We start from the raw sequence: 135,999 nt of genomic DNA, 5'->3' as shown, positions 1-135,999 counted from the left end.
TAAAGTTGGGATCACAGGAATGACCTTCCTGCCTAATTTCTATCAAAGTTACAAACATTCAGCAAAGCAGGAAACAAAGTCAGGTTGTGTTGAAATTAAACATCAGTGCGGCGTCATTAACCGGATAAACCTGCAGGTGTAGCAGAGGTACAGTGAGTTATTAACGGCCATGAATGCAACAGATTGTGACTGATCACAGTGTTCTGCTGCGTCTCCACCGGGTCTGCTGCTATTCTGGCATGAAACAAGAGGAAGATTTAACATCATGACTTTTACAGACTGATGAATTTATCCTGACAGTTCTGTTAATGTGTCAGAGATATGCAAACAGCATGATTCCAGGCATAAGTTAATAAACTAGCAGTGAAACTAACAACATAAAAGTAAACTAGAAAAATCAGACGCAGAGAACGCCTGCCTCCAGATTTTGTTTCTGTTATTTCTCTCTGATAACTTATACCAGAGAAGAGCTACTAAGCATCAGACTTTCAGCATTATTCCACATTATGACTGATAATAATAACCTTTCTCACAGTTATGACCAGCGAGCTGCTAATTCTGCTGACGCCACAAAGATCGCCGTCGCCTGCAGATAGGAGGCTGATCAGCTCTGCTGCAGCCAGAACCATCTGGACCTCGGTACCATCCTCGGTACCGAGCTGCCCTCCCTCCTGGACCTGCACATCTCCAGAGTCAGGAAACGGGTCAGAACCATCACTGCAGGTCCACAACATGTTCCACCTTCTCCCCTCCGGGAGGCGCTACAGAGCTCTGTACGCCACAACCAGCAGACCCAGGACCAGTTTCTTCCCACAATGCATCACTCTGATGAACAGCTGACTCTGACTCCCAGTCTCAGGTTCAGTTCCTGATCCTGACCCAGTAACTCTGCGTCTATCCAGCTGTCAGTTATTAATAATTCTCTGTCTCAGTGCTCTTCATATTGTCATGTTCTCCATTCTGGCTATAAATCCACCTTCCTCATGTCCATAACACCGTGTTTAATATTCATTTATTCCAGCATGCTCTGCACTCACCACTGTGGATGCATGTTTGTATGTGTATGCACACCTTTACGTCACTCCCACCTCACACATGAACATAATGATGATTTATTATATATTGTTATATTATCCCTCCTTTACTCTCGGCTCAGTGCATTATTGCCTCAACCGGTCTGCTTGTGCTCACGACTCTTTTCTACGCTGCAGACTCTCTGCTTTTTATTACTGCATCGTTGTGTTGTTGGGTTATCTAAGTCAGCACATCGTGAGCGTCGTACAATCCAGAGTCAGATTCCTCGCATGCGTTCACATCCCTGGCACATGAAGCTGGTTCTGATTTGAAAACATGAAAACACTGCAAAAGCGGATCTAAAAATAAGTAAAATATTCTTAAACTTAGTGTATTTGTCCTCTATTTGAGCAGGTAAATAAGATTACCTGCCAATGTAATGAGTATTTTGAACCCTAAAATAAGACAATTAGATATACTGCACTTGAAATAAGATGGAGATGAATTGTTCCGATTTTAAGAGCAAAAATCTTATTCTATTGGCAAATCATCTTATTTACCTGCTCAAATCAAGGACAAATAGACTAATTTTAAGAGCATTTTACTTATTTTTAGTTCCCTTTTTGCAGTGAAGATTTGTTGTGTTAAAGCGGAGAAAACATGTAAAGCATGCAGGGCGGCGTGGAACATAAGGAGGAATAATGTTTACGGGGCGTGAATACTTCTGCAGACTAAACGGACATGTGAAGCCTCGGTGAGTGCAGCGTCTGCACCTGGATGCCGTCTCTGAGGTGACATCCGGACTTGGTGAGGTGAGAAGAACTCATGGAGGGCTGATGTTCTGGATGCACAGGCCTCTGCTGGGTCGGGTTTCAGCAGCATGGACAGAACCGCCCGGCAGGCCGAGCCCGATACCCTCCTTCAGCTCTCAGGTCGGTGTGGTCCCCCCTGTCGAATTCCCGTCTCTAAGCAGGATTAGCATAGATGATGGGAGCCCAGCGGCCGTTTGTGATGGTGTGAGTGTTCTGGTATCCTGAGGCCTGCTCAGGTTTCAGCTGGAGGCTCTACCTGGAGACGCTCAGCGTTCCTAGAATAAAACACCCGGCTCAGCTGAAAGCGGCGAGGACGAGGCGGGTCAAGTCATCCCCGGGATTTACAGCCAACTAGCTTCCCAGAAAAGATTCTGCAGGAAGAGGACAAGCGGTGGAGGACGTTCAGGTTCTGCTCGTCCCAAACCTGAGATCAGGAGATCCAAACGGCGCCGCTCATGATGGTTGGAGCTACAGCAAAACTAGTAAGACGATTATACTCAGGCATCATGAAGGCCACCTTTAATTTCTCTACTCAGGTTTAGCATAAATCTGCTGTTTTTAACCACCTAGATTAATTTAGGTTCTGCAGATATGTGCCGTTTCAGAACCAACAGAGAAGTTCTGACCCTAACTGCCAGAAGCACTGATTTAAATGGCTGTGGATGGTTTATTTAAATATTCCTATTGTTTAGAAAACTTGAACTGCTAATAAAAGTAAAAAATTATGAAAAAATCTGAAAAATGACTATTTTTTCTTAACTATTATCAGATATGATAATATAAATTGAATATAAATGGAGCGGTGTGTTATTGGTGCAGAATGAGCAGCTGACAGCTATGAAATTAATCAGACCAGGATGAACTCCTCCTGTTCTCACACCTTTCTCTCAGTGATGCAGGAACTATGAGACTATTTGGAGAAAACACGATGAAGATGAAATAAACACGGCGTCCACATTTCCCTCCGTTATTTTGTGAAAAACCAAACGCCTGACGCCGTGTCCTGATTTAACCCGTAGAACCGGCTTCATTCTGCCCTAAACGCTGCATTTTATCAGACTCCATCCTCACCGATGTGGTACAGCCCGATCCAGTCGGTGGCGTCCACCTCCTCCTTGATGTCCCAGGAGATGACCAGGTTGTGGCCCCGGTTCAGCGTGTACTCCAGCGTGGACGCCGTCAGCGAGGACCGGCTCTGGGAGGTCACCAGGTCGGTGTCGCTGTTGGCCCGCATCAGCCCGATGGGCCCCCCCACCACGGACGCCGCGTCCACCGCCGCCCCGCCCCTCTCCGCCAGCGTCCGCAGGTTTTCCGGGCTGAGGGTGTGGCGCAGGTGAGGGCTGCGCCGGCGGGGCGCCGACAGGTGTTCCCGCCCCCCGACCGGCAGGTTGGGGGGGTTGTGGGAGCGGGTCCTGGGCGGCAGGACGGCGGTGGCGAGGGAAGGTCTCATGCTGAAAGGCCGGTCAGTGAGCTGCAGGAGGATGAAGACGAGGAGATGAGGAAGAGCTCGTCCGTCACCAGGCGGCACCGTCGCTCTGAGGAGGCGAGCAGAACATGTGGCCGTCACAGCTGAAGGTTCTCATGGACCGTCGCAGGTCTGGTTTCAGCCGGGTTTAGAAACCTGGAAGGAGCAGAGAACAGAGGCGTTACTAAACCTGAAGACCTGAAGTTCAGCGAGGAAGCCTGCTGGAAGTAGAAGGATGTGAATCTGAGACGGGTGACGTCTACGGCCGGGTAGCTGGTAACATGCTTCCCTGATCCAACCGGTACCAGTTCTGGTCCCAAAGCAGCAAAGGAGCCCACAGCATCACTCTCCCACCACCATGCCTGACTGTAGGCCTGGTATACTTTCTCTAAGGCCTCTAAGGCTGCAGTAGGCATGCCAGCCCCATTGGTGGCGCTGTGGCACTGCCAAAGAAACATGCAAAAACGCAGAGCATGCGCAGACGGCTCAGGAAGTAAGACCAGCGCCACGGCGGAGGATCAGACGCAAACATCCACACCTGCCTCAGCAGGTGTTAAAAAGATGAGGAGAGCCCGCCGGCCCCCGCTCATCCTCACGACATTCTACAGAAGCACCATAGAGAGCATTCTGACCAGCTGTCTCTCTGTGTGGTGTGGAGGCTCCTGTGCCTCCAACTGGAAGAACGTGAGGAGAGTGGTGAGGACAGCAGAAGGGATCATCGGGGCTCCTCTTCCCTCCATTAAGGACATTTCATCTCAGCGCTGTGTGTCCCGTAACATCATCAGGGATCCCTCACACAGTGAGTTTGGACCGAGGTTTCTGTTAATGTGGGCCACCATGGATACTAAACTAAGGCAATGGGATACATAGTCATCACTGGTGGAGTCGCTGCAGGATGTCGTGATGATTCAGAAGGAAAAGATCTGCCTCTGCTGCACACCAACCATCACTGTAATCTGGCACCGTGCATCTTTACTCCATTACAGTTTAATGGTTTTCTGGACATTGTCTCTGATTAAGATAAATACATTTCTGGATCATCCATGAGGTCCACATGGTAATATCAGACCAGGAGCTCTGGTTCTCCGTGGTTTATGTTGAAGGTACTTCTTGTGTGGTTGAGGCGGCTCTGGTTACCAGCCTGACCGTCAGAGGAGACCTAAATGTATAAAGCCCTTAATAATCAAGAATAGAATTTAAAATTCTCCTTCTAACGTATAAAGCCCTTAATAATCAAGCTCCATCATATATCAGAGCTCTGATTACCCCGTATGTTCCTAACAGAGCACTTCGCTCTCAGACTGCAGGTCTGCTGCTGGTTCCTAGAGTCTCTAAAAGTAGAATGGGAGGCAGATCCTTTAGCTATCAGGCTCCTCTCCTGTGGAACCAACTCCCAGTTTTGGTCCGTGAGGCAGACACCCCGTCTACTTTTAAAACTAATCTTAAAACTTTCCTTTGTGACAAAGCTTCTAGTCAGAGTGGCTCATGTTACCCTGAGCTACCTCTATAGTTATGCTGCTATAGGCTTAGGCTGCTGGAGGACATCAGGGTCTATTTCTCTCTCTCTGCTGAGTTCTACTGTTCTTCAATTATGCATTATGTGTTGTCATTTCTGCTTTAACTTTCTGTTCTCTGTCATTTATCTTCATAGTAGGTACACCTGGTCTGGTGTTCTGTTAGCTGTGACATCATCAGGGGAGGCAGATCATTCACTATTACCATCTACCATAGAAAGTACTCCTGGGTCAATGTGAGCTTCTGTGTCTCTGCTCTGTCTTCTCTACCATAGAAAGTACTCCTGGGTCAATGTGAGCTTCTGTGCTTTCTGTGTCTCTGCTCTGTCTTCTCTAACATAGAAAGTACTCCTGGGTCAATGTGAGCTTCTGTGCTTTCTGTGACTCTGCTCTGTCTTCTCTACCATAGAAAGTACTCCTGGGTCAATGTGAGCTTCTGTGCTTTCTGTGTCTCTGCTCTGTCTTCTCTAAGCCCCAGTGGGTGGAGGCAGATGAGCGTTCACACTGAGCCTGGTTCTGGTTCTGCTGGAGGTTCTCCTCCCTGTTAAAGGGGAGTTTTCCTCTCCACTGTGGCTTCATGCATGCTCAGTATGAGGGATTGCTGCAAAGCCATCAACAATGCAGACGACTGTCCACTGTGGCTCTACGCTCTTTCAGGAGGAGTGAATGCTGCTTGGAGAGACTTGATGCAACCTGCTGGGTTTCCTTAGAGAGGAAACTTTCTCACCAACCTGGAGGATCTGATGGAGTCTGACTTTGGAAAGAACCTTGAGATGATGTGATGTGTAAGTTGGTGCTATATAAATAACATTTTATTGAACTGAATTAAACCTTGGCCTAGGCCCAGTCAGACTAATGAGCGTGCCTCTGTGTCTCGGTCTGAAAGCATGCTGAATGGTTCTTCTTCGGGTCTTGGGGGTTGTGGGGCTTGTTCACTTAACGGCTCTCTCATAAACCACCTGGCACCTTGATGACTGTTAATTGGGGCAACAGAAAAGCTTTAGCAGCTTTCTGTCCAGCAGTGGGAGCTAAGAATGAGGGAACTGGGCATCAGCGGTCCTTGTCAGTGAACTGACTGTGGGTAGAAAGGCCAGGCCACCAGTTTCCAGCCTTTAAATGTCACACAGAACCTGAATAAACAACGGTACTTCTGCCAACAACGTCCTTTGGACAGATGAGACCACAGCAGAGAAAACTGACAACATTAAAACCCCGAGACCAGCTGTGAGGCCCTGGGCTTGTTGCAGAACCTGGGCAGTGTGCAGCCTCTGATTTGACTAGAACTTCCTCTATTCTTGAGTCAAACTGAGGCTCGGACCAAAGCGGGTCATCAACAGAACAATGGTCCCAAACACAGCAGATGATCTACGTCAGAATGAAAGAGAAAAGACCCGAGCTGTTGCAATGGCCTAGTCAAAGTCCAGACCTGAGGCCAGCAGGGAGCAGAAACCGATAGAAAGAAACTGCTGCTGACCGCGGTTCGACAAGCAGTCGGATCAGTTCTGTGTTCTGGTGCAGTTCTAGTTAAAGGTCCATTTACTGTCAAATCTGTAGTTCTGATTCTCTGAGGTTATTTTCCTCATCCAACCGTCTGGCAACAACCAAAGGGTTTCACTTATCGTCTCTCAAATGAAACGTAAAACCTTCAAATTAAATAAATTAATATGAAATCAATGCGGTGTGGAACCGCCGAACAGAACCCACGACCCGGGTTCTGCATCTCTGTGTTTCCCCGAGCCTGCAGCTGAAATGAGATCCGATGCATGAGAGTGAAGGAAAGCCTGGACGTCCCTGACTCAACAAGATTACCGGAGCGTGACCTCATCACACAGGCAGACCTAGACGGGGATTTACGGCAGAATAAAAATCACAGATGCAGGCCTGCGTAAATCCAGCTCACGTGGCCGCGCCGCTCTGAGAGGCCCGCAGACGCAGAACCTCTGGCTGCTTATGTAACAGCTCCTCCGGCCTTAAGCTCGTCCTCCACCGTCTAACGCAGACGTGCACAGGGAGCACCAGAAATAGCAAACAAGCAGCAAACGCCAAAGATGCGACCTGAGGGGAGGGAACCTGGACGCCATCCAGAGGTTCTCCTCCCGTTACGACGCTGGATTACTGATTGATTCTCAGGAAGAAAACAACTCCAGCATCATTTCTGCCGGCGCTGACCCTCTGCTTGCCCTTAAATGATGTCTCCATCGGCCTCATGGGGACTCTCACTTTGTTTCCCCCCCTCAGGAAACCAGCAGCAGGGAAGACAGAAGACATCTGCAGCGGAGAACCTCTGATTTGGAGAACATTCCCTGAACTGAAACGGATCTAGAACTTCAGGCGTGGATAAAAAGGTCCCATTCTTTGTGGCATAATTGTGTCGTTAAGCCACAGGACAGAGAAATGTATCCTGGTTCTGTGAGGCTGGGCTAGCTTTCTGTTTATATATCGGCTTACACGCCTCAGGGTGCAGAGTCCTCAGCGTCAGACACACAATGTGCTGAAAAGCTTCAGTCAGGCCTGGGAAGCACGATGAGCTGCAGCCGTCTGCAGACTTACACATTCAGTGAGGTTAGGAGTCGGATCCTCTGGATCCAGGATGTGGATCAGAAGAACCGACCGACTGGTCACCATCAGCGTGAGACTCCTCCATTAGAGCAGAGTTTGGTCAGTTTGCTGCTGTGAAGCTTTACCGAGGTGGAAAGACATCAGCAATGAGCTCAGAGCAGCAGCTGCAGACTGTCTGAGGTCCATCATCCTGCAGAGAGGAGAACATCTCAGCAGGATGGAGGTCCAGCAGAACCATCTAATGCCATCAACAGCCACGGTGGTGGAGGCCTAACAGTCGTTCTATTTTTTATTCAGGCTGAATCTCATCTGAGAGACACCTAACTGATAAAACATTTTACAAACAGTAACGATCCAATTAAAACAGCCGGCTGGTAAAATATGAGCTGAAAACCAGAGCAGGACGCAGAAGAAGATTTCTACTTTTCTTAGAAGACATTAAATAGAGCCAGAGGTCGCTTCAGGTTCTGCTGCAGAGACGTCGGTGTTGAGCCGGCTTCAGCAGCTCCTGATGGGACCAGGATGTCCTCTGTGGACCAGAACGTCACAGAGACCTGAGTCCATCTGTCCCACGGCTGAAACCGGGTCGTCAACAGAACCGTGGTCCCAAACAGCAGCTGATCCACATCAGGATGACTGAAAGGGATCAGAAACAAGGTGCTGCAATGGCCTAGTCAAAGTCCAGGCCTTCAGAGAACCGAGGAGAAACTGTCTGCAAATATCAATGGATGGAAGCATTTTGAGGAGAAGAATGGACTGAAGGAGGTTCTACCCGCTGGAAACGATCCGGTTCTGGAGTGAAAACGGGCCAAAAAGCGAGAAGAACCAAAAAGGAACAACACACAAACGTTGTAAGACCTCCAGGGAACCTGGAGAACCTTTTGATCTGCTGGGAGGGAACCTCCGGTTGTCTGAAGAGTTATTCAGGACCTGCAGATGAAGAAATGAGGCGTTTCAGCCATCTGAACATCTGGGGGGGGGGGGGGGGGGGGTCGCTCTGCTCGGCGATCTGCTGCTGTCAGCAGGGGGAACCCTCGGAGAACCGGTGGAGGTGACTGCAGCACTTCCAGCCTGACTGAACGGGCACCTTCAGAGCTGGCAGTCAGGTCCAGCTGTCCCTGCCTGACTGGAGGAGGATGAGGAGGATGAGGAGGATGAAGACGTCCGACCCTCTGCATGAAGAGCCACATGTGACAGAACCCATCAGAAACGTCTCCGTGGGTCAAAATGGCATCGAGTCAGCAGGATCTCCATCAAACGAAACATTTGGTTTCATTTTTGTTCTTGTTTAGAACCAGAACCAGTTTGGTCAGACAGAAATCAGCAGGGAGAGTTTTACAGAAATGAGTGAAGCCGGCCTGCAGCCGCCCTGAACATCGCTCAGAAACCCAGACCAGGCCCGGTGTGGAACCATGCCATCAAAGATCCACCAAAGCCAACATCTCACAGCATCTGTCTCCATTAACGGCCTCCAGCGTTTAAAAGTCGTTCAATCATTTTACAAAACTCACATCTGAGGCTTCCAGAGGTCTGGCTGCACTGCTGGAGGGGAAAAGCAGAAAAGCTAAAATATGACCAGGACCGGTTTGATTTCCTCACAGATGAACAAGCAAAGCCTGTTTCTGCTGAACTCTAACAGATGTGGACCGAGCTGCAGGAAACATGGCAGAACAACCCGGAGGAGGTTCTGATCACCTCTGCGTCTGCATGTTTCCACTTTTCCTGAGCGGCTCTAGGATGTAGGACTGAATGCTGGCTGAGCTCCTGACTTCTTACCGCAGGTCGATAACCCATCCAGGCCTGCTGGAGGACCTCCGCGGGAAGGTAACCCCCTCCCTGCTCCAGGCTCACGGCCGAACCGCGTCAGCAGAACCGCCTTACATAACAGCGCGTCTCCAGGCGTTTCTGCTCCATCTGCGCGCACACGCCTGAGCGCGACATGCGGCCAATGTGCAGCCAGGCTCCTGTTTCTGTGGGAATCCCCTACGTCATCGCTCTACATGCAGCATGCAGCTGTGTGCCATCACGCATGAAGCTCAAATCAGCCCGCATCGGCGCGGAGAACCGCAAACGAGCGCGCAGCTCGGAGCGCTGCGGCTGTTTCAGTGACAGATGCACCATCATCATCATCATCATCATCATCATCATCATCGCTACCTCCGCCGCCTCCATCCCGCCGTGCACAGCTTACCTTTGACGCAGAGCTGCGGGATGGAGGCAGGATCCCCTCCCTCGCAGCTCGCAGCTCCTGCGGTCACGCAGCGGGACGGTAGGTGTGAAAAAGCCCAGCCTCCACCTCCCCTTCCTCCCGCTGCCGTTCCTGCGCCCCCTCCGGGATGAGCCGCAGTCCGCGCCGCGTCCTCCCAGCTGCGCACAGCCTGGCCGGCCAGAGCAACTGCTGCCGGAGCACAGAGAGACGAGAGCAGCAGCTCACCGGAGGATGGCGTCCTGCTGCCTGCTGCCTGCTGCCTGGGTCCCAGTCAGCGCAGGGACCGCGTCAGCTCCTTCCCAGCGCTGTGCAGCGCATATTAATGTGGGGAAAATACCGGAGTGGGCGGCGATTCAAGCAACCTGTGGCCCTGCGCGGCCACCCAATCAGCGCGTTTATTCTTTCCTCTCTGTCTCCACGTTTTCCTCTAATCATCTGAGAGCAGATTAACTCTGCCTTCAACTAACAAGCTGCTGGATTTTAACTACGAACTCAACAAAAGCAGGGAAGCACATTTTTATTAAGCATTTTTATTTTACTGTAGATGTAAAATGTGTCCAAAGCGTTTTATGGACCATCCACTAAATTCATAACAATTTGGTTCACTTATCCAGCGCTGATTCCCAACTATTATCATCTGAAGGCACTTTACAAGACAAACAATCCAGTTCAGTTTATAGTCAGAAAGTTTCCTCTCTAAGGAAACCCAGCAGGTTGCATCAAGTCTCTCCAAGCAGCATTCACTCCTCCTGAAAGAGCGTAGAGCCACAGTGGACAGTCGTCTGCATTATTGATGGCTTTGCAGCAATCCCTCATACTGAGCATGCATGAAGCGACAGTGGAGAGGAAAACTCCCCTTTAACAGGGAGGAGAACCTCCAGCAGAACCAGAACCAGGCTCAGTGTGAACGCTCATCTGCCTCCACCCACTGGGGCTTAGAGAAGACAGAGCAGAGACACAGAAAGCTCAGAAGCTCACATTGACCCAGGAGTACTTTCTATGTTAGATAAGACAGAGCAGAGACACAGAAAGCTCAGAAGCTCACATTGACCCAGGAGTACTTTCTATGGTAGAGAAGACAGAGCAGAGACACAGAAAGCTCAGAAGCTCACATTGACCCAGGAGTACTTTCTATGGTAGAGAAGACAGAGCAGAGACACAGAAAGCACAGAAGCTCACATTGACCCAGGAGTACTTTCTATGGTAGAGAAGACAGAGCAGAGACACAGAAAGCACAGAAGCTCACATTGACCCAGGAGTACTTTCTATGTTAGAGAAGACAGAGCAGAGACACAGAAAGCTCAGAAGCTCACATTGACCCAGGAGTACTTTCTATGTTAGAGAAGACAGAGCAGAGACACAGAAAGCACAGAAGCTCACATTGACCCAGGAGTACTTTCTATGTTAGAGAAGACAGAGCAGAGACATTTTTTATTTTTACATTTTTTATGTTTTTCTTTTGTCATCTGGTTTTCCTCTGGAGCCTCTCAACAAAAATTCCCTCAAACATGTATCATAAATGTGCGGCTTAATGATAATAAAGTCGAAGTCTCAAAGTCTCTAAAAAGAGAACAGAAACACTGATCTAGGGGTACTTTCTAAGTTAAAGAAAAAGTAGAGAGTTAGTCAGCATCTCAAGGAGAGAAACAGGCTCAAACGCAGAAAGCCAGGGCCAAGTGACTGATCTATAGAAGGTACAGTAGTCCAGCTGAACTAAAAATCAGCTTTCTACCTCCAAAGTAGAATGGGAGGCAGATCCTTTAGCTATCAGGCTCCATCATATATCAGAGCTCTGAGAATAGAATTTAAAATTCTTCTTCTTACGTATAAAGCCCTTAATAATCAAGCTCCATCATATATCAGAGCTCTGATTACCCCGTATGTTCCTAACAGAGCACTTCGCTCTAAGACTGCAGGTCTGCTGGTGGTTCCTAGAGTCTCTAAAAGTAGAATGGGAGGCAGATCCTTTAGCTATCAGGCTCCTCTCCTGTGGAACCAACTCCCAGTTTTGGTCCGTGAGGCAGACACCCCGTCTACTTTTAAGACTAATCTTAAAACTTTCCTTTGTGACAAAGCTTCTAGTCAAAGTGGCTCATGTTACCCTGAGCTATGTCTGTAGTTAATTCATAGAAAAGTAGTTTGAACCAGAAGTTGGTGCATTTTAACCCTTGCAGTGGTTTTAAAGCTTTAAAGCAGGATTAAGTCAGAACCTGTAAAATATATTGAAGTTTTTTTAATTAAACCTACATTTTCTCCTCCACATGTGCATTTTCTACATTAATTATCGTCTCTCCTGCAGCCTCAGGAAGCAGTTTTAAACTTTAAACAGCTAAAAACAAACATGCTTTACCTGTTAGGAGGTAGTTATAAATATTCACCTGTTTCATGGTCATGTTAGCAGCTCACACCTGGCAGGTAAATACTGCCCCCAGCAGGTAAAACCGGGAACTGCGTTTTAAACAGAGTTCAAATACCTAAATATTTCACATTGTTTTTTATTCTGACTGTAATAAAATAAGTTATTTACCCTGATGACTAATGAATATTTACATGATTGGAGGATTTATCCGTCTCTGTGCTTCATTGGGAACTGGTTCTGTAGAAACAATCGGATCAGAAATAAAATGCTGATTGTTGCATGAAAAGTGTAAGAAACTAAAGAAAAACAGAGAAACAGGAATTATTTTCTTGGTTTTATTCAAACATTTGTGCCAAAAAGTCCCATTTACAGTTAGATCAGCTAGAAATATGAGAAATATAAAAACATCAACCAGTTTTTACACAAACCTGAGGATCAAAGCCACCAGAACATTCAAAGACCCAAACCCAATACGTCCTCAGCTACGTGGCACATCTGCACATCAAACACCAACAGCTGGATTTCAGCTTCAACGTCCGACCCAGGAGCCCACGGTTCCTCTGGAAGGTACCGCCGGGCTGTTCCACCGGGTCACTTAGAACCACCGGGTCACTTAGAACCACCGGGTCACTTAGAACCACCGGGTCATTTAGAACCTGCTACTGTCTGGGTGTGCATGGGCTGCAGAACATAGAAATCCAGTTAAATGAAACCGGACCCGTTCTCATCAGGACACCAGAGGTACTTGTAACCACGATGGTTCCCCATGTTCTGCTGGATGAAAGGTTCCTGAACGGGTCCGATAACGGCAGGAGGGGAACACGCTTAGAGCTTTAGTTTCAGAACCAAAGGGAAATTCTGGAGGTGAGATTTCGGTCCAACCCAGAAATGCCGACAGGTTCTGCGATGGTTTGACGTTGAAGCTCAAACCGAGCTCAGCTTCTGCACAACAAAGACCCGGCGCCGGTTCTGAAGAACCTCTCAGGCCGCAGATAAAGACCCAGACGGTACCGCTCTGCTCAAAGCGGCCCTGACCTTTAACCTTTAACCTGAGGCCTCTGAGGTCATCAAGCAGTGAGTTACAGAACAAACACGGACCTTTTGTTCTGGTGGGTAAAAGCGGGTCAACAGAACCACGCAGCAGCTGCCAGCGGAGAAGCTGTCGACCAATCACAAAGCGCCGCTGGACAGACGTCTTCCTGCTCCGTTAATCTGGACGCCGCGGTTCTGACCGGGTCACAGAGAACACGGGTCACGGTTCTGGAAACCAGAACTCCGCTGGTACCGCTGCTCGCTCAGCACAAACTGCAACGGCACAGAGGAGCTGACGAGTTTCCACACATTCAGTCCCAAGATGTTCAGAACCACAGAACCACAGAACCACAGCCGGGTCAGCACAGCGGACCGGCGCCGCTCCACCAAGTCACACATCCGGTTCTCCCACCGAGCCGGAAACGGCCGGGTCCAGCTCAGGGGTCCGGGCGGGTCGGCTGAGGCACCGGGTGGTTCCAGAACCGGCTGGTTCCAGAACCGGCTGGTTCCGGCTGACGGGCAGCAGCCAAGGATCAAGGCACGGCCGAGCAATGAATGAATGAGATCAGGTTCTGCCTCTGCTGGTTCTGGGCGGAACCAGAACCTTGTTTCAGGTTTAACTGCATTAGACAGGGCCATCAGAACCATCAGAACCAGCAGAACCAGCGTGAGGCGGATTAAAACGATGCAGATGTCGGTTTTCAGGACTCAGCGAGACGTCGCCTTCAGACGTTACCAGAACCGGGTCGACTGGTTCTGCAGAACTTGAGGCTGGTTTTATCGTTGGTATCAGTGTCTCTGTGTTGCAGGAATAAGGCAGCAGTCACAGCTGGTGGGACGGTTCTGAAGGAACACGACCAGAACATGATCAGAATCCAAAATGGCCGCCAGGGACCGAGCAATAAAGAGCGATGAGGAAGGCGCAGGTTGGTGGTAAAGCTGGGAGGCTTTTATTCTGACAGGTCAACAGCAGCTTCCTGTTCAGGCGCCCAGCGGTTCTGGATCGGCATTAAGGCCCAGAACATGCGGTTCTGACACCTGAGCTGGCATGAGGGGACATGATGGTTCTGATGGAGGTCCAGGACCTTTTGGACAATTCCTCTGAAATCACGGCGACAGTTCTTCACCTAAAGCTGCCAGAACCGGCGCCGCGGGCCCGCCGGGTCGACGGGTCACAGTGCGAACAAACGTAGAGCTGAAAGAAAGACGAGAGAACGAAGCTCCTCCTCCACCGGGTTCCGCTCAGCACCAACCGGACCTCGGCAGGAAGGGAACCATGGACGTACAACAGGTTCTGCTCTGAGGCCCGGTCCGGTCCGGCTGCAGGCAGTGTGAGGGGACGGCGCCGTCCACGGCAGCCGGGCCTCAGAGCAGAACTATAGACAAACGGCATAAGGCAAACATGGTGTCAGGACATCCAGCGGGGGGGCACAGAACCTCCAGTTTCTTCCCGGGCTTTCCGGACCCAGAGCTCCCGGTACCGGTACCGAGCGGCCGGTTCCCCCGGCTCAGCGTTTCTATGGCTCTGCTGGACCCGGCGCCTCGCGGAGCCTCAGAGGACGCAGCAGAAGGCCAGAGGGACCAGCGCCGCCGACAGGAAGTAGGCGAGTCTGTACAGGTGAAGTGAAGAGAAGGTCGCCATGGTGACAGCCAATGGGAGCGGGAGGCAGGTGACGGCCGGCAGGAGTCTGCTGCAAGAGAGAAACCAGGAGGGTTAAAGCGGTTCTGCTGTCCGGACCGGGTCAACGTGAGCTGGAGTTCTGCTCAGAGGCTAATCTGGGCCTGCAGGGCTTCCGTACTTCCTCACTGTTCTAAGGTTTGTTCTGATCCGGACCCGGCAGAACTTTAGCTGAGATACCGGCCCGTCGCTAACAGAACCCAATCATCAAAAACCTTCAAACCAGCCCGGATCGTCGTGGTTCCGGTTCTGACCGGCTCCATCACCTCTACCTGAGGTTCTGTGCAGGTTCTGGAGGACCTGTTTATTCTGGTTCTGACCCAGAGGGGACCGGCTGACAGGTGAGGTTCTACCTGTTGCTGAGCGTCAGGGTGTCGCCGTTGATGAGCAGCAGGTAGCAGAACACCAGCGGCGCCGCGTGAAGCCGACACGGGTCCGGATCCAGCCGGGCGCAGAACCTGTGCAGAACCACAGCCGGTTAATGCTTCTCGGCGCGTCCCGGCCCGCCTCCAGAACCGCCTCCAGAACCGGCCCTACCTGAGGTTGCGGGTCCAGTGGATGAGGGACGGCGCCCCGAGCGCCACAGGAAGCAGGAGGAGCGGCGCCAGGCTGAGGTGCAGCTGCAGGTCGTCCCTCACTTCCTGCAGGGCGCCCTCAGACAGCAGGCCGGCGCCGCCGCGCTCCCCCGACCCGTCCGCGGCGCCGTTGGCAGCGGGTTTGGGTCTGCGTGGCGCCTGCAAGGAGGACCGGAGGGTTGGTTAAAACCGGGCCTGGTTCTGGACCCGGTCTGAGGCGAGCGGCGCCGTCTTACCAGATTCAACATGTGACTCAGAGATCTCTCCGTCATCTGCAGCCTGACGACCTGCAGGCAGAAAAGGCAGCATCAGAACCCGCAGAACCGGACCTTAACGGGCCGGGTCCGAATTCTGACCAGCTGAACCACGCAGGACGGAGAAAGTGCCCCCCGTTCAGCTCCAGGGTTCACATAATCAGATCGGTTCTTCAGCAGGTTCTAGAACCGTTTCAGACAGCTGAGCAGAACCCTCCAAGAACTGGAGCAACGCTGGAAAACGGACCAGAACCTCCCATGTCCATTACTGGGTCAGAGAGAACCAGGGGTTCTAGCAGCAGCAGGAGGAACATATTTTGTTTTGTTCTATTTAAATAACTCTTTCTCTGGTGCATAGAACCCTGAAACAGAGAGGGGGGGCACTTTCTTTCTAGCGTGGCTCCAGAACCAGAACCGGGCTCTAGGGGACTGACCCGGTACAGGTGGAGCAGCGAGGAGGCGAGGATGGCCAGCGCTCCGCAGGACATCCAGCCGGTAACCGTCAGAACCAGACCCAGGAGGAGCTGGGTCCGGCGCCGCAGGGTTCCGCAGGTTCTGGAGACGGACGGTCTGCAGGAAGACAGCAGAACTCAGAGCGACCCGTGAAGACGGAACCAGCCTCTAAACCAGGGGTGTCAAACTCATTTTGGTTTAGGGGCCGCATTCAGCTTAATCTGATCTCAAGAGGGCCACACGAGTAAACTCACTGCAAGATTAAATAGAACTAATAAAAGTGGACTTGTTGATTTTTATATTAAAGTAATTTCACTTTTACACAATATATTATGAATAACCTCAGCTCTTTTAAGAAAAGTATGTGCAATTTCAACAATACTTTTACTCAGTTAAACATTTACTTGTGCATTATGCATAAGAACTGATCACAGTGATTTATACAATGTTGAAAAACATTTATTCACATTTTTTGGAACTTAAAAACACTGTCCTGCATGACAAAATACATCAAACAGATAAAAATTAAGAAATGATAAAAAATTTTCCACACCTGAAGCTTAATCTGCTGATTTAAACACAGCGCCCCTCGTGGACAATATAGGAACTGCAGATTTCCAATTAAACGACGTACATGTTTTTTTCAATAATTGATTTATCTTTCTCTTCCTTTTATCTCCTCTTTCTTTCACCTTTTCTTTTTGTTCTTCTTGTTCTTCCTTTCCTCTCCTACTTTCCCATTGTAGTGTCCATATCATTTTAAATATTCCCCGCATGAATCATAATAAAACTATTCACATTCATAAATCAAGCGGAGCACTATGGCAAAAGCAGTACTGCTCCACTTGTGAAAGTCAAATCTGATGAGCTCCTTTTGGCATTAAGACAACAATTCTTATTGACACATTGCCAGACAGGACACTGGGAAAAAAAGATAAATAAATAAATATATATTTTTTAATAATGATAATGCATTTAGCCACGGGGCCCGCGGGCCGTATGTTAGACCCCCCTGCTCTAAGGGTCCAAGCAGGAGGCGGTACCTGTGCAGCGGAGCCAGCACCAGTGAGACGAGCCGGACCAGAACCCGGAGCAGAGCGCTGCCCCAGAACGCCACCGCCGCCCCCAGAACGTAGAGCAGAGGAGAGAGGAGGTGTGGCCACTCCGCCGCTGACTCCGCCCCCTCAGGTAAGGTGGAGGCGATGGTGTCCTCCGGGGGGAGGAAGTCCTGGAAGCAGCTGCAGCTGACAGAACGCAGAACGCTGATGAAACCCAGAACCAGAACCAGAACCTGAGGCGGAGGGCGGCGGCGCTCACCTGAGCAGGATGTGCAGCAGGTAAACAGGAAGGTTGACTTTATGAGGCTGCAGCCCGCGGCCCGCCGCCTGCATCATGTCTGCTGGTCTCCCTGACGTCAGGATGGAGGACAGCTGCCCCCCGCAGGCCAGGAGGAGAGTTACAGCCGTGTAGACCGGAACCATGGGACCGCAGAACCTCAGCGCCTGGAAGACAGATCCGGTTCTGAGTCCTGGTCCAGGCAGGACCCGCTTCCTGGTCCGGTTAAAGTCACAACAAACGATCCGATGGAGGAAAGCCCGTCTTACCTGACCCAGAACCTTGGGGAACGAAGTTCTGACCGACACCTGGAGCAGGAGGAAACAGAACCGTCACAGAAGTAGAACCGAGAATTTATAGACTGGAGGATTTTTAGCACTTGGTTCTGGTAATCTGGGTCAGTCCAGAACAGGGAGCCCAGGAACCACGGCACTGAGGTCCAATGTGAAGCTCCAAGGTTACTGACCTGCTGGTACCGGTCCATTCTACTAACGGCAGCACATCCACCTACCAGGACGTTTTAGAGCAGATTGCTGAAGCCCGGTTCTAACAGAACTCGGTACCGGCCCACGCTGCTACAGGGCCCTGGGCGCCGTACCTTGTACTGGCAGTTGGGGGCGGTGTGGAGCTGCAGCAGAACCGCCGAGGCGTCGTCAGGGCGACTGGTGTGGAGCATCGCTGGGATGTCGGCGGCCGACGGCGTGCTGGCAGACAGACGACAGCGGGTCAGACAGACAGCGGGTCAGACGACAGCGGGTCAGGTGACAGCGGGTCAGGTGACAGCGGGTCAGGTGACAGCGGGTCAGACGGCGGGCTGCGGTAACAGAGGCTCACCTGGCCGTGGTGAAGGAGTCCTCACGGAACCAGGAGACCCGCATCCGGTACGCGCTCGGCAGCCTGTCTGCACACACACAGTCAATGATTGGCCCAATGAGCGGCCGCCCCGCCCCCCGGGACTAAGCCCCGCCCCCCGGGACTAAGCCCCGCCCCCCGGGACTAAGCCCTTACCTCTGGTGCCTCGGCACTGACTCGCCACGGTGATCCTGAAGGCCTGGTAGACCTGGAGACAGAGATGCTGGTGAAGATCCTCAGTCATCAGGTCATTCCAATAAAGTTAAAGAACAAAACAACAGAATTTATTCTGATGTTTGAAGACGAAGGTCCTGATCTGGCTTAGATAACATGCAGATTAAACCAAGGGGTGGACCTGTTTCAGGTTATCTAAGTAAATATAAAGCTTAGAGTTCCAAGTTACTCCTGGATGGGAAGCAAAACGTCTTCAAACTTCAGAAAAAACTTAACTGGTTTTGTTTTTTAACTTTATTTCTGGAATGGAGACAGAGATGTGTTCAGGGTCCGGCCGCGGCGTGGGAGAGAAGGCCGCTGGGTTACCTGGTGAAAGTGGAGCAGCTGGATGTTGTGAAGGAGTCCAGAGGAGTTCACCGTGACGTCACTGACCGTCACACCTGGAGAACCAGCAGAACTTTATTACCAGGTTCTTTAAGAAGAGGCGAGGCATTTGTGTTCCAGGTAAAATAAACGATAAAGGTGGAAACTTAATGATCCTGGACTCAGTGTTCATGTCTAGAACTGAAGATCTGCTTAAATCCACGGCAGCTTTTCTCTATTTTACACTTTCAGCAGACTTTACAGGATTGGTATAATATTAACGCTTCTGATCATGATCTCAGTCTCTACATAAAAAAAACATGAATTTCTTCTTGTTTACAGCGAGGATTAACGAATTTACTGGAAGAGGTTTTTAACTCCTGAAATATAAAGATAATCAGAACGCCAGTCAAACAAAATGCTAACTTTACATCTGGAAAGAGGACTGTGGACAACAGTCCTTTCCATCAGCCCGGGTAAGAAGGTTCTGGTTCTGGTCCAGACCCGAGCACACGGCTTCTGAAGGTCCGACAAACTACTGAGTGGAGGCTGCAGCTGCTTTTTCCTTCCACTAAACTTTCCCTCCACAGGTGGATGCAGCAGTTTGAGCAGCCGGTGGGTAAGCGGTGCCGGTGGGGCTCGTCCTGCCTGAACTGGACCTCCTGCCAGAACCGGACCGGTCTTTGGGGACGCGGTCCGGCGGTGCGGTCCGTTAAAAACTCACCGAAGGACAGAACGTGAGGCACGGAGACGGACAGCGTCTGAGATGCTTCCCTCTGCCACTCACACTCCACCGTGAACTAGAGACAAAGAGAGAACCACAGCGTCAGATTTCAGCATTTCAGTCCTAAAACGGGTCAGAACCGCCACAGAGGCCCGGTTCCTGGAGCCTGGAGTACGGACTGAGCTTCACTCGCCTGTTTGCCGTTGAGGTTGGAGGCAGAAACAGCCAGATGAGTGAAGGAGGACAAGTCGCTGAGACTCAGAACCAGAACCTGGAAGAGAAGAAAGGCTGTCATGACAAACTGAGCGGCACCAAAGCGGGTCGGCCCGTTTTCCCCCTCAGGACCGTCACCTTGTACGGCGGCAGGAGCTCCGTTCCCAGGGACAGATCCACGGCGCGCGCACTGAGGACAGAGGGACACATGCTGCCGTCATCCAGGGACACAGAAACCCAAACGGGTCAGAAAGTTCTGGACAAACACGAGCGTTACCATGTGGACCCGTTGGCGTGTTGGCAGCCGAAAACCCAGCTGCTCATCTCCTGTGGGACCAAAACACACGTCAGCCATCAGTGCAGCGCCGCTTCAGGGACACAGAACCTCTGGTTCTGAACGCACACAGAACCTCTGGTTCCGAAAACACGCAGGACCAGTGGTTCTGAACGCACACAGAACCTCTGGTTCCGAAAACACGTAGAACCAGAGGTTCTGAACGCACACAGAACCTCTGGTTCTGAAAACACGTAGAACCAGAGGTTCTGAACGGAAACACAGCAGCAGAACCAGTGGTTCTGAACAGCAGCAGAACTGGTGGGTCCGGTTGTTTCCACATTAACGGTACCAGGATCATCTTGACCCGAAACCAAGCTACCGTCAGAACCAAATGATCTTGGTCTCACCATGAAACCTTTGAGGAAATCATCGTCTGGTTCTGAGTCAACGCTGGGTCCATTCTGAGCGCCTTCAGAACCGCCAACAGAACCTCATCACAGCTTTGGACCCTCCTGGTTCTGAGCTGCGTCTCAGAGCGACTCGTTTCGGTACCGTCTCTTTAAATCTAGAGGCGGCCCTTCAGAGCCGATCGGCCATGTTTGTAGTCTCCTGGGGACGGAGTGGTGCATTGTGGGTAGCTTCAGCCGCCTCCAGCTACAGAACCACAGCAGGAGCCCTGGTGAGCAGGAAGTCTGCAGGATTTACTGGGTCAGAACCGTTCAAAGACGTAACAGAACAGAGAAAACAGAACCGCCGGGTGAATCGGACCCGACCAGAACCTAAAGGCTGGATTTAAGGACTAAAAACGTGGATTTGATGCGTCTCCTTTAAGGTTTCTATCAAGTTGCTGCGTTTTAACTTTGGTTCTGGTTCTGGTTCATCATTTATCGGGTCGTTATGTTTCAGATCCGTTTTTAACTTCTTAGCTTCTCCGTTAATTGACGATGCAGCGGTTGCTATAGCAACCCGCTACAAACTGACGTCTGATTGGCTGCTGCAGCGCCAGGAAACGGCTGCTGAGAACGTCACCGCCTTCTGGACCAAGAACCAGAACCGTGTTCTGAGAGGTTCTGCCACCGGGGCAGAGCTCATACAGCATGGCAGCAGACGCAGCAGCAAAGCAACGGATTCTGTTCAGGAGAACCATTAAAGACAGAACCATTTGGACCCGAAAGCTCCTCACATAGAACCTGTGATAAGTTCTAGGAAGGCAGGTGGAGACCCAGAAGTGGAGAAGCTCAGCCGATGACAGAAACAGGCAGAACCACCAGAACCAACAGTTCTCTACAGAACCGGCGAGCCCAGCTGTGGCCCAGATGTGGAGCAGAACCCACCAGGTTGTTGCTCCGGCAGTAGAAGTGACTGTAGGCTTTCCGGCGACTTGACAGCGCGAACAGGAAGTACTTCAGCTGTCCTTCCTGTGGAGCGGAGCAGAACTTTAGAACCGGTCCAACTTTGTGATCTGAAGCCGGGTTCTGTCGTTACGTCTGGTACCTTCGGCGTGCTGTAAGACAGACGCAGCGTGTTCACCTCAGTCCAGGCTTCAGGAACATCTGGAAAACATCAGGAAAGGAGCAGAACTCAACCCGACCAGAACACCAACAAAAGAACCAGAACTAACCGGATCCTCTGTACACAGTTAAAAAATGTTTTAAACATTAAGCAACGTTAAAAGCTTGAAGGTCGAAAGATTGTTTCGAAAACAGTAAAAAAGGAAAAATCTACTTTGATAGAAATATTAAAAATAAACTAATTCGGTTAAATTTGAAATATTTTATGTAGGATCATTTATTAAGCTGATAAAGGAAGAGAGGCAATAAAGCCGCTGAAAGGTGTGCAGACAAGAACAGGTGAGTCAAAAAACTGAAGTGATGATGGAGATCAACAAAAAAACGATATATTAGTCGACTAATTGAGAATAATCGTTGGTGGCAGCCCTGATGGTTATTATGGGATGGTGTGATTCTACAGTTTGTCTCCAGAACCAAAACTATGGAGCTGCTGTGCTCTGCCTCCCCTGAAGGGGGCGCCACCAGAAACCTTTCATAGGGGCCAGATGGAGCCATTTAAAATAAAAAGATGTAATTTCAGGATTTTATTCTACAGTTGTGGTAAACCTGCCTGTAGAAAACTATTATAAAGAAAGGAGTAAAAACCGACTAATATCTTTTTGTTTACTGTTTGATTTTTAATGTTACTAATGATCTAATGTTCGTAGACCAATAACAGTTAACATTTTGATTTGAACGACTACCCCTTGTTATTGTGTAATTATATTAGGAATAAGGTGCAGATTTATTTATTTATTGGAAAACAAAACAGTTATAGAGGAAAGTAGATACTGGCAGATATAAATAAAGAGCGACAGAAGCTCAGGAAGAGCGGCTGGCTGTGCATGATGGGATTAAATGCTAAACTGATGCTACTACAATTTACACTGGCCAGTGGCGCCACCAGGGGGCGCCACCAGGGGGGCACCCCTGGCCCCGCCCCTGAAGGTGGCGCCCCCCACGGCCCTCACCTGAGATGGAGACAGGTGAGTCCTGGGCGTCGCGCAGCATCCTGCCGGGGTGTCTGATGAAGTGATGCTTCAGCACGGTCAGCTTCCTCTCCGGGTCGTCTGTGAACTGATGAGGACCGGCTGTGAGGACACGCCCATGCCAAAGATCTCCATGACAACAAGGAGCAGCGGTTTCAGACCTGTCTGGTGTCGGCGTCCACGAGGTCGAAGAACGCCCGCACCGTGGCCAGAACCAGCTCTTTGCACCTGAAAGGACAGCAGGCCGTCAGCACGCCGCCACAGAGCGGCAGCAGAGGAGCGCCGGCGGCGGCGGCGGCGGCGGCGGCGGCGGCGGCCGGTTACCAGACGATGGAGAGATGGTCGGTGGAGACCCAGGTCCGAGGAACGGCCGTCACCTGGACCAGAACACAAGCTTAGCGGGCAGAGCCGGCCAGAGGAAGTCAAAGCGTACAAAGCGCTCGTACCACCAGCGACAGCTTGCTGACGTCTCCGGGGGGGCAGGGCAGGGACGTCAGTCCGGAGCGCACCTGGTAGTCACGGTAACCGCCTCCCACCGACAGCACCGTCACGTTCCTCAGCCTGCTGGCCTGCTTCACCCACTTCTGCCTCACCGCGCCGTAGAAATCTGCAGAGGGGGCAGAAGCAGGGTTACGCGGCCCTGGGGGGGCGGGGCTGGGCGGCGGTGGGCGGGGCGGTGGGCGGGGCTTACCCAGCAGGTACGGGTCCAGCGCCAGAACCGGAGCCACGTGGGGCGACGCCTGGGTGATGATGAGGCTGACCAGGTGAGGGTGGAAGCGAGGCAGGGTGAAGAGCGCGCGGGCCACCACCCCCCCCATGGAGTGGCCGACCAGCGCCACGCTCTGAGGCGGCGTCTTCAGGTGCTGCAGACCACAACGACATGAGAGCTTCAGGTTTCTGCCACAAACTTTAATCTGTCTCACTGCCATCTGATTTATTACAAATAAAAATCTGAAAAGTGTGGCGTGCATTTGGCCCGGCCCGCTCAGTCAGAAGAACCGCCTCTGGCAGCAGGTCCAGGTCTTAGGGGGTTCTCCTGAACATCTACAGGTTGGATGGAGAACATCTGAGAACATCTGTTATTACGTCTAGCCACAGATTCAGGTCTGGACTTTGACTAGGCCACTCTAACCTATGAATCTACTCTGAACCATCTCATAATATCTCAGGTTCTCCTGCTGGAAGGAGAACCTCAGCCTCAGGCCTCCTGCAGCCTGTACTAGGTTCTCCTCCCGGACGTTCCTGATTCATCTCCAGCACCTCTGACCTGCTCCCCCAGCATGATGCTGCCTCCACCGTGCTTCCTGTGCTTTGCCTGATCTCTACATGGTTTACAGCTAAATGCAAACAGGACTTCTGGCTTTCTTCTCTAAAAGGTCAGATTATCTTTGTGAGTTCCTCCCTGACCCGTCTGCTGGGTTCCTGTGAGCCTGGTTGTTCTCTAATGTTCTCTGAGGAACCTCTGCATGTATGCACCGTGTGTTGCTCTCTCAGGCTGGGCTGCTGACCTTGTAGAGCCTCAGGACGGCCTTGATGCTCTCGTGCAGGAAGTGCGTCTGTCGCAGCAGACTTCCTCCGTAAAGCGCCACCAGCTCCTCGTTGAAGTCCACCGTGAAGACGTTGAGGTGAACGCCTCCGTCCAGGTTCTCAGCCTTCCTGAGGGCCACGGAGCCCAGAGAGCGAGCTGCAGGGTGACAGGAACACGGTGTCCGCGGGCGAGAACATCAGCGGGAGAAAGTAAAATTAGCCTTTAGAAATTAGCACTTTTTAAACCCGTCAGAACTTTCTTCACTTCAATCAAAGCTATAATAATAATAATAATAATAATAATAATAATAATATTTGGTCAGAGTCTTCACGCTACAGATCCATGGTTCCTGGTTCTTTAGCTCGGTTCTATCGGACCTCTGCTAGGAACCTTTGTTTTACTCCTGATGGCCGTTTAAAGCTAGAGAAACATGTTAGCTCTGTCGTTAAATCACGTTTTTATCACCTGCAGATTTTAGCAAAAGTAAATTCTTATTTCTGTTTTAAGGACTTTGAAGGACTTTATCCATGCCTTCATTACATCTCGCTGGGATTATTGCATTTCATTCTATAGAGACATGATTAAATCACAGATGCAGCGACTTCTAATGATCCAGAACGCAGCAGCATGGCGGTTCTTACAGGAACCAGGAAGCATGACCATATAAGGCCTGTACGGGCCTCCTTAGACTGACTACCCGTCTTTTATCCAATAGATTTTAAGATTCTCTTATTAACTTATAAAGTTTTAAATGGCTTAGACTTTCAGTTTGTGTCCAGAACCCTTGGATGAAATAATCAGCTGCTACTGATTATTTACTGACTTCAGAGGAAAAGAGATCGGCCTTTCTCTCTTGTTGCTCCTGTTCTATGGAATAATTCACCTTTCCACATTACATCTGCCCACAGCCTGGATCATTTTAATTCGCTTCTTAAAACTCATTTTTATTTTTATATATTTGAAGTAGTGTTTTGCATCACCCCAGCAGTGACGCACGGCGGCGGCCGGCTGATGCTGTGGGCCGGCTGGTTCTCACCTTGCTTGTAGCTGCCTGCGTTGCCGGGCAGGAAAAGCACGGGGGCGCCGCTGAGCTTCAGCGCCCGGGTCTCCTGAGCGTAGACGCCCTCGCCGTACAGGTAGAGGCCGTAGGCCGGGTACAGTCTGGCCACGCGCCGCGGCAGAACCACTCTCTGCAGGAACAAGAACCCAGAGAGAACGTCAGCAGAACTCGGTACCGAGGAACGTCAGCCGGTCCAGCAGAACCTCCGTCAGGACAGAGTCATCGTCCCGCCAGGAGAAAAACACGCAGAGAAAACCTGGAGTAAAATAATTACACCGTTAGGAACCACGATCCATCAGAACCACGATCCATCAGAACCACCATCCATCAGAACCACGATCCATCAGAACCACGATCCATTAGAACCACGATCCATCAGAACCACGATCCATTAGAACCACGATCCATCAGAACCACGATCCATCAGAACCACGATCCATTAGAACCACGATCCATCAGAACCACGAGCCATCAGAACCACGATCCATCAGAACCACGATCCATCCAGAACCACGATCCATCCAGAACCACGATCCATCAGAACCACGATCCATCAGAACCTGATCTCATGACTGTCTGGAACAGAGATGAATCCAGAACCTGCAGAACCACTGCAGAAATCTGCCTTCCTTCAGGAACGAGACCAAAACCCACCGACTGAGGCGGTACCGACCCAGACCGTCTCCAGAACAGAACCAGGAACTCGGACTGAGGAGGGGACTCCACCAAAGTCAGCTAAAAGTGCCGGAAGGCTCCATCAGAACCACGTCGTCTGCAAAACATGCAGATGAGACCCAGAGCTTCTTAAACAGAACTTCTGCTCTCCACGACCAAACCTTCAGAACCGGGCCAGGAGAACCTCAGAGAGGCTTGGAGACAAGAATCAGGATCTGCAGCAGAACCGAGGGCAAAGCTCCTGGTTGGGTTCCCCAGGCAGAGGATGGAGCACTGACCGTCTCCAGGAACCGGATGGAACCGGACGGAACCAGACGGAACCAGGAACCAGACAGATCAAATCAGAAATGTTTTAGTACGAGGAACACATCACGGTTCTCATTAAATCCCAAACTTGGCAGCATGGTTCTGATCCAGAACCGCCTGCATCCAGTGCAGCGGAGACGGATCCACGGGACTGAAGCTGCACCCTGAGCCGGTTCTCCCTGGTTCTGTCTGCCTGGTATGTGAGGGTTCTGATATGTGAGGGTTCTGGTACCTGAGGGTTCTGCAGAGGGAGGCAGAACCTGCTCCACGCTGTCAGTGTGAGCCGCTAATCGGGTTTCCTGATGGAAGCAGGACCGTCACTTTAGGTTCTGCGTTGGTCCAGCAGACTCAGGTCTGGAGAACCGTTCTCTGGCACGCTGCTCCACGCCGTACAGCAGAACCTCTGGAGAACGGGGCAGGGCTAGGTACAGGAACCTGAGGAGTTCCTGATGCACAGAGCATCATGTAGCGGTCAGCCCAGTCCAGCAGGTTCTGCAGGCCGGAGGTCTTGGTTCTGCTGCAGCCTCCTGGCTCACGTGTCACTCCTCTAGAACCGGTCTCCAGGTATGCCGGTATTTCTCCTCTGGGTCATCAGGGAGAGTCTGGCTGCAGCGGCGCGTTGCACAAAGACAGAAACGCCGTTCCACAGCGGAACCCAACAGCCACGCCCGGTTCTAACGAGGTTCTAATGAGATTAAAGAGCAGCAGAGGAAGACCTGCAGAACCTCACGGTGTCAGCTCCATGTTCTCCTGCAGAACCTGACGGTGTCAGCTCCATGTTCACCTGCAGAACCTGACGGTGTCAGCTCCATGTTCACCTGCAGAACCTGACGGTGTCAGCTCCATGTTCACCTGCAGAACCTGCAGAACCTCGCGGTGTCAGCTCCATGTTCTCCTGCAGAACCTCACGGTGTCAGCTCCATGTTCACCTGCAGAACCTCGCGGTGTCAACTCCATGTTCACCTGCAGAACCTCACGGTGTCAGCTCCATGTTCACCTGCAGAACCTACAGAACCTCACGGTGTCACGTCCATGTTCTCCTGCAGAACCTGCAGAACCTCACGGTGTCAGCTCCATGTTCTCCATCAGAACCTGCAGAACCTCACGGTGTCAGCTCCATGTTCTCCATCAGAACCTGCAGAACCTCACGGTGTCAGCTCCATGTTCTCCTGCAGAACCTGCAGAACCAGGTGTCAGCTCCATGTTCTCCTGCAGAACCTGCAGAACCAGGTGTCAGCTCCATGTTCACCTGCAGAACCTGCAGAACCTCACAGTGTCAGCTCCATGTTCACCTGCAGAACCTGCAGTCAACATCTGATCTGATGAGGAGCTTTAAGGATCAGAGGCAACTTCTGCTTCCATAACCCGCTAATCTGATAATCTGACCCCGCCCCCAACCTGACAGGTGAGCTAAGGGTTTCACCTGAAAGCGTGCAGGTAACACGAGTCACGTGACCATAGCTGCCAGGACCAGCAGCAGCTGTGGAGCTCAGTGAGAACCTCAGTGAGAACCTCAGGTTCCGTGGAGAACACTCACTCGGTACTCCGGGTACTCAAACATGTAGGTCATGCTGCATCTGTTCTCCTCGAAGCCAGTCAGCAGCTCCCGCAGGCCGACCACCAGGAGCCCCAGCGCCGCCCCGTAGAAGGCCACCGCGGCGGGCCTCATAGTCTCCCTCGGTACCGGACCCTCCGATCCTACACCCGTCTCATCTCCGCGCTCCGCCGCTCATCTCCGGGCCGCCTGTCTGCTCGGTGAAGGAACGCGGAGGCTGCCACCGTCAGTCCGGTCCAACCAGTCCACAGCCCCGCCTCACGGGGTGCGCTCCTTTATGCAGCCGGCGAGGCCGCCGCGCCGCAGGGCGGGCGTGGTTCACAGCCAGCTGATGACCCGGTGACCCGAGCTGTTTGGATCCAACATAAAACTATTACCCAAAAATAAATGAAATAAAAATAAAATTGTATGTTAAAAACAATATTCTAATAAAGTCAAAATTAATAAATAAATAAAACTATTACCCAGAATAACGAAGGGAGTCATGAACCTGTAGAGTGAGAAAATGGCGGCATGTGACCTGGGATGACCTGAAATTGCCTCTTTTCAACTGTCAGCCCTAAATGACGTCACTAACTCGTATCACTCTGATTGGTCGATTCTGTTCCATCTCCATTGGGAAAAAAAGGTTTTGCGCTCCATTTATGGGCAGAACTCCACCCACACCACCGCCTCAGCATTTTCACCCGACTCATCCGCCGGCGGACCGCTAAGGATGCGTCACCTCAGGCTGACGGAAGCAGCAGGTAGTTGGACCAATCAGAGAAAACCCACCTCAGAAAATGAAAGCAGCCACCGAGTGACGTTTTCCACGCGTGAAACGGTCCTTTTTTTGTTCAGCTAAATTTACCGCTGGCTTTTTGTTTAGAAAATGATTTTGTATATTTTGTTTTATCCCTCAGATCTTTTTTATTTAATTCTAAATCTAACTAAAACAATTAATATCAAGCTAAATGTTAGATTTAGGAGACGCTGGATCTCAAACTGCTGCAAAAATATTACAGACCATAAAGATCTTTGATCAAAACCATGGAGGACGTCATCGTCCCTGCAATATTAATATATTAACATGTTAATATAACCATGATCATGTTAATATTAACATGTTTATTAATTATCATGTTTTCACATCTCTGGTTTTTCACACGTCATCTGGTCTGGCGTCTTCTTCTTTTGTCTGTTTTGCATTTTTATTGTTTGTTATTGTGATTTATAGCCTTATCGTTTTATTTAATTTTTTTATTTTAACAGATTTATTCTGACTTTAACATCCAGTTAATTTTGGGATGGGATAATCTGCTGATTTGCATGTTTAGTGCAAATCAGCAGATTTGCCTGTTAGGCGTTGTCCCTTCATCACCATCATCATCATCATCATCATCATCATCATCGTCAGCAGTGAATGATCTGGATTACAGCTGATCAGAGGTTAGCTAGCCGGGTGGAGTTGGAACTAATTCAGTTAAAAGCTGAAATCACCAGGAAGCTCTTGGTTTGACTGAAGCTGATTAGAACGGAGCGTAAATCAAGAAGCTGCTGGTTGGGTTTAATTGTTAAGAACCTCGTTAATGAAGCCGTCCACAATTAACTGGACTTCACCGAGTTGTGCTGATTTCCTTCGGGTTCTATCTGGGCTGAACTGGACTGACCAGAACCGATGCTGAACATGATGCCGGTACTGAACATTATTGGACTGAAATGTGTTCTGGACCTCGGTACCGGCTGTATTTCCCTTATTAAGTGGAACCGTCGTTAGAAAACAGCCGTCTGTGTTTCTGGCCGTGTCAGAACCGTTATTGGACCTTAAATTGTTAGACAACAAGAAATCCAGGAGGGGGAAATACTTTCCAGACCGGCGTGTTGATCTGAAATGATTCAGGCTGGAGTTAGATTGGAGCTGATCCGTTTATTTAATCTCCTAAAGTTCTGATGTTCTAACTGAAATAAAACATGTTGTTGAAAGTTTCCTCTGAAATAAAGCAGATTAAAAGGTTTTATTTCCTAACATGATGGGCCGTCAGCGCCGCCACATTTCCTCTGCGCTCGTCTTCCAGAGGAACCTGGGAGTGTGGACTGCAGGCGTCACGGTACCAGACCCGGTCAGGAGGCCCGACCCGGTTCAGGGCAGCTGGTTCTGTGGGAGGAGACGCCTGTGGACCGGAGCTGCGTCCCGTCTCCTCTGGAGGACTCTCGGTTCTGCTCACACTGGAGCGGACTCGTGGTCAGGGCTGCTTCAGAACCGGAGCCTAGTCCAGAAGCTTGGAGTGCTCTATGCGGGTGATGGTCCAGTCCGGGGGAACCCCTTTGGTGAACTCCCTCTGGAATCTGGACCAGAACACAGACAGAACCGTGACTTTGGGCTCAGAGCTCCAGGGACGCGGCGCTCTGACCAGGAACCCACTCGTAGATCGCCGTCAGCAGCCTCTTGGTCTCCGCCTCGCCGTCTCCGATGGCGACCTTGAAGACGCGGGTTCCCTCCATGCCGTCGTCGGGGAGCCGCGCGCTCGTCAGGTACCAGAACCGCATCAGAATGCTGACGAACTTCCTGCCTGCGAGCAAAGATGGAGGACAGGAGTCAGAGAGCAGCAGGACACAGTGGAACCAGAACTTTGTGGACTGGTACCAGCAGAACCACCTCAGGTTAAAGTGGACCCTCCTCAGTACCTGGGTGTTCACCAGAACCATAAACTGGACCCATAACGTTCTCTACAGGACGGGTCAGAGCAGAATCTACCTGCTGAGGAGGCTGAGGTCTCCTGGCCTGCAGGGGGCGCTGCTGGAGACCTTTACCTCTGGAGGCATCAGCCATCATCTCTGGTCTGATGCAGCAGCAGCTAAACTGATGAGGAGGACCGGTAGAGTTTCACCAGATGATCAGAACTTCTGGTGCATTTCCTTTAATTTCCTATTTCTTTCAACCAAGTTTCAGATTTTAAAGCGTAACCAAAGAATTGAATTTATCTGCATCAGGGATGATGATAAATTAATCCATGAAGGTGTAGCTACAGAGAAAAATAAAGGAAATAAAAACCTCGACTATTTATGTTCTGGATACAGAGAAGCTGATGTTTCAGAAGGAAACTTTATATGCAGGCAGATGAGCGTTCACACTGAGCCTGGTTCTGGTTCTGCTGGAGGTTCTCCTCCCTGTTAAAGGGGAGTTTTCCTCTCCACTGTCGCTTCATGCATGCTCAGTATGAGGGATTGCTGCAAAGCCATCAACAATGCAGACGACTGTCCACTGTGGCTCTACGCTCTTTCAGGAGGAGTGAATGCTGCTTGGAGAGACTTGATGCAACCTGCTGGGTTTCCTTAGAGAGGAAACTTTCTCACCAACCTGGAGGATCTGATGGAAGCTGACTTTGGAAAGAGCCTTGATGATGATGTGATGTGAACTGGAGCTATATAAATAAAGTTTAATGTAATTATTTCCGTTTTTGGTACGGGGCTCCAGAGTTTCATAAGGAAGCTTTGGTCTGCCTTGAAGTCAGTGGGAACTGTAAAAGAAGGTTTTCCATCTCTGGCCTGAATTCTCCATGGTGGGAGAACACAGGAGGTTCTGGTTCTGACTGCTGGACCGTGTGAGGAGAACCGGCTCACCGTTGGTGTCGTAGAAGATGCCCACGTCCCCCGGCGTGGTGTACATGATCTCATCAGGATCTGCAGACAGAGCTTTCTGGAAGTCCAACGGCAGCGAGCTGCATTTCTCCTCCAGCTTTCCAATCAGCTGCAGGGAGCAGGAAGGAGACGTGAGGAGCCAGCAGGAGGTCCAGTCCGGTTCTGCCGGTCTCCTGCAGCAGAACCACTGGTAGAACCAGATCGGACCTCCTGCTTCGTCGTACTCACATCTTTAGCCACGAGCCCCTCCAGAGCCTGGAACTGACACTGAGACAGAAGTCTGGAGACGTGGGAGAAGGCCTGCAGGACGGAACAAGAGTCCAAATGAGAACAGAACCAGCAGAACCCGCAGAACCCGCAGAACCTGCAGAACCAGCAGCACTGATGGAGGACAAATGGACCCATGGCGAGCAGAACTTTGGTGTCCTGACCAGAATCGAGAACAGGAGGAGAGGAACTGGTGGAGACATGGATGGAGGGATGGATGGATGGATGAAATAATGAAAGGATGAATGGATGAATAGTTAGTTGGATGGATGGATGGATGGATGGATTAAATAATGAAAGGATGGATGAATATTTAGATGGATGGATGAAAGTATGGATGGATGAATAGTTGGATGGATGAATAATTAGATGGATGGATAGTTGGATGGATGGTAGTTAGATGAATGGATGAAATAATGCCAGGCTGCGCCCGTATGCCGTCTGGATGATCGTTAGTGGATGATAGTTGGTGCTGGCTGGCTGAATCTTCGCTGGCTGGCTGCCTCCCTGGATGGCTGGCTGCTGACCGGCTGGATGATATTTGCTGGCTGGCTGCTCGTTAGATGAATAGTTAGATGGGTGGATGGATAGTTAGATGGATGGAAGGATGGATGGATGAATAGTTCTGTCTGGGACCAGGTGTGTGACGCAACCAGAACTCTGAGCGCAGCGTAAAGTCTGCTTTCTACAGAACCTGCTTGGCTCCCTCCGTGAACTCCTCGATGCTGAAGTCTCGGTCAAAGTAGGTTCTGATCAGGAAGTAGTAGATGCGGGTCCGGAACCAGATGAACGGGTTGGGGATGCCGACCACCACCACCTTCTGCTTCGGCGGGTTCTGCTCCCGCTCCGAGCCGTAGGACCGGCCCGCCGTCACGTTACCCGTCCGGGCTACGCAGCGCTGGGGATTCCGACCCAGGTTCTGGTGTAAACCGAACCGGGTCAGCGTGACGGCCGACGGCAGCCGGGAATAACACCTGAACAGGAGGGAGACCATCTTTCCCGTCCGCTTCGCTTCTGCTTCCGGGTAGAAACACGATGCGCAGACAACCAAAAACCCGCTGAAATATTACCTGAGAACCAGCGTCAGGTTTAACTAACACAACCAACATTTTACACGTCATTAAAAAAAGAAATTCACTTTTTAATCTTTATATTTCCCCTGCTTGTGGGGAGCAATAACAATGTAACACCAGCGGAAGCTCTCAGTCCGTAACTTCCGGAAAAAAAAAGACACTCCTGAAAGATTTTAAATGGAGCTCCAGGAAAAAGTAGCGGTTCCGATTTTCACCGAAGTGGACCGGGAGGTGTTTCTGAAGGAGGTCTACCCCGGGGTAAGCGGAACCTGCTCCTCACATAGCAGGAGGACCGTTTTCAGTGCTACACCAGGCCTCTGCAGACACCAACCTACAGGCTGCATGTCCCCAGAACCTCCAGAACCTCCAGAACCTGAGAGAAATTAGTGGAAAAATGCTGTTTAAAAACTAAGTACACCCACAGATAAACAGCTCCTAGCAGCAGTTGTTACTATCGTGTCTTTATTGGTCTTTACAGCGTTTCCATCAGTTTAAGGACTTTGACTAGACCATTGCTACACCTTGATGGTTTTCTTTCTCAGTTCTGGACCAGCTGTTGCGTTTAGGGTCACTGTCCTGCTCAGAACCCGGTTTGCTTACGTTGGACTGGGAAGGCTTTGGCGTCTCAGACCGTCATCCCTCCACCAGGTGCTTTTTAGGTGTTTGGGTTTCTCCAGACGTGCTGCTTTGCTGCTCAGACATCTCTTAATTTGCTCCGGCCTGTCTAAGGACATTGTCCCTGAGCTCCATGCTGGCCCACTCTTTGTAGAAAGAAGAGGCTTTGACTGCGGTGGAGGACATGTGGAAGGCGTGGTGAGGCGTGTCCTCTAGCAGTAGCGGTGGGTATGGGACACTTCACACAGGAGTCTCCATGAACTATGATGTCTATAGCTGACATAGTGATCTGATGTGTGAGTTATGCTCACACATCAAGACAGCGCCTGCAAAGCGTCAGTGATAGAAGAGTTAGAGGTGGAGTATCGGGGGTAAAGCATCCTGCAGAATGATGGACCGTGGACAGGGTGGACCTGACCTTATAACTCCATGAGCAGCAACAGTCACTTCTCTGCGGTCACGTTGAAGTCTTTTCTCTCTGGCATCGTTTTAGCGCTCACCTGAAATGCACCAAAGTTGTAAATGGTTTCAGGTGATCACTCTCATCTGATTATTTCCACTTAATTGATTTCATTCCCATGAATCGGCTGTGGACAAACTCTGCTTCAGGGTTTTGTGATGTCTCCCTGTTGTCCAGCGCACGCCGGCCGTCCTGAGGGGCGTGGCCCTCGGCCCCTGTGTGGAAAGGTGGACGGTCGAATATCTTGGGATGAAAGGAGGCGAGAGGGAGGTGAAGATCCACGTCTCGACAGTACCGCAGATGGACTTTCTCCACAAGAACTTTGTCTACAGGTAAGCTCACACGTACGAGTTTTAACGTGAATTATTTTAGCAGTAAAAGGCGATTTCTAACCCGCTGGATGTCTTTAATTAACAGGACTCTGCCGTTTAATGAATATGTGAGAAGAGCGTCTGAGACCAAACACTTGGACTTCTTCCTGTGTGAGGTAGGATCAGTCCATGTGGAATCCGTCAACGTTTTATTGTGGAATATTCTCCTTCCGTGGAGTAAACTCCTGGCTTTGACTTCAGGATGAGAGCTACTATCTTCGGTCCCTGGGAGAGGACGTCAGGAAGGTAAAACCCTGAAAGTAGACGATGTTATCCTTTACATGAAATGTTCCCCTGCAAACAGGTGGAGATCTCTCCACCCAGGACCGTAGTGCGTTGTTGAGTGATGGCAGGTGATGGATCGGAGCTTCGCCCGCTGTAATGACCATGTTTGGGTGCTTCCTGGAGAAGGAGTTCTGGCCATGAAATATGCATCGGGACCAAATGTACGAGGCCCTGTCCAAAGGTTCTGACAGCAGCTTCTTCTGCAGCCTGGCTGGGCTCTAGCGTGGGGTAAAAGAGGAGTCAGGCTTTTTCTCGGGGTTACCTCCTGCACTGCAAAAAGGGAACTCAAAGTAGGTAAAATCCTCTTGAAATTAGTATATTTTTCCTTGATTATAGCAGCTAAATTAGACTATTTGCCAATGGAATAAGATTTTTGCACTTAAAATGAGAGCTATTCATCTCCATCATCTTATTTTGAGTGCAGGATGTCTAATTATCTTATTTTAGGGGTAGAAATTCTCATTCCATTGGCAAATAGTCTTATTTAGCTGCTCAAATCAAGGAAAAATATACTAATTTTAAGAACATGTTACTTAATTTCAGTTTCCTTGGCCTGCTGTACCTCCTGGCCTGGGATCCCCCACGAGGAGCTGGAGAGTCGGGTTTCCTCCGTGGACCATAGCAGACACGTCCTGATGGGCCCAACTGGTCCAAAGCGCTGATCTAATAATCGCTGATGTTCTCGTCTGATCTTGTCTGCTGATTTTACAATAAAACATTTTAAACCAGACGTGCTATTCAGGTCCCACTCAGCTGAGTTTAAGTACAAAAGTTTCCAGACTTTGATGATTGGGAAGCCAGATTTTCCGTCCAGTCCCTTCAGACGGCGTTTTCTCCGCAGGAACCTGCAGACCTGAGCAAACAGTTCCCGGACCTGGCTGAGGACTTTGACATCCCACAGTTCTTTGAGTCGGATCAGTTCTTCTCCAGTGTTTTCCGCATCAGCTCCTGCGGTCTGCAGCTGTGGACCCACTACGACGTGAGTTCTAACACATAACTGGTTGATTTAGCCGTCTTAGCATCTAACTGCAGCTTTAATTGTGCGATCTGGTTTGAACACCGTCCTTTAAACGTTTTTAGAACGTGTTTCTCTAGGAAGATTCTTCTGTTTTTGATGGTTGCTCTTTAAGGTGATGGACAACCTGCTGGCCCAGGTCACAGGAAGGAAGAGGGTGGTGCTCTTCAGCCCTCAGGATGCTCTACACCTCTATCTGAACGGTGAGACCCGATGAAAACATGTCTGGAAGTAACACTGATCCGCCCATTTACACCCAGAGGTAAATTATTTGGTGTAATATTAAAGTTTCATTTTGTTGGCTGAACCAATCAGGTGACAAGTCAGAGGTCCTGGATATTGATGCTCCCGATCTGAAACGGTTTCCTGAGTTTGTAAAAGCGAGGAGATACGACTGCGTTCTGGAGCCTGGAGATCTGCTTTTCATCCCTGGTAGGCAAACGTCAAAGCTCCCAACTATTCTGATCAAAAGACGTCTCACATCGTCCTGTTGTCCTCAGCGCTGTGGTTCCATAACACCCGTGCTCTGAGCTTTGGAGTGGGTGTGAATGTCTTCTGGCGCCACCTACCTGCTGACAGCTATGACAAGAAGGACCCATACGGCAACAAAGACCCTGTGGCTGCGACTCGAGCTCTGCAGACTCTGGAGAAGGCTCTGCATGCTTTGGACGAGCTTCCAGCAGAGTACAGGGACTTCTACGGCCGACGGATGGTCCAGCGCGTCCAGAAACGGACGTACTGTGACAGTCCGCACTCAGAAACGCCAAGAAGTCTGTCCAACAAACCTGGATGAGTGTGCAAAGGTCTATGAAGTTGAACACAGCAAAGAATGTCATGCGTTTCTTTGGCCTTATGGGGGCACAAAGTGTACATTTTAGTAAAGTTTCTCTTCTTGGTTTAATTTATTAACAATTAAATAAGTGCTTTGGATCAGGGACAAAAACATTTTCAACAAACTGTCCATTTTCCTTCTTTCTCTCTCCGTCTGTAAACACTTTTACACCACAGTTCATATTTGAAGACAACTGTAATTTTCCTCACATTTTATTTTTAAGCATTTTTATGATGTGAAAAGAAATGGGATTCCAGTAATTGACCTCAGTTGACCTTATATCAGCAGTGTATCCTTATTTTACTTCTAAATGTCTAAAGAATATTTAAACTAATGATGAATATCCAACACAAAGAAACCACTGAAAACCATCGACTGTTAACTTTTTAAAGGATTTCCTGTTTTGTTTTTCCCAGAAAGCGTGGCGCCGTCTACAGCCAGGCCAGAATTATGTGTCTACAAAATAAAATAACCAAAACTCAGCAGTCAGATTTGATTTTACAAATTTAGTCGCTGCACTAGACTGTTACTAAAAAACAACAAACTTAATGCTAGCATGTTGCCATTAACTGCTAGTTTCCTAAACTTTCATACGTTTAAAGAATTTTAACTTTTCTTCTATTAAAATTAACAGAGATTTTAAATTATGCAAATTACTTTTAGTTCCTTGGCGTTCCGATCCTCGGCTGCAGAAGCTGGCTCTTGGGACGTGGAATGTCACCTCTCTGGTGGGGAAGGAGCCTGAGCTTGTGCGCGAGGTTGAGAGGTTCCGACTAGAGATAGTCGGACTCACCTCGACGCACCGCTCTGGCTCCGGAACCAGTCTCCTTGAGAGGGGCTGGACATTCTTCCACTCTGGAGTTGCCCATGGTGAGAGGCGCCGAGCTGGGGTTGGCATACTTGTTGCCCCCCATCTCGGTGCCGGCACGTTGGGGTTTTCCCCGGTGAACGAGAGGGTGGCCTCCCTCCGCATTCGTGTGGGGGGACGGGTTCTGACTGTTGTTTGCGCCAAACAACAGTTCAGATTACCCATCCTTTTTGGAGTCCTTGGAAGGGGTACTGGAGAGTGCCCCTCCTGGGGACTCCCTCGTTTTGCTGGGGGACTTCAACGCTCACGTGGGCAATGACAGTGGGACCTGGAGGGGCGTGGTTGGGAGGAATGGCCCACCTGATCTGAACTCGAGTGGTGTTTTGTTGTTGGACTTCTGTGCTCGTCATGGATTGTCCATCACAAACACCATGTTCAAGCATAAGGGTGTCCATATGTGCTCTTGGCACCAGGACACCCTAGGTCGCAGTTCAATGATCGACTTTGTTGTCGTTTCATCTGACCTGCGGCCGCATGTCTTGGACACTCGGGTGAAGAGAGGGGCAGAGCTCTCCACCGACCACTACCTGGTGGTGAGTTGGCTCCGATGGCGGGGGAGGAAGCCGGTCCGACCGGGCAGGCCCAAACGTACTGTGAGGGTTTGCTGGGAACGTCTGGCGGAGTCCCCTGTGAGGCGGAGCTTTAACTCCCACCTCCGGGAGAACTTTAAACACGTCCCGAGGGAGGCGGGGGACATTGAGTCTGAATGGACCATGTTCCACGCCTCTATTGCTGAGGCGGCTAGTCGGAGCTGTGGCCGCAAGGTTGTCGGTGCATGTCGTGGCGGCAACCCTCGAACCCGCTGGTGGACACCAGCGGTGAGGGAAGCCGTCAAGCTGAAGAAGGAGTCCTATCGGGCTTTTTTGGCCTGTGGGACTCCGGAAGCAGCTGATGTGTACCGGCAGTCGAAGCGGCAGGCGGCTCGGCTGGTCGCCGAGGCAAAAACTCGGGCGTGGGAAGAGTTCGGAGAGGCCATGGAGAAAGACTTCCGTACGGCTTCGAAGCGATTCTGGTCCACCATCCGGCGTCTCAGGAGGGGGAAGCAGTGCAGTACCAACACTGTTTACAGTGGGGGTGGTGTGCTGCTGACCTCGACTCGGGACGTCTTGCGTCGGTGGGCGGAATACTTCGAAGACCTCCTTAATCCCACCAACACGTCTTCCATTGAGGAAGCAGAGCCTGAGGACTCTGGGTCGGGTTCTCCCATCTCTGGTGCTGAGGTTGCCGAGGTTGTTAAAAAGCTCCTCGGTGGCAAGGCTCCGGGGGTGGATGAGATTCTCCCTGAGTACCTTAATGCTCTGGATGTTGTGGGGCTGTGTTGGTTAACGCGGCTCTGCAACATTGCGTGGACATCGGGGGCAGTTCCCCTGGATTGGCAGACTGGGGTGGTGGTCCCCCTATTTAAAAAGGGGGACCGGAGGGTGTGTTCCAACTACAGAGGAATCACACTCTTAAGCCTCCCTGGTAAGGTCTATTCAGGGGTTCTGGAAAGGAGGGTCCGTCGGATAGTCGAATCTCGGATTCAGGAAGAGCAGTGTGGTTTTCGTCCTGGCCGTGGAACACTGGACCAGCTCTACACCCTCAGCAGGATTCTTGAGGGGGCATGGGAGTTTGCCCAACCAGTCTACATGTGCTTTGTGGATCTGGAGAAGGCATTCGACCGTGTCCCCCGGGGGATCCTGTGGGGGGTACTCCGGGAGTATGGAGTACCGGACCCTTTAATAAGGGCTGTCAGGTCTCTGTACGACCGGTGTCAGAGTCTGGTCCGCATTGCCGGCAGTAAGTCGGACTCGTTTCCGGTGAGAGTTGGACTCCGCCAAGGCTGCCCTTTGTCACCGATTCTGTTCATAACTTTTATGGACAGAATTTCTAGGCGCAGCCAAGGTGTTGAGGGGATCCGCTTTGGTGGCCTTAGGATTGCGTCTCTGCTATTCGCGGATGACGTGGTCCTATTGGCTTCATCAGGGCGTGATCTACAGCTCTCACTGGAGCGGTTCGCAGCCGAGTGCGAAGCGGCCGGGATGAAAATCAGTGCCTCCAAATCCGAGACCATGGTCTTGAACCGGAAAAGGGTAGAGTGCCTTCTCCGGGTTGGGGAGGATGTGCTGCCCCTAGTGGAGGAGTTCAAGTATCTTGGGGTCTTGTTCACGAATGAGGGGAAGATGGAGCGGGAGATCGACAGGCGGATTGGTGCAGCGTCTGCTGTGAAGCGGGCGCTGTACCGATCCGTTGTGGTGAAGAGAGAGCTGAGCCAAAAGGCCAAGCTCTCGATTTACCGGTCGATCTACGTTCCTACCCTCATCTATGGTCACGAGCTTTGGGTCGTGACCGAAAGAACGAGATCCCGGATACAAGCGGCTGAAATGAGTTTTCTCCGTAGTGTGTCTGGGCTCTCCCTTAGAGATAGGGTGAGGAGCTCAGTCATCCGGGGAGGACTCAGAGTAGAGCCGCTGCTCCTCCACGTCGAGAGGAGCCAGTTGAGGTGGCTCGGGGATCTGGTCAGGATGCCTCCTGGACGCCTCCCTGGTGAGGTGTTCCGGGCACGTCCCACCGGGAGGAGGCCCAGGGGAAGACCCAGGACACGCTGGAGGGACTATGTCTCCCGGCTGGCCTGGGAACGCCTTGGGATTCCTCCTGAGGAGCTGGCCCAAGTGGCTGGGGAGAGGGACGTCTGGGCCTCCCTACTGAAGCTGCTGCCCCCGCGACCCGACCCCGGATAAGAGGAAGACGACGGACGGACGGACTTTTAGTTGAACCACTGTTCTGATGGAAGCATAATTCAGACCTTTAATTTCTTATTGGGTAATTTAAGAAACACTGACACATGCTAATGTTAGCATGCTAGCTAAGGTTTGGCTAGTGGTATTATCCATAATCCTCCTTTGGCATAGATGCTACAGTTAGCTAATCTGAGCTAAGGTTAAAACAACAGCTAAAAGTATATTCATTTTAGATTTTGAAGGGACTGAATGATATTTTAAGCAGTTTTACAGCATTAAACCTTGACACGCTTTAGCTTCTGTTGTTCAGCACATTTAAAGCCTGTCAGATTTATTCTCTACCATTTCAGCTAATTGTTGCAGCTGAACCAAAGTTTCTGCCTCACTTCTGCAGAGCAGTGATCACATTCAGCATCGCTGCTTTCTAAGCGACCTGTAACCAGACTTCATGCTCCAACGCCACAAAGTGGGAAAAGAAACGAATCACTTTGATATTTTATTGCACAAAGATTACAGTTCTTCATGTGTCCTTACAAACATTTTAAAGCTTTGTAAACAGTGAACAGCATCTCCCCAGTGCGTCTCCTGCTGACACCTCCTCCGTGTCCCCGTCTCAGCGAGCGTGCACAAGAGCCAGCCGGCGACCGACTGCGTGAAGCAGGAAGAAGCAGGCAGGTGTGTCTCAGGTGAGGCAGGTTCTGCAGGCCCAGCACGGCGACCCGCTTCGTTAACGAACCGCTCATCCTGAGGAGGCGCCGAGTTCATGTTCAGCCGGAAAACCCACGCTAGTCTGGGTGGAGACGAGGAAACGGTGAGTGAGACCGGCTCTGAACTCTGGCGCCTTCAGTGCAGCAGCAGAACACAAACCGGACCCTTTGGGTTCTGCTGTGGCTGCGCCCAGCGCCGAGCAGAACCCCGTCTCACTGGGAAACAGAAAATGGCACGTTGCTTGGTGGGGATGTGTTTGCTGTGAAAACCAGGTTGGGTTGTTCTGGAAAGCAGGAGGAGGAACCGGTTCCGTTTGGACCGAGGCCGACGGGTCCGTTACGGCGTCGGAGCCAAGCCACGACTGGACTTCATCTTCTCCAGCCTTTTATTCAGGTGGCTGTTGCTGGACTCCAGTTCCTCGACTTTATCCAGCGCCGTTCTCAGCTGTGGAGAAACAGGAACCAGTTAGTCTGACAGCCTTTCAGAACCTGAAAGCCTTTCAGAACCAGAACCGGAAAGCCTTTCAGAACCAGAACCTGAAAGCCTTTCAGAACCTGAAAGCCGTTCAGAACCTGACAGCCTTTCAGAACCAGAACCTGAAAGCCTTTCAGAACCTGAAAGCCTTTCAGAACCAGAACCTGAAAGCCTTTCAGAACCTGAAAGCCTTTCAGAACCTGAAAGCCTTTCAGAACCAGAACCTGAAAGCCGTTCAGAACCTGAAAGCCTTTCAGAACCAGAACCTGAAAGCCGTTCAGAACCTGAAAGCCTTTCAGAACCAGAACCTGAAAGCCTTTCAGAACCAGAAAGCCTTTCAGAACCAGAGCCTGACAGCCGTTCAGAACCAGAACCTGAAAGCCGTTCAGAACCTGAACCTGAAAGCCGTTCAGAACCTGAAAGCCTTTCAGAACCAGAACCTGAAAGCCTTTCAGAACCAGAGCCTGAAAGCCTTTCAGAACCTGAACCTGAAAGCCTTTCAGAACCAGAGCCTGACAGCCGTTCAGAACCAGAACCTGAAAGCCGTTCAGAACCTGAACCTGAAAGCCTTTCAGAACCTGAAAGCCTTTCAGAACCAGAACCTGAAAGCCGTTCAGAACCTGAAAGCCTTTCAGAACCAGAACCTGAAAGCCGTTCAGAACCTGAAAGCCTTTCAGAACCAGAACCTGAAAGCCTTTCAGAACCAGAAAGCCTTTCAGAACCAGAGCCTGACAGCCGTTCAGAACCAGAACCTGAAAGCCGTTCAGAACCTGAACCTGAAAGCCTTTCAGAACCTGAAAGCCTTTCAGAACCTGAAAGCCTTTCAGAATCAGAGCCTGAAAGCCTTTCAGAACCAGAACCTGAAAGCCGTTCAGAACCAGAAAGCCTTTCAGAACCAGAAAGCCTTTCAGAACCTGAACCTGAAAGCCTTTCAGAACCTGAACCAGAAAGCCTTTCAGAACCAGAGCGCCTTTCAGAACCAGAGCCTGAAAGCCTTTCAGAACCAGAAAGCCTTTCAGAACCAGAGCCTGAAAGCCTTTCAGAACCAGAAAGCCTTTCAGAACCAGAGCCTGAAAGCCTTTCAGAACCTGAACCTGAAAGCCTTTCAGAACCAGAGCCTGAAAGCCTTTCAGAACCAGAAAGCCTTTCAGAACCAGAGCCTGAAAGCCTTTCAGAACCAGAAAGCCTTTCAGAACCAGAACCTGAAAGCCTTTCAGAACCTGAAAGCCTTTCAGAACCTGAACCTGAAAGCCTTTCAGAACCTGAAAGCCTTTCAGAACCAGAACCTGAAAGCCTTTCAGAACCAGAGCCTGAAAGCCTTTCAGAACCTGAACCTGAAAGCCTTTCAGAACCAGAGCCTGACAGCCGTTCAGAACCAGAACCTGAAAGCCGTTCAGAACCTGAACCTGAAAGCCTTTCAGAACCTGAAAGCCTTTCAGAACCAGAACCTGAAAGCCGTTCAGAACCTGAAAGCCTTTCAGAACCAGAACCTGAAAGCCGTTCAGAACCTGAAAGCCTTTCAGAACCAGAACCTGAAAGCCTTTCAGAACCAGAAAGCCTTTCAGAACCAGAGCCTGACAGCCGTTCAGAACCAGAACCTGAAAGCCGTTCAGAACCTGAACCTGAAAGCCTTTCAGAACCTGAAAGCCTTTCAGAACCTGAAAGCCTTTCAGAACCAGAACCTGAAAGCCTTTCAGAACCTGAAAGCCTTTCAGAATCAGAGCCTGACAGCCTTTCAGAACCAGAACCTGAAAGCCGTTCAGAACCTGAAAGCCTTTCAGAACCAGAACCTGAAAGCCGTTCAGAACCTGAAAGCCTTTCAGAATCAGAGCCTGAAAGCCTTTCAGAACCAGAACCTGAAAGCCGTTCAGAACCAGAAAGCCTTTCAGAACCAGAAAGCCTTTCAGAACCTGAACCTGAAAGCCTTTCAGAACCTGAACCAGAAAGCCTTTCAGAACCAGAGCGCCTTTCAGAACCAGAGCCTGAAAGCCTTTCAGAACCAGAAAGCCTTTCAGAACCAGAGCCTGAAAGCCTTTCAGAACCTGAACCTGAAAGCCTTTCAGAACCAGAAAGCCTTTCAGAACCAGAGCCTGAAAGCCTTTCAGAACCAGAAAGCCTTTCAGAACCAGAGCCTGAAAGCCTTTCAGAACCTGAACCTGAAAGCCTTTCAGAACCAGAGCCTGAAAGCCTTTCAGAACCAGAAAGCCTTTCAGAACCAGAGCCTGAAAGCCTTTCAGAACCAGAAAGCCTTTCAGAACCAGAACCTGAAAGCCTTTCAGAACCTGAAAGCCTTTCAGAACCTGAACCTGAAAGCCTTTCAGAACCTGAAAGCCTTTCAGAACCTGAACCTGAAAGCCTTTCAGAACCAGAGCCTGAAAGCCTTTCAGAACCTGAACCTGAAAGCCGTTCAGAACCAGAACCTGAAAGCCGTTCAGAACCTGAACCTGAAAGCCTTTCAGAACCTGAAAGCCTTTCAGAACCAGAACCTGAAAGCCTTTCAGAACCTGAAAGCCTTTCAGAACCAGAACCTGAAAGCCGTTCAGAACCTGAAAGCCTTTCAGAACCAGAACCTGAAAGCCTTTCAGAACCAGAAAGCCTTTCAGAACCAGAGCCTGACAGCCGTTCAGAACCAGAACCTGAAAGCCGTTCAGAACCTGAACCTGAAAGCCGTTCAGAACCTGAAAGCCTTTCAGAACCAGAACCTGAAAGCCTTTCAGAACCAGAGCCTGAAAGCCTTTCAGAACCTGAACCTGAAAGCCTTTCAGAACCAGAGCCTGACAGCCGTTCAGAACCAGAACCTGAAAGCCGTTCAGAACCTGAACCTGAAAGCCTTTCAGAACCTGAAAGCCTTTCAGAACCAGAACCTGAAAGCCGTTCAGAACCTGAAAGCCTTTCAGAACCAGAACCTGAAAGCCGTTCAGAACCTGAAAGCCTTTCAGAACCAGAACCTGAAAGCCTTTCAGAACCAGAAAGCCTTTCAGAACCAGAGCCTGACAGCCGTTCAGAACCAGAACCTGAAAGCCGTTCAGAACCTGAACCTGAAAGCCTTTCAGAACCTGAAAGCCTTTCAGAACCTGAAAGCCTTTCAGAACCAGAACCTGAAAGCCTTTCAGAACCTGAAAGCCTTTCAGAATCAGAGCCTGACAGCCTTTCAGAACCAGAACCTGAAAGCCGTTCAGAACCTGAAAGCCTTTCAGAACCAGAACCTGAAAGCCGTTCAGAACCTGAAAGCCTTTCAGAATCAGAGCCTGAAAGCCTTTCAGAACCAGAACCTGAAAGCCGTTCAGAACCAGAAAGCCTTTCAGAACCAGAAAGCCTTTCAGAACCTGAACCTGAAAGCCTTTCAGAACCTGAACCAGAAAGCCTTTCAGAACCAGAGCGCCTTTCAGAACCAGAGCCTGAAAGCCTTTCAGAACCAGAAAGCCTTTCAGAACCAGAGCCTGAAAGCCTTTCAGAACCTGAACCTGAAAGCCTTTCAGAACCAGAGCCTGAAAGCCTTTCAGAACCAGAAAGCCTTTCAGAACCAGAGCCTGAAAGCCTTTCAGAACCAGAAAGCCTTTCAGAACCAGAGCCTGAAAGCCTTTCAGAACCTGAACCTGAAAGCCTTTCAGAACCAGAGCCTGAAAGCCTTTCAGAACCAGAAAGCCTTTCAGAACCAGAGCCTGAAAGCCTTTCAGAACCAGAAAGCCTTTCAGAACCAGAACCTGAAAGCCTTTCAGAACCTGAAAGCCTTTCAGAACCTGAACCTGAAAGCCTTTCAGAACCTGAAAGCCTTTCAGAACCTGAACCTGAAAGCCTTTCAGAACCTGAAAGCCTTTCAGAACCAGAACCTGAAAGCCTTTCAGAACCAGAGCCTGAAAGCCTTTCAGAACCAGAGCCTGAAAGCCTTTCAGAACCAGAAAGCCTTTCAGAACCAGAGCCTGACAGCCGTTCAGAACCAGAACCTGAAAGCCGTTCAGAACCTGAACCTGAAAGCCTTTCAGAACCTGAAAGCCTTTCAGAACCAGAACCTGAAAGCCTTTCAGAACCTGAAAGCCTTTCAGAACCAGAACCTGAAAGCCGTTCAGAACCTGAAAGCCTTTCAGAACCAGAACCTGAAAGCCTTTCAGAACCAGAAAGCCTTTCAGAACCAGAGCCTGACAGCCGTTCAGAACCAGAACCTGAAAGCCGTTCAGAACCTGAACCTGAAAGCCTTTCAGAACCTGAAAGCCTTTCAGAACCAGAACCTGAAAGCCTTTCAGAACCTGAAAGCCTTTCAGAATCAGAGCCTGACAGCCTTTCAGAACCAGAACCTGAAAGCCGTTCAGAACCAGAAAGCCTTTCAGAACCAGAAAGCCTTTCAGAACCAGAGCCTGAAAGCCTTTCAGAACCAGAGCCTGACAGCCTTTCAGAACCAGAAAGCCTTTCAGAACCAGAGCCTGACAGCCGTTCAGAACCAGAACCTGAAAGCCTTTCAGAACCTGAAAGCCTTTCAGAACCAGAACCTGAAAGCCTTTCAGAACCTGAAAGCCTTTCAGAATCAGAGCCTGACAGCCTTTCAGAACCAGAACCTGAAAGCCGTTCAGAACCTGAAAGCCTTTCAGAACCAGAACCTGAAAGCCGTTCAGAACCTGAAAGCCTTTCAGAATCAGAGCCTGACAGCCTTTCAGAACCAGAACCTGAAAGCCGTTCAGAACCAGAAAGCCTTTCAGAACCAGAAAGCCTTTCAGAACCAGAGCCTGAAAGCCTTTCAGAACCAGAAAGCCTTTCAGAACCAGAAAGCCTTTCAGAACCAGAGCCTGAAAGCCTTTCAGAACCTGAAAGCCTTTCAGAACCAGAACCTGAAAGCCGTTCAGAACCAGAAAGCCTTTCAGAACCAGAAAGCCTTTCAGAACCAGAGCCTGAAAGCCTTTCAGAACCAGAAAGCCTTTCAGAACCAGAACCAGAAAGCCTTTCAGAACCTGAAAGCCTTTCAGAATCAGAGCCTGACAGCCTTTCAGAACCAGAACCTGAAAGCCGTTCAGAACCTGAAAGCCTTTCAGAACCAGAACCTGAAAGCCGTTCAGAACCTGAAAGCCTTTCAGAACCAGAGCCTGACAGCCTTTCAGAACCAGAACCTGAAAGCCGTTCAGAACCAGAAAGCCTTTCAGAACCAGAAAGCCTTTCAGAACCAGGCCGTCTGAAGTTAGAACACCGTGCCTCTCTCTGCAGTCTGCGTTTCTCCGCCTTCAGCTCGTCCTCCACCTTCTCTGCGTTCTCCGCTGCAGACTTGTAGCGAGTCACGTGGCCCTCCAGTCGGGTCACCTGCAGACCAGAGCAGAACCTCGAAAAATGATTACCTTCGGAACCAAAAGCTTCAAAGCTTCTTATAGACTCCTCTTTATACGAAGAATTTAAGCTAACTCTAAAAGATCCATGGGTTCAAAATTCCTTCTACAACATTTTTGAAATAAATATCTGGAAAGTGCGGCGTGCTTTTGTTTGTCTCCAGCAGCTTTGGATGGAGAACATCTAGGAAGATCAGTTTTCAGGTCTTACTACAGATTCAGGTCTGGACTTTGACTAGGCCGTTCTGACCCATGAATCTGCTCTAATCTAAACCATCCCATAACATCTCAGGCTGCAGGTTCAGGCTGGTTCTCCTGCTGGAAGGAGAACCTCCACCTCAGTCTCAGGTTCTCCTGCAGCCTCTAACAGGTTCTCTTCCAGGATGGTCCTGATTTATCTCCATGCATCTCCCCTTTAACTCTGACCTGCTTCCCACAGCATGACGCTGCCACCGCCGTGCTTCACAGTGGGGACGGTGCGTTCAGGGGAACCACCAGTGTTGGTATTTTGCATGTTTGCACATTGGTGGACTTTTTCCTCTGATAACCTCTGAAGAGAATTGGTTGCCCTGGATTTATTTAGGGTTATCTGAGAAAACAAGGCTGAACACAAATCAGATTTGTGATTTATTTTTTAAATGGGTCAGACGGTTCTGGATTGTGTTCCCCTGCAGACCAAAGAACCCCTCAGGACACGTGAAATGGGACTAAATCTAAGGAAGGGTGTGACATAACGAGCTTAACGAGCTGACAGACAATCTCACGTTTTGCTCTAAAGCCGTCACTTCCTGTTCGGCCTTCACCAGTTTGAACTTCAGGTCGTTAATTTGTCGGTTGGCGTCTCCTGCAACAGGAAGAAAAGAGCCCAGATTATCTGAGACGCCATGAGAACCAGCGTGTTCCTAAGCTCTGCTCCACCTACTCTGCAGCTCCATGATGTTTGGGTCGCTCCCGTTTTCAGTGACGTCAGCGTCCGGACTGGAAGCGCCGTCTGAGCCGTTCTTCTGGTTCTTCTGCTCCAGCTGGGCTTTTAGTTTCTTCATCTGCAAAGGAGAAGCAGAGCCTGGTAGTACGTTCTGTGGCTGAGGAAGACTCTGGATGAAGAAGACCAACCTGCTCCATCATCTTCTCCCGCTCATCCACCAGCTTCCTCAGACGAATCTCTGAAAAGACAAAAGAAAACGCCGTGAATCCGTCTTCATCTCTGAGAAATCATCAGTTTGATGCAATCGATCAATTCTTTACATTTTCTTTCCAAGCAGTCGTCCCTGATTGAAGTCTTCGTCTGCAGTTCCTCAGGTTCTCTCCTGTTGCACATGAGAAACCTTTGGAACCCGCCAACCGTTTGATTGTTCTACGTAAAACCACTGGGAGCCCTTCTGCTTCCTATAAAATAAACCCGACTGGAACATTTTGACGCTTTTAAGCTCCGATCAGAGGAAACGGGACATTAATTCAGGATTCCAAGACTAAGAACGTAGAGAACATGGACCCGGTTCTGAAGTCCTTCCACTAAGACTAAGAACGTAGAGAACATGGACCCGGTTCTGAAGTCCTCACTAAGACTAAGAACGTAGAGAACATGGACCCGGTTCTAAAGTCCTTCCACTAAGACCAAGAACGTAGAGAACATGGACCCGGTTCTAAAGTCCTCACTAAGACTAAGAACGTAGAGAACATGGACCCGGTTCTGAAGTCCTCACTAAGACTAAGAACGTAGAGAACATGGACCCGGTCCTGAAGTCCTCACTAAGACTAAGAACGTAGGGAACATGGACCCGGTTCTGAAGTCCTTCCACTAAGACTAAGAACTTAGAGAACATGGACCCGGTTCTGAAGTCCTCACTAAGACTAAGAACGTAGAGAACATGGACCCAGTTCTGAAGTCCTCACTGAGATTAAGAACGTAGAGAACATGGAACCGGTTCTGAAGTCCTCACTGAGACTAAGAACGTAGAGAACATGGACCCGGTTCTGAAGTCCTCACTAAGACTAAGAACCTAGAGAACATGGACCCGGTTCTGAAGTCCTTCCACTAAGACTAAGAACGTAGAGAACATGGACCCGGTTCTGAAGTCCTCACTAAGACTAAGAACGTAGGGAACATGGACCCGGTTCTGAAGTCCTCACTAAGACTAAGAACGTAGAGAACATGGACCCGGTTCTGAAGTCCTCACTGAGACTAAGAACGTAGAGAACATGGACCCGGTTCTGAAGTCCTCACTAAGACTAAGAACGTAGAGAACATGGACCCGGTTCTGAAGTCCTCACTGAGACTAATAAATAAAATAATTGGCATCCTCCCAAACATGATTACCTCGTCCTCAGTAAGTGAGGCAGCATTGGAGGAATCCTTAGAACCTGCGCAGTGTCTGAACTGTTTAGAAGCAGTAGAGCTTTCTGAGCTATCTAAAATTTTAGCTTCATCTAAACCTTCTACCTGTATGTTAGACCCAATCCCAACCAAGTTGTTTAAGGACATATTCCCTCTGATCAGTGGCACTATTTTAGACATGATTAATCTATCCTTAGTAAATGGATATGTACCACAGGTTTTGAAAGTAGCTGTTATTAAACCTTTACTTAAGAAACCTTCTCTTGATCAGGATGAGTTAGTAAACTACAGACCTATATCTAATCTTCTTTTCTTATCTAAAATTCTTGAGAAAGTAGTTGCTAATCAACTTTGTGAACATTTACAAAGTAATGACCTACTTGAGGAGTTTCAGTCAGGCTTCAGAGCTCATCATAGCACTGAAACAGCTCTGGTGAAGGTCACTAATGATATTCTCATGGCCTCAGATAATGGACTTGTGTCTATACTTGTCCTGTTAGATCTCAGTGCTGCATTTGATACAGTTGATCACAATATTCTCCTACAAAGACTTGAACATACTGTAGGGATTAAGGGAAAAGCATTAGGCTGGTTTAAATCTTATCTGTCAGACAGATTCCAATTTGTTAATGTTAATAATAAATCTTCCTCAAACTCTAGGGTCACCTGTGGAGTACCACAGGGTTCAGTCCTTGGACCAATTCTATTTACTATATATATGCTTCCCATTGGCAAAATGATCAGACAGCATGGGATTAATTTCCACTGTTATGCTGATGATACTCAGCTATATTTATCCATAAATCCTGATGAATCCAATCAATTACTTCGACTGCAGTCATGTCTTGATGACATCAAAAGCTGGATGACTTTAAATTTCCTGCATCTAAATTCTGACAAGACCGAAGTTTTAATCTTTGGGCCAGAGTCCTCAAAAAATAAACTTCTTAACCAATCACTTAATCTGGATGGCATTAACTTGGCCTCTGGTAAAAAAGTAAAAAATCTTGGTGTTATTTTTGACCAAGACATGTCATTTAAATCCCATATTAAACAGGTTTCCAGAGTTTCCTTTTTTCACCTCCGGAATATCGCCAGAATTAGAAACATTCTGTCCAGGAGTGATGCTGAAAAACTGGTCCATGCATTTGTTACTTCAAGGCTGGACTATTGTAATTCTTTACTATCAGGAAGTCCACAAAATGCAGTTCAAAGTCTTCAGCTGATCCAAAATGCTGCAGCAAGAGTTCTGATGAAAATCAACAAGAGGGATCATATTTCTCCAATTTTAGCTTCCCTTCATTGGCTTCCTGTTAAATCAAGAATAGAATTTAAAATTCTCCTTCTAACGTATAAAGCCCTTAATAATCAAGCTCCATCATATATCAGAGCTCTGATTACCCCGTATGTTCCTAACAGAGCACTTCGCTCTCAGACTGCAGGTCTGCTGGTGGTTCCTAGAGTCTCTAAAAGTAGAATGGGAGGCAGATCCTTTAGCTATCAGGCTCCTCTCCTGTGGAACCAACTCCCAGTTTTGGTCCGTGAGGCAGACACCCTGTCTACTTTTAAGACTAGGCTTAAAACTTTTCTTTTTGACAAAAATTATAACTAGTGACTCATGTTACTCTCAGCTACCTTTATAGTTTTACTGCTATAGGCTTAGGCTACTGGAGTATATCAGGATCTAATTTTCTCACTCTATTGAGTTCTACTGTTCTTCAATTATGCATTATGTGTTGTCATTTCTGCTTTAACTTTCTGTTCTCTCTCTTTTCTCTTCATAGTAGGTACACCTGGTCTGGCGTTCTGTTAACTGTGACATCATCCAGAGAAGACGGCTCACCCGCTACTACCATCTAATGTAGAACAGATTACTAGATCAATGTGTGCTTCTGTGCTTGTTTGTCTGTCTTGTTGTGTCTCTGTTCTGTCTTCTGTAACCCCAGTCGGTCGAGGCAGATGACCGTTCATACTGAGCCCGGTTCTGCCGGAGGTTTTTCCTTCCCGTTAATGGGGAGTTTTTCTTCCCACTGTCGCTTCATGCTTGCTCAGTATGAGGGATTGCAGCAAAGCCATGTACAATGCAGATGACTCTTCCTGTGGCTCTACGGTTCCCCAGGAGTGAATGCTGCTTGTCGGGACTTTGATGCAATCAACTGGTTTCCTTATATAGGACATTTTTGACCAATCTGTATAATCTGACCCAATCTGTATAATATGATTGAACTTGACTTTGTAAAGTGCCTTGAGATGACATGTTTCATGATTTGGCGCTATATAAATAAAATTGAATTGAATTGAATTGAAGAACGTAGAGAACATGGACCCGGTTCTGAAGTCCTCACTAAGACTAAGAACGTAGAGAACATGGACCCAGTTCTGAAGTCCTTCCACTAAGACTAAGAACGTAGTATGTAAAATCTAAACTGGACCTCATGGAGGTTCTAGGACGGTTCAGCTGCTTGGAAAGAAACTTTAAAGGAACAAATGATGAATCAGGACTTTCACCCAGTGCAGAACACCAGGCATAAATTAAACTAAAGCAGCAAAGATGCATTTCAAAGGAAAAATGGGTGAACATACCAGAGGGGGGGTGCAGCCAATGAGGAGGAGGGGGGGGGGGAGAGAGCCAACACATGCAGCACTGCAGCATCCAGGAGGAGGCGTGATGGAGGAGTGTGTGTGTGTGTGTGTGTGTGTGGGGGGGGGGGGGGGTGTTAGCATGCACAGCTTCACAGACGAGCCGCTGCCTCTTCATCAGCTTTCATCAGAGTCTTTATTCAGATTCAGACAGTTTACAGAACTATTCAGCTGACCGAGCCGCTCCACTGCTCCACCTGATGGAGAACAGGTGGAGCAGCTGGAGCCCAATTAAAAGTTAAACTAATAAAAACGTTTAATGAGACATAAAGACGGAGGTGCAGAAATACGACATCGGTGCAACACAGGGTGAGATAAACGGTTCTGGAGACACGGAGCATCTCAGGTTTATGTTGGTCCTGGTTCTGGTTCTGGTTCTGGTGTGTCCCGTTCAGACCAACATGTGGAACACGTCAAAGTGCAGCGAGGCTTTAAATGTCCTGAAAGCGGCCAGCAGGGGGCGCCGTCAGCCGCTTCCTGACAGGAACAGCAGAGAACCCAGAGGTTCTGATCGGACCGAACCGAACCGGGCCCACATGCAGACCAACGACGGGCGGTCCAGTGATGGCTTTAGCAGCACTTAGCAGAGTTTGGCCGGGCGCCGCAAGAACCGCCACGTTTGGTTCTGAAGGTTCTGAAACAAACTCTTTATTAGCAGAAAGGGGGCGTGGCCAAGCAGATGATGCAGCAGGTGTTCTGCACCTGGGCTTCTGGTGATTTCGTTCTTGGCACCAGATTCTCAGGCCAGGAGGTTCTACAGCGCGGTACTCTGGTACCATGGAACCGTGCCGTCGTTGGTTCTGCATGTGGACCCGTCGGACCGGTTCTGCTGAGTTCTGGACCGCCTGCTAAGACATCTTACAGTCCTCCTTGCCCTTGCCTTTGCTCTTCTTCTTCTTTGGGTCTTTGCCCGCCTGCGGTTCCTCTGCGGCTGCAGCGCCACCTTCTGGAGGCTTTGGGGAACCTGAGAGCAGCTCCACGGCTTCCACCGCTTCCTCCACTGCTGAGGACATCTTCTGCTCCTCCAGGTTCTCCAGAACATCTCCCACCTTCTCAGGCGTGGAGTCCCCACAGGGCAGAGCGTCCTGGAGGCCAGGACCAGAACCTTGGTCCAGCTGATCAGAACCCGTCTCCTCATGTTCTGCGGTGCTTTGGAGAAGCTCTGGCGTCTCGTTGGCTTCGTCTGCTGTAACTTCAGCTCCTTCCTCCTCTTCCTCTTCCTCCTCCTCCTCCACCTGCTCCACCTGCTCAGCTTTGCTGGACAGAGACGACTTGATGGCTTCTTCCATGTCTGAGTCGTCAAAGTCAAACGACTGGCCTTCATCCTCCTCCTCCTCTTCCTCGCCGCTGTCCTGCTGGACGCGTGGAGGAGAATCTTCACCCTCGCTGAGATCTGGACCTTCAGGAGAAGCTCCCTCCTCCTCTGCAGACTTCACCTCCTGGTCTTTGGGAGGTGGAGTCAACACTGCTGGAGGTAGATCTGGTCCACTGCTGCTCTGCCCAGGAGGATCTTCAGGTTCTCCTGCTCCAATCAACTCTTCATCCTGGTGTTGGATCTGTGGATCATCATCTCCTTCAGAGGCCCCTGGTTCTCCTGCGCCTGGCTCCTCCTCAGGTCCAACATCTGGTTCCTTCATGGAGAGGCTGAAGCTGCTGCCTGCTGCGGATTCTTCAGGTTGGTCTTCAGCGACATGGTTTGATGATGAGGAGGCAGATTGCTCCTCGTTCATCTCAGAACCGTTTGTGGACTCCTCCTCAGGAACCTGTGCTTCAGCATCTTCTTCAGCAGGCGACGCCAAGATGTCCTCAGACTTCTTCTGGTCTCCATCCACAGCCTCTGACCCGTCTCTGATGTCTCCTGGTGGAGACTTGTCTCCCTGACTGAACTCTTCATCAGGATCTTCACGCTTCCCAGATGCCAGGAGGTCTTCTGGGTCAGGACTGGTTCTGGAGGCCACCTCTTTAACATCTTCACCCATTTCACACTCATTCATCGTTTCTACTAGAGCAGAACTTTCTGTGGATTCCTGCAGCGGTTCAGGTTCCTCTGGTTCTGAAGGTTCTTCCTGGTTCTGTTGGACCTGAGCGGGCTCCACTCTGCCATCATCAGGAGCTTCTTCCAGCTCATGGTCACCTGGACCATGACCTGCTTCGGCTTCTTGGAGGCCTGAGATGCTGGCGGCATCTTCAGGTGACGTAAGCGGCTGGATGGGATCCTCACATGAGAGGAGAACGGGTTCTGGAGGTTCTGAAGGTTCTGCGCCATCGGCCTCTGGTCCAGATTCCTGGACTGGTCCATCTTGGAGGAATCCTTCAGTGACTTCTGCAGCTTCCTCTGATTCCAGATCCTCTGCCTGTGGAGATGTTCCTTCATGGTTCTGCTCCTCAAAGCGCCCTGATCTTGTTCTGGTGGAACCAGATGTTTCAGGAGAACCAGATGTTTCAGGAGAACCATTGCTTGGTTCTGGCATCTCTCGGCTCCTACGGTTCCCTTCGTCGTCTGAAGCCTGAGGTGGTCTGGACTGTTGGGCCGTGGAGAGGTCTTCTCCTGCGGAGGTGTCTTCACTCCATGCCAACCCTCTGCCAGGATCATCGGTTCTCTCACACGTGAGAACATGGCCTCCTGGATCAGGACCGGACGCTTCAGAACCTTCCTCCTCCGCTTTGGACCCCGTTGCAGATTCTGTGAGGGACCCAACGTGAGAAGAACCTTCTGTGGGTTTTTCTGGACCTTCACACCCCAGCAGCTCCGTCTCTGTGGCCTCCTGGTTCTCATGGAGCTCTGCTCTGGGTTCTGTGGAACCAGGCGACTCGGTTGGGTCCAGAACATCTCCTGACATCTGGGCGCTCACAGGCTTCCGGTTCTCAGGACCGTCTGACCCACCATCCGTCTTCGGTTCTTCCGGGCTGAGGGAACCTTTTTCATCGGGTTCTGCTTTCTCAGGTTCTTGATTGTCCGGACCCAGTTTTGATGAGGCGGACCCACTGGTACCAGGTTCTGCTGTGATCCCGTTATTAGATATGAGTGAATTGTGTTCCGGCTCGGTTCCTCGTTCTTGATCTTTGTGTTCAGGAGCTCCTCCTTTCTTCTTGCCCTTCCTCTTCCTCTTCTTCTTCTTCCCAGAACTTGTAGGAACCGGAGTCTGGTTCTGGACCGCCGGTTCCTCAGCCTCCTCCTGTTCTGGCTCCTCAGGCTCCTCCCGAGGCTCGCTGATGGACCCACCTGGACCCGGTTCTCCTGCTGGTTCTCCAGCTGGTTCTCCAGCTGGTTCTCCTGCTGGTTCTCCAGCTGCCTGAGGCTGTGGAGCGTCACGGACTTCCTGTTTGCCTTCTGGACCTCCTGAGAGGTCGGCGCCGCTCCTTTGGGTTTCTATCTCGGTGAAACCAGGAGGACTGTTGGACGTTCCTCTTTGTGGAAGATGTTCTCCAGAAGCCTCCTGAACGTCTCGGCTGACAATGATTACAGCTTTAGCTTTAGCAGCTGGACGACCAACGGGGTCTGCAGTGTTCTCCCTGTAGAACCCACGTTCTGCGGGGCGTGAGGACGGCTCGTGTTCTGCTGCCGGCGGTCCATCGCGCCTCGTTCCAGCAGCAGGACCTTCTGATCCAACAGGACCTTCTGATCCAGCAGGACCTTCTGATCCAGCAGGACCTTCTGCTTCAGCAGGACCTTCTGATCCAACAGGACCTTCTGATCCAACAGGACCTTCTGATCCAACAGGACCTTCTGCCTCAGCAGGACCTTCTGCTTCAGCAGGACCTTCTGCTTCAGGACCTTCTGCTTCAGGACCTTCTGCTCCAGCAGGACCTTCTGCTTCAGGACCTTCTGCTCCAGCAGGACCTTCTGCTTCAGGACCTTCTGGTCCAGCAGGACCTTCTGCCTCAGCAGGACCTTCTGCTCCAGCAGGACCTTCTGCTTCAGGACCTTCTGATCCAGCAGGACCTTCTGCTCCAGCAGGACCTTCTGATCCAGCAGGACCTTCTGATCCAGCAGGACCTTCTGCTTCAGGACCTTCTGCTTCAGGACCTTCTGCTCCAGCAGGACCTTCTGCCTCAGCAGGACCTTCTGCTTCAGGACCTTCTGCTTCAGGACTGCATCGGTTCTCTGAGTCCTTCTCCAGTCGTGGCTGCGGCTCTGGATCGGGCTCTTCCTCTGTGCCGCCTGGGAGATGATGAAGAGCAAACGATGACAGGACGCCAACAAAAAGAGCTCTCAGCATCTATGAGCTGCATCAGGAGGCGCGTCAGCAGAAGGTAGAACCCCGGACTGATTGTGGGGCAAGAAAGAGAAGCTCAGAGCCAAGATGTCCGACAGAAGCAGGAGAAGCAGGAGAAACGAAGCGAAGAGGAACGCCGACATGAAGAACATTGTTCCCCGTCACCTGGGGGGACCAGAGGAGGCGCTGAGCTGGATTCAGACGATAAAGTAGCGCTGGGCGCGCCGCGGCAGGAGGCGGCAGGAGGCGGCAGGAGGCGGCGCCGCGTCCAGAAACCAACACCGTCAGATTGAAGCCAGAGAACAAATCACTGAGATGATGAGGAGGAAGTCTGCAGACCAGTTATTGGCCTCTAAGGAACAGCAGCATGTTACTTAGAGGGAAAGTTGGCTTTTTCAACAGCAGGTTCTAAGCAGTCAGTATCTTACCTGCATCCACCTGAGGTGAAGCTCGTTAGGGAGGAAGCTAACCAATCATGTGCTGCGTTACTGTGATGCAGTTAAAACATGGACTAATTATGAAGAAGGTTCACCGATACAAAGCAGGCTAACCTGCTGACACATCGGGTCAGAACCAGAACCTAAACGTTGATCTACAGGTAGGCCGGGCTCGTCACGTAACGCTTCTAAATCCCTGCGAGGGTTTCCAGTTTGCTAGATGTCCAAGCGCTCAGATGACAGTAATCCTGAGTTCTCATTGGACAGATTTACACACAGACTTAACTTCTAACTCTTCATAGAAGGTACACCTGGTCTGGTGTTCTGTTAGCTGTGACATCATCAGGGGAGGCAGATCATCGTCTATTACCATCTAACATAGAAAGTACTCCTGGGTCAATGTGAGCTTCTGTGCTTTCTGTGTCTCTGCTCTGTCTTCTCTAACATAGAAAGTACTCCTAGGTCAATGTGAGCTTCTGAGCTTTCTGTGTCTCTGCTCTGTCTTCTCTAACATAGAAAGTACTCCTGGGTCAATGTGAGCTTCTGTGCTTTCTGTGTCTCTGCTCTGTCTTCTCTAAGCCCCAGTGGGTGGAGGCAGATGAGCGTTCACACTGAGCCTGGTTCTGGTTCTGCTGGAGGTTCTCCTCCCTGTTAAAGGGGAGTTTTCCTCTCCACTGTCGCTTCATGCATGCTCAGTATGAGGGATTGCTGCAAAGCCATCAACAATGCAGACGACTGTCCACTGTGGCTCTACGCTCTTTCAGGAGGAGTGAATGCTGCTTGGAGAGACTTGATGCAACCTGCTGGGTTTCCTTAGAGAGGAAACTTTCTCACCAACCTGGAGGATCTGATGGAAGCTGACTCTGGAAAGAACCTTGAGATGATGTGATGTGATGCAATAGAAATAAAACTGAATTGAACTGAAGTCAGATTCCAGCAGCAAACTTTGTTTCTGCTGCTCTTTATAAACATTCGGCTGATTTGATTCGTTTTCCTTTCATGTGTTTTTTTTACACACGTTTCCACTTCAGACGTGGAACTAAGCGTGAGAACAGCTCCACAGATATAGACACCATAGATGTCACGCTCTACCCGGTCCATTGCATTGTGGGATTTAGAGTTTTAGGGGTGTGAATACTACACACACAGGTAAGTTACTGACTGCTTAAACCTACTTTAAATAACAAACTGTCCCTTTAAGAGGCAAAGCCGGTGATTCTCTGTGTTTTTCTGGTTTTCTAAGTTAATTCCAGCCTAACTTTTAACCTGTTCACTGACGCATGCAGGTTGTTTAAACACAGATGCAGGTTCCAGGTTGAGGGTTGAAAACTGTGGAGCTCCTCAGGGCTCTGAACTCCAAACTGAGACTTTATTAAAGTCACATGTGGAACAATTTGGATGGTTTAACCGAAGATAACAAGTGAATTTATTCTGCAAACACTTTCTGCTCCACAGGCGAGGTTCCAGAGAGCCACAGAGGATCACCGAGCTTTTCAGGATGAAAAACTAGAAACCAAAGGGGGGGGGGTGGAGACGGTGCAGCGCTGCAGGCTCCTCTAGTCGCACGCTGAGCCATGCGGCAGAAGGACGGCGGGTTTTACCGAGCACGCTGTTCCCTTCGGTGGGAGCCGCCTGGGAACCGGGTTCTGCTGCAGCGGCGCCGTCCAGCTCCGCCTCTCCTGCCCCCCCGTTGGTGCTGAGGTCGGGTCCCAGGACGATCCCGTGTTTCTGCAGAGAGGAGCCAGAGGTTAGCGGCAGAGGAGGCGGCAGAGGAGGCGGCGGGACGCGGAGCTGCTCCGCACACGCCCGGTACCTTCAGAACATCCTTCAGCTTCACCACCTCCTCTCTGAGCTCGTCTCGCTCCGTTCGGATGGCGTCAGAATATTCTTTCTGCCGCTCCAACGCCTGAGCGGAGCCGGCCAGCAGGGGGCAGAGGAGAGCCGGCCAGCAGGGGGCAGAGGAGAGCCGGCCAGCAGGGGGCAGAGGAGAGCCAGGACAGCAGTGAGAGACGGAAACAAGGCATGCAAAGAAGGAGCTGCTCTACGCCACGTTACGCCCATACCCCGATTTTCTTATCCTTCCACTCCAGCGTCTCCTGGAGGTCGGCTATCTCTCTAGCGCAGCCGTCCTGCTTCAGCCGCAGCTGACGGATCTCCTGGAGGAGGAGAAGAGGAGGAAGAGGAGGAAGAGGAGGAAGAAGGAGGCGAGCTGTGAGTGTTACTGCGTGCAGAGAGGAAGAGGAACCGTGAGTTTAGCCCGACGTGCAGCTTCAGCCAGAGGTCATGTGACCCGAGAGGAGGGGGGGGGGGGGGAGGAGGTAGAGGAGGAGGAGAAGAGGAGGAAGAGGAGGAAGAAGGAGGCGAGCTGTGAGTGTTACTGCGTGCAGAGAGGAAGAGGAACCGTGAGTTTTAGCCCGACGTGCAGCTTCAGCCAGAGGTCATGTGACCCGTGAGGAGGGGGGAGGGGGGAAGAGGAGGAAGAGGAGGAGGTGGTAGAGGAGGAGGAAGAGGAGGAGGATGTAGAGGAGGAAGAGGGGGTTGTAGAGGAGGAAGAGGAGGTTGTAGAGGAGGAAGAGGAGGAGGAATAGGAGGAAGAAGATGAGGGAGGAAGAGGAGGTAGTAAAGGAGGAAGAGGAGGTAGTAGAGGAGGAGGAAGAGGATGAGGAGGAAGAGGAGGTTGTAGAGGAGGAAGAGGAGGAGGAAGAGGAGGATGAGGAAGAAGAGGTAAGAGGAGGATGAGTAGGAGGAGGAGGTAGAGGAGGAAGAGGAGGAGGTGGTAGAGGAGAAGGTAGAGGAGGTAGGAGGAGGAAGATGTAGAGGAGGAAGAGGAGGAGGAGGAGGAAGAGGAATAGGAGAAGGTAGAGGAGGAAAAGGGGGAGGAAGATGTAGAGAAGGAAGAGAAGGAGGAGGAAGAAGAGGAAGAGGAGGTTGTGGAGGAGGAGGTAGATGAGGAGGAGGAAGATGAGGAGGAGGAGGTAGTAGAGGAGGAGGAAGAGGAGGAAGTAGTAGAGGAGGAGGAAGAGGAGGAGGAGGATGAGGAGGAAGAGGAGGAGAGGGAAAGAGGAGGATGAGTAGGAGGATGAGTAGGAGGAGGAAGAGGAGGAGGAAGAGGAGGAGGAAAGAGGAGGGTGAGGAGGAGGAGGTAGAGGAGGAGGATGAGGAGGAAGAGGATGAGGAAGAGGAGGTAGAGGAGGATGAGGAAGAAGAGGAGGACTCACGTTGAGCAGCTCTTCGCTCTGCTTCAGCGTCTGCTTCATCTCGCTGAACTGGAACTGCAGAACTTCGTAGGCGTGCTTCTGACGCTCAAAGTCCTGCAGGAACAAAGAGCGGTGAGACCGTACCGACCGGTTTCAGCCGGCCGGTACCGACCGGTTCCAGCCGGCCGGTACCGACCGGTTCCAGCCGGCCGGTACCGACCGGTTCCAGCCGGTACCGACCGGTCCGATCTTGATATACCAAAGAATTATTTTTGCTCTTTGACAAAATATTATGGGAAGAACTTGTTTTTGAGTTCACATAAACTAAGAGCAATATATCTCATTTTGTTCTTTTATTTCTCTGAGTTTCTTATATTCCCGCCTGAGTTCACCTGAAACTGGGAGCAACACGTTAAGCTCTGAGTTTTGCCTCTTATTTTGTTTCTCAGACTGATTTCACACAAAACTAAGAACATGTGTTATTTTGTTATAACTTGTTTTAACTTTTGGTGGGAATGTGTTGTGGGAAAGACTGATTCAATCTCTCTATTCCTTATTTTGCTCATATTTTCTTTATATTTGAGTTAGCGATGTTATTTGGCTTCACACACTGCTGAGATGCTGGGAACGGTTTCTGTTCTGGAAACGGGACGAACAGATCAGCTGGGAGAGAACTGGCCACTCTGGCTTCCACCTGATATTTTATTTATGAGTATATAAATAAATAAATGTTTATAAATAAATAAATAAATAAATATAAAGAGTCCGGTAGAGTCTGCCGTGGGTTTTGGTACGGACGCCCGGCCGCGTGGATGTTGATTCTAGAATCTGTGGAACATCACGCCTGTTTGAAAGCTTGTTGCTTTAATGCGTGCTACGTTGCTATATTCTGTGGGGAATAAAGGACATTTATCCAGGATTGGTGTTTGAGTCATTATTTGTGTGTCGCCGATCTCTCCTGACCCTGAAATAAAAGTTTCATAAAACAGATCTGAACCCAGACCGCTTCCTGTCAGCCGCTCATGAATGAAGCTGAGGCTGGAGACGCTAAAACCAGAACCATGGAGCAGAACCTCCACAGAACCTCCAGAGAACCCACCTTGACCTTCTCCTCGTGTTCCCGCCGCGACTCGGACAGCAGCTCCTCCAGCTCCATCAGCGAGTCCTTGAGCGTGTCCACCTGGTACATCAGGTTGTTCTTCTCGTTGTCCAGCTGGGCGTTGGACACCATGGCCTTACGGTACTTCTCCTCCGCTTCAGCCACGGCGTCCTGAAGGAGAGGACAGGAGACAGAGGACGCTCAGCAGGACAACGGGAGCCCACCACACCAGAAGCATCAGGAGCATGAAGATGCAGCCATGACAGCAGGTTCTGCAGGTTCTGCAGGTTCTGGACAAACCTGCAGCGTTCTGCAGAAGCAACGTTTGTCCAGAAGCTGCAGATGTGAAACATTGAGCTGATCAGAGCAAAGCTTCAGCGAGGAGGACCTTCTGGTACCTTGGCTTCTCTCAGGTTCTGCAGGTACTTTGCTTCCACATCCTGAATCTGATCTTTCAGTTCATGGATCTCCTGGAGGACAGAGCGGCGCCGGCAGAGGAGGAGGAGGAGGAGCAGTGATGAAGAGCAGCGTGGAGATGAAGGTGGAGCAGAGAAGCAGGTGAGGAGAGCAGGAAGAGACGTGATGCACAGAAAGAGCCATCAGAGCATGAAGGTCCACCTTCAGTCAGAGGTCCACTAAAGCAACAGAACCTGGAACAGAACCGGGCCTAACCAACCTTCCCCAGAACCTTCCACAAAACTAGTCAGGACCGCATCTGGACCAGAACCAGAGGAACCACCCGCCACTGAGACACAGGTTTACAGACAGGACCAGAAGTTCTGGACAGGACCAGAACCTGACCAGAAGTTCTGGTCCTGACCAGCTAGATGCTGTGTTATAACCCACAGATGACCCAAACACAAAGCCTGAAAGCCTCCAGCAAGTTCCACCATGATGGTTCTGGTAATATCAGAACCCGGGTCGTGTTCTGGTCTCTGCTCGGTAATCTGATTACATCCTGGTTCCTGAAACAGGCTCCTCCTGTAGAAACACACCTCAGATGTTTTTACCAACCCACAAGATAAACTGGACCTGAACCATGAAGGTCATCCATCCCACCTGGACCTCAACCATCTCCATCCCACCTGGACCTCAATCATCTCCATCCCACCTGGACCTCAACCATCTCCATCCCACATGGACCTCAATCATCTCCATCCCACCTGGACCTCAACCATCTCCATCCCACCTGGACCTCAACCATCTCCATCCCACATGGACCTCAACCATCTCCATCCCACCTGGACCTCAATCATCATCCATCCCACCTGGACCTCAACCATCTCCATCCCACATGGACCTCAACCATCATCCATCCCACCTGGACCTCAACCATCTCCATCCCACATGGACCTCAACCATCTCCATCCCACCTGGACCTCAACCATATTCATCCCACATGGACCTCAATCATCTCCATCCCACCTGGACCTCAACCATCTCCATCCCACCTGGACCTCAACCATCTCCATCCCACATGGACCTCAATCATCTCCATCCCACCTGGACCTCAATCATCTCCATCCCACCTGGACCTCAACCATTATCCATCCCACCTGGACCTAAACCATCTCCATCCCATATGGACCTCAACCATCTCCATCCCACATGGACCTCAACCATCTCCATCCCATCTGGACCTCAATCATCTCCATCCCACCTGGACCTCAACCATCTCCATCCCACCTGGACCTCAACCATCTCCATCCCACATGGACCTCAACCATCTCCATCCCACCTGGACCTCAATCATCTCCATCCCACCTGGACCTAAACCATTATCCATCCCACCTGGACCTAAACCATCTCCATCCCATATGGACCTCAACCATCTCCATCCCATATGGACCTCAACCATCTCCATCCCACATGGACCTCAACCATCATCCATCCCACCTGGACCTCAATCATCTCCATCCCACATGGACCTCAACCATCTCCATCCCACATGGACCTCAACCATCTCCATCCCACATGGACCTCAATCATCTCCATCCCACCTGGACCTCAATCATCTCCATCCCACCTGGACCTCAACCATCTCCATCCCACATGGACCTCAATCATCTCCATCATCCATCCCACCTGGACCTCAATCATCTCCATCATCCATCCCACATGGACCTCAATCATCTCCATCCCACCTGGACCTCAATCATCTCCATCCCACATGGACCTCAACCATCTCCATCCCACATGGACCTCAATCATCTCCATCATCCATCCCACCTGGACCTCAATCATCTCCATCCCACCTGGACCTCAACCATCTCCATCCCACCTGGACGTCAATCATCTCCATCCCACATGGACCTCAATCATCTCCATCATCCATCCCACATGGACCTCAATCATCTCCATCCCACCTGGACCTCAATCATCTCCATCCCACCTGGACCTCAACCATCTCCATCCCACCTGGACCTCAATCATCTCCATCATACATCCCACCTGGACCTCAATCATCTCCATCCCACCTGGACCTCAACCATCTCCATCCCACCTGGACCTCAATCATCTCCATCCCACCTGGACCTCAACCATCTCCATCCCACCTGGACCTCAACCATCTCCATCCCACATGGACCTCAACCATCTCCATCCCACATGGACCTCAACCATCTCCATCCCACCTGGACCTCAATCATCTCCATCCCACCTGGACCTCAACCATCTCCATCCCACCTGGACCTCAACCATCTCCATCCCACATGGACCTCAACCATCTCCATCCCACCTGGACCTCAATCATCTCCATCCCACCTGGACCTAAACCATTATCCATCCCACCTGGACCTCAACCATCTCCATCCCATATGGACCTCAACCATCTCCATCCCATATGGACCTCAACCATCTCCATCCCACATGGACCTCAACCATCATCCATCCCACCTGGACCTCAATCATCTCCATCCCACATGGACCTCAACCATCTCCATCCCACATGGACCTCAACCATCTCCATCCCACATGGACCTCAATCATCTCCATCCCACCTGGACCTCAATCATCTCCATCCCACCTGGACCTCAACCATCTCCATCCCACATGGACCTCAATCATCTCCATCATCCATCCCACCTGGACCTCAATCATCTCCATCATCCATCCCACATGGACCTCAATCATCTCCATCCCACCTGGACCTCAATCATCTCCATCCCACATGGACCTCAACCATCTCCATCCCACATGGACCTCAATCATCTCCATCATCCATCCCACCTGGACCTCAATCATCTCCATCCCACCTGGACCTCAACCATCTCCATCCCACCTGGACGTCAATCATCTCCATCCCACATGGACCTCAATCATCTCCATCATCCATCCCACATGGACCTCAATCATCTCCATCCCACCTGGACCTCAATCATCTCCATCCCACCTGGACCTCAACCATCTCCATCCCACCTGGACCTCAATCATCTCCATCATACATCCCACCTGGACCTCAATCATCTCCATCCCACCTGGACCTCAACCATCTCCATCCCACCTGGACCTCAATCATCATCCATCCCACATGGACCTCAACCATCATCCATCCCACATGGACCTTAATCATCTCCATCCTCCCTGGACCTCAATCATCTCCATCCCACCTGGACCTCAATCATCTCCATCCCACCTGGACCTCAACCATCATCCATCCCACCTGGACCTCAATCATCTCCATCCCACCTGGACCTCAACCATCTCCATCCCACCTGGACCTCAATCATCATCCATCCCACCTGGACCTCAATCATCATCCATCCCACCTGGACCTCAATCATCTCCATCCCACCTGGACCTTACCTTGATTTCTCGTATGGAGCTCTCGGCGTCCACGGTCAAGGCCGTGTCTCCGCTTCCTCTCCTGGAGGACGTTCCACCCAGGGAGGTGAGGGTTCCTGCTGTGAGGGCCGAAGCGGCGCGAGGTCCCTGGAAAGAGAACGGGTCGGGTCAGAGCTGCTGGCCTTCAGAACTTCATGTTCTTCCTTCTAGCAGTCAGATCTACAGTGTCTCCTTCAACAGTTCTCCTGGTTCTTTGGTGGTCTTCAGAGGTTTGGTCTTTGGTTCTGACCCAAAGAAACGGAGCAGAATAAAGGAGGAACGTCCTTCACTGGTCGCTCTCAGGGTGCTGCATGACCACCATGAAGAACGTCCTGAGATCCCACCAGAACACCTACAGAACCTCCTGTGGCTGCAGGTCTTCTGGGGTTTGGTTCCACCAGCTCTGAACGTCTCCAGACTGAAGCTGGATGGAGAACATCTGGGAACCTCACGTTGTGCCACAGGTTCTCATGGTTCTGGGATGTTCTGGGGATGAGCTGGTCAGAACTTCTCTGGCTCGGTGAACAGAGCATCGCCCCCATTAACCTTTTTACAGGTTGTAGTGTTTAATAGTAGATCTAACTGGGTCGGTGCTGCTGGTTCTGATCAGAACCTTAATAGAAACGACCCAAACTGAAGGCTGATTGGTCAAAACGACCAGCAGCTGGACCATCTGGACCTCTGGAGGACCTCTGATCCAAAAGCCTCAGAACCCGGCTGGAAGCAGCAGGTTTATAGACCCAGAACCGTCACACCAACCGGGTCAATCGGGTCACTAACGGGTCATTAGGACACGGGTCACTGGCGCCGCCTTCTGCTGAGCTTCCTGGAGACCCAAACATCTCCCATGGCATCATGGGAGATGTTTGGGTCTCATGTCTCAAGGTGTGATTGGCTCAGAACTTTGTTTCCACGGCTCTGGACCGACCCGGCAGCAGCTGGTCGTCCTGATGTTCATCTCTCTCTACAGACGGATCAGCTGTTGTTCTGGGCGGTTCTGGACGCCTGAAAGGGAACAACGGAGCAGAACTATCAGGTTAGAACGTCAGGTTCCTCACCTTTTCGTTGTAGTCTCTGTCCTCCACCTGCGGAGACAAAGGACCCAGAGTCAGGACAAGCAGAGGACGAAGAAGAAGACGGCAGCGACATCTCAGCAGCGGACCGACCAGAACCTCACAGCCAGGTTAGTCACAGAAAAACCACAGAAGAAGAAGCTCTATCCTCCACCACGCCACAGCAGGAAGTCCACACGGCACGCCAGACTCGGCTCACAGGAACTCACGGGGGGGAAGTCCGGGATGGAGACGTCGTCCAGGCTGGTGGAGAGGACACTGCTGCTGACGGCGCTCCTCAGGAGGCTGGCCACAGAGCCGCAGTTCTCCTGCAGCGGCCAGCAGGGGGCGACACAACAAGTCAGGGACCAACCTGCTGCCAGGCTCCTTCCTCAGAGCAAACAAGGTGCATGCTGGGAGCCACACACTCAGGTGCAGCTGAGGGGGTCTGCTACCTGGACGGACCGCGTTGATCTGGACTCAAAGTAGAAGTTCTCACGGTGGAGAACTCTAACTGGGGGGGGTTCTGCTCAGACAGAACCTGAAACAGAACCGGGTTCCTGGGTTTCACAGCGTGTTCATGCATCACACAGCAAACAAAGTGTTAGAATGTTCCAGGACTTCAGGAGTTCAGATGCAGAGATCCGAGGAGAACCCGGACCTGCTTCCCCAGAAACCCGGGGGCCATAAGGGAGACCTGTATGGTCCCTGCAGAGAGTTCTGGGTCTGGCCCGGTTCTCCTCCCAGTGGGACTTCTGGACCAGCTCCAGAAGAACAACCATCTCAACGCTGACCAGGTTAACAGCTTCATCAGCTGAGGTCCGAGTCTCTGGAGTTCTGGAGACCACCAAGCACCGCCTCATCCTTCTCTACTCACCAGAGACCCGGACCCGGTTCTGAAGCAGCACTAGAACACGATGATTCTGGTTCTGGAGTCTCCAGAGGTCCAGAGTCCTTCTAAAGAAAGCTAATTACCACCAACAGCATCCAGAACCTCAGCTGGTTCCATCAGCTGCTGGATGAAGGTTCTGGCTGCAGAACCTTCTGGCTGTCCAGCTGTGGTTCCTGTCAGGAGGTCCATCAGAACAGAACATCTGAACCTCCTACAAACGGACCTTTGGACCCAACCGGGTCGACAATCAGAAATTACAGAACCTGTATTTTTATTTCTTCACTCTCAACCGTCGTTTCTGACGTTTTTACAGCTAAACTTTATTTGTCGGGTTCTAAGCCAACATGCACACAGCAGACCAACCCATGCAGGAACTCAAACGGTACCGGTACTCAAACGGTACCAGTACCGGTACCACCGGTAGCTCTCACCACTGGGCTGGTGCGGGCCGAGCTGGCCCGGCTGGACGCTCTGGAGCCGCGGTAACTACTGTACTCTGGGGGCTGCAGGGAGAAGACAGGACATGGTTCTGGACATCAGAACATCAGAACATCTGCTTGGTTCTGCCAGGCGCCGGCAGATTGGACCTTTTCTTACATGTGAGCCGGAACCGGAGACTCGGCGCGACCCGCTGCACAGACTCAGACCGTCTTCATACAACGAGCTCTGCGTGTCAGACATGTCAGACAGTTACATCCAGGAGCCGGGCCGGTACCGGTACTGGTACCGGGCAGAACCGGCCGTCTGAATACAGACCTGGTAACCGTTGAAGGACGGGCCGGGGGTTCTGGAGGAGACGGGTCCGCTGAGACCGTACAGGTCCGAGGAGACGTGAGACGCCTGGAGGGAGGAGACAGGAGGTTCTGCAGGAGTCTCTTCAGAACCGCCCTGTGGTTCTGAACCACAACCCAAACACACGGTTCTGACGCCAGAACCAAGCCGGCCAGCATTTCCCACAATCCCTTTCATGAGGCGTGCGTCAGCAGCAACCTGCGTGCTCGTTAGACCGGTTAGAGGCTCCAGGAGCCTTCAGCTCTCTGTACCACACCTCCAAAAACATGGAGGCCGTGCAGAACCACACAGAACCACGCAGAACGGTGCAGAACCGTGCAGAACCACACAGAACGATGCAGAACCACACAGAACCGAGCAGAACCACCCACCGGCTGCAGGTCCAGGCGGGACATCCGACTCTCATCGCTCAGTCTGGAGCTCTGAGGCAGAAACACAGCGGCAGGTTCACACCTCCATCTTTTGCTCCATCAGGGCTTCGGGTTTGATGGAAAAGTCCAAAAATGAAAACATGCAGCTGGCCTGGGAACAGTGGGCCATGAGTCATGGTACCAAACAGTTCTCCAGACACAGAGTTAGTAGTTAAGTATGGTTCTGACCCGATGGAATATTAAGAACCTTTAGGATTTAAACAGTTTCTCCATCCAGTCGTTGGTGTTTCTCTCCCTGCAGCCAGCCTGTCTCCCACGTCTGGAGGACTTCCTGTATTCTGTCCAATCAGAGCCCAGAGTGCAGAGAGACACGCCCACTCTCAGGAGAATTCTCCTCCTGCCCCAAAGAGTCTCTTTAACCTTTTGGATCTCAAACGTAAAACACCGTAGACACATGAAAGTGTGTCCATGCGAACATCAGAAGGTTCTGACCATCATGATCCAAAAACATCTTTGACCCAGATTATAGTTTCAGCTCCGGTTCCTTCGAGGCTTAACGTCCTGTAATGCTGTGGGCTCCACCCGTCCATCTGGACCGGGCCAGAATCACCATGGTGCTCAGCAGAACCTCCTGCCCTGTATTAATACACCATAGCTGGGTTGCCAGACCCTGAATAATATCAGCAATGGTGTCATCAACAGTTAGAACGGATTAAATTAGGAGATTATTGTAAGGAGAGAGTGGGATTTGTAGACTTTAGTAGTTTTGACCCTAAAATCTAAATTAAAAGTGAATAAATCCTGAGCAGCAGCCGATTTCTTGTTAAATGCTTCTGAAAGTTGAAATGATTCCTGTAAACTTTCAGTTTCTCCGCTTTGCTTCAGTAACGAGGGGCAGAGCTGGAGCAGACGCATCAAACCGTTTGCTGATGACCATGTGATCGTGTCTCTGCTCGACTCTTTTCTCTGCAGGCGTTCTCTAGCAGCACCTCAGGGCCCAGAACGGTTCTCCTGATCTAGACCTAAGACCATCGTTCTTACCCGCAGCTTTGCTGTTTGCAGCAGAACCACAGTGATGGCCGACTGGGCTGAAGGAGAAAGAACCAAGATGGCAGCAGGACTGAAGTCAGCAGAGCTGCAGCTGGAGGAAGGACCAGAGTTCTGGATGGAGGAACCAAGCTGGACAGAACCATGAGGGACAGAACCATGAGGGACAGAACCATGAGGGACAAAACCATGATGGAGGAACCATGATGGAGGAACCATGATGGAGGAACCGTGATGGAGGAACCCAGACACAGCAGATCAGCACAAAGACCTCAGCCCGGGCGTGAAGCACGGCTTGTTGGTCATTCAGCGGACCGTGAGTGGGACAGAACCACTACTGAGGGTTACTAAAGGAGGTTCTAGGAGCTGCTGGAGGTTCTAGGAGCTCCACCTCCTCAGTCTGCCTCTGCTCCAGCCAGTGGCTGCAGGGCGGTTCTGCAGGGCGGTTCTGCAGGGCGGTTCTGCAGGGCGGCTCTGCAGGGCGGTTCTGCAGGGCGGTTCTGCAGGGCGGTTCTGCAGGGCGGTTCTGGGTGTTAGCGGTCATGCAGCTACTGACCCGGCTGGAGAACACGCTGTGATCGTCATCGCAGCCGTTTCTCTGTGAACAACAAAGGCATGAATGAGACGAGCGCGTATGACTGGGGCCGGCTGGGCCTGGCGTCCCTCGCCCCTCACATACGTCTCTGTCTTTGTGTTTATGTTTCTTCTTCTTCTTGGGCTTCTTGTGCAGAGAGGATCCCTGAGGGAGGGAGAGCAGAGTGAGGAACAGACGCCGTCTCAGCATCACGCCACGTCCACACATGCAGCATGCCGCCGTGTTTAGCTCCTGCTAGCATGCTAACGGCGCTGCAGACCAGAACCAGGCGGCACCAGAACACGGGCCGCTCTCTGTTAGAGTGACTAAACGGGTTTTAGTGAGTTTCTACAGGCTGACAGAACCACAGCCATGCATCACTCTCTGGTTTAGTTTCCTGGACAGCAGCAAACAGCAAACACCTTCATGCTGCACAGTGAGATGAGTGAGACTTCTACCCCCCCGCCCAATCACAGCCCATCAGGAGTCTGACAGCACCAGCCATGACGGCAGCGCCACCGCCCCCTGGTGGCCGGATGGTTTAACTCCGGTTAGCCTTCCTCAGACCAGGCCGTGGTTTCATGAGGATGACGGGACTTTGATTCAACCTCCAGTTATGATAAATCCATAAATGGGCAGAAAACGGCCGAAACAAAGATTTTATGTTACAGAACCAGCAGCACGTTTTCCCAGAATGCTTCAGGGTTCCAGCTGCACTGATCAGCGCTGTGCGGCTCAGAGGAGCGACAGAGACGGAGCTCCAGCAGAGGTTCTCCCTGAAGGTTCACGTCTGTCTCTGCTGACACCATGTGACCCAACCCTGGGTTCTGCTGAGCAACGTCTGACCGTTTACAGCGTCTAATGTTCCCCGTGTTCCCCGCGTCCAGGTGTAACCTGAAGGCTTCAGGTAAACGTCTGCTGGACCCGGCAGTCAGAGTCAGGCTCCATGCGATTAGTTCAATCGACCCAAACGTGCTGCATTACTCACACTGACCACCAGGGGGCTCACCCCTCCACCATACGCCCCCACAGAGTCCCGGTCCGACTGGAGGAGACAAACACCGTTTGATGAAGAGGAGCAAAGCAGAGAGGAGGTCCGTCTGGCTCTGGGATCAGAACCAGCGCAGAACCAGCGCAGAACCAGCGCAGAACCAGGGCAGAACTCAGAGGGCTGCATGCAAAGTGTGATACTGACCCTGACGCTGCTGCGGCTTCCCACCGACATCCGCTCATCGTCGTCTGACAGCTGAGGAGAGAGAAACCGCTGGTTAGGGTTCTGCTCAGGACCACAGACGGTTCATCTCAGAACCCTGGTTCACTGTAGAACCCTGGTTCACCGCAGAACCCTGGTTCACCGCAGAACCCTGGTTCATCGTAGAACCCTGGTATATCTCAGAACCCTGGTTCATCTCAGAACCCTGGTTCACCGCAGAACCCTGGTTCACCGCAGAACCCTGGTTCACCGCAGAACCCTGGTTCACCGCAGAACCCTGGTTCATCGTAGAACCCTGGTTCATCGTAGAACCCTGGTTCATCGTAGAACCCTGGTTCGTCGTAGAACCCTGGTTCATCGGCCCTCTAGACCGGCAGCAACCAAACAGAACAAACGTTCTTGGAGGGAACAGCAGCGGCGGGCGTAAGGATGGAGAACAGAGGAAACGGATACAAACCGGGTGGATCCGGGAAGAACGGGAGAACTTCTCACTGTCCTCCTGGAGCCGGGACAAGAGGAGGAGGAGGAGGAGGAGGAGGGATGAAGAGCGAGGAAGAGGAGGAGAGATGTCAGACCTCAGGTCAGTCAAATCTGCAACGTCGGGTTAATTGGGGACGGATAGAACCCACGTCTGACTGCGGTTCTGGAGGAGAACCGCTGACACGACTCTGGGAACCATCGGTGAGTTCACGCCACAGCATGCACAGAAAACTATTCACACCCCGTTCACCCACAGCTGCCCACCCACCGACTGGGACCAACCGGACCGGACCGGGTCAGACCCCCCCCCCCCATTTAAAGGCTAGAACCCAGTTATCGGAACCCGGCGTTCCTGTTAGTAGAACTTCACACGTGGTGAGTGGCATGCTGACACGCTGCAGCAGGTCCAGCACAGGCGGCCGGGCCGGTTCTGGTCCAAACGGACCTGCTGCTGCTCAGATAAGTGGATTAGCATCGATGCTCAGGCTTTGATTGGTTATAATCCCATATTTTCCAGATTAACGAGGATTATCAGGCCTTCAAACATGGCCGACCGGCACCAGCACACTCAGACGGTACCATCCACTGCTCAATGTCCCCCCATTTACTGTCCGCCCGCTCGTCTAGTCTGGTGTTCAGGCCGTAATATTTCTGCAGGAGACGAGGTCAAAGGTCAGCGAGCTGCCACAGTCACATCATCACAGAACCGGGGGTAAGAACAGCAGAACCGGGGGTAAGAACAGCAGAACCGGGCCTACCTTCTGGACCTGAAAGATCTGCAGCGCAGCAACAGGAAGGAGAGAGGAAGACAGGAAGACAGTAATGAGCAGAGAACATGGCGGAACAGCAGCAGGAACGTCTGGAACCCGGCAGAACCTCTGAGGCCGGACCACCAGACGTTCCCCACCAGAACCTCTACGGTCCGGGTCCAACTGACAGAACCAGAGCTAGAGAGTGAGGAGCTGCTGGGTAGAGCAGAACCAGGAAGCAGAACCTGAAACCGTAACGGGAACTAAATCCACATTTTTTAGAGGAAATGGGCTGGAAATAAACCCAGATTAAAAAAAGATAAAAGAGATAAAAGAGATAAAAGAGAATCTATAGTTTATGTCCAGATGGTCTATTCTGCTTTAGAATGACACTTTTACGTCTTCCAGGTCATTTTTCTGCCGTTTCTCATATTTATCTACAGCTGCTTGTTAAAAATGAACCTTAGGGTAAAACTTTGATTCAGAGACGAATTTTTACACTTTATGAAAAATATATTGAGATGAATATCGTATTTATTTAGGCATTCAGCCTAAAAATACAGAGATATTCTTTTCTGTCCATGTCGTCCAGCCACAGAACGTCTGTTAGGGTGAGGGCTGGGCTTTGACTAGGCCGTGACAGCCATGTCCTCCTTTTAGCTCATTCTGCTGTAGATCTGGGATCACGGTTCTGTTGACGGCCCGGTTTGGACCGGTTTGGACCGGTTTGGACCGAGCTCCAGCTGTCGGCCAGATGGACTCAGATCTGACGCTGGATCATGTTGGTCTACAGAGGAGGTCCTGATGCCATCATCTGGCTGAGATGTTCTCCTGGGAATCATCTTCCTCTCTGCAGGATGATGGACTCAGATGAAGGCTGCAATGTTGGACTATTATGGACGAGGAAGACGATTTGCTGATTTTCAGTTTACTGCCTCACCTGTTTGATATTAATGCGCGCTCACCTGTCAGTGTTTAGCTGGCAGAAAGCCGTCAGATTTGGTTAAATGACCGACATGAAATGGAGAAGAAAGATAAATAAAAACCGTTGCGGTCGTCTCTGGGAGGAGGAGGAGTGTTTAAAGGTAAACGTGTTCCTGGAACACAGCGCTAACTTTAAACGTTGCTGCAGAACAAAGCAGATTTCTCTCTGTGCGTCTCGGCGCTGCAGCGCTAGAAGTCACAACGAACTTCTAGACGACCTGTCAGGTCTACAGACATCATCATGCAATACAGAAAATACTTTCTCTCCTCTTTAATATAGTCTATTTCTAGACTTTTTATTCCTGATTATTCAGTATTTTCTTATTTAAAGGACGTTGGGTAGAGCCGCCTTTAACCTGTCAGGCCGCTGAAACTAATTAATTTCTCCCTTTGGGGATGATAAAACTTAACTTATGTAAATATTATAGTTGTATGACTGTTAAAAAAGTTTATGTCCTCATTTCCTCCTCTGTTCAGGATCAGCCAATCAGCTCTCTCCGTTTCCTTCTCCTTCCTGCTTCAGACTCTGCGTCTCCTAAACGTCGTCCTCTCTTCTTCTGGTGTTTTTTACTTTAGCAGCTCTGAAGGCCTGAGATGTTTTGTGAAGAACGTTTATCTCATTGAGGTAAAAACCTAAGAAGAATCTTAGAATGTGGGATTTTTCCTAAAACGACGACACTGAGCTACTTTTAGCCTAAAGGTTCTGTGTGAAAACGGTTCTGCTCACTGAGATCCAACCAGTTCTCTGAAAGCTGAGCTCCAGCCAAGCATGGCTGATCAGCAGATTAAGCTAATCATACTCTTCCCTGGAAACTGCTTTAACCAGCCAGTTAAACCCAGAACCTGGCCCGCCTGCAGAACCGCCTCTGAAAACACCCCCCGCTGCATTCCTCAACTTTAATCCAGATTTACAACCTCCCTCCTCCTCGTACAGGAGCCCAGATCTCCTGTCCAGAAACCATTCAGTGAACGGCGCCGCGGCCCAGAAGCGTCTCCATCCTTCCTTCTGGTGTGAAAAACATCCAGGAAGCTGAAAGGTCCGTTTCTGGTTGGAGGAAACTTTGCTGATGTTATCAGTGTGAAAATTCAACCCAGCGTCATTTTTAAAATAAGAGTTCCTGGTCTCACAACAGTCTCCTCATCTTCAGACCTTTTTGCGGACTAAACTCCCCACATTCCAGTTTTTAAACTACCAACCCGTCCCCCTCTGGACCAGAACCACCAGAACCAGCCAGAACCACCAGAACCAGCAGCAGGAACTCCGTCTGGGTCTTTATCCTCCAGCCGGTGTCTGGACTCCTCGTTAGCGTTAACACCGCCTACCTAACCGGGTCTCTGCCACTCACCGAGGTTCCCTTCTTGGAGAGCGGGGCCCTGGGGCGCCCGGTGAGGGCCGCCCTCAGCCCCCGCCCCGTCAGCCGACGCCCGGCCGTCCTACCGCCGTCAGAGGAGACACGGCATCGCTCACGGGTCAGCGGGAGGCGCCATCAGGCGAGAAGGCGTCTGAGCGGAGAGCTTTCAGTCCCAGCAGGCGCCGCTCGCTGCTACCGCCTCCAGAGAGCAGGAAGAACCCCAGGTGGCTGCTGGGAGCTGAGCGAGCCATGCCTGCAGTCACCAGCACGGCGACAACAGGCGCTCCGCTGCAGGATAAAGCCGCAGCACGGCCGCTAATCTGCTTTAAACTGGGCTAAAGGCTTTAAGGGCCGCGCCGCTCAGCCAGGCCGCTAATCCAGGACCGGCCCACCGGCGCTGGTCCAGACTCTGCAGAGACCGGCCGTCTCATCCAGGAGGCGCCGAGGCGCCGGGCCTAACAGAGGAGCCGGTGCAGAGGGACAGACTTTAAAATATGCACTCTGAGAAAAAGGACATTTTACTTTTGGAGGAAAGTTCTGATGCTGCGATTAGACCAGAAACATTTTCTAAAAATATTTGACCCCCAAAGGTTTATTTCTGAGCTTTTCTACTTTGTTTCATGTAATATTACATTATTTATTATAGAGCAGGAACCTGTACAAGTACAAGCCATTTAGCATAAATTAGACATTTCTTATTAAAACCCTAAACAGACGGTGAGATATAAACAGTGCAGCCATCAGAACCGGCCGGCGAGGCCCGGTTCCTCTCAGAACCAGGAAGGTTCTAACCTGAGAAGCTGCTGAACAGGAAACCGTTTCCTCCAGCGTGTCGCGTGTGTCCCCCCCCCCCCCCCTGCTGGCCTGGACTGAGAGATTTCCAGCAGATAACAGGAAGACCGGCTGAGTCACAGCAAAGCTTTCAGTTTCTGTGATGAAACGTTGGAGAGCTCAGAGTTAAAGATCTACCTTCACGCAGATTCTCAGCATTTCTAAACTATCTCAGCTCTGATCTACATGCCTCAGAGCGCAGAGTCTCTGTTAGGGACGCTAGTCGCTCTGATCGCTGCGAGGACGCCAGAAACAGGAGAAATCTCATCTATTATGAATAAATATAATTAATAATCTGAGAAATGCCAGATAAATATGTTCAAAGTCGGTCTCATGTCAATTATCAGGTCAAAGTTTTATTAAAAACGGATCAGAAATTAGCCGGAAACTCTCTGATCATCTTTACTAAAATGATCGAAATCTAATTTCAAGTCCAGAAAACAACAAAATGATAAAAAACAAAACAAAACTGCTGATCAACGAGCGACAGCAATGACCTCAACAGCTGCTGTCCATCAACCTGCAGAGAGGAACATTATTCCAGGAGAACATCTCAGCAGCTTCCAGGATGGAGGTCCTCTGAGTAGCGATATTGGACCATGATGGAGGATCTCAGACGGAGCAGATCAGCAGTAGATGGCAAACCTTCATCATCTCTAATTTAACACTGAATATTTTCCCGTTTGAACGAGCAGGAGCTGAGACTCATGTTAAAGAAACTAAGATCTGGTCTGGTCTCAGATGTTCTTCTGCAGCAGGAGAAAGTCCGGCGGTGGGACAGAAACATCAGGAGGATCTTAATCCTCAGCGGGTCGTTAACCGAGGATCAGGGCCGGCGGAGGGAGTCCATGTTGGACAGGTGAGACGCCGAAGTCTGTCTGTGTCTGAGATTACGACAGGCTAAGAATAGTGAGCCCAGAAAAACACAGCCTCCCCCCTACGGTGAAGATCAGAGGAGCAGAACCTGAGAGTTAACCCAGGAATGAGGTCCAAAAGGTTCAGATCAGCTCCTCCATAAACCAGCTCAGGGTGAAGATCAGCAGCTTTAAAGGTTTCACAACGTCCTTCATGTCTTCTCTGCATCCACGAAGGCCGGCAGCACTCTGATGACATCATCACCACGGCGCCCTAATTTCTGACTGAACATGGGCTCAACGGGCTCAGGAGCAGCCTAAATGATCCTATATTTAACTAAATACAAAAGAAGAAATTATGGTTTTCTAGATAAAAATAAAGTTTTATGGGTTGAATAGTTTTCTATTTTTGTTGATCCAGATAAAGGTTCTAGTTTAAAACCAGAACCTTCTTATATTTAGGCCAGTTTAATGAATGATTCCCAAGCCGTTACTGAGTGAAACGTTGCTGGAGGTTTGAGGCTCGACCCGCTAGAACTTTACAATAAAGCAAAAAAAAAGCCAGCACCATGTAATACCAACTATTTCCATTTAATAGAACATGAGTTTGTCATTAGATTTCCCTCCTAAGAGTCATAAAAATGTTCCTGCAGGATCAGCTCCGTTTACTGGAGGCCAAACTACAGAATTTATTTATTTAATTTTATTTATAACTACAGAATTACTGCAAGGGCTGCAAACGGCCCACGGGCCACAGGTTGGACACGACTAATTAAATTAAATTAAATTAAATTCAACAAATTAAATAGAAATGTTTTATATTGATGTTATGAAATGTGATTTCACCTCTGAACGTTTTCTGGCTGCTTCCACCTGTAATTTACAGGTAAAGGAGGCGGGACTAAACCCTCCTGACCAATCGGACGTCGTCTACATGCAGCAGGACCTCTGCTGGGCCTGGGACCGGACTGGACCCGTGAGCGCGGGTCGGACCAGAAAGTTCTGTGGCTCGGCCCAAATGAAGCCGATTGGCTGCCGTTCCCAAAGTGACCACAAGGTGTCAGCGCCTGATGCAACCTGAACCTTTAATGAGGCAACAGAACCACATGGTCCAGTCCACAGTCATGGTACCAGAACCTTTCCTTCATTCTGGTTCGGTTCTGTTCGCATCTTAACAGCAAATCCTGCAGGAATCTTCACAGATGGAGCAGAACCAGAACCAGAACCGTCCTGGAGGAGAAGCTGTTAGAGGCTGCAGACCTGAGGCGGGTGGAGATTCTCCTTCCAGCAGGAGAACCAGCCTGAGATATTATGGGATGGTTCAGATAATTAGGTGAATAAAACGACAAACCACACTTATGTTTTATTTGGAAAGAAAATCCTTCTACTTCAGCTACTTTGTGTTGTTCTGTCACAAAATCCTAATAAAAGTTGTGAAAAGGATCCAGAGGTGTGAAAACTTTTGAATCGACCAATAGGAAGACGGATGCTGAGCCACGCAGAGCGCTGTAATCTTTAGCAGGTATTCACTCCTAAATAAACTTTTTTAACACGCTGGGCTTCTCGTGTTTATAGAAAATTCTCCACAAATATGAATTTAATGCGTCCTTATTGCCCCCCCCCCCAGGCTGAATGTGGTGCACGGCGGCGCTCGGTGACTGGGATACCTCCTTCTGCTGCCGCTCCAGCTCCTTCATGCGGATCTCCCGGGCCTCCGCCCTGGCCGCCCTCTTGGCTGCCAGCCTGGCCTCGGCCTAAAGCGGGACAAGAACAAAGGGGATAAAAAACAGATGAGAAAACAGGAACATAAGGAGCTTAGCAGGGACCAGCGGGCCCAGATCTGTGGGCTCAGGTCCTGGACATTCATTCTCAGCCTGAACACGAGCAGTCAGAGCCTCGGCCTTCATAAAAAACAACTCAGAACAGAAAACATGAACGTAGCTCCGTTTAATTAGCTCAGAGGGTTTAGATGTGCTCCACTCAGCAGCCAGACCCAGAAGAGCCGGGCCTTTTTTCCTTAAAAGGAGGTCTCAGAGAGCGAGTGTGTGTAAGCGTTTCCTTCCTGTAACTGTGTGGTAGGTGGCAGTAACGCCCAACGCTGCAGCGACGTCAGCCAGCCGATTAGCTCAGACACGCCATCAGACACGCCGTCAGACACGCCGTCAGACACGCCATCAGACACGCCATGGATGCCCAACACAGACTGCAACGAGTCCAGCTCTGCAGGTTTATGTTCTCTGCATCTGAGGAGCAACCGAGGCGTGAAGCAGCTGCAGGTTTGGCTTTAAACTGAAACCTTCTGGGAGAAAAGGTGAAAACCTGTCAGCCGTAATCATCCTTCATTTCTACTGGATCAAACCTGCAGCTTCAACACGTTAAACATTGTTGCTCCTTCATGTGATTCAACCCAACGGGGAACAACAGACATCAGAACCTCTACAGAACGTCTACAGAACCTCTACAGAACCTCTACAGAACGTCTACAGAACGTCAGGAAGCGCTGCAGCGGATCTGAAACTTTCATTTCAGATTAAATTAACGCCACTGTTTCAGTTAAGCAGCACGTTTCTTAGCCTTCAGATTCCTCCCAGCAGCCAAGTGAGCGTCTAGATTCACACACGGGTAAAAACAATAAATAAGACGGTACAGTAAGGACGAATTTACAGCATAGTAATAATGCTGTATGGTTATTAGTTAATAAAAATAGGGTTTTAATCACAGAAAGCTCATGTGATGATGACACAGATGGCTCCAGCTTCATCTCCACAGGCCCAATCGTACGCATTTCTGTCCCCCACCGCTACACGACTTCCTGTTTTCTGTCCAATCAGAGCCCAGAGTGCAGAGTGACACGCTCATTTCCTTTCTCTGAATGAGAGAAACAGCTCCAGCACATCCTGGTAGCTGCTGCTTCCTACGGAGGTCCTGCACCACCAGGTTCTTCTCTGCTGTTGACCTGAAGCAAGCGTCAGCAGGAGAACATCTCATCCTGGTTCTGATGGGGCAGGAGTCTCATCACCGTCGTCACAGCAGCCGCTCCTAAGGCGCTGCAGGCCTGCCACGTTCTCAGAGGCTGTGAAGGTTATGGAGGCACAGCAGGCTGGTTCATACACGTCTTCACTAATAATCACCTCAAACCTCACATTACAGCTCAACTAAGTCCAAATTATCTTATAAAGGTGATGCTGATGGGTCATAAATATAGATTTCAGCTGCCTTGTGAAGCTTGGGTTTGCAGCATTATGCAACGCTACCTCCCAGTTTGGCCATAAGTGCAACCAGCCACACCTCAGCGCAGCAGCTCTGCAGCAACGGCCTGCGCTCTGCAGACTGACGCATCCAGCTGCAGGTCAGTCCGTTAGCAGATTTAGGTTGTTAGAGCAGAAATCAACCCCAACATCGTGCTTTTATCCTGAACATCATCGTTTAAAGAGAACTATTCATTCCTGAGTCAACCTGATAAGACAGAATAAATAAAACTAGTCAGGATATTTCCTGTGAAGTCATAAAGTCTTCCCTCCCACTCTACATGCCTTTTATATTTCTACCACCTGCCTGTTATTTTGACCAAAGCTAGCAGAGGATCCGTCTTATTTTGCACAGTAACAGAAAAGCAGTGGCAACGAAGCGGTTTTTGCCCTGCGGACGTCTGGCTGGTAATTACCGGCTGCCTTTAAGAAGCCGTCCGAGTTTAAGAGCTTTCACTGCTGTCTGAGATAAAGGCTGACCGACGACCTCTGTCAAACGACACGCATGAGTAAAAATAGAAGCTTGAGACAGATTGCAGCTGTTAGAATGGGGAGTAGCTAAATGTTCTGCAAATATTTTCTTAAGTGGCCTGTTGGAGCGGTTGAGAACAATGCAACACAATGAGCAGCAGAAACAGGCAGCAAACACGCCGTCATCATCAGCTTTTACTTTTCTGTCACTCCTAACCAACAAACTGGGGAATATAAAGATCACTCAGACCACAACCTGCAGCAACATGTAAAAAAAATCCAATTAGACTGAAGTCTGGCTGAATGCCATCAGGTCTGGCAGGTTAATTAAGTAAAAAAGTGAGCATTACAGCTACAGAGCAAGACTTTATCATACAGATCAGTCACTTTAAGTCTTTGGGCAATCTTTTGGAACCTGTTAGTCAGGTAAAGGTGGAGCAGCCTGTTAATATCTGACTACAGGCTGTTAGTTGGAAATGTGCATCGTTTAAATTTCCCTGCAGCCAACCTGGAAACATGATTCAATAACCTGTAAAATCTGACTGTACACCCTGGTTAAAAGCAGCTTAGTTTACCCCTTTAAATGTGGGAAAGTGACCATCAGGGTATTTCCAATTAAAAACTCAACAGCAACAACTAACTAGCAGCACAGAAAGGAAATTTACACATTTGGTTTATTGACTCATGTTTTTAGTTCCTCTTATTTAAAAAACGGTGATGAGAAAATTAGGCAACAGCCTTTCTCAAAGCAGAACTTGAACTGAGAAGCAGCTATCTGAAGTGTTTCATGAGAAATCTTCTGATCATGAGTAATAAAATGTGAAAACTTAAACACTGGCAAGTGGTTCTCAGGATGTTTAGCTACTTTTAAGGGGATGTTTCTGTGTTTGCATGCTGGTAAATATTAAAGGCTCAAATTAGGTCAAAACGTGACATAAAATAAAAATATATCAATTAAAATACAAAACGGAAATAAATGTTTGTACCAAAAGTATGAGATGCATAATATCACCATGGTACTACCTAATAAATACCAGAAATAGCCAGCCTGTAGCCCATGTGGCTAACTATTAAGCTAGCCAGCTAGCTAGCCAGCAACATAGCTGGGAAAGCAAATTTAAAAAAGTATTTGGTTGAAATATATGTATGTTGGTATTATGACTCCTTTACAGGATTTTGTCTAATAACCTTCCCTTTCACATTTTTATTTCTGTGGTTGCACTTGAAACTTTAAATTAAAAAGGCCAAGGTTTCCCCAGCTAGCTAGCGCTGGCTAGCTCTATAGCTCATCAAGCTAGTTAACTAGTTACTGGGATAATAATAATAATAGCCACACAAGAATAAAAGGTAATGTGAATTTATGATTTGAATGTTATTTTTTTCCTTCCTTATTAAACTTTGGATATTTATCGATAAAAGCAGAAACAGAAGAGATTGCATTATATATTATGCACCTCGTCCTACTTGACTCCTCTTTCCTATGACTACTGATTACTGAGCCGATGTGACATGTGAATTTCTCCAATGTGAGATCAATAAAGCTTATCTTATCTTATTTCACCACTTTATGTCAACGCGAGGCTTTTCACCAGAAAAACAGGTCCTATTCATATCCAATCATACAGAATCCAGTTTGGTCCAAACTCCTTTACAGAGACTTCTTGTCCAACAATTACTGGGATCCAAGTCGACCGTGTCCAAACAGGCTCATTTATGACATTGGAATATTAATATAGTTTAAAAAATAAATAAATGAAACTGTCTTAACAACCCTCGTCTTCAGTGAACAGAGTAGGGTCAGCGGTTTGGGCTGTGGACGTGACGATAAAGGCTATCTATTCTATTCTGAATGGTTGGAGGTCTGGTGTCCAGAGGTAGTTGGAGATGAAGAGAGCATCAGTGGTCCAACAAAGTGAAGTCACCTCAACCAAAGAATCCTCTTTAGTTTGATCCAAACTCTGGGGAAATTTGTTCAGACATTAAGTTTTAAAAGCAACATTTAGAGTAAATTGTAGGAACAACAATTAAGAGTATCAACAATAGCAATTCTTAAACAGAAAGGTAGAACATTTAGTTTGTAAGTGGATTATTTACTGAGCTAATGGCCTCCATTCCCAGCATTCAGTCAGGAAATGGAGAAAGAGATTGATGCCAGGGGCCAGCAGTCTGCACCACGCACCGACCCAAATGGTTTCTGAGGCTATGGGTGGATATTTCTCATCAACCAGAGGAGCTGTTGGACTGCAGCATGTTGTCAGACTGGATCATCCACGTTGCCACATGCCAGCATGATTTACCTGCTTCCAGCAGAAAGATGCGCCTAACTAGGCCGGAAGCCTCCAGACTCCTTTACAGCTATTTATACTAACCTACATTGAACCGGGTTCAGTCAGAACTGTTCTCATTTAGCACCGTTTCAGCCTCCGGAGAGAAAATGAGCCAGTTCACCAATAAAGTGAGACTTTAGTCAGGTTGGGATCATGGCTAAAGGAGTTTAATGCTGATTTTCTGAGTATACGTCTAATAATCCCCTCAGCTGTCAGCTCAGGTTTGCTTTAGCCTGGAGAGTCGATGTGAAAAACAATGCACACATCATCAGAGGGTTTATCTGGATTTATTGCTCTGGCCTTTGTCAGAACCACGCATTGTATCTGCTGACACTCTCTGGGGATGTCCCGGCGCCAGAACCATCGAGTCCAAATGCCAGCGCGGTTCGATTGCCCCTGTGACCCGGGTTCCCATGCGGGCCAACAGAAATAGACGGGTGCTGACATCTTACACAAAGACGGAGAACAGAAACGAGTGATTTCAGAACCAAACCGGGTCAGGCTGCCATCAGAGCGAGCAGAACCAGAGTTAACCTTCGCTTGTTTCGCTGATTGATGGCTGGATGGAAAACAACAGGAACTAAAATCATTTTTCTTCTGCCCTCCCTCCATCACCCTCTGATATTTAACTGTTTATTAATACTTATCTGCTTTAAGTCGCTTATTTTTATTCTAGAATGTTTGATTTTAATAGCATACATTTATAGACGGACTGTATTTATGACAAGCCCAGATCTTCACAGGTTAGGATAAATAAAAAAGACAGTTTGGACAGAATCAGAACCGACTTATGGGTCCAAACAAAGAGTCTGACTAACATGTGGAACCTTGGAGCAGCACCAGGAACCACTCCTGTCAGCTAAGACCAGAACAGTACCAACCAAGCGACGCCGCGGTCCACCTGGACCCGCCATCCCTTCATGACCGCAGTGGACCCGTCTCAGACCAGAACCTTAGTCCAGCAGAACATCTCTGGGACGTGATGGATCTGGAGACTCATCAGAGCGACCATCGGTCACAACAGTCACGGCCCGTAAACCCAGGCAGAACCAGGCGGTACCACCGGACCCTGGTGGGTGGTTCTGACCCGCGGCCGTCTGGAGGCCTCGTGAACCCTGGCTGACGGACAGAACCGGTGCAGAACCCCGACCCAAATCATTTCTCCATGCTGTCTTCCTGTGCTGCAGCCCGGCTCACAGAGGTTCTGGAGTCCCAGGACGGACCACATCAGAACCTGATCATATCTTTGCTTCCCGGTGGGAAGAAGGTCCAGAACCGTTCAGTCCGCTCCTGCAGCGCCTCCCAGGAGTCCGGTTCATACCAGAGACAGCAGCGCTGGGTGTGGTTCTGCACGATGAAGGTATGGACCCACATAACCGGTTCTGGACCATGCTGAGAGCCAACAACGAGCTCGAGCAGGCAGAACCAGAGCGGTTCTGCTCCAGGTTCCCTCCCTCTGACGTTCTGCCTCCAGGGGGCGCTGCAGCTGCAGACCCGGTTCTGCCATTAGAACCCTTAAAGCCTGCAGTTCAGAACCAGCAGCAGAACCATCTGTTTGGTCATTTTTGATGCTCGGCCCCAGGAAGCCCCGCCCCCCCCGCCCTACAGGCTGGACAAACAGGAAGTAGTTAGCGATAGCGATAGCCATCTGCAGCCAGAGGAAACGGAGGCTGCTTCCTTTTAAGGAGCCGCAGCCAGAACTCTGCAGACGGGTCAGAACAACAAACAGGCGGTACCAGGAGAACCATGGCCGGTTCTGAGAGAAGTTTACACTGGACTGGTTAATGATTAGCAGCAGAACCGCTGTGGCCCAGATCATTAAAGATTAACCCGTCTGAGCCTGCAGGGGGGGGTCCGACTAATCTGTCCTCACAGAGCCTCTCAGAACCACACAGAACAGAACCCGCAGGCAGAGCAGAACCACACAGAACACCTGAAAACTTCAGCTACACAAGCAGGGATAAAGACCCGGTCCAATCAGAGCAGAGCCCGGTTCAGCCCGGTACCAGAACCATCAGTCAGACGTCGCCCTGCAGGACTTCCTCTCTGCAGCCTTTGCTGTCTGACCTCAGCCGACCCGACCCGCTTCCTGGGCCCGGTTCCTGTCCAATAAAGGCCAAAAACATCTCTAAAAACTGGTTCTGATCCAGATGGAGGAAACATGACGTCTAGGAATCAGAATCAGAACCGGGCCTGATCCGACCATCCTACAGCTGATCGGATCAGGTCCGGTTCCCTAAAGCTGCCTTTAAATCAAACAGAACACATTTTCTCCAGACTCAGGATTTCTGCAGTAACAGATTATTGTGCTACAGAATCCACCGGTGGTTCTGCTCAGGAGTTGGACCGGGTCGTTAGGGCTCCGGTCCAGACAGCTGATTACGGGCCTGGTGGGCGGTTCCGTCAATCTGTGGAAGGTCCGACGCAGCTAGGAGGGTTGAAGTCAACCCGGTTCTGCTACGGCCTGGACCGGGTCGGCTCCGGGTCCAGGGCCTGATTTGAGCGACCGGGCCAGAACCAGAATTTAAAAGTGAGGCTCAGAAATCGGTTCTGACAGGAAGAAGGTGAGATGACTCAGAGAGGGAGCGTCTGGCCAACAGAACCAGAACCAGAACCAGAGACGTCCTCCACAGACAGGTGGGACCGCTGGTCTGTGTTCTGCTGGACCGGCACCAGCGCGCCTTCAGAAGCAGTTTGGACCACCTGTTGCCCCCCCCCAGGCCTAAATGTGGGTCCAGCAGCAGCTGGTCCTTCAGGAACGTCTATTTTTAAAGCTGCAGCAGAACCAGCCGAGTCATCAGCGCCGACATGCCGACCCGTCAGAACCAGCAGCCAGGGACCTAACAGCAGAACCCGGTCCATTTGATCCCAGAGATCCAGAACTTACTGGAACTTCCCCACACCCCCGCCTAAAATGTTTTTTAAAGATAATCGCCACGGTTACCGGTAGCATTTCAGTAAATAAATAAAAGTAGGAACGTTTTTCTTTTACGTTCTGAGGGGACAAAATGTGGGGGAACCTTTAGTTACGTGCGCAGCTTCCTGTTCGCTGGGGGAAGGAATACGACGCGACACAGAGGCCCGTTCTTCAAAACAGGAAAGACAAGAAAACACGACCCAAACTGACCCACATCCAGAACCAGAGGAATAACTGAAGAGCTAAAACCGCCTGGAACCAGAACCAAAGGTTCTCCTGGGCTCACAGAGTTCCATCAGAACCATCAGACTGGATCTAAACGGATCAGAACCAGATGGAGCTTTCAGCACCGGCCTCCCGGCGGGTCGGCTGAGACTCAGGGTGAGGATGTGGAGCAGAACCTGAGGACGTGTGGTACCGCGGGCCTGGTTCTGCTGCTGGAGAACCTGCCACCAGGTTCTAATCAGGTGATTAGAACCTGGTGGCAGTAAAGGGGAACCGGGTCGTTCAGCAGGGTACTGATCCAAAACACCCGGCAGAGACGGTTCTGCAGACACAGAATCAGCTATGAAACCTTAAGGGAGCAGAACCTCTGCGGTCCGGTTCCTTCAGCACACGGTTGGTTCTGGTACGACCCAACAACTCTGGTCCGGCCATTGTTCTAATAAATGACTATTCTGACATCAGCAGAGATCAGGGTAACCCAGCAGAACCCAGCAGAACCCTCCAGAACCGCAGAGACACCAGGCATCTGGAACATGTCCTGTTCTGTGTGGAAACGTTTCAGCTCGACCCAAATGTCCATCAGAACCAGGATTTATCAGAGTGAGGGGAAGGTTCTGCACGGAGCAGCAGAACCCGCAGCGATTCTGACCCGACATCTGGGTTAAGGCCTGAAACGGACCTCCTCCCCGCCGGGGAACAAAGCAACAGAACCAAGGTTCTACCGGGACGGGAGTCTTCCTGCCGCTGCAGAGAGACGGGTCCATTCTGATAAAACCAGGATCTTCTTAACGGGTCAGAAGTTCTACAGGAAGGTTCTGCCAATTCCAACGATGGTTCCTCTGGGCTGAACAAGAAGGAACCAGGAGAGGAGAACCATTAGGCCCGACCCGTTTCCTCCTGAGCGGTTCTGACTTGGTGCGGTTCAGCCCAGACTCATGGAAGGAACCAGAACCCTCCCAGAACCCTCCCAGCAGCTCAGACCTGTCAGAACATGATCCGGGCCCGGTTTGCTGCCCTGGAGAACCCAACAAGTGTGAACAGGACGTCTCCTCGGAGCTCCGGCAGCTTTTAAATGGCTGCAGGTCATGTTTACCAGATTTCTCCTTAACCTTCAGGAATTCTGACGGTTCCGGTCCGATTTGTGCAGAACCGGCCGTGTTGGGTTGAGTAGAACCAGAACAGGATTTTACCCCAAAAAGCTTCTGGACTCAACGGATAAAACGTCACTAAACGTTGAATTTATGCTCAGATAAGCAACTCTTCAGCACCGAGGACCGGTTCTGGTTCTGGTTCTGGCCGGGCCTTCATGGCCCGGATCACAGGTTTACGGAACAAACAAGTAGAGAAAGTCTGAAAAGTTCTAGCGCGTAGCTACAAGGGTTCTGACCCGGCTCTCCACCCAGGGCGCCATTCTGGCCTGGGTCCTAAACGGGTCACGGTTCTGTGGTACCGGGTCGGATCAAATCCCAGCTGGACTTTAATGGCGCCATCGACTGATGACATCATCGCCTCACCTGAGATGTTCTCCTACTACTCTCCTTCCTGCTAAGCTCCAATAAATCAGCACCAAGTTCTACAGCACCGCGTACAGAACTGTTCCCTCTTCTCAAGGTGCCGCCACCGTTGTCTCCTGGCAGAACCAGAACCAGAACCAGAACCAGAACCGGGTCCGGTCCACCAAGGTGTACAAAAGGGATCATTCTCCTGAACTGTGAGCATAATTCTCACGTTCTGCTTCTTCGTTAGAGCAGCCGACTCGTTATCAAGCTCGTTGTTCCAGTTCTGAACCTAGAACACCAGAACCGGTCCAGAATCTGAACTTAATCTTCTACAAAGTGTGAAATGTGTGAGGAGCATTTTCAGACGTGGGGGGCAGGAGGAGGACCTTCAGCCCGGGGCCAATGTCCTGTAAGAGCCGCCTGTGGTGCGCGGTTCCGCTCTTTGGGCCGTTTGGACCTGCAACACGTGGGTTCTGGTCCTGAGGACGTGGAACCACGTGGGTTCTGGTCCTGGGGACGTGGATCCAGCTCCCACTCACCTCTCTGGCGATCAGGTTGAGCGCATCTTCCTCCGCGGTGGACTTGTCCTTGCTGGTGGCCCTTTTCCTCCCGGTGCCCTGCGTCCCCATCTGGCTCAGTCGCTGCGTCTTTCAGGGGAAACGGCTCCGGGCTCCGGTGGCTCCGGCGGCTCCGGTGGCTCCGGCGGCGGCGGACGGGTCGCTGATGATCGGAAGTGAGGGGCCGGGGCAGCTGGGGCCTCTCATGTGTCTGTAAAATGTCAGGTCAGAGGACCCAGGCGGCTCCCCTCATTGTCACACATCCGCTCTCCGCGACGCGCCTTCCTGTCTCTCTGCGCCGCACCGAACTTCTGCGGAGTCCCGGTGCCGAAGCTGCGCTCTCACCGACTCTACGGCCCGCTGCGGCCGGTTCCGGTCCAGTCTCTGACCCACAGGGTAAACGCAAAGTCCGAACGTGTCCCAGAACCGCGACCCAGTGGAAGCGTGGAACCTGGCGCCGTGACGCAGTCGCTGCGGAAGACTCGAACCTGCCGCACTTCAAACTTCAGAGCGCGCTGCCTTCACGGACCGTCGGAGTTTCCAGGCACGGCCGCAGAGGTTCTCAGGATCCGGCTCGGGGCCCCAGAGTGGGCCGTGAAACTCCAACCAGGGGCCCTGGAGACAAGAGACAGACTGATGACATCACAGGTTGTTGGTGCGAAGCTGTGAAGGCTAGACAGAGAAGAGACGGCAGGAAATGATGATTAATAATGATAATACTACTAATAATAATTGTTCTGTGGCTGAAATGCCTCCAGAGGACAGGAGCAGCAGGTGAATAGACTGGAATTGAACTTCTGTGTAAAATCTACTGGGCTGCTGTTTATATACCTGATAAATAAAAACATTACTGTGTGTTTATTCACTGTAAGTCAACAGAATCAAGGTCCAGACGTTTTGTCCGGCAAAGAAAAGGCTGAGAAAACAGATTTTAGCTCTACTTTTTAATAATATCACATTGTTGTGTCTCACCGTCCAAACTCACACGATTTACAACTTTTACATCCTAAAACAACAACACTAGTCTTTGTTACTCATGTCAGCGTTGGGGATTCCAAGCGTCACTGGAACGCACCACTTGCTGGAGTCCAGAAGCGTCCAGGGATTCAGTTTCAGTGAGAAAGCTCAGCTCCTGCCCTACAAAGCCCCCCCCCCCCCCCCCGTGCTATTTTTAATGATGACCACTGAGCTCTAAAAGCAGCCTGCAGCTTCTTAAAGAGAAACACCACTGGATGAAGGGTTACGCTGCGCGCGCGCACACACACGCACACACACACACACACACACACACACACACACACACACACACACACACACACACACACACAACCTTCTGGCTAATTCTGGTGAATTTGCAGGAATAATAATTAATGTACACTGTCCCTGTAAAATAAATAAATAAAATAAAATAATAAAAATAAACAGAGAGATAACACAATAAGAACCGCAGGATCTCCACCAAAGGTACAAAAAGTTAAAAGCTGAAATAACAACTAACAATGCAGATTGGAGAGCAGTAGGAGAACTCAGCAGAGAGAGAGAAATAGACCCTGATGTCCTCCAGCAGCCTAAGCCTATAGCAGCATAACTATAGAGGTAGCTCAGGATAACATGAGCCCCTCTGACTAGAAGCTTTGTCACAAAGGAAAGTTTTAAGATTAGTCTTAAAAGTAGACGGGGTGTCTGCCTCACGGACCAAAACTGGGAGTTGGTTCCACAGGAGAGGAGCCTGATAGCTAAAGGATCTGCCTCCCATTCTACTTTTAGAGACTCTAGGAACCACCAGCAGACCTGCAGTCTGAGAGCGAAGTGCTCTGTTAGGAACATACGGGGTAATCAGAGCTCTGATATATGATGGAGCTTGATTATTAAGGGCTTTATACGTTAGAAGGAGAATTTTAAATTCTATTCTTGATTTAACAGGAAGCCAATGAAGGGAAGCTAAAACAGGAGAAATATGATCCCTCTGGTTGATTTAATATCATGTTAATGATAGAAAACGGTTCTGGAAACTTGGCTGATGTGGCGTTTAGAGAACATGTTCTGATCCACATGGAGAACTCCGGGGAACTAAAAGCTTGAGCTGAATTGGATCAGGTCTTCTCTGAAGGTTTCATTCTGGTTCTGTTAAACTAAAACATCTCAGATGTTCTTATATTCTGGACTCAGACCGGTTCTGGGTCCTCTCCTTCCTCCATGTCTTCCTGGAATGGTTCTGAGTCTCCAAAAGGTGGAGACTGCTGCCCCCGTGTGTTCAGACAGTGCAATAACAGGGGTTCTGCAGGGCCCTGCTGCAGCCCAGCACAGGGTCTGCTGACCCCAAAGAACTGCAGGGGCCTCAGCTGCTAGCAGAGAAGAACCTGAGGAAGGAACCTCCTGGTTCTGCATGTTCCTCAGCGCGTCTGAGCCGCAGCCTGCAGGAGGAAGTGAGCTCCGTCTGATTTCTCCTCAAACACTGAACTTTGATTTCACTTTCATTTTCACAGTGAAGCCGACACAGAACCAGACTCCGGCGCCGCTGCTCCTGCTGGGTCGGGTCATCGGCACCGTTTTGGGTCCTTTGGGTCTGACCTGCACCTCTTTGATGGGGGAACCTGTGCTGGGGGAGGGGAAGGAAGGCCAGCAGCACAGCGACTCTGTGAGCGGACCGGTCCGGACCCTCAGGGTGAAGATGGTTCTGCTGGGAAGCTCCGGGGTTGGAAAGTCCAGCCTGGCTCTGAGGTTTGGAAAGGATGAGTTCAGGAAGACGTCGCCTACGGTTGGCTGTGAGTCTGTGAGGGAACCAGCATCTGGTGCTAAAGTATTCACTGTTCTGGTAAAACAGGTAAAACCCACTAAAGTCTGCTGGGAACCAGACAGAGACGCTTTATTTACCCAAACATTTATCAGAGAAGATCACTCTGAGCAGAAAACCTGAGGCCACAGCAGCTTCATCACTGTAAGAATTAAAGAATTTAAGACAAACCTCAGATTTTAACCCGCCGTGTTAACAGAGAAGTGATTTTATAGGTTAATAAAAACACCAACGATCTGAAGTTAAACATGTTTCTGGCTCTGCTGCGAACTTTGGGCCCTCAGGGGAAAACTGCAATAAAACCGACTCAGATAAGCTGAGCTGTAAAAAAAACGTCTTTATTCTGTCAGAGTTTAAAGGTTTTAATCTTTGCTTTAAATCTCAGCGTTTCAGTTAGATGGAATTAATCCAAACCGGTAGAAGCCAGGTCAGTGTGGTGCTACAGAGCTGAAGCTCTTTAACTTTTAAAAGAAATGGTAAAAGTGTTATGATGAAGCGTTATATCAGTGATTGAAATGATGTTTAGATGGTTTTTCTTACCAAGGGACCTCTGAGTTGCTGATTTACATTTTTATGTTTTGTGAATAGGAGCAAACATTAGAAGATTCTACATCCTTTTAATTCACAATTTTATTTCTTTTTACCTTTTTTTCAAAGGCTGGTTCAGTTTTTAATGACTGAAATAAAATAAATAACCATAAAGTCCCGTTAACAGGTCCAGGAGGGAAGCCCAGCTGATCCTCCAGCTGATTAAATGTCTGCCGTCTGATTGGTCGCTGCCTGCAGGTGCCTACCTGACCCGGGTGGTCCACCTGAGCGACGTGTCGCTCCGCTTTGAGATCTGGGACACGGCGGGGCAGGAGAAGTACCACAGCGTGACGCCGCTGTACTACAGAGGAGCCCAGGCCGCTCTGGTGCTCTACGACATCTCCAGCAGGGTGAGGACCTCCCTGAGGAACATCTCCGCCTGCTTCAGACGTCCTCATGTGGTCCTCCTGCTTCTGCTGCAGGAAACCTTCATCAGAGCCCAGCTGTGGGTCACAGAGCTGGAGAGGCAGTGCGGCCCTGGATCCACGGTCGTCTGGCTCGTGGGCAACAAGGCAGACCTGGATCAGAACCGGCAGGTTTCCGCTCAGGTAGGGAACATCAACACTGGGACTTCAGTTTCAGGAGAAAAGAGACGATAGACAGAAGAATGGTCCACCTCTCCTGCTCAGGTCCGATCGCTACCAGAACCGGACCGGAACCGGAGGGAAAAGCAGCCAAAGTCCAAAGAAAAGGTTCAGAAAGTCAGGAGAACCTTTGATCTAGAATGCTTTAGGGGAACGTGAAGGTCTGGAAGAGAACAGGAGAAATCAAGAGAGTCCAACAGCAGCGAGAATAATAATGTATAATAATTATTAATACTATTAATGATGTCAATAATTTATAATAATAATATTAATATCAATAATTTATAATATCATTAATGTCTATAATAGGCTACACAGTGGGTAGCGCTGCTGCCTTGCAGCAACAAGGTCCTGGGTTCAAATCCTAACCTTGCCCTGGGTCTTTCTGCATGGAGTCTGCATGTTCTCCCTGTGCATGCGTGGGTTCTCTCCGGGTTCTCCAGCTTCCTCCCACAGTCCAGAAACATCACTGTCAGGTTAATTGGTCTCTCTAAATTCTCCTTAGACGTGCGTGATTGGTTGTCTGTCCACTCTGTCTCTGTGTTGGCCTGCGACAGCCTGGTTACCTGTCCAGGTGAACCCCGCCTCTCATTGGCAGCTGGAGATAAACACCAGCACCCCCCATGAGGGACAGACGTGTTAGAAGATGGATGGATGAGTTACTGATTCTTTTTCAGTAACTTTACTGACAAGCGGCAGGTTGGAGATTGGCCTGTAATGCTGCTGATGTGATTTGTCCAGATAAAGCCTGGGGGGGGGGGGGGGGGGATACACCTGATGAGATGAATTTACTATGTGGATCAGGTCAGTTGCGATGACATCATTTATGATGTCAGTAATTGTTAATATTAATAATCATGTCAATAATTTGTTGGAAATTAGGAAACAAAGGTGGACCTTGGTTTGTATTTTATAGAAAACCAGATTAAAGTGTAAAACGTGGTTAACTGTGTGAGTTCCAGCAGAACCATGTAAGGTGTTCTCCATGCGGTCCCACAGGAAGGCCAGGTTCTGGCCGGGTCCAAAGGTCTGTCCTTCATAGAGACGTCGGCCCTGTCTGGAGATCAGGTCAGCGAGCTGCTGGATGCTGTGGGTGAGTCCAGCCTTCAGTCCCGCTCCCTGCACGGCCTGCAGGGCCTGCTGGGCTCCAGCAGGGGGCGCTGCACACCGCCTCCCCTCAGCACATCACCCTGGCAGCTGCTGGGTCCGCTAACCCGGTTCTGGTTCAGCCCACAGGGTCTACGGGTCCATGGGAGAGCAGCAGGGAGGTCTGTCAGAGTGGAGGGAGACCGCTCTGCTGGACCAGAACCACCAGAACCACCAGAACCACCAGAACCAGCAGAACCACTTCTGGTCCTGCTGCAAGGTCGGACCCTGATCTGCAGCGTTTGCAGAGTAGTTCTGGTCAGAATCACCCCCACCAAGAAAGTCCATGTTATCAAGTATTCTACAGTATATATCCCAAGTTTACGCTGAAACAACTTTATTAGACGCTCACTGACAAGATGCTTCTTCTTGCAGCTAAAAACAGGTTATAAAGGTGTACTTTGAAGTATACGTGAAGTAATAACACAGGTATAGGTGAAGTAACCTTTTTGCTTGGCTGCTGACTCACCTGATTTACCCACCGACCACCGTGGGACAATAAGATTATTTTATTATTTCTATTCTATGCATTGAGGTAATTTCTTAATAAAGATATTCGTGTGAAACAAGTCTGTCTATTAAAAATTGTCCAACTGGTTTCTAATAAACGTCAAATGTTCATCTGTCTCTGTGTGGGTCCCTGACTCTACCTGACACCTGCACAGGTGACCTAGTGGTCAGAGAGCAGGACAGGCTGCAGGGTTCTAGGTTCAAATCCCAAGCCACTGTGGGTCCCTGAGCCAGACCCTGGGTGCCGTGGCAGCCTCTGCTCCCTGAGGGATCAGATGGATGCAGAGCATGAACGTTATTGGAATATATGGAGAAATGACGATAAAGGTAAATGAATTAAAACTGGTTAATTAAAGCTGACCTGCAGCCATAAACTCACAACACAAAGAAGAAGCAGTTTGTGGACTTTGACTTTCCTTCAGCCTGTCTGGGTCCTCCACCAACACATCTGACACAACTTTAACACTTTGGTTTAAATTCAGGGAGAAAAGTGCGATGTGAACTCTAATTTCTGTCTCTTAAAACGTTTAATAGACAGAAGAGCAATAAAAGACGGGCGATTCACTCAGGATGTGATGCATCTCAATAAAACCTGCATTTAAAGCGTCTGAGTCATTCTTTAATTGTTCAGTTCCTCCATGTTCCACTTTATTAACATCACTGAAAACGTTTAAATGACAAACATACTTTTACATTTCTGATCCTGGACTCAGGAGTCGGCTTCTTTCAGAAAAATGTTCTGATCGGGTTCATTCAGCGGCACGCTCTGAGCTCTGAGAGGATAGTTTGGTTCTTTGGTGGATTTCACAGACGAAGAGCGTCTGCATCGTAAGACCATACTGCCGCCATCTTGTGAGTGGCGTTGTTGTTAAGAAACATGCAAAAAGCTGTGAGAGACGTTTGTTCTCCAGATGTTTGAGTGTGACGCAGACCTGCAGAAGACCCGTTCCTCATTAGACGACCTCCAGTCATCAAACAGTGCTGAGAACGTTCTCAGACGAACAGGATGAGCTTCATCCCAGTTCTACCTACTGGGATGAAGGATGAAGACTCTAAGCGTCATTCAGGAACGGCATGGTGACGATCTGAGGTTCTCCAGCCTGACGGAGCGAAGATGCAGAGACTCAAAGATCAGAACGCTGACATAATGGACATGTGGTCCCAGGATCAGAACCCCACTGAGAACCTGAGGTCGGTTCTCAAAACACACAGAAATGAGACGTGTCTGAAGATCAAATACAGCTAGAACACGTTCTAATACAATTTCATCAAAATAGACTATATAAATGATAGAAACTTCACGTTTAAAGAGTTCCTATGAAACGAGGAGGCAGGTGTTTCATCACCAACATCTCACAGGTAAAGCTCCATCAGGAGCAAACATCTCGTCGCTGCTATGGTTACACACTGATTCATGCTTGGTTAGGATTAAACATGGCGGGGTTAATAACAAACATGGCCGCCGGCTGTAACAGCGTCCTGCTAACGTCTGACGTCACGCTGCGTCTCCACGTCCTCCCAAACGGCCGAAGCTCTTCCTGGAGCGGTGAAGGTCACATGATGCTCAGCCTCCTCCTCATGAGCCCTGCGTCATGACCGGCTTCTGCCACACACAGAGACGAGGTCAGTTACCGCGGGCCAATCAGCACCCAGCGGCTCGTCACCTGCTGATGACATCACCTCCAGGTGAAGAAAGCTACCAGGTAAGGAAGCGCAGCACGGAGGAAACCATTACTACCAGGTGAGAGACAAGAAGATGTGAAGGTGATTAAAGGTTTAGAACGTCTTATTTAGTAAATTATTTCTCTCTTTTTCTCTGAATAAGGCAGCAGAAAACAAGGAAGATGGTTAAGGTGCTGAAAATGTTAAATCATGAAGAATATCATTAAACATCGGATCTTAATCAGGTTTTATAGGATTGTCTACAGAATAATAAAACTACTAAAACAAATGTTTATTAAGAGAATTTAAAAGATATATATTAAATTAGGTAATAATTAATAAATGATTAAGTGGAGATTTGTTAAGTAAAGGATAATCCAATATTTTCTACAGAATAAAAGATGATAAATAAATAGATTAAAAGGTGGAATCAATAAATGACATATTTGTTCAGATTTGAAATGATTAAATATTTATTTTTGATATTTTAAACATTTGTTCATATATGTTGTTTTATACTGTACTTAATTTGAATGTATTTAGGTCCAATTCGGACCCATTTCTTCTTCACAGGTTCTGTGACGTTCTTCCTCCTCCTGCCTCACACCTCACCACCGTCTCACCGTTTATTTCTATTCTTTTGCACATCGTTGATGTTTTTCTGCCACTTCTGCTGTTTTTTCCTGTAGGCGTCTCTAAGCTTCTGTTTCTCTGACATCTAGCTGTGGTTTTGTAGGATTTCTGGAGATCTTTTCCCCTTCATCCAGTAAGACCACCAGAACTCTCCACCTTCTCTGCATCTCAGTTCAGCTAAAGGTTTTTACTTCTGGAAACAGAACCGTTGCTCCCTGAAGTTCAGGTCTTCATGTTTTCTTTGTGAAGATCAGCCTGTTGAGACGTTTTATCACCACTCTTGTGTCTGTGTAGCAGATTTTACCCCAAACTGTGTTAGTGAGAGCAAAGCGCTGATTCTGTGATTGTAAAGGTGAAAGTGGATGAACTAGAAAAGAAAATCAAATCCCAGGAGAACCTTGATTGGTTTTTAATCATCAGATTTCTGAGAAGAAGCGTTGAAAGCGCTGACATGATGAAGAGTTCATCTCTAACTTCACTCCCTGAGGGGAACATCTTTGCTGCTGACAGCTGGATGAGAACAATGATGGTTTCCACATGAAGGAACCGTCAGGAGAGACGTTCTGCCTCCTAAAACCTACAGAGGACAATCCAAGGCTTTGCCAGGCTGGGCCTGGAGGTCCAACCATGTATGGCGTCCCACAAGGCTCAATGTCAGGCCCCCTTCTCTTCTATCTTTATATGCTAAGAAAACATGGTGTGTCTTTCCACCGTCGCGCAGAAAACCTTCAGATTTATGTCCCACTAACAAAGAAAATGTAATCTGTGCATCCTAACAGTGTACTGATGATATAAATGCCTGGGTGGCTCTCAGCTTCCTGAAACTCAGTGATGGGTTAGTGTTGACCAACTAGACAACCATTACTAATCTCAAGGTGAAAGTGAACAAGGCGCTTAAATCAGATAAAATCTCTTCTTTTTTTATCCGATTACTCAATTACTAATAGAATTGTTAGCTGCAGTCCTACGAGGATCCATGAACTCCTTTGGTTGAGGTAAAAGAACTCTTCACTGACCTTTATCCTTCTGAACTTGGTTAACTTTATGAAAAAAATTTAAAGTGGACATATCATGTTTCAATGCCTTCCTTTTCACATTGAAATAATTCAGCTGTGGACCATATAAAGTGGAACTGCAATGTTTGGTCTGAATTTGTTGTTAATTTAACTTATTTTGGTGCCGTTTCTTTAAATCTAGAGGAAGCCCTTCAGACCCCGCCCCCCCTCCAGGTCACAGAGCATCACTCTCCACCCCGTTCGGCCATTTTTGTAGTCTTCTCGGGGGCGGTGTGGTGAATTGTGGGTTGATGCACTTAACAACCGAATATTTTCAAAGGTCTGCTTGTAGCTTATGCCTCCTGCAGCTTGGACTACAAAATTGCAGTGAGAATTAAAAATGGCGGATTCATGAGACGTGGTTTAGCAGCAAATACTGAGACGAAATAGTTGAAAAACGTAACAGAACAGAGAAAATGAAATGGCTTGAAACGTCTGACCCAAGCAGAACGTAAAGATCTCTGCAGCTGCTGGAGCGACTGCATTCAACTGTTCTGGACTCTCAGAGACTCCAAGGACACAACAAGACGGATTTAACGGCCAGAAAAGTGGATTTAGCATGACATGTCCCCTTTAATTTTCCATCTCTGCAGCCGTCCCCCCATCAGAGAAAAACTCTGAAAGATAAAACATCTCACTGATGTGGTTTTGCAGAAACATGACGAGGCTCCACGTCACCTGATGGGTTCTAGAAATGATGTTCCTGTTCCAGAAATCCTCTCCTGCTGGACTCCTCTATGAGAGCCTTTCTCCCTCTCAACAGGGATCCGTCTGACTGCTGCAGATACTGACTGCTCACAAATACTCACCACAGCCCACTTCAGAACCGCCCATTAAACCCAAAACCCGGAGCTGTCTGGACCTCAGACGCCCACAGAAGTACAAAAATGCACTTCCTGGATCTGGAATCAATGTTCTCATCAAACTGCAGAACAAAACCCCCAAACTCTAAAAATCTAATCTACAAATGATTCTGAAGATTTATGTCAGCCAACAGCAGCTGTGTCCCGTTAGAGGTGAACTCTTCATGTGGGTCGGTACCGCAGAGGGGGGGGGGGGGGGGGGGGGGGGGGGGGGGGTTCCTGCCTTTGGGCTCTGCCACGGGGTTCCTCTGCGTCAGGGAGCCCTGGAGCGGAGTTCACCGTGGGAGGGAGACAAACACCAACCACAGCATTAAGGTTTATCGATCTAGCTAGCTATCTATCTAGCGAGCGAGCGAGCGAGCAGGAGCGAGCGAGCGAGCGAGCGAGCGCGCGAGCGAGCGAGATAAGCGAGAATCGAGCGAGCGCGACAGCGAGCGCGAGCGAGCTAGCGAGCAGCGAGTTGTGCGAGCGTAGCAGCGAGCGAGCTAGCGAAGGAGAGAGCGAGCGAGCGAGCGCGACAGAAGCGATCGATCTGAGCGACATCGAGCGCGAGCGAGCGACTGCGAGCGAGCTACGCGAGCGATCGATCGAGCTAATCTATCTATCTATCATCTATCTATCTACTATCTATCTCTCGTCAACATCTATCTATCTATCTATCTTCTCTCAATCTATCTATCTCTACATCTATCTATCTATATATCTATTATATCTATCTATATCTATCTATCTATCTATCTATCTATCTATCTATCTATCTATCTATCTATCTCTACATCTATCTATCTATCTCTACATCTATCTATCTATCTCTACATCTATCTATCTGTGCAGCGGGTTGGTTTGCTGTAGTTTCCTGATAACCTGATATAATCTGATATAATGGCCTATTTTTGCTGTTTTCAGGCTTTATTGTGTGTTCAGAGTGAAGTCAGTCCTGAGGAATGAAGCCTTCCTCAGCATCAGAGAACAGAGTCAGTGCCGTCCAGCAGGCAGAAGTAAACCACGACACAATGAGACACAATGAGACACAATGAGACACATTGTTCAGCAGCGCACTAAGCAGCTCCTGGTGTTCTCCGACTTTAACGAGCCTAACATGGTGAGTCATTTCTGAAGCTCTGGGAGCCGCAGCGTCAGCTCTTACTTGTGGGAAAGTTGTGGGAGAGCCTCCGAGCTTGGACCGGGATGGCCGACTGCAAAGCGGCACAGAAGAAGAGCGGATGTTAGGAGAGCTTTGTGTTGAGGTCAGCAGATCTGGCCTCTGTGGACCGGATCAGAAAGCAACATGTGGGCGGCTCACCCTCCTCCTTCCCTCGGCTGGCATCCCAGCAGCATTCAGAGCAGCGATCCGGTTCTCTATGAAGGACACCTGAGGAGAGAGGCCTTCATTAAGGTCCAGGCTGAAACCCTGTGGAGCTCCCTGAGCGTGCCGCTGCCCGCTGACCTGACTCTGGGCGCTCTGCACGTTGGCGGCGGCCTGAGCCACCTTGTCCTCCAGCTCCACCAGCAGAGCCGTGGAACCTCTGAAGCTGGCTGTGGACGGCTCCCTCCTCTCTGGGCTCTCAGACACAGAGTCGCCCTGAGGAAGACACCAGGCGTCAGAAGTATTCTAACTATTCTATAAGAGCTTCAGCTCCTCCGAGAAGCCTTTCTCTGAGCTGTAGGGTGTGTGTGGAGCAGTGGTCACCAACATGGGGCCCGCGGGCACCAGGTGGCCCCCAAGGACCTCATGCAGGGCCCTCAGGCCCGTTCTAAAACTAGCAGCACCCGCCAGTGAGCTGCATCTAAAATTTTATTTTAGTCTGTTGCTCTACTTTTGTAATCACTCTAGCATTTTTATAGATTTAAAATTGACTAAATCTGAAAACAAAAGAGCTTTGCAGATGTGTATGTATGTGGCAGAAAAAAGTTGAGTTCTGTAATTGTGAACGTGAATCAGAGAAGATGCCTCATCTCATTCCTGTGCTGCATGGAAATGTATTCTGGCTGATTTCACTACATGTATCTGCCTTCTATATATATATATATATATATATATATATATATATATATATATATATATATATATATATATATATATATATATATATATATATATGTGTATATATATATATATATATGTGTATATGTGTGTGTGTGTGTGTGTTCTGAATATGAATATAAGGATCGATTTGTTAAATCTAAACATTGTGGTCTTCATTATTTCATAAAACCGTGTCAAATGTGAACCTTTAGGAACAGACTTTTTGGGTGAGTATTAAAGAGGTAAAATTACTAATATGAGAAAAAAGACCTAGGTCAATAAAGTACAAAAACAAAACAAACAAACAAAAAAAAAAACAAACATAAAAGTGATAATGTTATGATAAAAACATCATATTATGAGAATTAAGGGGGAACATTTCCAGAATAATCACAGTTTGCAGAATTATTTCACTCCTGGAGTAATAGGGCCAGGTTAGATTATGTTAAATATTTTTATTCTTTAGGAGAATAAATTCAGGAGAATGAAGCTAAGGGGATACGAAAATAAACTTGTAATATCACAAAAACAAAAATACTACGAATACAAAGTATATTCTGAGATTAAAGTCCCTCTGATACTGTTTAAGTGACTGAGTAACTGCAGATTTGCCACATTTAAGATGGCGGACGCTCTGACGCATCGCAGCATAGGCAGAACCCGCCCAATGACGCGTCTACTCTTATATTATGTCTATGTGACACGGTACCCATGAAGTGGCTCCCAGTCTCAAAACGGTTGGTGTCCCCTAGGGTGGAGGAAGATTTCCACATGTGAGCATGTCTGAGGTCAGACACTGATCTGGAGAAATTACCCCATGGTTCTGGAAATGATACGTATAATAATCAGTTTCCTTAAACAGGGCTTTAGTGGATTGTCTTACATATAATCATAACGTTTAATCTGTTCTTAGATGTTTGAGATGGAAAATGTTCTCAGTCTTTTCAGTATTTTTTAGACTTTAGGATCCTGAACCATTTGTTGTTTTCTAGCTGGAGCGTAACTGAGTTTACTCGGCTGAACGTTTCACTGCTGCTTTATGTTCTCACTACAACGTTTCAGAAGTTTTCTCTCAGTTTCATTTTCAGGAAACTGGAAACTGCTGCAGTGAGAAAATAATCAGCAACGCTGAGAAACTTGTTCTGTGACTGGATGGCCGTGAAGGTGGTGAGAGACGACTTTCTGCAGGCTGCAGAGAGAGGCCAGATGTTCTCCAGCTGCTCTTCTTTCTGCTCGTGTGTCTGCAGAGCTCAGAGGCTCCTGTACCTTCAGAGAGTCCCACTGCAGAGGCAGCTCCTCTTCCAGTCTGGAGCTGCTGATGCTGGTTCTGGATGTGGGCCTGGTGGGGATCCTGGAGGGCCGGCGGTCCCCCTGTGGACTCCACCAGCTTGGGACTCCTTGGGAGGAGGAAGGCCTGTCGCACTCGTCTTCATCAGAAGTGAGACTGTGGTCGCTGATGTTGTCCGTCAACTGGTGCAGCTTCTGCCTGAGCTGCTGCTCCTCCAGGTCCACCTCCTCCCACTGAGGAGGACGGGGGGACGGACCCTGTGGGGTCGGGGTTCTGCTGTCCTGCAGGAGAACCGCAGAGACAATGTTCAGCAAAAGTGGATCAAACTCTGCAGCGTGAATCAGCTTCAGTCACATTATGGGTCAAAGCTTATCAGGCTTTTAAAACTGTGTGTATATAGCCATAAAATAAAATAAAATCTAATTAGATTAAGTAAAGAAATACAGTGAAATTGATTAAAACTGAATAAATGTAATTAATTAAACATACAATATAATAACAAGTTTGCAAAAACATAGTTTTCCAGATTTTCTGACTGATAAAAAAATCCAAAACAAAGAGATGCAAACATTTTGATGCAGATCGTCGCTTTTATTTTGCTATTCTCTGCAGGAAGTCGCCTTGAAACGTAGCAGCTAGCTTAGCTGTTCTGTATTTATGTTTTAATTTTGTTCTGAAATGACCTAAATTCATTTAATTCAGCGTTCAGTTGGAGCGTTCATGTGGTTGTTGTAATGAAGCTACAGCTAATATGAAGAGGTTGTTACAAGCCATTAACATCCCATAATAATCACTGGGCTATGATCAGTAAAAGACAGACCGGCTTCCTTTCTCTCTTCATCACATAAATAAAAACTCGAGTCTCACGCCACGAGTCCAAGTCTTTAGTCTTTAGTCTTTAGTCTTTAGGGCAGAAGTCGGTTCTGAAGTCTTTTATTTTGGCAGCATAAGTGGAGTCAGAGTCTCAAACCTGAGTCGCCTTCTCTGAACCATCTTAGAAAACAGGAACTGCCATTACAACCATCCTGGGTGCATGGAAGTATTTACTCAAAATATTAAAGTTTACACACAGATTTGTGTTTTGTGCATCATGTGATTTAAAACTGGTCTTAAAACTTTATTTTTCCTAATATGAGTGAAGAACTGGAGACAGAAGGTGACTGAGTCTTAATCTGCATCACAGCTTTGAAACGAGCCGCCTCTAATCAATCCAGATGGAGCAGCTATGTGGCGCTGCACGCTTTTCTACATGTGCTAAATGCAGACTGCTTTAGGAAGGGCTCCACCATAAAAGACAATAAAACCAGATGAGTCATTTCAATGCTTTTTAAATTTGAAACTGAGTAGGAACTAATTACCAGAGGAGCTTAAGCTCTGTGGTCGTTTGTGGTTCCCTGGTTAAATGGTTTGGCTGAGGCAGAGATGATTTTAGAGCAAGTTTCATAATTAAAAACCGACATTTGACAGAAAAACACGAAGCAGCTTCAACATCAGCATAAAGGAACGTGAAGATGTGAAGCTGCAGGGATTCTGCGCCTGAACAGTGAAGCTCCTAACGATCCTTCCTTCAACCTGCCACCAGGGGGCACTGTGACCACTCACAGCTGTTAATGACTAAAAAGTAATCTGCTCACTGTGAGGCCTGGCATTCATAACTAGTCATGGATTTTAAAGCTGGTTTCTGTCACCTTTACCACGAGCTAGCAGGACGTTTGGGAAATAGATCAGGATGAATTTACCTTGTTTGTTGACGTCACCTTCTGCTCTAAGCGATTTAGGAGGGTCTCGATGGCGGACATTCGTCTGTTCAGGTCACTGAGCTACAAATAGGGATAAAAATGGACACAGGAAAACAATATAAAGTAAGACAATATTGTTATGCAAGCTGAGATTTTCCTCATTGTTTTTAGAAGGTTGCAGTTAAAGGTAGAAGCTTTTAAAAAAATCTCCTAAATCCTCTCTGGTCTTATTTCTTTCTACTCAGATCTTCCTCTTCTTCTCATAAACATGAACGCAGTGAACTTCTTGTGACTCTCAGCCATGTTCAAAGTCTACGGTGTTAGCAGCGGAGCTACAGTGAACGGCTAACACCGAAGCTAACCGCTAAGCTAACCGCTAAGCTAACCGGATACATAAACACTAGCAGTGCGCAGAGGAAACTAACAAGGTACGAGCACACAGCACACAGTCCAGCTGCAGACGAGGAAGACTGATTCATTCCAGCATAGAGTCCGTTACAGTAATCCAGGTGGGATGATATAAACGCACGGATCAACGTTTCAAGGAGTTGTCTTGACAGAAAGAATGTTAATTTTACCAGCTGCCTTAAGTGATAAAAACATGATCTAACAGCTGCTCTGATCAGACCATCTAATTTAAAATCACTGTCTAAGTTAAACCCAAATCAGGGACACTTGGTATAAAATATGTTGTCAAGGGTCCCAGATCAAAATCACCAGGGTCACAGGGGCGACTTGGTCCAAACCGCATTACCTCAGTTTTCTTATTGTTAAATTTAAAAAGTTCATGGCTAGCCAAGCTTTAATGTCTTCCAGACAGTCCATCAGGGCCTGCACTGAGAAGCTGTCACCTGCTTCAGCAGCAGATAGAGCTGACAGTCATCAGCATAGATAGGAACTCCATATCTCCTGAGGATGAAGCCTTAAGGCAATAAGTATAAAGAGTAGAGGTCCTAGAATTGAGTCCTGTGGGACCCCGCATGATGGAGCATAAGATGATTCCATGTTTTAAAAGCTGACAGAGGTAGGATCTAAACCAGTCCAGAGCTGAACGCCCATTAAATCATGTAGATGTGATATTAAGGTATTGTGGTCAACAGTGTTGAAGGCAGCAGTCAGGTCACGCAGAACCAGGACTGTAGCTTTAAGGCCTCGTTACACAGAATCAAGACCTAAATCAGAACTGGACCAGAGGGGTTTCAACCCTGGAAACCACAATTTATTTCATCTGAATGTCTGAGTTTAACAGCACAGCATTTATTTGGGATTCTATGAGTTAGGGTGGGGTCATGTAGACCACCTCACCAGGTGAGATCATCCAATCAAACAGCTTCTCACACCACTGCTATGCTAATGACACCCAGCTTTATTTCCCACTGACCCTGATCCTCCACACAGTCTCAGTATGGATCTCCTAAGGTCTCTCTGATGTGTCCACATCGATGAAAGTCCTTCATGTCCAGCTAACCTTCTCTAAAACTGAACTTCTTCTCCTCCTCCAAACCGCCCCTTCACCGCTATTTCTGCATCAAACGTCTTCACTTGAGGCTGAGACTCACCTCCATCCTTTACCAGATGAGGAACGTCGTCTCAGACGTAGAGGACTCCCACCTAAGCCACTTCACACCTCCTCCCTCCAGTTCAGACCAAAGACCAAAGAGAAGCCAACCCTCCCCAACAACAGGTCCTGTGGCCATGAACCCCTCAAACAGTGAGAAACTAGTTCAGTCTGAGTCCCTTTGTCATTCCCAGACTGGACATGGATTCCTGCCCCCACATGGACAGACGAACCCCCCGTCCCTCACCTCCATGAAGGTGGGGACCAGGACATTTTGGGGACCAGGACATTTTGGGGACCAGGACATTTTGAGGAAACCCTTTCCACCAGCTTGCTGAATCTGCTTTAAGCGACTGGAGGCCTGCAGGCGGTGTTGAACGCTGCCGGTAATCAGGCTTGGCGTCTGGTTCAGGATCGTCGTCGTTTGTTTGGTTTTTTAGTGGTTTTGTCAGGATTGGCCTTTGATTTGTCGTTGAGACGTGTAATCTCAGCGTAACTGCAGACGGTGTTTACTCCTCCTAATTCCTTGTTCAACAAGCAGGACTGATCCGCTAACGTCTCTGGTTTCTGTTGCTTCTGCCTTGAACGGCTTCCAGATCAACACGTCTCCAGCGGCGGCGTGAGGAGGGTCGTCTGAGGACGCAGAGCGCCGCTGCCTGACAGCCACATGTCCCCCCCCCCCCCCCCCCCCCGGCATCCTGTTTGGGTCGGTGGGGGGGGGGGAATGAGCCTCGTCAACAGGGGGAGGGTGATCTCTAGTCATCACGGCTGGTGTTGATCAGACGGCGTTCTAAAAATCTAAAGGACATGTTTGGGTTAGCCGTGCCTTCCTGGGCGTGTTTGACTGAAGCGGGGAACCGTGGAGATGTTTGGACTGTGACAGCAGGAGGAAGAGGAGGAAGAGGAGGAAGAGGAGGATCGAGTTGCCTGCTAACCCATGATCAGACGCTGATGTCATGGCTGTGATCTTGCAGCTGTCTCCTCTTCGTCACTCCGTGTGTCTGCCAGCTCCAGCATGAGCTGTTTACAACAATCTGCAACGTGACACGAGAGATTCAGGCGATCTCATGTCTTCAGGGCCAGGTGGTACATGAGGGACTCATTGCACACCTTCACATGTTCTGTTCCTACAAACAGAACCTAAACCGAGGTTCTAATATTTCTCTGATTGACATAAAAAAAAAGAAATGTGAGAAATGTAGCTGTTTTCCTGGTTCTCAGGTAAAGTCCTCATATGTTGGAGCTGTGGGGAGGAGACTCCTGGACCTTATCGTTTTCCTGCAGTTTGGATCTGCGTTTGAGGCCCTGTTGGAAAACCCAACCAGGTCTAGCTGCTGGTTTTAGGTGAGGTTGCAGAATTCGGAGGGGCAGCAGCCACACAGCATGATGCTGCCACCACCGTGTTTCATAGTGTTGCTGTGAAAAGTGTTTTCCATGTAGAACATGCGGTTCAGTTCTGGTCTCCTCTGAGCAGAACTCCTTGTTCTGGAGACCACCACCAACAGCTGTCCCATGGTCAGAACCTCCACCTGAGCAGTGGGTCTCTGCAGCTCCTCCAGAGCCACCATGGTCCTCCTGGTTAACCTCCACCTGAGCTGTGGGTCTGTGCAGCTCCTCCAGAGCCACCATGGTCCTCCTGGTTAACCTCCACCTGAGCTGCTGGTCTCTGCAGCTCCTCCAGAGCCACCATGGCCCTCCTGCTTCTCTGATCAATGCTCTCCTGGTCCAGCCTGTCAGTCCAGGTGGACGTCCATGTCCTGGTAGGTCTGCAGGTGGTCCATCCTCTCTCCAGGTCCACATGATGATCAGAACTCTGGGAGGTTCTGTAGAACCTGACCTGCTGGAAACTGGACCAGAACCGTCTGGTCCAGTTTAACTTTGATTTTGGGGTTCTAACCTAATCAAGTATGGAGAATTTCAAAGGTTGTGAAATCTTTTTAGAAATAAAAACTGTGCAGTGATCAGAAATATTCTGAAGCTTTCAGAACCATCAGGTCCGTATTTATGCATCTTTGAAGCTGATTGATGTCAGAACCTCTGAGTGAAGCGGCTAAACCCAAAGCGGGCCGGATCAGAGATATTTGCCAACACAGAAAGGATTTATTAGTGACACAAAGTGAAACCAGCTTCATCTGCTTCTCGGTTAAAGGTGGAACCAAACCTGTGGCGCTGTGCTTGTGGAGTTCAGGCTCTCCTCAGAGGTGTGGCTGCAGGGGCCCGGATGGGCCCGGCAGCCCGGGTACCGCTGGCAGTGGTCCTCCTCCGCCTCCGAGTCGTCGAGGCTGGGCAGGTAGCTGCTGCAGCCTCTGGGCCCGCCCACGCTGCCGCTGCCCCCGGAGGAGTAGCTGAGCCGGGACATGGAGCGGGACGGGATGGTGCGGGTCTCCAGGAAGCCCATCTCATCTAAAGACACAGAGGATTAAACATTTACAGCTGTCCTGATGTTTAACCTGCTGGCTGAGGCCTGTAGAGTCTGAGCTGTTGCTCCTGATACTTTATGCTTATTATTAATGTTAATATTGAATAATTATTTGATTGCTGAGGAATGAGAGACTCCAGCAGCCGGACCAGAACGTTTTCCATCCTGCTGTAGATCTGCTGCTGTGTTTGGGCTGAAGCTGCTGAGATGTTCTCCTCCTGCAGGAACATGGACTCAGAAGGTCTAGAGATGACTTCCCAGGTTGATGGCAGCAGCCTCTACGGTCACTGCTGATCTTCCCACCCTGGCGTGATGCTAATCTGAGTTTCTCCAGGTCCGCCGTGTTAAACTGCCGGTTCAGTTTCTGATGTTCCACCTGAGGCTCTTTGCTGAGCTGACCCTGCTTCAGGTAGGTTGGCCCCTCACCGTGCTGAGGAGTCATTTCCAGACGCTGCTGCTGCTCCTGGACAATCTGCTGAAACACGGCCTCCATGTCGGCCTCGGCGAGCATCGCCTCCCTCAGACCGCCGTCATGAGCGCCGGAGGCCTGGTGGCTGATCTGCAGAGCGGAGAGGACAGCTTAGTGTCAGGTTCCACAGGAACACGGCAGCTTCATGACCTTCATTAGGAATTAAAACATTAATACAATGCCTTCTCTATGCCGTCTGAATGTTGATAGAGCGCCTGTCCTCTTCAGGCAGGAAATTAATCATTATTAAAGTTGTTACAGTAAACTAGACTGCAGTGGAAACTATGAAGAGTCCATCTAAGATAAACCAGGCTGCCACCTGCTCCACTACTGCAGTACATGATATAAATTCCCTTTATTTAAAGGAATCTCCTTTAAATAAAAGGTTAAAAAAACTTTAATCTGAGGCAACGTAACTTTCTGACCAGGTGACAAATTCCACATTGAAAATGTGTCTCACCTTTTTAGAACAAGTTAAACACCTGAAATATAATAATTCACTATTCAGACATAAGGAGGATGCATTCATACAAGTTTGGAGAATAAAAGAGATTAGAGCTAAAGTTGAGCTGAACAAAGTAAAATAAAACAGGTGAGCTGCTGCAGGATGTTTGGGCGTCTACCTGATCCTGCTGAGCTCGGCAGTTACTGGAGTAATCAGAGGCCAGGATGAAGTCAACCGGATCCACAGTTAAACGCCGCTTGGCCTTCTTCATCTGCAGAGAAACATCCTGACATCAGACAGGAAGCACAGCAGGAAAACACTGACATGCTTCTTTATCCGCATTAATGTCATAATTAGATAAAAACAAGAGACTTAAAGACGGCAGAGCAGGTTAAATCAGTTCTGTTAGCAAACGTGATTAAATGTTAAATCTGGCTGGGTTTAACCAGCCAGATGGAGGTTCTGGGCTGATTTATGGGGAAGCAGAGAGATCGAGGCGTTGCCTTCAATCCATCCACAGGCGTTCATCTATTTAACTCAGATGCTATAAATTAACCCATCAGAACCTTACAGAACCAGGGCGTCATCATGTGGGCTTTCAAACAGTTTAAGGATTCAGTCATTTTACTGTATGTAAACTTCTGACTTTAACAAATAGAGATAATTGAGTTAATGCTAAGTGACATAAATCCAGATAATATTGTTCTGATTTAATGTCAGACATTAAATAAACGTTGATGTTTGTGTGAATATTGGGTTTCAGCTGTTTGTGTTTGATCAGAACTTTCTGGTACCAGAACCGTGACTTCCATGTAAACGAGTCAAAATGAAAGGAGAAACAGTAAAACAGCTCGCTGATCCCTGGACCTCAGAACATTTAGAGAAAAACTAACGTCTCCTATGGTTCTTCACTCTGACTAAACACTGAACCAGAACCAAAGCCTGTCCGTGTTTCATCCATCTGAGGTCCGATCAGCCGAGACATGAAGGAACCCTGAAGCCGTAAACAAGCAGCAGCGCCGAGCTTTCTGTCATTGCTCAACACAACAGCAGCTGCAGAGAACCAAACAAAGCTCCGCTCCTACATTAAACAGAACCCGCACTGGTCTGGGTGTTATGATGGATTACAGTGGACCCAGTCCCTTACAGCCTCAGAGCTTTAAGCCCAGCTCAGACTCCTGTTCATGGCCGGTCCGGGTCCAAACGTGTTTCTACGGTCCATCATGCAGTTTTAGGTCTGAAGCAATCAAACGTTTCCAGAGAAAACCACCAGAACCTCTGGAGTCTGGATCTAGGAACTGAAGCTGATTCTGGTTCCTGGAAACACTGGAGCTGAGTCCGAGTCCAGAACCACGACTTCACAGCTCAGAACTTCAGCAGTGGAGCGGAGAACATTACCAGGTCCAAACTGCAGAACATCTACAGCTGCAGGTTCTGGATGCAATGCACGTGTTTTTTAGTAGAATTAGCAGAACAGTAAGTTCATAAAGTTTCTCCCCTCTGCTCTGTTTTCTAGTCAGAGTGGCTCATGTTACCCTGAGCTATCTCTATAGTTATGCTGCTATAGGCTTAGGCTGCTGGAGGACATCAGGGTCTATTTCTCTCTCTCTGCTGAGTTCTCCTACTGCTCTCCAATCTGCATTGTTTGTTGTTATTTCAGCTTTTAACTTTTTGTTCTTTGTCATTTTTCTCTTCATAGAAGGTACACCTGGTCTGGCGTTCTGTTAGCTGTGACATCATCAGGGGAGGCAGATCATCCTCTATTACCATCTAACATAGAAAGTACTCCTGGGTCAATGTGAGCTTCTGAGCTTTCTGTGTCTCTGCTCTGTCTTCTCTAACATAGAAAGTACTCCTGGGTCAATGTGAGCTTCTGAGCTTTCTGTGTCTCTGCTCTGTCTTCTCTAAGCCCCAGTGGGTGGAGGCAGATGAGCGTTCACACTGAGCCTGGTTCTGGTTCTGCTGGAGGTTCTCCTCCCTGTTAAAGGGGAGTTTTCCTCTCCACTGTCGCTTCATGCATGCTCAGTATGAGGGATTGCTGCAAAGCCATCAACGATGCAGACGACTGTCCACTGTGGCTCTACGCTCTTTCAGGAGGAGTGAATGCTGCTTGGAGAGACTTGATGCAACCTGCTGGTCTCCTCTTCCTCCTTTGGTTCCTCTGTCATGCCTCTCTTGTTCTGGTTCTTGTCACCTTGCACCCTGCCTGTAAGTTTTGCCATTTGGTGTTTGTGAAATTCTCAGTTCTTCCCTTCATCCCAAGCTCTTCTCTGCTCTTCAGCCCGTCTACAAACACAGACTGGAGCTTTTCTCCTCGTCATGCTGGAAGTTCACAGACCTGCAGACATGGAGCCTGCAGACGTTTCCTCTGGGCCATTTCTCCAGCTCTCTACTGCAGTTTGCTCATAACATTCAGTTAATGGCGCTGCTTCTGCTTATTAAAGGCGGATATATCTGCAGGCGACGCCATTTTCATTAAAAATCTAACTTTTTTAGAGCTTAGTTGCATAAACAAACTTTTAATAGAGTAAAAACTGTTTAATGTAATTAGGATGTCACCATTTTTACTGACCATCAGTGAAGGTGTTATTATTTTTACATATTAGAGATTCTGTGGCAGTTCTTGCAACCCTCCTGAGTTTTTTACAAACATCTATGCTGTGAATGTTTGGATTGACTGTCGGCTGCTCTGGTAACTGCCAGTGTAGACAATCTGGTGCTCCTTCACCAGCCTCTGCACATGGAGCCATTTTCACGGCTCTCTCTGGTCTCCATGTGCGCCGCGGTGCAGTCAGCAGCACTGCTTCCTTGCACCAAAAAGGTCCCGGGTTCAAATCCCAGCATGGGGTCCTTCTGCATGGGCTCACCATGTCTTCCCTGTGCGTCTCCAGTTTCTCTCCTGGAACTCCGGCTTCCTCCCCCGGCCTATCACTATCAGGTGTGAGTGTGTGCAGGATTGTGTGTCCCTGTGTTGCCCTGCAGTGGACCGTGGAGATCACCCCCCCCCCCCCCCCCCCCCCCCAAAGGCCTACCCCTTGGAGGTGTCCTGAGTCTGAGGCATCCAGGCTGGTCTCCTCATATCCATCTGCTGACACACAGAGAATCATTGGTTTATGAAGCAATAACTTAAAAACAACAAAGACAGACTTTCTGCAAACATGCAGGTTCCAGCTAAAGAGCAACGTTACTGTTTACATTCAAATAATTCATGTTTGGAAGGAGGCTTTGGTCAAACAATAAATGTGCTGACACACAGTTTTAAACACAACAGACTGGATTCATGTTACGCTCAAACACACACACAGTAAAATAACTATACCTAGAAACAATGCTGCAGATTAAGGTGTAATTAAGCTGTAATTAAGATGTAATTACGCGATAGATTCCATGATGCCTGAGTTTCTCTCTGAGCCGTTGCCTGGTTTCACTCTGACTCTTGACAAGTTAATGTAAAATGGAGCCAGATGGATGTGCCAGTGTGAGCAGGACGGCGTGTTCTGTTCCCAAACGCTGAGAGCTAGTCAGACTTTAATGATCTGATGTTTAATTGGACCTGAGCTGGTCCTCACACAATGTTCTGATGGAGGCCCGGCAGAGACTGGACCTCCTGCAGCAACTCAAGGAGTCTAACATTGCCCAGGAGCTGCTGGCTCCTGTGTTCCACCATTACTGGGTGGATCGGATCATCAACAGAACAGAACCGGTCCAAACAATGAGGTCCACAGAGAGGGCAGCTAACAGCTCTGCAGACCCTAAGCATCCTGGACACCACCTGTTTAAACGTCTGCCTCCAGGTGGCGCTGCAGAGTCATGGAGTCAGGTTCTGCCCCCAGACGGTCTCTGGTGAACACTGGACTGCCAGAGGATCCGGGTCGGTACCGGACTCACTGACACAAACCCACCACTGGCTCTTTGGAAGAAACTTATGGGTCACCTTTACAAAACAGATGTTTTGTATATTTTCATTTAAATGACGGAGATGCTTGAAGGATATCAGACAAGGAAAAAAAAGATGCCGTTTATTTCTTTATCCATGAAGAATAAATCCTAATTTCACAAAGTTTAATTAGAAGCCCGTTTTATAGGATTAATAGAATCTGACCTTCTGACCAGTACCAGGTAGAATGGATTTAGGACCACTTTGCTATTCTAAGGATGAATTTAAAGTGAAAATGTAATGATAATTTGAGTTAAATACTATTTTTAATCTACCTCTTCATACTACATTTTAAACTAAGATAACATTCTTGTCAAAAACTCCTCAGAATATTTATTTTGTTAAGAATCTGTTTTAAAGTTGTGTCACTAATTATGGGCCATTTTGGGCCATTTGGGTAGTTATTTAATACTGAAAAAGTAGGAATGAGTTGATATAAAAAATCAACTTCCTAATTTTAAAAAATAACTGGAAATATACAAACATATAACTAATCTTTATCGCAATGCTGCAATTTATAATGTCTCGTTTCACACTCTGGATTTATTTTGTTACAATTATTGAAGTTTTTTAAATGTATTACCTGATTTCTTTCCCCATATTTAGTTCTATATTTCTTTTTTCATATGTTTAGTATATGATGCAACGTTGTGTAGGTATGGGGTCTACTTACTGTGGACCTCAGGCATGCTCTGTGTGTCGTACTCACGCGGCTCTGAAACAGAAACCAGGAGTGAGTGCATGTTAATAGAAATTAAACAAACATCTGTAGAAGTCCCATGCATGCAGCTGCTGCAGAGCTCCTTCAGTGGCAGATCGCTGCATCCTGGGTGCACAACACAGCGTTACCGCAGATCCTTCCTCCCACCTGCCGTTCTTCAGAACCGTCGCTACTCCTAACAAACTCCATCAGTGTTTATATCCCTGCTGTTAATTGCTCTGTTTTTCATAGCTAGGCTGCTCTCATTTTATATGCATAATTATACATGCATATTTTGGGTCAGTTGCACATATGATTTAACCTGAGTGTGCCATTTCTAATAACTATGCTGTATGTTTTCATTCTGTTGTGGATTTTTCCCTTTATTTGCTGTTGATACACATGAAGTTCTCCACAATAAAGAATTATTCTCTCCTCTTCTTTTACAATACTCTAGATTCTCTGTTACTGCCTGCTGTCATCTTATGCAATAATAGCTGATAATGCTACCCTTTCATTGGCCTAACTGAAATAATCCAGTTAAAAATAACAAGTCATTCAGTCATTTCAGCATTAAATAACATTATAGTTTAATGGTTGGAGTGGCTCCTATAATTAAATTGGTGGTAGGCCGATGGGTATTCTGATTTTAGCATCAGCAATCACATTAAGTTAGCAGGACTCCCTCCGAGCTTTGAGGGCCCAACGGACCACAGCGGGAACACACAGCGAAGTGAACGCTGAGGAAAGCGTGTGTGTACAGTCATGCGTGTTGAATTTAGTCCAGATGGTCACATGAGTCCCCACATGTGATGAACTGCAGATCCTGATAGTTCTGTTAACATGCATATTTATGGCGGCGTTTCATAACTGCAAGTTGCATCTGTGCAGACTCTAAATGCTGCATTCCACAGGAATACATGAGAAAGGTTTTCTCCTCCCTCCCTGCTGCTTCGCTGCTTCTGGTCTGAAGAGCCCTGCACTCCAGGCAGAGAAATGAGAGACATGTGAGTGAATGATCACAAGGCCTGCTGGGCTAAGCCAGCTATTCAACTTGCACTGCACCCCTGCCCAAAATCCCCACGGGTGACTCAGCGCAAGCAGTACCAGGAGTCCCGGCTGTCTCTATGATTCACTGCTGATCTCCAAATGCTGTGATCTCACTTGGAGATCTGATATGTAGAAAAACGCTTTGAGTTTAGATAAAATTGCCTTTTAGAAAACTTGCTTGGCAATAAAAAAAGCTGCTTTATGAAACAGAAGAGAATATTCCATTGAGTTTTACACACAATATCAGCTGGAAAAAGTCTTGTACTACAGACTATATCACAGTACAAACTATTTTTAGCATGTAGCATTATTGGGTGTCTCTCTGGAAGCACTTTGTCACTTAAGAACAAAAAAACCCTGCAAAATGTTATAAAAGTGCAAAAACAGATCAATGTTCATTAATGTTGTGAAAGATTAATTTTACATTACTTTCTGTCACTATAGCTCGTATTATTGTTCTTAAAGTTTGCTAAACTATGAAAACTCAGCAGCATTGGGTCGAAGCTGTAGCCAAAGCTAGGCTAAAAGTTAACAAGTTTCTGCAGAGAAAACTGAAGTGATTTCAAAAGTTAACAGGAGATCAAGCTTTTCACATGACTTGTTAGTTGTGTGTTTTTTGTGCTCCTAATGCAGTCAAAGTGTCTTTGAGAATATAAGAAAGTTTCACAGACAGCATCATCTCAGACTTCAAAACACATAAGTTTAAATTAGCTATAAGTAAATATTTACTGAAAAATCAACCTAAATCATTCTTATTTTTCACCCAGGAAGGAAGAAACATTCCCCTAAACAATCGGTTCTCTCCATCAACAATGTCTTTGTCAAGTTTTTCTCCTTTCAAAGCTAAAGGTACGGTCAGGAACTGCTTCAGTGCAGCCCGTGTTTACTTCCTGGTTCCTCAGCCAGTATTTACTGTTGGCAAAAGAGCAGCAGCCTTTAAACATGGAAGCCAGTAAGGGAAGCGGACCAGAAATAGAACAGAATATAACATCATAGACCTATCCTGTGTCAGTAAAAATTCACAGCAGCAACACACCGTTTAAAAACGGCATATTAGATTGTTGTGACTGGCAAGCTGTTGTACCGATTTGAGCCACAAGGTGTCAGTATCACTTTGGGCCAGATGATAATTCAACAACAATATATACCAACGGATAGATGTGTGGTGTGATAAAAAAAGGTCCATAAAAAGTTAAATAGAAGATCTTTTTACCTTCCTTTTGCATTCTAGCCCAGCATATAGGTAAATATTACATCCTCCCATCCAATCACAACGCAGACACAGGAAGCTCCGCCCCATCAAAGAGTTCAGAGAACACGCGTTCTTTATTCTATTTTAAAAACTTCATGTTTTTGGTAAAAAGTTGTTTGACTAAAGGGTTGAGTTTGAATTCAGTGTTTGTGTCTTTATCTAAAAATAGGTTGCTAAGCAACAGCTTAAAATGGCCAGGGCTGCACTTAAAACATGTTTCAATCTTTTGGATAATTAGAAAATCAAGCAATGTGATTTGTACTTTATCACTAAGCTTTTTTCTATATTGTCCAGCCCTAGAATTACTTATAGCTCATTTATTTTTTGCCACATTAATATCTGGTGATGCTGGTGTTGTCAGAAGTGCAACAGGCGGTGTGGAGCGCACAGCGTTGAGTTAAGAGCATAAAGCGCGACAGAGAGCTGAGAGCACAGCTGTGGGGAGGCAGAATGGGAAAAACAGGAAAAATGGAGATTAAATCCCTGTGTCAGATCTGGCAGTCAGCAGATGGCGGAATAAGAAAAAAGGAATGGAAGTGTTAGAAGACTGACTGTCTTTTACAAACAGATGTGTGAAAAATTAAAGCTAAAAATTAAGCTGGTTAATTGCAGTCAGAGTCAAAGTGTTGAAATCTATTTAGTTTGTTGTTTTCGGTGATGATTCAGTGTGAACACACAAACCCATGAGAAAACAGGGCTGGGAGTCCTAGAAGACTAGAGAAGAGGTGCTATTTAAAAAAAGATAAAACAATCATAAGTGAATCTAAAACCTAAATGAATCAGTACTGTGAAAAGTATGTACACCCTCAAATCAAATGAAATGAAATCATGACAATTAACAACATGTGATCTCAAGGCTCTTTACAGAGTCAACTCAATCAGTTCATCCAGAAACCCAGCAGGTTGCATCAAGTCTCTCCAAGCAGCATTCACTCCTCTTGGATAAACATGGAGCCACAGTGGACAGTTGCTGGCATTGAGCCGCTGACTTTGCAGCAATCCCTCATACTGAGCATGCATGAAGCGACAGTGGAGAGGAAAACTCCCCTTTAACAGGGAGGAGAACCTCCAGCAGAACCAGAACCAGGCTCAGTGTGAACGCTCATCTGCCTCCACCCACTGGGGCTTAGAGAAGACAGAGCAGAGACACAGAAAGCTCAGAAGCTCACATTGACCCAGGAGTACTTTCTATGGTAGAGAAGACAGAGCAGAGACACAGAAAGCACAGAAGCTCACATTGACCCAGGAGTACTTTCTATGTTAGAGAAGACAGAGCAGAGACACAGAAAGCACAGAAGCTCACATTGACCCAGGAGTACTTTCTATGTTAGAGAAGACAGAGCAGAGACACAGAAAGCGCAGAAGCTCTGGTGTACTTTACTCTAGAAGTACTTTCTATGTGAGTGAAAAGAGATTTCGTTTTTTCAAAGTACTGTTAATATCAGACATGACCTGAGTGAATACAACAAGCAGATTTTCTATTTAATTTATGAAGCAGAAGTCCAGACTTTGACTAGGCCACTCAAAAACCTTCACCTTGATTTATTTTTGAGTCCATCAAAGGTGAACTTGGTCATTTTCCTGCTGAATGATCCAAGAGTGCTTGAGTCACAAACTAATGGACCTTCTCCTTCAGGATTTTCTGCTTTACATCAATTACAGCGAGGTGTCTCAATCTGAAGCAGAAAAGCAGCTGCAGATCACCACACTACCACCACCATGGCTGACCTGATGCTTTGTTCCAGGTGAAAGGAATCCGGGTAATTTGTGTGTTTTCTGTTTTTCTTCTCTATTTAAAGTGTAACTGACCCAGTAGTACTAAAGCCTTCCTCCGCCCTTGAAAAATGTGAAGGATGAGGGCTGGGCGTGGTCTGGTCTACTAGTAAAAGCTAAATAAATACTAAATTAACTGGAAGCAAAGGTGATAAATTGTTAACCTGAAAGCCAATAGTAAAACTCACCATTCAAACTCCAACTCGCTACAGAGGCACAAGACAGAGCTGCTGTTATAGCTCAAGACGCGCGTTTAACCCTAGGAGGGCGCCACACTGATGGTTTTAGACACAAGGGCAGGATTTAAACAATTGATGAAAATAATCAACAGGATATGTAGACAGTATTATAAAACAACTATGTTAACAGTTTATTAGCAAAAGAAAGTTGATTTAGGGATGAGTTAGCCATTAAATCAGGCTAGTGATGTTTGGGGAAGTTGTGAAGGAAACTGCTCTGCACCTCCTGTCCAGCAGGTGGCAGTAATGAGAAACCAAAGACATCACCCCCCCCCCCCCCCCCCCACCCTTACCTCTATGTAACTGCTGTTGCCTACCAACCATGACAGCATGAAGCGCAGAGCTGTGAAGCCATAGACATTATGTACGTAGACGCCTCATTGTGTGGCGGAGCGCATCCTGCGTCGCCGCCATTTTGGATGGGTCTCTCCTACTCTAGGCTTGCATAGCAGCCGATGGGAATAAACGCAGATGGACCAACTTTACCCGCATTTTAATTTAATCTGTTATCGCTGTATTTCACAAGCTAAGGCTGAATCACGTTGCCAAATGAAGAACCCTGGAGTACCAACACATGCAAAAACCTGTGCAAAACAATTGTTTTTTAAGTGGTCTTAAGGTTTTTGTAATACCACGTGTCTCTTTGTTAAATAGCATAAAACAAAGTATTTCAGAATGAAATCACGTATTTATACATCAACATGCCAAATGTCTGTCTGTTAAAGACCATAAATGTATTAAAAACATTTCTTAAACAACATAATTCATCATTAAAACATGCTGTTTTATGTGTAACAGCATCCTCTATCATGACGACATCTCTGCTGTTTCTAACAAACCAAACTGTGTGTAAATTGGATAAAAATTCAGGCAGTTATGATTTATTTTAGTTGAGCAAACAGCTTCCTCAATACAAATAAATGTGGGGTTGTGGGAGAGACCTATCCAAGATGGCGGCCGTGCTGAAACATCAGCTCCAGTAGTCGGCGGCAGTCTATGGGGCGTCTACCTGTATAACGTCTATGTGTGAAGCTGTAAAGATGGATCCCTGACTGTTGTTCCACGTTATTTTTAGTTTATTTAATCCTTGAGTAACTTCAGCAGTTGTACCGTCGTTGCAGGCAGCCTCTCTTCTGTCAGTCCGCCCCAGGGCAGCTGTGGCTGCTAGCATAGCTCACCACCCTCAGGGTGGGAATGATTGTAGTGCAAAGCGCTTTGGGGTCATCGGACTAATAAAAGCGCTGTACAAGTCATTTATCATTTACTATTTAAAGATGAGACAATTATTCATTTCCAAATTTACACTCCTGCTCTCCACTAAGATATTACGTTAGTTATATAGTTACTATAGTTAAATAGACCGATCCCGTTATGAAACGTAACTTTAGTCTCAACCAAAGCGATTTGCTCAGTAATGAATAAATCTCTGAAATAGACCCAACATGAAGCGTTGCATGTTATGTGACTGAATTATATCCGTGTTTAACCTCCACTCAGCGGAGAACGCCAGCAGCAGTAGAGGAAGCCAAGACGGACCGGCCAGCTGACAGCTGGCTGTTAGCGCAGCGGGACCGGACCCGAGAAAACCGCAGAGCACTTCTGAGATCAAGCAATCTCTAAAACACATATATGAGTTTTACACAGCAATATTCCCACCTAAAAACATTGTAATCATTTATTTTGAGTCACATAAAGCGTAATATATCAAATATTTTAGCCACTTTCGATCACCAATACATTTTTGTTTGACTTAATCTTGTCACTCAACAATTATGGAGAGTTTTTATTAGGAGGATATCCTTCTCAAATAAATTCATCAATGATTCGCTACTTATTTATGCAGGCAGGTGTATTTATTGAGAGTTATATCATTTGGTGTCTAAGTCAAAATGCTCACAAATACAAACCAAGTTTGTGTTGTACATAAATCTCATCATCTCTGAACCTTTCCATGGGTCCTCCAGGTGGATTCACTGGTCAGCTTGAACTAAACAAACCTGACAGGAGAATCATCTTATTCCAGGAACATCCTTACCTGACAAACACGCTTCAGTCAGCTGGAGAGGAAATTACCAGGAACTCTGTGTGATCTGAGCTGTACCACAGACAGGCCTTCCTCCCGTTCTGAATATAACAAACCTTCCAGGTTTCTCCTAGATAATCCTGGGATAATCTCAAAGGCCTACCCCCAGACCAGGACAGAGTGTGGATCCACAAAATTAAAATTTCTCTGGTAGAATAATGCTGAAACGTGCTAAAAGATCTGAAAACCCAGGTAATGGTAATGGCTGCAGGTCCCTCCAATGATTTTAAATCATGACTCTAACCGAGGCAGTGAGGCCTGCAGAGCTTTTACCTCCTGGGTGAGTCGATGGCTCAGCCTCTCCTAGGAAGGCTCTCTACCATTCCATGCAACCTCTTTTTGTGAATAGTGGTTCTCAGGGTTCTTGCAGTAAGAATGTCGAAGGTTTGAATCCCGGCCGGAGATCTTTCTGCACGTTCTACCTTCCAAACAATCCAAAACCACCATTGTTAGCTTAATCAGCTGCTCTAAACTGCCCTTAGGGGTGAGTGTCTGCATGTGTGGTTTGTCCTGTGATTGTCACAGATGACAGGTATACCCTGCCTTTGGCCCCAATCACTGCTGTTGCCCCCCCCCCCCTCTTTTCTCAGTGATGAGATGTGATATTTGAAGCTTGTTGCTCATTGACATTCACACTCAGAATAAGTGTCAGAGTTGTTTGGAGCGCTGATAATGATCCAGCTCACACATACAGCCCTGATTGACACGGCGAGTTATGTGGGAGCTTGCTCCACATTTTTCTCGTAGCTGCATGACAGCCTGCAGCTGCTGAATCTCACTGAAGCCTTTCATTTAAGGAGGATTTCTCATTGAAAGCTCAAACAGACTTCTTTGACTTTGTGTCCGTGCTTTCTAGCTGTGGCAGATTGAACCTTTGACCAGCAGCAACTCCTCAGGGCTTTCACAGAAAGAAGTGAAACAGATGGTAATTTGTTAGGGTTTCCACTGTCAAATACTTGCAGGCCATCCTAATGCACTTGTGGCTTTTGATTTGCACTCATTTCCTTCTTCATAGCGACGTCTTGAACCTGGCAGCTGCTCAGTGACCGCAGTGTTTGACCATTAAGCAGTTTTAGTTAATCAGTGGGAGCTTAATCTTTTTGCTAAATGGTCACTCTGAAAGTGTGTGGAAAGTCAAGGAGAGGTCACATATTTACATACACACACAGCCGGAATAATCATAATCTTTGGCTGCACTGAAATTCCAATAAAACCAAGTAGGTGGACCACTAACCTCCGGGGTCGCTCTGAGAGCAAATGTGTTCCTTGCTCAACCTCTTAAAGAGCGACCGCATCACCTTGGCACTGCCAAAGCGCTTGAACCGGGCACGGACGTTCTCATGATACCACTCCAAAGTACCAATTTTAAGGACCCTGTGAGAAAAAAAGTCAGATTATAAGAGCAAGAATGGCAACAACCCAAAAAAAAAAAAAAAAAAAAACACTGGCCAAGCGTTTTTGCAACAAAAGTCTGTGAAGAACAAGTAAAACCATGAACTTTTATGAAAACATAAAAACCTCAATCTGAGAAAACAGAATTATGATGGTTTGCACATGGACCTGGAGTGACTGGACGCATTTATTTCTATCACTTAAAGCTGCAGAGAGCGAGCCGTAATAGTTGCGTAAGAGGTCCAGATGCAGAGGCCAAAGCATCAATTGTTTGCTGGATGTACTTTAAAGAATGCCTGGGAAAGCCACTGAGCTCTGTGGCTGTTCAAAAATAGTTGTAGCGGCCAAGATAATTACCCAGATTAATTTAAAAAAAATTTTTTTTTTTAGATTTCACCATTAAATGTAAGCGTTTTTATTTTCTAAAAAATTTCTGCAGAAACTTCCTGAGTAGAAAAATTAAGAACCACAGATCTGCCTCAAACCACCTAGCTGACTTTAGCTTGTTTAGCTAGCACTATCTTAAATGGCTTAGCATGTAGCTACCAGCTACATTATAGTTGTTGCACAGGACATTTTTTCCTCCTTCATAAAACGCTGACATTGGGGACATTTTCAGGAGCAGCTTTAGCCGGAGACATGTCTTCCAAAACAGGGACTGTCCCTAGAAATGTGGGACATCTGGTCACCCTAAGCTAATATGACTTCATTATCTTGTTAAGGTTAAAATGCTAAGAGCTTAGCTCATTTAGCTTAGCCACATAAAAGAAGCCAAATGCTTTTAGAAGTTTAGAGGCAGATTGGCTAAATTATACAGATTTCCTCCTAAAGCTATAGCTTAAGCATGTCAACTAAGCTAACTGCTAAGCTAACGGCTAACCACTATCAACTATGTGAAATTTAACTGTTTCTGACTGTTCCACCTAAAGGCTAGGTACTCTAAATCTGTTCTCGCTCCCACAGCAGCGGAGCGAGAACCTTCTAGCCAGATGTCCGACGTCTGTGATTGGCCAAGCTTTGGAGAAGCGTGGTTAAGTTGGAAAAGCACAAATGTCTCACGCATCTGTTGAACTAAGACGCTGTGTTTGCCCTGCGGCATTAAGTTTGCACTACATGCTTTCACTTGTGTTCCTCATTTCTTCAGTGATCGTAAATAAAGACAGGAACATTTTATTCTCCTCTTCCTCCTTGTCCTTCATCAGTTTGAAACCTGCTGTGTCTCTCTTTCAGGTGTTGTGTGGTCCGTCAAATTTATGCCGAGTTTCTCGTGATGTATGAAGAGTCAGAGCCAAAACAAACTTTGTTCTTGTTCTTGCCACTTTAAGAACAAGAACAGATCTTGTGGTTCTGGTGGAGAACGTGGCTTTACTTTGACATCATGTAGAACCGTTCAGTTCCTACCTGGCCATGTGGCAGGGATCACACACCCAGCCTTGGTCTCTCTTACTGAAGCGGCTGCAGGACTTGCAGACGTAAAGCCGGCAGTCCAGACACTGGCGCTTGATGTTGACCAGGAACTTGAAGGGCTGAAGACAACGAATGCAGTAAGACTCAGTCAGGCTGCTCTGACTCCCCAACAACTCTCTCTTGGTGTCTTCTCTCTCGATCTTGCTCTTCAGTTCACTGGAAAACAGCAAAAGCAAAATGGGATTTATTAGTGAACTATCATTGCTAAATGAGTCAGCTTCCATCAAGGGATCTGAAATAATCCAAGTAGAAAAAGGAGCTGATATTTTTTAATTTTAGTTGTTTAAAGTCTCTGAATTGTCTCTGTGCAGCATTTTGTCAGGCTGACTGTCAACTGCAGGTAAGATACTGAGTGCTCATAACTACACCATAAAACCCGGTGGAAAGCAAAGTAGCTTCAGCTTCTGGGAGTTTATTGTGGCTGTTTTCAGCATTAATGCTGAGCTTCACTAACATATCACAACTAAAGGAAGAAATAAGCTCAATTTTCCCAAATTGTTGAGTAATACCTTCGGAACACCCCAGAGATGCAGCTGAGAGTAAAACCAGACAAAGGCTTAAATCAGCGGCAGCAGGGCTTCCTCTCAGTTCTTCTGAAAGAACTTTCTGTCGGTTCTGGTGGCTCGCTGCTGTTTGTCCTGACGACCCCAAAGTGCTTTACATTCACTCATTCATTCAGGCGCTACGCCTCCGTCTGAACACCAGGCTGGAAGCGTCTCGACCAAGGACACGACTGAGAAGGCCAGAGTGGGGATTGAACCGGCAACCCACCGGTTACAGGACGAACTGCACCACTGGTATGTAGCTGTAGTTTAGTTTCTGTGATGCCGAAGTCTGAGTCGTCATCGCTGCATTGCCCCCCCCCCCCCCCATTAAAGCCTGTCTGCTGCACAAGTGGCACAGGCATCTAAACGTACGTCCAAATCTCGGTTTACTACTTTTCCAGCCGAACAAACAATCTTTACTCCACTGCAATATGGAGAGATTATATTGTGATTTGTTAGAGTTGAAACATTTCAAGGCAGGAGTGCAGAAATATGCAGTTTTCACTCCTCTACACAGTCCATCAATCGGCAGTAAAGTCCCTCTGAAGCCCAACTCTGTTTATCTTGAATCCTCTCATGTAGCCGTTGTGTGTAATAAATGACTTCATTGCTGTGAGGCAGAATGTTTTCTCCAGCAGCGTTTAAAGGAAACTGGTTCTGATTGTTGGAAAAGTTAAAGCCTCCCTCAGCGCTGAGATGCTGACTGCAGTGGAGGGAGAAAATTCAGATAACAAGTCCCAAATGTCAACGCTTGGGTGGAGCCTGAGAAAAATATTATAAAGTAGAAACAACTCCTGCTAGGATGAGAGGAGTCTTATTGTTTATTAAAGCCTTTTGTTTGGACCATACTGTTTAAATTAGAACCCATATCACTGGGATAAATGGGACATGTTTCAGTATTCCACAGACCTTTGCAGATACAGCTGCTTTTGTTTAAACTTTCTGGGATTTAAAAGTAATATTAGTCCTATCAAACTCCAAATCCCATAAATCTGGAGTGCAGGATTACCTTCTATGATTTCAGTGACATGTGTGCAGTGTAAGCGATGCCATCGTCGTCTCCCATTGGTGGCTGCAGTCACATGGGAGGCGACGCGTCCAGGACTCTAAGATCGTCTTTTACCCTCTGAATGTCAGAACAAAACTTTATATCCACATGATTTTAACGCTTTTTTCAGATTTCAGTAACGTTATTAACTGAACTGCATGCATTCTGCTAAATGTCGCGCTTCCTCAGCTCCTGACACATAGAGTACGTTCTCTGAATGAAAGCGTCACAATGCAAACAGATTCCAGGTATCTCCAGGTGCAGTTGGTGCTCAGATGGCCTTCTGTTGTTCTGCTGAACATTTGGACCCAAAGGTCAGCCAGAACCTTTTGCAGCCTCTATGTGTGGTTGACACGGTTTGTTAAGCAACAGGTGGGGGTCACCATTACGCCTTAAAGGGTTTGATAAAATGCCATGTTTCTTACACAAAGGTTGCGTTTTATTATCAAAACGCCTCCAGGATGGAGTGAAGATGTCTCTGGAGGCCAAAAGCAATCAACTCTCCATGAAAACAGCCCCGTCCTCAGCCCCCCCCCCCACAGCATGCTTCCTGCAGGAATCAGGCTCAGAGTCTGAGAGAAGCTCAGCAGGACTTTAACATTTATTTAAACTGACTTACTAACTTTAAGTTAAGCTAACTTATAACAAAGATCTAATTTGTTTTTAGAAGTAAAAACCACAGCAAACTTTTTATTTGTGAAATAAGGATGTTTAATTTGTTTTTCCTGAGCTTATTTCTTCTTCCTCTTGTTCCAAATGACAGCCATAAAGAGGAGAAAACTTAGTTAGGCGCTTCGGTATGTTCTCGGTTTCTGCTGATTAGAAGCAGCAGAGTTTCTGCTTAAGTGGCAGAGCTCAGGAATCTGAAACCAGCAGCCAGACGTTTGCTTTGGTCTCTGAGTGCTCCACACATCCACCTGCATATAAACCCAAACGGTCAAAGGTTGCTTTCTTTGCTCAGACACCGTCCAACCTGCAGCTTCTTGGGTTAAAATCATCATATTTCGTGTTTTTCTCATTTCTCCCTGTTAAACACGACACATCCATCGATATCGATCTGAGTTAAGATAGTTTTACTGTGCTGCACCGTTCTCAGAGGATTCCTATCAGAAAGGTTTATAAGAAAATGTTTGAGTTTTGCACCAAATCACTCTGAAGATGCTGCATGCAGGGATGTCTAAGGCCAGTCCTTGAAAGCTGCCATCCTGCAGCTTTTAGATGCATCCTTGTGCTGCAGAGCTGCATCAGACGGATGGCTGGTTACCTGGCTGCTGTAGCAGCGGTGGAGGTGTAGCATGCAGACACTCTGCAGCAGAGATCCTGATGCTGACCAGGCAGCAGTGAAGACTTAAATGTGAACGCTGATGGACTCAAACTACTTCCTCTTATCGCTGACAGATCCTGCATTAAAGCAGGTAGGCGTCGTTCTAACAGGTGGAACCATTGGCCTTCAGGTAAACGTGATAATTTAGGTGTTTTACTGTTTTCTCTCTGTCCTTAGACGCATAAATGTCTTTAAAAACTCACTGAGGACAGCAGAACCTGCTGTTCTGCTCCTGTAAGGTTTGACTGAAAGACCAAAGCCTGACTTCTTCTGTCCTGATGCTTTAAACTCTAAATGCTGTGAGATATTTAAGAAAGTAGATAAACAAAGAAGAACGGTGTGGCTGCTGTCGGTTTATTGGACAAGGGAAAGAAAAAGAATTTATCTCATTGTGTGAAGCAACATATTTGGCTTTGCACCGCTGAGGGGAGGACAGTTTTATATGGAAACCACATGAAAACTTGTACCTATTTAAAGAGCACAGCAGGAACCAGCATTCAGATGGAAAACAAATAACCAAAGCAGCGCCTTGGCGACGGCTGCCACCAAAATGGCCGACAGTGAAGAAGGACATTGTTGTGTTGTGACCTGGCTCGCTCTGCTGGCACGAGTCCTCCGTCTATTTTGGCAAGTGGAGCCTGGATGGAGGAAGGCTCAGTGGAAATATGTCAGAAGTAAAGACAATGCAGCTACACTGCAGAGCCCTGCTGTAGTATTCACACCCTGTGGTCATTTTTCACGTTTGTTTCCTCCCAACATGGAGGTAAAGTGGATCGTTAGAGAGTTTCCACCGATTCTATTCTAGAACCTGCCGACAACTTTGAAGATGGATTTTTTTATTTATCCAGAAGCAAACAACAAAAAGAACAAAAAAAAAAAAATGTTCTCCCCCCCTACGGTCAGATCCCATGCAGACTGACTCCGGTTCTGCTCCAGAACCTTTCTGCATTCAGTGTCCATATAACATGAAATATTCCCTGCATTAATAAAGCTTCTTGCATGTATGAATCAAGCAGAGCAGAAAGACAATAACTCTTGTTGCCACATTGCCAGACAGGACGCTATTAAGAAAAAAGGAAAGTGGAACAGAATACATCATCATAGACCTGTGGAAGTAAAAAGTCAGAGCAACTGACTGTTGTTCTGGTTGTAAGCATCAGGTGTTTTTATTACTTATTGTTCCTTTTATATTGTTCCATGCTCACATTTATGAGGTCAGACGCTGATGTTGGATGAGAAAGTCTGGCTCTCTGTCTCTAATTCATCCCAAAGGTGTTCTGTTGGGATGAAGTCAGGCCTCTGTGAGGTTCTTCCCCGTTAAACTCGCTTATCCATGTCTTCAAAGATCTTACATTGGTTCTGGTGTGCAGTCAAACTAAAGTAGGGTTCAGAATCAGAGCCCCAACTTGTCCAGAATTTCCTGGAGTGATTCTTTGACTGGAGACCTACTCCTGATGATCAGGCCTAATCCTCCCTCCACCAAACTTTACAAAGAGTGATCTGTCTGAGGAACCTTCCTGTGAACTCTGTGATGTCAGCCAACCGTCCATCACCATTATCAGGGCATCTACTAAAAACTAATGAATATATGAAATAATGTGTTCAAGTTACCCAAGCCGGTCTTCCTCCTTCCTCCTCAGGTCAAAGTCTCTCTGGACGACTTCCCAAACATGTTTGGCCTCCTCGTCTGACAGTTTGGACAAATCCAGCTTCCTCCCCATTTCAGTGGCGGGCATGATGAGGAAACAAGATGGCTGCTGGACGTCACCTGGCAAACAGAGGACAAGGTAACAAAGTGTTTTACATATATATATATATATATTAGGGCTGGGCAACGATTAAAATATTTAATCGCGATTAATCGCACTGATTAATCGCGATTAATCGCGATTAATCGCATTGTATTTACAAACTCCAAGAATGAATTCAAAAGTAGTGTAAAGAGCACTTTTATTTTAATGTTCTGCTGCCATATGAACAAAAGTGTTGTAACATTTGTAGCACTTATCAGTAACACATATTTAGTGTAAAGCTCAACTTAAACATGTAAAACAAAAAATAGCAATAATAATAAATTAAAGCTTATTGCCACTGACAGGGAATTCTCTTTATGGGGAAAAAATCTACCAAAAACAGGCAATTTCTGAGGTAACAGCAGGGCGCAGCATTACCATTTTATGTTCAATACCAAAGTTTAACTTGGCAGTGGTTCCAACTAACTTGTTTCTGTCATATTCCATGCTGGAAGAACTTTAAACTGAAATGCTTGCTAACTCCATATGCTTGCGTTTATTTGACGTTGACACGCGGTTTTTTGTTGTTGCTTTATCGCGCGCATATAGTGAATGGCAGGGAAAAACAGGCAAAAACACATGGATACTTTGAAACGAGAAGCGACTTCACCGACGGCGTCTAAGCAGACCCCCCCGCTCCGCTCCGCACAAAACTTGTTCCGGCCGCCAACTCACCGCCTCGCCTCGCCTAAGCTCGCTCGCGGTACCTGCGGGAAACACCGCCTTCCGCATGTCAGCTGTGTTTTTTTCCGGCCAGCACCTTTCTTCCTCTTTGAATCTGAGGCTGGGCTGACAGCGAGGTTATTGGCGCATTATCGCCACCTACTGTTCTGATTCAAACCCCTACACCGCAGCAACAGACCTTCACAAAATAAAAGCATGTGACCAACATGCGTTAATGCGCGTTAAAGAAAATATCGCCGTTAATAGTCTAATGAGTTAACGCGAAATTAACGCGTTAACTTGCCCAGCCCTAATATATATATATATATATATATATATATATATATATATATATATATATATATATATATATATATATATATATATATATATAAACAGCTGCTCGTTTTTATTGGAAATATTTCACATAGACTCTTTGATTTGGGAAACATTCCTAAACTTCTGCAGATTCCTGAGTACCAGTTATCCAGATGTTTGACCTCTTTGCTGAGGTCTGTAGAAAACCCAATCTGGCCCCTGAGATGAAGGGAAACCCAGATTTACAGTAGCTAACAGGAACCATCGCAGCTCAAACCCACCCAGAGCTGGAGAGTGTCCAGCGTGAAGCCGGATGAACATCTCAGAGATTTCTGACCTTTTTAAAACCGGACACCTTCAGGCTGGACTGAAATCTGTCGCTGCCCAGAAGGTCAACCAGTTTATAAATCTACTGGTTCTGCCGGTGAGAGCGGTTAAATAATGATTGTACCTGGTCCAGGTGCAATTATTAATTATTAATGGGGTGTATGTATATATTTGATCATGTGTGGACGCTGCTGATAGGTTAGTACCTTATGTTTGACTTTAAATTCTTAACAGCTGCCAAAGGGGAAAGAAGGAGGACTTGATCACAGTGTTGACATCTGAGTCAAGTTTTAGGCTCAGATCCATTTTTGGATTTTTCATGATGGGCCAACGAGTAAAATTAAAAAAAGGGATACAGCTGGAGACACTGGATTTAAAAAGCATTACCTCAATTTAGTTTTCATCAAATTTAAGGTGGCGTCCATCCCATAATGTTACCGAGACGATCAAAGAAACGCTGAACAGAAGCGTTACGTTTCAGAGGAAATAAACTTGGCAGTCATCAGCATAGAAGTTAAATTTCATGCAAGGTTTTCTAAAAATGGGCCCATGTTGTAGCAGATAAAGACAGAACAGTAGAGGGCAAAGAATGGAGCCTTGAGCCCCCCGACACACAGACTCCTTTCATGGAAGCGAGGACCTAAAGCCTGATGAGCCGCCCACTGCTCCAGTCTGGAGGTGGAAACGATACGATCCACTGTGTCTAACGTGGCTGTGACATCTAAAAGCACATTTCCCAGAATCTTAGCTAAAAATATGCCATTAAAACCACTTAAAAGAGCCGATTCAGAAAGTTAACAACCTTGTCTAAGAAGCAATTTAAAAAAGTATCATGAAGTTCTCTGGGAGCCTAGAACAGGTTCAAAGTCACAACTCACTGTACAACACAAGTTACAATGAAAATAAGTTATAGATGTTATAAAAACAAGGATAAAAGGCACAATAAAATTATATTATAAAGCCCGGTGAAACAAAACAGTTTTCAGTTGTTTTTTTATCAGCGTTCAGTTAGCAAAGCTGCAGGGATCACCTGTTCCACATATTAGGGCCACAGACTGGAAGACCCTGTCCTCCTGGTTTTTAGCCTTTAATGAGGAACAACCAGGAGGTTCTGGTTCTGGGACTGAAGGTTAAAAGCCGATACATATAATCACGAGCTTTGCCTGAGGGTGAGAGCAAATGCTTTAAACTCAACTCTAAAATCCACAGTATGGACCGCGAGGAGATGAGAGTTTTTACTAAATACTAAGAAGTCTGGCTGCTGCGTTCTGAACGCAGGTGACTAGAAACAATTATCTGGGTGTCCATCTTATTTTTGTTTAAGACCAGAAAATGCATGATGTTGGACAGTCTATCCATTTGGTGCAGCTTAAAAGATACAACTGGATGTCATCGGCATAGATGTGAATGGAGACGTCAGAAAAAAGACCAAATAATGCCGGCTAATGGAAGAAAGTAAAAAGAGACCAAGGGCCTCATCTGGGCTTTCAGCGCCAGGTTTTAATTGGGTCAGAATTCAGAATGTTATGGCAGACAAAATTTTAACATAGGAAAGCTCCTCAGGATGAGGGCTGCAAATCTAAATGCATCAGCAGAGCTACAGAAACCACAAGGTGCAAATGTTCAGAGGCGTCCAAGAAATCTAAGAAGTCCTTCACCAGAGGCGCCCAGAGCAACATACATAGTTTAATCCACAACAATTAAAAAAGCTCACATTTAGATGTAATTTCACCTGAGGAATCAGAAAAATCCAAGAGAAAATCTTTGGTGACCGGTGGATCACAGCACAGCGGAGGAAGGAAGGAAGCTCAATAAGGCTTTATCAGGTTTAAAGCTGGAGAAAACAGACGGAAACATCAGCTGCTTACAGAAAAAACTTGATTTATGATCGTTAAACTCCCTCAGAGAACCAACAACCCCGGGGTCTATAAGTATGAGCAGCAGTAATAACTCCCCAGAAACACTGGACCTGTCTGACCAGATGATGGGAGCTGGGTGGCAGAAGAACCTGAGGTCTGTTGTTATAAGAATTATTATTCTGAAGTCACTATGGCCTCACACCACTCGGACAGAGGAGGCCTGGAGACCTGATGTCTGTGTATAAGATCCACTGTTTGCCCAGTGCAAGGCTGAATGCTGCGTACACTGCAAAAACTGAACTAAAATAAGTAAAATGTTCTTAAAGTTAGTGTATTTGTCCTTGATTTGAGCAGGTAAATAAGATATTTTGCCAATGGAATCAGATTTTTGCACTTAAAATGGGAACAATTCATCTCCATCATCTTATTTCAAGTGCAGGATATCTAATTATCTTATATTAGGGGTTAAAATTCTCATTCCATTGGCAGATAATCTTATTTACCTGCTCAAATCAAGGACAAAAACACTAGCTTTAAGAACATTTTACTTATTTTTAGATCCATTTTTGCAGTGTAGAATGATTATTGTCTATGATAGACTGTCTTTGTTATGTCTCAAGCCAAGGCCACTGTGCAGTATTAGGGGAAGCCGGAAAGCGAGACAGACGCAGACTGCAGCGGGACCGTGGGGTGCGATTACTTTCCATCTATGTGAATCTCTGCTGTTTCTCAATAAAAGTGCTGAAACTATATCACCGTCTCCTCATTTAGTAAAGATGGCAACTCAGTTACTATTGTTTAGAATTCCATCTACAGTTTCCGTAACATCTGTTCAAGATGCCACAAATTCCCAAGGTTAGCATCTCAGCAGCGCAGGAGTGGAGGAGGATGGACCTGATCCGACTCAGCAACCAATACCAGCCAGGAACCAGTGGGTTCCAGGCGAGAAACGGATCCAAACTGGGTCAGGTAGATTCTCGTAGACCAGACCGACCCTCAGCCTGCCTAGCTGGGCTCACTGCCGTCTGAGACGTCTTCTCCAGCTAGGTGGGTTTGGTGTCCAGCGAAGGAACTGCAGCCAGGAGCCGGCTGGAGAACCGGCTCTCTTTGCTTATGTAGAAATGTTTCAGTAGACAGACGGAGCTCCAGATGGAGCTCCTGTAATCAGTTCACATCTGGAAAAATGCACAGAACCAGCAGCAGAAGAACCGATCAGAACAGAGTAGGAAGCTACAGCAGAACACTGATGATCTGGGCCACAGGACCGTGGTGGTCACCGGGCCGATCATCAGCTCCTCTGGACACCAGGCGGATCCAGAGTCACATGTGAGTCCATCTGTCCAACAGAAAAAGCTTGGACCAAACTGGGCCTTCATCAGAACCTTGATCCACAGCCACTGCTGAGGAGTCCTGCTGCTGAAGGAGGTTCCACCAGCTGCTGGATCACGGTTGGTTTTTCATGAGCTGCCTCTGATGTTTGTCTGATAAATGATGAGAATCAGCCAGAAAAGCTTTCAGTAGCTGTTTCTGTCCTGACCTGAACCTCAGCCTGAAACAAGCTGGGCCGTCTTTGGTTCTGTGTTACTCTGACGGCACAGTGGGGTCGTGTCTGGACTCAAATCTCTGTCCTGTGATCTCTCAGCAGTTTGGCACGGTGCAGCCGTCACATTGCAGGAGGATTTTAATCAAGTCTCCGTTAAATCGAGCCCAGCCAAAAGAATTCACGTGGTCCAGTTTTACAATCTTCACAGGATGAGGTAATCCCTCCTCTTCCTCTGACTAACGGCGCTCTGGCATGTTCCCATAATTGTCTTGTTTTCCACCAGTTCAATTAAAATCTCCAATCTCTGCCCTCTTCTAGTCTAATATCAGGGAGTCTGACTCTCAGCGGAGGATTCTGATTTAAAACAAGGAGCGTCCTGCTTCCTTCTCACAGGTGAAGCAGCGCCGTGGACACCAGCTCTGCAGGTGTTTGCTCAGTGGGTGGGAACAGCTTGGCATCTTATCTGTGGGGAACAAAGTCTCCATTTGTGTATTTTCTGCTCAGTAAACCTTGATAACTGCGGTTTTAGTTGGTACTGTTACTCTCAGACTCTCAGAGCTGAAATACTCCAACCCAGAACAACTCCCATCACCAGCCCTGCTCCTCTACTGAGCGTTAAAGAACAGGCTAAACAAATGTTTATTATTTTTGTATGAAGCAGTGTGTGTGCTGCAGGTTTTAACCTTCTAGAAGAGTAACTCCTTGTTTCGTAGCACCGTGTGAGTAACTCAGCTCTCTGTTGATAAAGCAGGTGCAGAAACACACAGACTGGAGGTAAATGAGCATCCTGACCTTTATGGAGCCACAACATGCAGAGGACGGCGGTAGACTGCACTCACCTGGACCGGGTCGCCTGCAGAATGGACTTCCTCCTGACGCAGACTGGGCTGACTGCAGGGCAAAGCAGGGAGACGGCAGAAATACTAATCACATGTCCTGTTGACCAGGAGGAGAAAAAACTGAACTCCTCTCCGCCTCCCTTCTCCGTCTGATCTCCTGAAGGTCAGTCTGTGTGTCTCACCTGACCACATCAATGAGATTTATTTAATACGTAGGAAGTGTTATCTCAGCAAAGTCCCTGATTGGCTGATGATCCCTGATGGAAGCAGCCGTCCTTCAGGCTGCTCGGACCGTCTGGTCCCGGGTCGGCGCTGGGTCTGGTGGATTTAAATCCACAGTCACATGTTTCTGACTGAAGCTGGTAGCAGGAGCTGTTGACTGGTGCCTCTTTATTAGGAGCGGACACGCTGCGTTTAATCAGGAATCCTCTGAGGATGGCTGTAAGGAGCTGAATGTCTGCAGGATGGTGTCATTAGGAACTTTTTACTGAAGCTCATTCATTCATTTTGTTCCTGCTTGAGTTGATTCTACTGAAGGATTTAGCAGAATAAAACTGATATTTAGGTAAAAACAAGAGAGAAAGTGGATCAAAGTGAAACAAAGGATATAAAATCCATCCTGGGATGAAAACACACATCTGTACATTCAAAAGGTTCCTTTACATGAGTTAAACGACAGATTCATTCTGACCATCCATCAGCAGGATATTCACCAAATGCCAGAACTCTTCAGCCAGAGCAGAAATCCATCAGCGTCTCCATGATCAGAGTCTGAATAGAGCAGTCAGTGAGGAAGGAGGCAGGAAAGGAGCCTGGATGCTTCCTCTCATGGCTCCTTTAGCATAAGAACCTCATGATGTCCCTTACTGGCGCTAAGAACCCTCAAGGTATCCCACAATCCTTTGCATGACATGACTTGACAGCACAGCTCCTCACAGAAACCAACTAAAACCTCCGTAGAGCAGAGATGTCTCTGACTCCATCCTCCATGTTTCCGTCACTAATGACGTCAGAGTTAAAGTCTGGAATCAGTTCAGCAGCTGAAGCTCCTTTCCTCCCTGATGGAGTTCTGCTGACCCAGGAAAGGTCAGGAGATAGGAGGTAGGAGCTAGGAGGTAGGAGGTAGGAGGTAGGAGCTGTTATTAAGGGTATTCAGAAGGAGCCTAGGTTTCCCTGCCCCATTCCTTGTCTTTTGTATGTTTTCTTTATTTCATTAACCTCACAAGACAGTTTAATGAAGCAGCCAAAAGCTGAGGACGTGGCTGAGAAATGTCCAGCTGACGACAAACAAGCCACGGTGCACTTCACTGGGCCAAGACAGATGAAATGAATAAAAAAAGAGCAGAAAGCTGCAGTTTGTTAATTTCTTACTGAGATTTATTTCTCCTCAGTTTCAGAAACAGGAGGATCAGCTTCCTGCTCTTCTGCACCGCTCCATGTTTTCCAAAAGGTTGATTTCAACCATGTGACCCGTCCAGCAATCCAATTTTCTTGTTTGCTCAACTTCAGGCCTTTTACTGCAGCTTATATAACCCAAACAGGGTCTCTAAAGGGAAAGCTGCTCATCTTTTCTTCTTTCTAACTTTATTACTTCCATGTGCATGAATTTATAGAGCCACAGATTGCTGTCATGGTTCAAACAGCAGAGCTCACTTCTCAGGGCTGGAGAAAACTGAACCAGGATCAAGGCAACGTCAGCAGGAATCCGGTTGGTGGCAGCTGAAACTGGGTCGGTGGAACCAGGTACGGGCGTTCCATCTGCAGAACATGTGCAGGAAGTAAAGCAGGTTCCTTCAAACAGAACATCAGGAGTTGTTTCCTGCAGGATGGAGAACAGCTGCATGTGAATCATGACAAAGTTACAATAATCTGGTTAGCGCTTACAGACTAAAACTGCTTAGTTTTAGTCTGCTTAGTTTTGACTCGCTGTGGACGACTGGACTACAGCAGAACCGGGCTCGGGTTCTGCTAGCAGGCGGCTGCCCCCCCCACAGAGGTTCTGCTGGATCTCAAGGTTAGGCTGGCCGCTCAGGACAACCTTTGGTTCTGGAAGCTGGTCTTCTGGTCTCACACATTTCAAGGCGTTTCCTCCTCAGCAGACGGTACCATGACCCCCTGCTGGGATGTGATTAATGGGCCCGGCTGTGTAGCGTGGAAACTGGAGCATTATCATCACGCTGTGCTTCAAGTTGCTAATGGTTGAAATAACAGCAACAATCATGCAGGAGCTCCTGTATTTTAATTTGCAGTAAGAATTATTTTAAAATAAGAAGAGCCCCAGAATTAGTCAAGAGGAGCAGCCTGTTAATTTCAGGAGGGACTGTGGCTGGGAGTAGCCGTCCTGCAGTCTGAAAGTTGCAGGTTAGATATAATTTACACACGTTGATGCAGTATCTCTATATTAGTATATGCACATGGAAAGACAAGAAAAATGTATAAATTCAGTCTGTAATATTTTACTGTTATCTAAAGGGACCTAGTCTACGGCACCAGCTCAGTCTGGTTACATATAAACGTTTTTTTACTAAATTATCACACTCTGTTGGCTTATTATGTCTTATTTCTGTTTTACACTTTGTTCTTTGTATATATTTACCATAAGAAGAGCATGAGACGGCAGGCACGATGTTATACGTGTACGGCATGAGTAAAAACGAGGAGAACCAACGGAGCTGAGAACAGATGCCGTGAGATTAATAACAACTGAGGAAATTTAGTGGCAGGAAATTACAAATAACAGGAAAAATAAGTAAACTTCTCCATACACATGTTGTGCAATTAGACAAGTTTTTAAGTTATTTAATGTTTAATAAATAACTCTCTGTCTGTTAGCCCTAACAGCTGATATCAGGACAATAGTTGAAAGGAATCATTTGAACTCTGGTGATCTTTTAACAGCAAACTCTGCACACAGATAGAATAAAGGAGTGACAACTTCAAGTGCAAGAATTTATTAGCAGAAATAAAATGAACATCCAGAGAACATCAGTATATAATACTGTTTATCTGAATTAACACTATATTTCAATCAACAAATGCTCTTTACTAGGCTAGTGAAGCTTAACTAAAACTACCAAGCAAAATTAAGATAAAAAGAAGGATTTATGTAGAAAGAAAGAAAGAAACCAAAAGTCAAATAAAATAATTGAAAACCATCATCAGAATAATTCAGTGAATCCTGGTTCACTGCAGATCTAAGTTAGAGAACCAAAGTTCATCTTAAATTAGGTTAAATTAGCTTAACTAATTCAGAACAACATTTGGTATGTTTCAACCCATTCACAATGCAAATCATGAGTTAATCAAATCATTATTATATAATTTTATTAATGCAATTATTCCTCCGGGAAGCTAGGGGCGCTGTAGCGATCGGTCGCTTGATAGGTTAATCCTAAAGTTATACAAACACCATTAAATCAACATTAATGCGGTAATAACGCTCATAGCATTATAACGATGGTGAAGTGAAACAAAAACAACAACAACCGAGGTTCATGTTAAAGTTTAAATTAGCTTAATTGATTTATAACAACTTTTAACATCTGGTCAACTCATTCCCAATGCAACTGAGACTATGATAAAACATTACTTGAGGAAATAACATTTTAAAGAATGATTTGTTAAATAAAAATCAATAACCCTTAAGACACTTGATTTTAAATAAATGTTATTATTTCTCCAGAAACAGTTGAGATGTGAATTGTTAACTTGAGGATGTAGCTGTTAGCATGATAAACTTCTCTAAGTTACACTAAATACCCTTAAATGGGCATTAATGTTCCCTATTCATGCTGGACTAACGCTGGTAGCACTATCTGACGACGGCGGAGGGAGACGAAAACACGCATTACGTTTAAACAAACCGTAGTTATGTTTAACTTGTTAGTAGCAAGGCTGTTAAGGAGGCTAACGGTGGTGGTCGGCTGTTCCAATGTCTGATTTTACAGAAAGATTAAAAAAAGAGCGATGGAAACTTTATAGAGTTTCACTTAGACATCCTTCTGTGGAGCAGTTCCTCAGAGAGTTCCTGCAGTCTCCTATCACTGATGGCTTCAGCCTACAGTCTTACATTTATCTTCCTCTTGGCTGATCTCCAACACACAGAAACCCCCAAAATCTAAACAGAGTCTATTTAAGATACACAGAACTGAATGTGAACCCTCAGCCTCATGGGAAGACACATGATGTCTCATCTCCAGGCGTCCACACAGCTATCAGACAAAGACCATAACAACGCCGAGCTTCCAGCAGTCTGCAGGAATCCAGGCCATAAACGTAGAGTTGTAAACAGGTTTTACCGTTGGGTTGAATTTTAATGGAATCTGTTTTACAGGATGAAGATGGCACTCAAAGAGCAAATAATTCTAAATAATTGCTGCTGACATGAGTATGTAATGAGTGGTCATAAACTGAATAAAAAACCTTTTTCCTTATTAATATTTTGGAAACCTCGGCTTTTCTGCATCTCCTTTATGGCTGGTCCAAAAAAACTGAGGACTGCAACATTTTATGGATATTTAAATGAAGAACAAGAAGGTGTGCAGGCAGACTTGTGCAGGACCTGCTGCCGGACCTTCCCAGTGTAGTCAGCATTAATTATCCATGTTGGATCACGCCCTGCACAAACACAGTCCTGCACACATCATATATTTGCTTAAATCTCGCCCTGTTCTCAAAGCCTAATTATGTCTCATTCAGAATTCCTCAGTCAGAAGTCATGACTCCTCACATCCTCTTCTAAAAGATTGATATCAAGAATGTGAATGGTACGGCCTGGTTGGTAGTGGACAACACGGCAAACCGTTGGCAGCTGGCTGGATGCTGGGAGTTGCTGTGGCTTGAGGTTTGCTCCAGGAAATGCTTTTCCCTTAATCCCTGCAGCACATTCAAGCACTTCTGGGAGAATATTGTGATCCACAGGATCAAATGCACCACTGAGCTCTAAATAAATATATAAATATCAAAAGTGCAAAGTTGTTTAAAGGGGATATGTCATGCAAAATCAACTTTAGCCTTTAAATACATGCTGTTGTGTACTTGAAGTCTCAGAGAGCAGAACAGCTGAATGTAGTCAAGAGCTGTGGAGATATCTCTATGTCCCGGTTTTTGATTATGTTTTTTGAACAATCACATCACAATATTTGCTGCAAAGCTGCTAAATTAAGTCATGGAATTCCAGCTCACCAGTCTCATGAATCTGCCTTTTTATTTCTCGGAGCCATTTCGTAGTCCAAGCTGAAGGGTGACGAAGCTACACGTGGGTCAGTGAAGCCGTTTGGTCCTCCAGCAGACTGCAAAAATGGCCGAACAGGGTGGAGCTGAATGTTCTGCCGCCTGGAGGGGGCGGGGTCTGAAGTTCCTCCTTTAGATTTAAAGAGACAGCACCAAAACAAGTTTTTCTCGGACACGCCTCAGAACAGGGATAAAAGGGGGCTGTGGGGCAACATTGGTCAGGAATTCAGACCAAAGCACTTTTTATAGACCACAATTGAAGGATTCCAATGTGAAAAGGAAGAAGTTAAAGGAATTTAACTCAACTTATTCTCAAATGTCTGAATAGTTGAATGTAATAATACTTTCTTGACCAAGAGAGATAGCCAATTATTTCAACGATTTATTTACCGATAAAGTGGCTAAATCAAGACTAGACGTATCCACACACAATGTGCAAAATAACAACATTAACCAACTGGTGAAGGATAAAAATGTTTTTCAGTTGAAGAAATAAAGCAAGTAGAAGTGCAACTGC

The 135,999-nt window shown here is 48.1% G+C and overlaps 7 protein-coding genes and 1 long non-coding RNA gene across 48 annotated transcripts in view; 2 read left to right on the top strand and 6 right to left on the bottom strand.

Annotated features, from left to right (window-relative positions):
* The window catches only part of hecw2a (HECT, C2 and WW domain containing E3 ubiquitin protein ligase 2a), a 37,333-nt gene extending 27,475 nt beyond the window's left edge, over positions 1–9,858 (bottom strand). For 2 of the 6 annotated variants that reach the window (XM_036132710.1, XM_036132706.1), the window contains exons 1-2: positions 9,556–9,858; positions 2,898–3,447 (exon numbers count right to left, since the gene is read on the bottom strand). In XM_036132710.1, coding sequence (XP_035988603.1) covers positions 2,898–3,276 — 379 coding nt within the window. In that variant the 5' untranslated portion in view covers positions 3,277–3,447; positions 9,556–9,858. Of the gene's footprint in view, positions 1–2,897; positions 3,448–9,140; positions 9,511–9,555 lie in introns of those variants that run through there. The other 4 variants (XM_036132708.1, XM_036132709.1, XM_036132711.1 and 1 more) reach the window with 3 other exon arrangements.
* A 2,395-nt stretch (positions 9,859–12,253) lies between these two features.
* Positions 12,254–27,805, bottom strand: pgap1 (post-GPI attachment to proteins inositol deacylase 1). Of its 2 annotated transcripts, none has more exons than XM_036132714.1 (26): positions 27,508–27,805; positions 24,966–25,119; positions 23,910–24,085; positions 23,093–23,264; positions 22,848–23,008; positions 22,726–22,778; positions 22,563–22,629; positions 22,384–22,489; positions 21,357–21,415; positions 21,197–21,280; positions 19,863–19,912; positions 19,724–19,775; positions 19,566–19,643; positions 19,373–19,448; positions 18,652–18,725; positions 18,268–18,319; positions 18,094–18,160; positions 17,858–17,963; positions 17,529–17,567; positions 17,242–17,426; positions 16,968–17,168; positions 15,906–16,041; positions 15,454–15,504; positions 15,180–15,376; positions 14,996–15,100; positions 12,254–14,652 (listed from the first exon to the last, which is right to left on the bottom strand). In XM_036132714.1, exons 1-26 carry the CDS (start codon positions 27,637–27,639, stop codon positions 14,517–14,519), a joined length of 2,769 nt encoding a protein of 922 aa, XP_035988607.1. In that variant the 5' UTR covers positions 27,640–27,805; the 3' UTR covers positions 12,254–14,516. The 2 variants fall into 2 exon arrangements, with proteins under 2 accessions (XP_035988607.1, XP_035988606.1); XM_036132713.1 differs by having other exon boundaries at positions 12,254–14,655; positions 27,508–27,804.
* Positions 27,806–29,411: 1,606 nt separating this feature from the next.
* maip1 (matrix AAA peptidase interacting protein 1) lies at positions 29,412–32,439 on the bottom strand. The gene is made up of 5 exons (XM_012856492.3): positions 32,105–32,439; positions 31,372–31,443; positions 31,126–31,252; positions 29,927–30,074; positions 29,412–29,850 (listed from the first exon to the last, which is right to left on the bottom strand). Exons 1-5 carry the CDS (start codon positions 32,402–32,404, stop codon positions 29,772–29,774), a joined length of 726 nt encoding a protein of 241 aa, XP_012711946.2. The 5' UTR covers positions 32,405–32,439; the 3' UTR covers positions 29,412–29,771.
* Positions 32,440–32,604: 165 nt separating this feature from the next.
* Positions 32,605–36,319, top strand: tyw5 (tRNA-yW synthesizing protein 5). The gene is made up of 8 exons (XM_012856490.3): positions 32,605–32,741; positions 33,736–33,890; positions 33,976–34,045; positions 34,131–34,175; positions 35,056–35,193; positions 35,345–35,432; positions 35,545–35,661; positions 35,730–36,319. The coding sequence occupies exons 1-8, from the start codon at positions 32,661–32,663 to the stop codon at positions 36,020–36,022; spliced, it is 987 nt and encodes a 328-aa protein (XP_012711944.2). The 5' UTR covers positions 32,605–32,660; the 3' UTR covers positions 36,023–36,319.
* A 3,813-nt stretch (positions 36,320–40,132) lies between these two features.
* On the bottom strand, positions 40,133–86,916 carry lrrfip1a (leucine rich repeat (in FLII) interacting protein 1a). Of its 31 annotated transcripts, XM_036132696.1 has the most exons (27): positions 86,302–86,874; positions 76,743–76,829; positions 71,064–71,081; positions 70,885–70,956; positions 70,283–70,324; positions 69,808–69,858; positions 69,601–69,657; positions 68,718–68,777; positions 68,595–68,636; positions 66,992–67,042; positions 66,585–66,668; positions 66,426–66,494; positions 66,260–66,331; positions 65,167–65,265; positions 64,943–64,969; positions 63,867–63,992; positions 60,461–60,532; positions 60,063–60,233; positions 58,985–59,077; positions 57,830–57,922; positions 57,580–57,672; positions 57,368–57,494; positions 47,251–47,300; positions 47,060–47,180; positions 46,902–46,981; positions 46,010–46,114; positions 40,133–40,801 (listed from the first exon to the last, which is right to left on the bottom strand). In XM_036132696.1, exons 1-27 carry the CDS (start codon positions 86,389–86,391, stop codon positions 40,694–40,696), a joined length of 2,160 nt encoding a protein of 719 aa, XP_035988589.1. In that variant the 5' UTR covers positions 86,392–86,874; the 3' UTR covers positions 40,133–40,693. The 31 variants fall into 31 exon arrangements, with proteins under 31 accessions (XP_035988589.1, XP_035988590.1, XP_035988588.1 ...); XM_036132683.1 differs by lacking the exons at positions 40,133–40,801; positions 46,010–46,114; positions 46,902–46,981; positions 47,060–47,180; positions 47,251–47,300 and adding exons at positions 51,685–54,746; positions 54,987–55,004; positions 55,056–55,109; positions 55,140–55,274 and having other exon boundaries at positions 86,302–86,909; XM_036132697.1 differs by lacking the exons at positions 60,461–60,532; positions 65,167–65,265 and having other exon boundaries at positions 86,302–86,875.
* On the bottom strand, positions 60,541–63,857 carry LOC118561015. The gene is made up of 8 exons (XR_004929724.1): positions 63,651–63,857; positions 63,402–63,485; positions 63,264–63,316; positions 62,520–62,805; positions 62,403–62,486; positions 62,265–62,317; positions 61,703–61,806; positions 60,541–61,571 (listed from the first exon to the last, which is right to left on the bottom strand). It is a non-coding gene; the product is annotated as an uncharacterized LOC118561015 (long non-coding RNA).
* A 1,335-nt stretch (positions 86,917–88,251) lies between the features above and the next one.
* On the top strand, positions 88,252–92,052 carry LOC105920855 (ras-related protein Rab-17). Of its 4 annotated transcripts, none has more exons than XM_036132702.1 (5): positions 88,256–89,084; positions 89,900–90,051; positions 90,124–90,249; positions 91,285–91,378; positions 91,522–92,052. In XM_036132702.1, the coding sequence occupies exons 1-5, from the start codon at positions 88,706–88,708 to the stop codon at positions 91,773–91,775; spliced, it is 1,005 nt and encodes a 334-aa protein (XP_035988595.1). In that variant the 5' UTR covers positions 88,256–88,705; the 3' UTR covers positions 91,776–92,052. The 4 variants fall into 4 exon arrangements, with proteins under 4 accessions (XP_035988594.1, XP_035988596.1, XP_035988595.1 ...); XM_036132704.1 differs by having other exon boundaries at positions 88,258–89,084; positions 91,515–91,765; XM_036132701.1 differs by having other exon boundaries at positions 88,252–89,084; positions 89,900–90,249.
* A 462-nt stretch (positions 92,053–92,514) lies between these two features.
* Positions 92,515–130,703, bottom strand: mlphb (melanophilin b). Of its 2 annotated transcripts, XM_036132699.1 has the most exons (18): positions 130,433–130,703; positions 130,251–130,347; positions 130,095–130,147; positions 127,742–127,843; positions 124,520–124,676; positions 119,926–120,147; positions 118,367–118,506; positions 110,709–110,750; positions 109,131–109,186; positions 106,277–106,369; positions 105,611–105,743; positions 104,927–105,168; positions 101,208–101,288; positions 99,447–99,749; positions 97,602–97,736; positions 97,458–97,526; positions 97,302–97,350; positions 92,515–93,544 (listed from the first exon to the last, which is right to left on the bottom strand). In XM_036132699.1, exons 5-18 carry the CDS (start codon positions 124,642–124,644, stop codon positions 93,495–93,497), a joined length of 1,740 nt encoding a protein of 579 aa, XP_035988592.1. In that variant the 5' UTR covers positions 124,645–124,676; positions 127,742–127,843; positions 130,095–130,147; positions 130,251–130,347; positions 130,433–130,703; the 3' UTR covers positions 92,515–93,494. The 2 variants fall into 2 exon arrangements, with proteins under 2 accessions (XP_035988592.1, XP_035988593.1); XM_036132700.1 differs by having other exon boundaries at positions 109,131–109,183; positions 130,251–130,702.
* Between the last annotated feature and the right edge of the window lie 5,296 nt (positions 130,704–135,999).

The sequence above is a fragment of the Fundulus heteroclitus genome, unplaced genomic scaffold (assembly GCF_011125445.2).
Source record: "Fundulus heteroclitus isolate FHET01 unplaced genomic scaffold, MU-UCD_Fhet_4.1 scaffold_53, whole genome shotgun sequence".
In the NCBI taxonomy this organism is placed as follows: Eukaryota; Metazoa; Chordata; class Actinopteri; order Cyprinodontiformes; family Fundulidae; genus Fundulus; species Fundulus heteroclitus.
The sequence above is the reverse complement of the archived record's forward strand: the minus strand, read 5'-3'. Positions and strand labels throughout refer to the sequence as shown.

What these genes read in the sequence shown, in the direction of transcription:
- pgap1 (XM_036132713.1), bottom strand. Translation starts at nt 27,639, where the DNA reads ATGAGGCCCGCCGCGGTGGCCTTCTACGGGGCGGCGCTGGGGCTCCTG. An exon ending in GCTGGACCCGTACCTGCTGG is followed by an intron (nt 23,009 to 23,092) that starts GTAAGCCCCGCC and finishes CCCCCTCTGCAG; the next exon opens with ATTTCTACGGCGCGGTGAGG. An exon ending in TGTCTTACAGCACGCCGAAG is followed by an intron (nt 21,281 to 21,356) that starts GTACCAGACGTA and finishes TCCGCTCCACAG; the next exon opens with GAAGGACAGCTGAAGTACTT.
- maip1 (XM_012856492.3), bottom strand. Translation starts at nt 32,404, where the DNA reads ATGGTCTCCCTCCTGTTCAGGTGTTATTCCCGGCTGCCGTCGGCCGTC. An exon ending in AGGGGCTCGTGGCTAAAGAT is followed by an intron (nt 31,253 to 31,371) that starts GTGAGTACGACG and finishes TGCTCCCTGCAG; the next exon opens with CTGATTGGAAAGCTGGAGGA. An exon ending in CATCTTCTACGACACCAACG is followed by an intron (nt 30,075 to 31,125) that starts GTGAGCCGGTTC and finishes CTTTGCTCGCAG; the next exon opens with GCAGGAAGTTCGTCAGCATT.
- tyw5 (XM_012856490.3), top strand. Translation starts at nt 32,661, where the DNA reads ATGGAGCTCCAGGAAAAAGTAGCGGTTCCGATTTTCACCGAAGTGGAC. An exon ending in AGCTGTGGACCCACTACGAC is followed by an intron (nt 35,194 to 35,344) that starts GTGAGTTCTAAC and finishes TTGCTCTTTAAG; the next exon opens with GTGATGGACAACCTGCTGGC. An exon ending in TCTACACCTCTATCTGAACG is followed by an intron (nt 35,433 to 35,544) that starts GTGAGACCCGAT and finishes TGAACCAATCAG; the next exon opens with GTGACAAGTCAGAGGTCCTG.
- lrrfip1a (XM_036132666.1), bottom strand. Translation starts at nt 86,391, where the DNA reads ATGGGGACGCAGGGCACCGGGAGGAAAAGGGCCACCAGCAAGGACAAG. An exon ending in AACACGAGGAGAAGGTCAAG is followed by an intron (nt 59,078 to 60,062) that starts GTGGGTTCTCTG and finishes TTGTTCCTGCAG; the next exon opens with GACTTTGAGCGTCAGAAGCA. An exon ending in CGAAGGGAACAGCGTGCTCG is followed by an intron (nt 55,275 to 57,367) that starts GTAAAACCCGCC and finishes ATCATCTCCCAG; the next exon opens with GCGGCACAGAGGAAGAGCCC.
- LOC105920855 (XM_036132701.1), top strand. Translation starts at nt 88,706, where the DNA reads ATGTTCCTCAGCGCGTCTGAGCCGCAGCCTGCAGGAGGAAGTGAGCTC. An exon ending in ACCGGCAGGTTTCCGCTCAG is followed by an intron (nt 90,250 to 91,284) that starts GTAGGGAACATC and finishes GCGGTCCCACAG; the next exon opens with GAAGGCCAGGTTCTGGCCGG. An exon ending in CGAGCTGCTGGATGCTGTGG is followed by an intron (nt 91,379 to 91,521) that starts GTGAGTCCAGCC and finishes TTCAGCCCACAG; the next exon opens with GGTCTACGGGTCCATGGGAG.
- mlphb (XM_036132699.1), bottom strand. Translation starts at nt 124,644, where the DNA reads ATGCCCGCCACTGAAATGGGGAGGAAGCTGGATTTGTCCAAACTGTCA. An exon ending in GATCCCTGCCACATGGCCAG is followed by an intron (nt 118,507 to 119,925) that starts GTAGGAACTGAA and finishes TTTTTCTCACAG; the next exon opens with GGTCCTTAAAATTGGTACTT. An exon ending in TGCAGTGGGACTCTCTGAAG is followed by an intron (nt 97,737 to 99,446) that starts GTACAGGAGCCT and finishes TGTCTTCCTCAG; the next exon opens with GGCGACTCTGTGTCTGAGAG.